We start from the raw sequence: 144,179 nt of genomic DNA, 5'->3' as shown, positions 1-144,179 counted from the left end.
AGTACTAGTATCGATAAGCGCTGCTGCTGCCATTGATGGAGTCATGTCAGCAACTCGTTATGGCAGTAACTGAGGGAGAAAAAAGACGCCACTCGATTGTGACAAATGCCAAAGAACAAGACATCAATGCGAGCCAGCCATTGCTCAGCTATCTTACTGCTAAGTCTCTAGAAGAGGGTGGGGGCAGGGGAGATGGAGAGATGGAGAGTTTTCCTTGTAAGTTGAGCTCTTACTCTTGACATAAAAAATTAAAAACATCAGTATTGGTAATCATGCATGCGCTCCGCTAACTTTCTCGTTTGATTTTGAGAAATCTATTCGGTAAAACGTATTGTATCACATATTCTATCGTCTCACTGACAATTACTCCTTACGCAACAGTTTACTCAACAGCTCTCTCTAATCGAATGCAAGTTATTCCCTGATGTCTTGATATATGTCCTATGATCTGTCCTTCTTCATGTGCTTCCTCGTCTTCCTTATTTCTTTTCTTATCAGTGCACAAATTTTTTTAAATTATTTTTGATGCACCAATTCTCTTCGAGTCTCTTCTTTTATAGTTCTACATCTAAATCTACATCCATACTCCACAAGCCACCTAACGGTGTATGGCGAAGGGTACTTTGAGTGCCTCTATTAGTTCTCCCTTCTATTCCAGTCTCGTATTCTTCGTGGAAGGAAAGATTGTCAGTTGGCCTCTGTGTGGGCTCTAATCTCTCTGACTTTATACTCATGGTCTCTTCGCGAGATATACGTAGGAGAGAGAGATATGCTGCTTGACTCCTCGTTGAAGGTATGTTCTCGAAACTTCAACAAAAACCCGTACCGAACTACTGAGCGTCTCTCTTGCAGAGTCTTCCAATGGAGTTTATCTATCATCTCCGTTACGCTTTCGCGATTACTAAATGATCCTGAAACGAAGCTCGCTGCTCTTCGTTGGATCTTCTCTATTTCTTCCGTCAATCCTATCTGGTACGGATCCCACACCGGTGAACAGTATTTTCCCACATTCCATCATTAAAGACGATTCAAGGTTGCACACTAAACGTACGTTCTCAGACATTTCTTCCTGAAATTTGTGCAGAAGTTTGACACCAGTAGATATTTTTCTGGACAGAAAAACCGCTCTTTCATTGTGCCCCTCTAATTTTATGTTCTCCATGTTTCGACCGTCATGTGTCATGTTGCTTCCCAGGTATCAGAATTCCTTAACTTCGCCTTCTTATTGGTCCCCAGTTTCCATGCTGAGTTCATTTCCGCTACCCTTTATTATTTTCGTATTTCTTCGTAATCCGTGATCATTAAAAGAGAAATACCTCTTTGATTAATTCAGCTACCAGTTTGATAACGGTAACTCGTTTTCCATTGTTTCTCCTGTTTGGTAACGGCGAATGACGGTATTGTCCCTTTGAAAGGACAGAGCCGAATAATTTTCCCATCTCTTCCTGTATGAATTAGTGGTGCATCCGTAACGACTCGTCTTCGACTAATCGGTAGAGCCACATTTTCATTTCCCAATGTAAACATGGACCTGATGACGAAATTCCTGGAAGCGTACATACGCTATACTTTTGAAACAGTTTTAAAGTCTATTGCATTTTTATATACAGCGTTCAGTGATATGGCAGGGGAATATTCTTTCCACTGTTACGATCCATGGCAGTTGTCTGTCTCTTCTTTCAAAAGCCTTAATAAAGTCTACAAAAGATATGCAGATTTAACAGTTATTTTCTCTTACTTTCAGACTCAATTCATTACAACGAACACGTTGTTGGCGCAAGAACTTCCCTCGGTAAACGATTCTGTTTCTCCGAAAGCGGGGCATCATTTGTTGTTAGTACTCTTTTACTGATCAACCCGATACATATTTCGTATACTACATACGTCACAATTATACCCCTGTAGTTTACTCATTCCTTTCGATTTAATTTTTAGACTTGAGACACAACAAAAATATGGTTCAGATGGCTCTGAGCACTATGGGACTTACCTTCTAAGGTCATCAGTCCCCTAGAACTTAGAACTACTTAAACCTAACTAACCTAAGGACATCACACACACACATTCATGCCCGAGGCAGGATTCGAACCTCCGACCGTAGCGGTCGCGCAGTTCCAGACTGTAGCGCCTAGAACCGCACGGCTACCACGGCTGGCTGAGACACAACAAGGCACCCTATATTCATCTGGGAATGTCCTCTGTAATCAACATATTGTATTCACCACCCTACGCATGACACTGTATTTCATCAGCTTTAATGTTCTCCTGTAGACTTCGTCTATTCGCTGATGATCAGTTAACTTTTTGTGTTGAAGAAAATGAAATGAAAATATTGCTCACAAGCTGATTTTATTAAGGACAGTAATATGAAGTAATATGTAGACTGAGGTAATGGCATGAATATTCGATTATATAAAATCAAAAAAGCATGTCCTGTAAATCAAAGAACATCTGTCTATACGCACATTACTAAAAGTTTTGCATCACCCCGGTTCCCAAAATTCCTGAAGGTAGACGTTGACTGTCGATATTGTATCACAGACCCAGTCCCTTTGACTGTTCAGACATGCCACAAAACCGACCCAAAAATGTAAACAACCATGGATGAGCAGCGCCTATTAGACGGAGGGAGTCCGACAGCCGATCACATTCAATCATTCCACGAGGAAGGAGGTACACGGATCGTGTTGTCCGTAGTTCAACCATGCCTAGACGGCCAATACCGCGGTTTAATCGCGTCCTCATTGTTACTTTGTGGCAGGGAGGGCTCTCAACAAGGGAAGTGTCCTGGGGTCTCGGAGTGAACCAAAGCGATATTCTTTGGACGTAGAGGAGATACAGAGAGACAGGAACTGTCGATGACATGACATTGTGCCGATAAACGTTGTAGGACATGTGGAAAGCACGTCACAGAGACGGTTACTACTACAGGTAATGAATTTGGTATCGCGTGGAAGAGGAACTCTTGGAGGCCATAAGAAGAGGTTGCCTAAATAAAACTGACCCACGAAAAAGGAATAAGCGCCATGCCTAATCCCTGAAAGTGAACATCATGTTGACTATGATTAGATGCGAGAGTCACATCAAGCCTGCAGTAATCGGAAAATTTCTGTTACATACGCTGCAATATGACATAAAAATATCAGCCTCTTTTCCCAATAACAATACAGATCAGTATTTTATTAGGCATAATTGTTCGTTTCATATAGTCAAGACTTATTCAGAGTTATACGTCGGAACAGATTTCTGCCTGAAATAGTCTATGGAGACTGCCGACATGCCTTTACCATGAGTGGCAGTCTTTTTCTGTTTTTTACAAACGGCTACTGATTCACCGCAGTGTAACAGCCCTTAGGCAGTTGATCCGTAGCGGCACCGATGACTGCATCGTGTTTTATAACCTCTTCGCTTAGGGCAATAACGTAAAAAGCCCCCAACGACCGTAGGCCATTTTCCAACAAATTTATGGAAGAGTAAAACGAGATGGACACTTGGCGCGTCCGTAAATCGGATGCCCATGAATACGCTCTTGCTATCCATCACGCTAATTCGCAACGCAATTAAATTCTTTCTGCATCAACCAATTACGATTTCGGCAGTGACGGTCCGTCATAAAATTTAACGGCACGTCCACGGCCCGTCTGGCTCCCTAAGTGGATGAATGGCTGGCGGAATCAATTTACGTGACTCGAGTACATATCGGCTGCATACGGGATAGGCAGAGCGTATTACGTGAAGTGTTTGACTTCTGTCGACATGCAGAAATTTCACTGTCGACACGCCACCAAATTGATATCAGTTAATCTGAAGCTGTGATCCAACCTCACGCATTCTCGAAAAGCTGATGTGGTGTAAAGGTTATGTATAAGCACTGGGTAGACGCATTTGAAAACTTGCGCCAACTATACTGTTCTTACGGATTGCACAGCCGGCGTTTCGTGAACCGTATAAAAAAGTTTTGATTCTCCTTTCTTCAAAACAATTTATACAAGGTCTATTTTTTATCGATCTTCAGCAACTGTGATTGTATGTATCGAAATAAACAGTAAACAGTTACGTAAAAGAAATATCCCCATTAACCATTTCTAGGAACTTAGTGGCTTCTTCAGAAACCGGATAAGAAATTAAAATTTCTTTTATGCAGCTGGTTGCTGGTTATTTCGATATAAGTTTGAAGGTCATAGTTAGGTTCATTTTGTGCAGTAAATTGGACATTAGTACGATGTAACGAGCACAGAAAGTTCTTTCGCATTTTTGGCACAATGAGAATTATGGTCAGTACTAGCTGGGTGCATAAATACGGAGTGTTTTTGTTTTACATGTTGATATTTCGGTAGCTATGGGTTTATTTACAAATAGTCATTTTCATTTGTAGTTCACTATTGCCATTTCAGTTTCCATATTGTCATTTTGTAATTTAGGGATAGTGAGGGAGCTGTGGACGCTAAATATGAAGTCCGAAGTGGTTAAATCTGATCATTTCCGACATACTCTTCTGTTTAAATTTAATAGAAGAGTGACAGCAGGGCAGTAATCCAAAAACATTTCGGCCTTGCCTGTGGATAATGCCACTGGACAGAGCAAGGAAAGAAAATGGTTTTCAATGGTTTTCTCGTTTCAGGGAGGATCGTATTGTTATTACTGAGTCTCCATATTCAGAAAGAGCTTCGAGGTTTGATAAAGATGGATTGTAACGACATGCCGCTTATTGTAATGTTTGTGTTAATTTATCCACGCAGGGGTTGTTCAAGAAATCAATTTAGATTGTTTTCAGTACAAATGATGAAGTTAATAGAATACTATACAATAGAAGAACATGGAGCTCGAGATGATGCAGATCGAAAGACTGGTGCGTACTTAACACAGAATAGACTCGATTTTTACACTTACGGTACTGGTTCTACGAATACGTCAGGAGCACGAAACATAATCTCCACGCTCTATGAGTGTAGAGCATAACTTTCGAGAGTTTCAATAGCCACATTACTTGGAATCATGAAAGTCACGTGCGTTCGTCCATCGTGCTATGACTGTGTCTTAGTTCAAGCTGTAAGACCGCTTTCCGTTTTAATTTTTTTTTTTCCTATCGATTCATGTGGCCAGACGACAGATCTATAACTGAACACTCGAACGATTTGCGCTGCTATTTTCGAATGTTCAGAGCTGAGTTTTGGCAACACCTGAGAGACTAACGATCGACTAGGAACATTAATTCTTGACTAAAGTTAGTGATAAGTTCCTATTAAGGAGAAAAGCCGGTGCTGCAATTGACACTAAGAAGTGCACAGATTTTCCACAGTAAACACTGGCGACAGCTTTCAATATCACAGATAGCCAACACAGGAGGATTCTTTGATACAAATTAGTCTGTTTTGCAGCATCGTGGAAACAACGCTCCACCTTCCTTATCTCACACACACCTAAATTTACATTCATTTTATTCCGTGAACGATGATCTACATAAAGTTAAATTTAAGTTAGTAGTACAAGGTGACTTTAAGTTGAAAATCTAAGAACTGCGTTAGTAACTCACAGTGATTTGGCGCTATTCCAGCAGGGTTGCGCTTCGTTCGGTTGCTCTTATATCTATCCATTAATGGCTCGTCTGTGTAGTAAAGAACAGATGAGCCGCATTCCCCAGTTCCACGCTCACTGACACAAAAACGGCAGTAATTAAGGTACCTCATCGAGAAAGGAGCTCTCAGACAGAAGAACGCCGTCTGGGAACGCATGTCGCCGGATACAATCGGGACGCAGCTGCCACCTTCCGGTCCGTTCAAAAGCTGAACAATAGCCGCTACTATCTCGAGAACAATCTGGCTTGATACAATGCCGGGAGAGGTATAAATCAAGTCCAGCACACCTACGTTTCCTATGTCAAATCAGAAATACGGTCCAACTTAATAGCAGGCGTGTTGGAAAACTACTAGAAATATTCCATGCTATTTCTTACGAAATTTTATCAGGAATGTTTCGCTATGAGGGCAACATGAGACTATAAATATTTGATTACGTATCGAGAACTTCTTTCCGTTGATGTTGCAAATCACAGCGTAGAACTAATTTTCAGTAAAGTTAATGTCTTCACTTACCTAATTTAGAGCCTTAAGAGATACTTGAAACGACTCTTGTCCAAGCGACAGTTGTGATGCAAAAGCGTGAAGCCCCGTGGTCTCACCGTCGTTGTCGGACGCTTCGAACATCTACGTGTTAACACGTGCGAGAGAAAGGCCAGATATCAGAAGTTCATGAGCGAGGTGCAAAATGTGTTAATGATGGCTGACAGGCGCCAAATTTTACCATAATTCTATGCACGTGCCACTTCATGGAAAGGCTCCCACAGTGCTCTTGTCCACATTTATAATTATTTGCATAATGCTCCACTGCAATGTTTGTAGTACTACACGTGCGGTGATTTATGTTCAAAAAACTTCGGAAAATTCGTCATTTCGCGCCAATGATGCGTTGGAGCGAAATGCGGTTGGCATCCCTGCACACATCTGTGTTTATTGTCTAAGTGTCGGAAGTGTCACTGTTGTATGTCTGTTATTGTTCATGGCTGTATTTAGTAGAATGTTGTGTCGCACAGTTTGCGAATATCGAGATGGCAGAGTGACAGAGTTAGAGGAGCAACGCGTCTGCATTAAATTTTGCGTGAAACTGAAGAAAACCTTTACAGAGACACATCAAATGATGAGGGAAGCCTACGGTGAAGAGTGCTTAAGTCGTACTCGTTGTTACGAAGGGTTCACACGATTTAGAAATGGCCGGACGGAAGTTAAAGATGACCCTCGTTCATGACGGCTTTCGACGCCCACCGATGACGCACATGTCAGGAACGGCAACGAAATTGTGCGTGCCAATCTGAGACAGACTACCCTGAGAGTTTTTCAGAAGAATCGAACACTTTACTTACATCATGCCATGAAATCCTGATACAGCATCGTGGAATGCATGTGTTGTCGCCAAGTTTGCCCCGTCTAACATGAGCCAAGACCAAAATGACCTTCACCTCGCTTTCTGAAAACAGTTTTTAGATCGCGTAAATGAGAACGAGATGTCCCTTAAGGGAATCATAAGTGGTGATGAGACGGGGTCTACGGTTATGATGTTGAGACCAAGGTTCAGTCTTCACAATGGAAACGTTCTCCAAAACCAAAGATCGTCAGACCAGGTCAAATATCAAAGACATGCAAATACTTTTCCTCTGCTTTGAAGGATTTCTTCATCATGAATTCATGCCACAGGGACAAATTTCTTACTATTGGAACTCTCTGTGATGCCTGCGAGAAAATGTGAGAAAGAAACGGCCTGAAATGTGACGAGACAGTTCATGCCTCTTGCGGCACGATAACGCACCCACACATTCATCCCTGTTGGTGCGTGACTATTGCACAAAAGACGAAATCACTGTCCTGCCTCATTTGCCGTACTCTCCAGACACGGCTCATGTGGACTTTAATTATTTCTGAACTTCAAATCCCCGTTGAAAGAGCGAAGATTTGCAACGATAGACGAGATAAAATAAAATTTCCAGACATCCGTTCTCGAGATCTAGCTAGAGGCATACCAAGACTGCTTCCAGAAGTGAAAACGGCGTTGGGAGCGGTGTACCAAGTGCGAAGGAGAGTATTTCGAAGGAGACAAGTAAAAGGTTAGTGTAGAAAAATTTTGTGGACCATGTAGCTGAATTTTTTGAATAGACCTCGTGTGTATTGTGTGTGTGTGTGGGGGGGGGGGGGGTGTTTGTGTTTGTGTGTGTGAAGTGTACTGTAATGTTTGGATTGCATTATGATGATAAGAGAAACTAGGGTGAAACCTGGTGCCGGGACATATCCTACTCCTCGCGAGTAAACCGAGCGAGGTGGCGCAGTGGTTAGACACTGGACTCGCATTCGGAAGGACGACGGTTCAATCCCGCGTCCGGCCATCCTGATTTAGGTTTTCCGTGATTTCCCTAAATCACTTCAGGCTAATGCCGGGATGGTTCCTCTGAAAGGGCACGGCCGACTTCCTTCCCCATCCCTCCATAATCTGATGAGACCGATGACCACGCTGTCTGGTCTTCCCCAAACCAACCAACCAATCCTCGCGAGTAACACCAAGGGTACCGCCGAGCGTAGTGCCCCCACCAACTGTGTCACATGCCCTCACACCGTGAGACACTGCAGAGACGTTTGGTATTGAAACCTGGGTAGCGGCGCAAATTCTGGTGATCAAGAACTTCACGCCACCACCTCTCCTATTGTCGCTCGAATATTGGCAGTGAAATTTTACCACTACCAGGATTCGAATGGGCTTAAATCAGAGTCTAGTGCCACCTAGAAGTATGCGTTAGCGAACTCGTCTACAGAGGTGCGTTGTACCCACATATCACCATTTCTTTTTGCGTTTCCGCGATCGAAGCCGTAACTGCGACACCCACTTTCTAAATCAAGCGATATCCTTATGGGAGGCCGAGGAAAACATTTCATACACACCGTTGCTCAGACTCGACACGAAAACGCCATAGGTGGTGGCGTAATCACCCCTTCCGTTGTGGCTTGGATTCCCATATATTTCGCTGTCGAAAACTACAGTTCGCAGTCACGATGACGTTCTTTGACAATCTTTGTAACTGCTGAACCCCCCTCCCCCACACTTTTAGAGATTCAACCTTTCCTTAAGGACATGGTGGGGCAGCAACCCCACTGAACGTAATCACCCTTCGAAGTGCACTGTGACCGCGTGTTTCCCGTGGTGTACAGGGAGGAACCAATAGGGATCGTTTAAAACCATTCGACGAAATTTGAATGCGATCCGAAGCGTGCTGGTACCTTATCAACCCTTCTGTTTGGCACCCTTCTGTAACGTGATCCGGGAGGGGTGCAACACTGACGTATCAACCCAAGAGTGAATAAAACGGCAGTGTCACTCGGAGACCATCCAGTTTGGTAACAACGATCTGTGTCATATGGCCAGGTTCGTTTTGCACTTTAAAAGTGTAACTGTACGTAATGTAAGAAGAATACTAGGCACCTGGAGACACTGTACACTGCTGTTCTTGAACTTGGTAACAGGCATGCGCAATGCAAAGGGCTTCAAGGGATTGCCTGTTTGCAACCACCTAGGGCTCCATCACAGCTTGTCTCTGTACAGATAAATTTTTAAGTTTCGAAAAGGTGGGGGACGGGGTGGAGAGACACTGAAGGTGTTGCCAAAGTGGTGGGTCGTAGAAGGACCCTTTGACATTTTGTTCACCGGTGCAGAGGAGAATCAAAGCATTTGAGATGAGGTGCTACACCAGAATGTTGAAAATTATATGGATTGGTGTAACGTAAATTACCACAAGGTTCATAGAAGGATAGGTGAGGAAAGGAATATACGCAAAAATTGTTAAGAATAGGGGACAGGAGACCTGTTAAGACATCAGGGGTAACTTCCATGCGACTAGACGGAGCTGTAGAGTGTAAAAACTATACTGGAACACAGAGGTTGGAATACAACCAGCAGATAATTGAGGATGTTAAGTGTAAGTACTCTTCTCAGATGAAGAGGTTGACACAGGAGAGGCGGGAATCATCAAACCAGTCAGAAGTCTGACTGAATAAGAAAGAAATCTGTCATTACCGCATCCTTTCATGGTCACGTCACAGGAGGGCGTTAAACAAGAGTGCTAAAAAGTCACAAGCTCCCTTTCCTGGCTTAGATCACGTTCGAATTCCGTCGAATGGCTTTGAACGGTCGTATGGGTTCCATCATGTACATTAGAGCAACGATGTGCGGTTACACAGTAATTCAAAGAGGTTCGATCACGTTCAGTGGTACTTCTGAAGCGCAATGTCCTTAGAAAATAATTCAAAAATGGCTCTGAGCACTATGGGACTTAACATCTGAGGTCATCAGTCCCCTAGAACTTAGAACTACTTAAACCTAACTAACCTAAGTACATCACACACATCCATGCCCGAGGCACGATTCGGACCTGCGACCGTAGCGGTCGCGCGGTTCCAGACTGAAGCGTCTAGAAACGTTCGGCCACTCCGGCCGGCTAGAAAATAGTTGAATCAAATGGCTCTGAGCACTATGGGACTTAACATCTATGGTCATCAGTCCCCTAGAACTTAGAACTACTTAAACCTAACTAACCTAAGGACATCACACAACACCCTAGCTGAATCATCCGGGATGGGGTGGGGAGGGTGGGTGGTGGGGGGAATGAGCTGTGTGAGCGGTATCAAAGGCTTCGTATCTGTTACGAGCGATGATGTGCCTGGAACGTTAATTTGGCCACATACAAGAAAACCGAGTAATTTGTACACTGGGCATTGCGGTTCTGACTCCCAAAGCAGAGTCGTCAAAAGGAGCGGTGGGACCACAGTAAGAGGAAGAGTAACGACCTTCCCATTGCGTCACACGTCCATAGCGGCACTGGGCTGAATTATGGTGAAGTCTGGTGCCCATGTTACAGTATTAACCCACTTTACGTGTCGCATGAAATTATGGCCTTTTTTCGCATGTGGCGACAGCTTGATAACTGAAGCGCCGCCGAGCGCGAGGATGATTTCAAACTCATGCTTCGCAATAAAAGACAAATACGAGGCTCGAAAGAAAATGATTAGTTGTCTTGTGCAGTGTATTTTCAGATTATCTTGGAAATGCTATGATCTGTCTCCGTTGAGGGGAACGTTGTAAACAGACTATTTACTGAACGTTAAAGCCAATAATAGTACCCCTGCGATACTAAGACGAACTATTAAGTTAAATGTATAATTAAATTGTATATATAGGTTCAGAAAATAACTCTGTGCTAACGACTGTACGGACATTGGAATTTTTGCGTATATTAAACCTGACAACAGAAGGAGCGTTAGGGGAGGAGACAGAGAACCGAGGGTTCGGAAAGACAGTACATGCTTTGATGGCATACAGCACTATAAAAACCAAGAAATTTTTTTTATATTGAACTGAATGTCGACGTTTTGTCAGAAAATCACTGGACGCCCCCGGGTATCAAGCGTCTGCCAGAAAGTGTCGGAATTTTACAATAGCCAATCGAGAATGCGGTTAACCGTTCTGCAGTATTGCTGCTCACGTTCGTCGAGACCCCGCGTCTATAAAGTATCTGTGTATGAGATCAGGATGGTCATACCCAGCGCCACGCGAGATTTCAGTGACAACACGCAGCTAGCACCCAAGAGAATAGAGACATCGCTCGCTCTGCCCAAAACATGAGTTTGCAGCCACGTCTCATATCCTGAGCCCACGGATGGGATTTTTGTCGTCAAGACAAGTAAATACAGATAAAATTCGACGACCTCTAACAGGCACGTACTCTCGCTACGGTACCAGTTGTTGCAGCTTCCCTTGACCAATCGCTCTGCAAATAGCATCACTTTGGAGTTATCTGTATTTGGAGGTTCCGAGGAGAATGAGCCTCGCCAAATAGCATGTAATATCGTCAAAGGAACCCAGCACCTTGCGTTATTGTATGGGCACAAAACGACCGCCTCCGGATCGTACAGCCGGCTACTAGAGAGCAGGCGTGTTAAGGCCAATGGTTGTGCCCCGCCTTCAAGGTCTCTATTTGATATTGTCTTCCTAGAAGATAACGCAGAGTCGCATGTAACCCGTGCTGTCTCGAACTGCTTCGAAACAATGGGTTTTCGTCTGTTGCGCTCGTTACCTCGTTTTCCAAATCCGTCACCCTATGGATGCATCTGGTCGTCGTTTCTGAGAACTAGTACACTAGCACTCACTACCCACGTATTATGCGACTTCACCTGTGCACCTTGCGACTACTCGCCTTTCGGATGTGCTGTATCACACGGAAGTAGAGGCAAAGTGTCTCATCGTCTGGCCTAGGGAGATTCCCTTGCATGCGACTGGTGGCCCGTGCGCACAATTCTGAAGCAAGCGTGACTTTCCACTGCTGCATGCGGCATCTCACCTCTTTGCGCAACGGCCGTATGCACCTAGTGCACAGAGAAAGTCGCTCAGGTGTAAGACAGATGAAATCTGGTACAACAGGGAAGTGGCATGAAATGATGCACACATCATCCAAATTATCTTCGTTACGATGTCCAGCCGTGTTAGAGCTGTTGTTGCTGTGAGATTCATGAGTACTGTGTACCGCATTTCCCATAATTTAAAATCCCAAACAACCTATAAAGTGTTCTTCCAACTATAATATATACTGTAAGTTCTTTTGATGTGGGTGCCACAGCCACAAATTTATTGGTTCGTTATCTATTATAAAATCACTGTCATTTATACTACGATCAGCTGATGTCGACTGGCCATTCTGCTAAGTCCGTGAGTGGGAAAGGCTTTCAACAGCTGTATGAAATAGAAGTCATAGCAGTGACATGCAGTGGAGTCCAGTCTGGAGTATGGAAGCCCTGTAGTACGCATCGAGGTAGCATCAAACAGCATTGCGCAGCAGTAGTTATTGATGGAGTTATAAGAATTCGACCACGAGAAGACAGTAACACTTCGGTTGTTGCCGTTACAACTGGTAGATAAGTAACTAGGCTGGAGATGTTTAATATATTTTTCATTGAATGATGTTGATCATAGACTGTCTTTGTCTCAAGTAGGAGTGTTCAGGATGCCATTTGCTAAAAAGAATAAATCGCAAAGCAGTACTGGGTGGTTATAGTTAAAGTTCAGCTACTCACAGAGATCCCGTGCAGGCTGCAATTATCGTATGAGAGCTAAACTTGGAAAGTATAGTAACGCACTAACCCACTGCCAACGTACACTGAAGAAAAAGGTTGTAATTTTGGTCAAGTCAAATACTGCGCTGTATAAAATCATATCGACGTCGCCAGTGCTCATATTGAAGAAATTGTGTAAGTGGCAGGTCATGATAATATGAAAGTATGCTTGTCTCACATGTTTGACCTTTCCTGCCCATATCGAATTCCTGTTCCATTATAAACGCAAACGTTTCTGTACGTCTTTCTGGTATTCACTGCGCCAGATTTGCAAACGCTGACCGATATTGTAACTATTCATTCTAGAGTAAATCGGTTCCGCATTAATGCATTAGAATATCTAAGAATCTTCGTTCCCATACGATAACTGCAGCCCATACTGGACCTGTGTGAGTAGCTGCACTTTAATTATAACTAGCCTGGCCTTGTCTCCTGTGAATTAGGCCAAGGGACCATTGATTAGTAGTGAATTAGGCCAAGGGGCCTGTGACATGGTAATTAGACCAAGAAGTCAGTGACTGAGTGATTCGGCGAAGTGGTCAGTGTTTTAGACAGCAGAACGAGTGGCAGTAAATGCATTTCAATCTAAGTTAGGTGAAAACCTTGTGTAATGGGACGGAATGCTATTGAATGCGTACACAAGCTATCGATATGAGGTAATACGCAATAGGTATTTTTTTGAGTCATCAGTCTTCTTCTGAGTGGTTTGACTGAGCACGCAACCTACAACTTAAGTTGTTTGCTAAGCGTATTCCAGTCTCTCTCTCCCTTTATAATTTTTGCCCTCTGCAGCTCCCTCTAGTGCAATGGAAGTCAATCGCTGACATCTTAACGGATGTCCTGTCATCCTGTCCCTTCTCCTTCTCAGTGTTTTCCACATAATCCTTTCTTCTACGTTTCTGCGCAGAACCTCCTTATTCTTACCACATCAGCCCAACTAATTTTCGACGTTGGTCTGTATCACCAAGTCTCAAATGCTTCGATTCTCTTCTGTTCCGGTTTTTCCACTGTCCACGTTTCACTATCATACAATGCAGTGCTCGAAACGTACATTCTCAGAAATTTCTTCCTCATATTAAGGCCTATGTTTGATACTAATAGACTTTTACTGGCCAGGAATGCCCTTTCTACCTGTGCTGACCTGTTTTAGATGTCTTCCTTGCTCCGTCAGTTACTTCATCTACTTCGTGGCCATCAATCAAGTGGTTAAGTTTCTCGCTGTTCTCATTTCTGCTACTTCTCATTATTTTCGTCATTCTTTGATTTACACCAAATTCATATTCTGTACTCACTGGACTGCTCATTCCACTCAACGAATAGTAGGGGCGAATGGCAACATCCCTGCCTTAGACCCTTTTTAATACGACCACTTCGTTCTTGGTCCTTCAGTCTTAACATTCCCTCTTGGCTCTTGTACGCATTGTATATTACCCATCTCTCCCTATAGCTTACCAATATTTTTCTCAGAATTTCGAACATCTTATATACCGTTTTAAATTGGCGAACTCTTTTTGCAGGTTGACAAATCCTATGAACAAGCCTTGATGTTTCTTTAGTCTTACTTCCATTATCAACCGCAACGTCAGAATTGCCTCTCTGGTTCCTTTACCTTTCCCAAAGCTAAGCTGATCGTCATCTAACATATCCTCAATTTTCTTCATCATTCTTCTGTTTATTATTCATGTAGCAGTCTGGATGCATGAGCTGTTAAGCTGATTGTGTGATAATTCTCGACTTTTCAGCTCTTACAATCTTCGGTATTGTGTAGATGAAATTTTTCCCTATGTCAGATGGTATGTCGCCAGACTCATAATGTCTAGACACCCACGTGAACAGCCGATTTGTTGCCATTTCAAACAATGATTTTAGAAATTCTGTTGGAGTGTTATGTATCCCTTCTACCTTATTTGATCTTCAGTCCTCCAAAGCTCTCTTAAATTCTGATTCAAATGTTGGATCCCCTATCTCTTCTAAATCGACTCATTTTTCTTCTTCTATCAAAGCAGACAAATCTTCGCCTCGTAGAGACCTTTAGTGTACTCTTTCCACCTACCTGATATCACCTCTGCTTTTAACAGTGGAATTCTCATTCCACTCTTAATGTTAACATCCTTGCTTTTCATTTCATAAAAGGTTATTTTTGCTTTCCTATATGTTGAGTCAGTCCTTCCGAAAATCATTTCTTTTTCGATTTGTTCATATATTCAAGTAGCCATTTCGTCTGAGCTTACCTGCGTTTCCTATTTATTTTAGTCCTCAGCGACTTGTGTTTCTGTATTCCTGCACTTCCCTGAACATTTCTGTACTTCCTTCTTTCATAGATCGGCTGAAGTATTTCTTCTGTTACCCATGGATTCTTCGCAGTTACCTTCTTTGTGCCTATGTCTTCCTTTCCAACTTCTGTGATTACCCTATTTAGTGATGACCAGTCCTCTTCAGCTGTACTGCCCACTGAGCTATTCCTTATTGTTCTATATTTCCTCTTACAGAACTTCAAGCGTATCTCGTCCTTCCTTGGTACTTCCGTATTCCACTTGTTTTCATATTGATTCTTCCAGACTAATCTCTTAAACTTCAGCCCACTCTTTATCACTACTAAATTGAGATCTAAGTGCATAGTTGCTTCTGGGTAAACCTTAAAATTCCGTATCTGATTTCGGAATCTCTGTCTGACTGTGATGTAATCTAACTGATATCTTCCCATATCAAACTTCATCTTGTGATTCTTGAACAGATTATTCGCTATTGCTAGCTGAAATTAATTACAGAACTCAAATAACCTTTCTCCTATCTCAAGCCTCGTCCCCAACCCATACTCTCCTTCTACTGCTTCCGCTGCAACTACATTCCAGTCACCCATGGCTACTGGATTTTCATATTCCTTTACGTACTATATTACCCTTTCAGTATCCTTATGTACTTTCTCTTTCTTTCGCCTAAATCTCGTGACGTCGACATCTATAGCTGAACATAGTTGTCTGTCCTGATTTGCTGTCGATTCTGATATGAACAACTTCCTATCGCTGCACTGTTCACTTCCTACTCATAACGAATCCGCCGGCCGCGGTGGTCTAGCGGTTCAGGTGCTCAGTCCGGAACCGCGCGACTGCTACGGTCGCAGGTTCGAATCCTGCCTCGGGCATGGATGTGTGTGATGTCCTTAGGTTATTTAGGTTTAAGTAGTTCTAAGTTCTAGGGGACTGATGACCACAGATGTTAAGTCCCATAGTGCTCAGAGCCATTTGAACCATTTGAACCACAACGAATCCTATTCCCGTTATACCATTTTCTGCTGCTGTTGATATTACGCTCTACTTATCTGAGCAGAAATACTAGTCTTCTTTCAATTTCAGTTCACAGACCACTACTACACTCCTGGAAATGGAAAAAAGAACACATTGACACCGGTGTGTCAGACCCACCATACTTGCTCCGGACACTGCGAGAGGGCTGTACAAGCAATGATCACGCGCACGGCACAGCGGACACACCAGGAACCGCGGTGTTGGCCGTCGAATGGCGCTAGCTGCGCAGCATTTGTGCACCGCCGCCGTCAGTGTCAGCCAGTTTGCCGTGGCATACGGAGCTCCATCGCAGTCTTTAACACTGGTAGCATGCCGCGACAGCGTGGACGTGAACCGTATGCGCAGTTGACGGACTTTGAGCGAGGGCGTATAGTGGGCATGCGGGAGGCCGGGTGGACGTACCGCCGAATTGCTCAAGACGTGGGGCGTGAGGTCTCCACAGTACATCGATGTTGTCGCCAGTGGTCGGCGGAAGGTGCACGTGCCCGTCGACCTGGGACCGGACCGCAGCGACGCACGGATGCACGCCAAGACCGTAGGATCCTACGCAGTGCCGTAGAGGCCGCACCGCCACTTCCCAGCAAATTAGGGACACTTTGCTCCTGGGGTATCGGCGAGGACCATTCGCAACCGTCTCCATGAAGCTGGGCTACGGTCCCGCACACCGTTAGGCCGTCTTCCGCTCACGTCCCAACATCGTGCAGCCCGCCTCCAGTGGTGTCGCAACAGGCGTGAATGGAGGGACGAATGGAGACGTGTCGTCTTCAGCGATGAGAGTCGCTTCTGCCTTGGTGCCAATGATGGTCGTATGCGTGTTTGGCGCCGTGCAGGTGAGCGCCACAATCAGGACTGCATACGACCGAGGCACACAGGGCCAACACCCGGCATCATGGTGTGGGAAGCGATCTCCTACACTGGCCGTACACCACTGGTGATCGTCGAGGGGACACTGAATAGTGCACGGTACATCCAAACCGTCATCGAACCCATCGTTCTACCATTCCTAGACCGGCAAGGGAACTTGCTGTTCCAACAGGACAATGCACGTCCGCATGTATCCCGTGCCACCCAACGTGCTCTAGAAGGTGTAAGTCAACTACCCTGGCCAGCAAGATCTCCGGATCTGTTCCCCATTGAGCATGTTTGGGACTGGATGAAGCGTCGTCTCACGCGGTCTGCACGTCCAGCACGAACGCTGGTCCAACTGAGGCGCCAGGTGGAAATGGCATGGCAAGCCGTTCCACAGGACTACATCCAGCATCTCTACGATCGTCTCCATGGGAGAATAGCAGCCTGCATTGCTGTGAAAGGTGGATATACACTGTACTAGTGCCGACATTGTACATGCTCTGTTGCCTGTGTCTATGTGCCTGTGGTTCTGTCAGTGTGATCATGTGATGTATCTGACCCCAGGAATGTGTCAATAAAGTTTCCCCTTCCTGGGACAATGAATTCACGGTGTTCTTATTTCAATTTCCAGGAGTGTATATGTAGACTTAGCCGTTGTATTTCTCTTTTCAGATTTTCTAGCTTCCCTATCACGTTCAAGCTTCCGACATTCCACGCCCTGACTTGTAGAACGTTACACTTCACTGATTATTCAAGCATTTTCTCATGGGCACCTCCCTCTTGGTAGTCCCCTCCCGGAGATCCGATTTCGGGACTATTTCCCCTCATTATTGTTCGTTGGATTTGTTCAGGATGAACGTCCCACGACACCCATTAAAGTTCTTTGTTGATTCACTGACTCAGTTTTTTTTCTTACAGAGAGCAGCTAACTGTCTGTGCGAACACTCTGAAGTACCGTGCCGGCTACCTTAGACCACAGACGGCATATAGGCCTACTGACGGACAAGGACAGCCAAGCATTTAGTACGGTGGTTGTAAACAATCACATGAAGTCAGGAGAAGGAACCATTCTTTCGTTCCAAAGCGTTCACAGTCCAGCTAGAAGAATGACTGCGTTGGGAGTTACATATTTGGAGTATAATGTCTGATCTCATAAGCAGCAGATTATGTTAAGCGACGCTTGAGGTTGTGTAAAGAGCGATGCTACTGTACGGTGAATCACTGGAAGCATAAGAGTTATGAAAGTCTCTGTACCATCTGGGAATCGCAAGGAAAGAACTGAATTCAGTGAATACCTGTTGAACGTTACCTGCCATCATGTGTAGTGACAGAAATGAAAAAGTGTTCAAATGTGTGTGAAATCGTATGGGACTTAACTGCTAAGCTCATAAGTCACTAAGCTTACACACTACTTAACCTAAATTATCCTAAGGACAAACACACACACCCATGCCCGAGGGAGGACTCGAACCTCCGCCGGGACCAGCCACCCAGAAGGGAGTAATTGGTGTTACCATATATTGGTGTTTTTGTGGCTTTGGTACTGCGCTTAAGAAATTGCTAATTGCGCATGGCTATGCTCAAATTTTGCACGATTTTATGCTGTGTACAGTACAAGAACAGTACGGTAACGATGACTTTTTTGTCAACATGGCAATGCACCATGCCATAAAGCAGCAGCTGTGAGGCATTGGTTTGTGGACAGTAACATGGCTGAAATGGACATGTCTGGCCAGAGGCCCAACCTGAACCCAAATGAACACCTTCGGGGTGAGTTAGAACGGCGATTTGGTTCCAGAGCCCAGCAAGACCGATGCTACAACTGCCTTGCGGTAGTTCCTTCGATCGTGCCGGGTGCTCACTGTCTTACTATTAGATATCTTTTGTCGTTGTGCTTAAACTCTTCATGCGTGTTATCCACGTCGTGCACAGAAATACACTCCTGGAAATGGAAAAAAGAACACATTGACACCGGTGTGTCAGATCCACCATACATGCTCCGGACACTGCGAGAGGGCTGTACAAGCAATGATCACACGCACGGCACAGCGGACACACCAGGAATCGCGGTGTTGGCCGTCGAATGGCGCTAGCTGCGCAGCATTTGTGCACCGCCGCCGTCAGTGTCAGCCAGTTTGCCGTAGCATACGGAGCTCCATCGCAGTCTTTAACACTGGTAGCATGCCGCGACAGCGTGGACGTGAACCGTATGTGCAATTGACGGACTTTGAGCGAGGGCGTATAGTGGGCATGCGGGAGGCCGGGTGGACGTACCGCCGAATTGCTCAAGACGTGGGGCGTAAGGTCTCCACAGTACATCGATGTTGTCGCCAGTGGTCGGCGGAAGGTGCACGTGCCCGTCGACCTGGGACCGGACCGCAGCGACGCACGGATGCACGCCAAGACCGTAGGATCCTACTCAGTGCCGTAGGGGACCGCACCGCCACTTCCCAGCAAATTAGGGACACTGTTGCTCCTGGGGTATCGGCGAGGACCATTCGCAACCGTCTCCATGAAGCTGGGCTACGGTCCCGCACACCGTTAGGCCGTCTTCCGCTCACGTCCCAACATCGTGCAGCCCGCCTCCAGTGGTGTCGCGACAGGCGTGATTGGAGGGACGAATGGAGACGTGTCGTCTTCAGCGATGAGAGTCGCTTCTGCCTTGGTGCCAATGATGGTCGTATGCGTGTTTGGCGCCGTGCAGGTGAGCGCCACAATCAGGACTGCATACGACTGAGGCACACAGGGCCAACACCCGGCATCATGGTGTGGGGAGCGATCTCCTACACTGGCCGTACACCACTGGTGATCGTCGAGGGGACACTGAATAGTGCACGGTACATCCAAACCGTCATCGAACCCATCGTTCTACCATTCCTAGACCGGCAAGGGAACTTGCTGTTCCAACAGGACAATGCACGTCCGCATGTATCCCGTGCCACCCAACGTGCTCTAGAAGGTGTAAGTCAACTACCCTGGCCAGCAAGATCTCCGGATCTGTCCCCCATTGAGCATGTTTGGGACTGGATGAAGCGTCGTCTCACGCGGTCTGCACGTCCAGCACGAACGCTGGTCCAACTGAGGCGCCAGGTGGAAATGGCATGGCAAGCCGTTCCACAGGACTACATCCAGCATCTCTACGATCGTCTCCATGGGAGAATAGCAGCCTGCATTGCTGCGAAAGGTGGATATACACTGTACTAGTGCCGACATTGTGCATGCTCTGTTGCCTGTGTCTATGTGCCTGTGGTTCTGTCAGTGTGATCATGTGATGTATCTGACCCCAGGAATGTGTCAATAAAGTTTCCCCTTCCTGGGACAATGAATTCACGGTGTTCTTATTTCAATTTCCAGGAGTGTATTCCCATGTTTATGTCGGTCACATTTACTGTTCAAAAGAAATAGGGGGACACAGCGTTGGCAGTCACATTGGACCCGTCATTGTCCATGATCGCCTTACCTCCAGGCAGTACATCGGACAGATCTTGTAGGACCATGTAGTGGATGCTGGATATGGTGGTGGCCTTGAATGCCTTCTGCTGGGAATGTTCATGTGGCGGGCTCAGCTGCGATGTCTTGTGAAGCCTGGATATTGAAATAACAGACGGGCCAGCGGCGAGTCCCGGGCTGAACCCTCGCGCATGCGTCATACACGCTTAGCAGACACGTTCATGGTCGTCGTGTTCCAGTGCAGAGTCTCCAACAACTCTCACGGGCTGTAATTGAAGAATGGGAACGGAAAGCCCAGGGTGACCTACGTAGACTTACACTGAGGTGACAAAAGTCAAAAGTCATTTTATAGTGATATGCACATATACCGATTGAGATACACAAGGTATAAGGGCAGTGCATCGGCGGAGTTGTCATTTGTACTCAGGTGATTCATGTGAATGGATTTCCCGCGTGATTATGGCCGCACGACTGAAATTAACCGACTTTGAACGCTGAATGGTAGTTGGCGCTACATGCAGTGGGCATTCAACTTCCGAAATCGTTAGGGAAGTCAGTGTTCGGAGATCTACGGTGTCAAGAATATCACATTACAGGCACTAACTCTCACCACGGACAAGGCAGTGGTCGCCGGCCTTCACTTAACGATAGAGAACAGCGGCGTTTGTGTAGAGCTGTCAGTGTTAACAGACAAGTGTCACAGAGTGATGTAACCGCAGAAATTAGTGTGAGACGTACGACGAACGTATCTGTTACGATATTATTACTTCCCAGGTTCTATACAAATTAAGTTCAAATGGTCAAATGGCTCTCAGCACTATGGGACTTAATATCTGTGGTCATCAGTCCCTAGACGCAGAACTACTTAAACCTAACTAGCCTAAGGACAATACACACATCCATTCCAGAGGCAGGATTCGAACCTGTCACCGTAGCAGCAGCTCGGCTCTGGGCTGAAGTGCCTAGAGCCGCTCGGTCACAGCGGTTGGCGGCTATGGCAGCAGACGACCGACGAGAGTGCATTTGCTCACATCGAGACATAGTCTGCAGCGCCTTTCCGGGGCTCATGACCATATCGGTTGCATCCTAGACGATACCGTGGCCTGGTCAGTTGAGATGCGATTTCATTTGGTAATACCTGATGGAATGGAACTAGTGTGGCACATACCCCACAAAGCCATGGACCCAAGTCCACAACAAGGTACTGTGTAAGCTGGTGGGGGTTCCACAACGGTGTGGGCTGTGTTTACATGAAATAGACTAGGTCCTCTGGTCCAACTGAACGTATCATTTACAGGAAATGGTTATGTTCGGCTACTTGGAGACTGTTTGCTGCTATTCATGAACGTTTTGTTCCCAAGCAACAATGGAATTTTTGTGAATGACAGTGCATCATGTTACGTTGGCATAAATGTTCGTGATTGGTTTGAAGATTATTCTGGACAGTTCGAGGGAATGATTTGGCCACCAAAATCACCGAAAACGAGCCCCATCGAACATTTATGAGACATTAACATAGGTTACTTCGCGCAGAAAATCCTGCACTGGCCACTGTTTCGCATTTGTGGACGGCTATAGAGGCAACATGGCTGAATATTTCTGAAGGGAACTTCAACCGACTTATTGTGTTGAGCCACGTCAATATGGTGCACTAGGTCGAGTAAAAGGAGGTCCGACACGATATTAGGAGATGTCCCGAGACTGTTATCAGCCCAGTATATGTGGATCATGCCACATGGTCAGGCAGTGATAAACGCTCACGGAGGGCATCCATGTTATCTCAGCTCTGAAAAGGCTAATGAAAAGCGTCCAGGATAACGGGATCAAAGATTGTTTCCACTTCGCTTTCGACACCTGTCGGACATTTCAATTCATTTTATGTAAACGACTGAGGGTGGAATAATGCTTCGCTGGATACGTAATTTGTGGAAGACAACGGGTATAATTTGGTAACAGATCCATTCCTAAATTACTCCTAAATTGAGTAAGTCAGACGCCCAAATTCAGGATATACTAATTCTTTGAGCAGTGTAGTAAGCCAGTTTTTGAAAGTCAACACCGTCAAAAGCTTTCTTTAAATCTACAAATGCTAGAAACGTGGGTTCTATTATAAACATTTGCAAGCACTGATATTTAAGTCTTCCACAAGCTTGATGAGGTTCTAAATGACAGACGTACATCACACACGAAGTCTGACATTGTAAATTTAGGAGTATAGAAATAGGCAGCTGAACATGGCGAATAGCGATATTAGCTGATCCTAGTGTTAGTGACATTGATTTCGTAACAACCATGGCCGAAAATGTAATTCTCCTTCAATTTGTTAGATACGTACAGTAAGTAAAATTTCTTTATTTGCCGTCCTTTCTGGAGCTGAGGATTGTTCAGTGCCACACCGGCAGCTCGCGCTGCTGCTAGGGGGCCAGGCTAAGAGAGACGTGAGAGATACGAGGGTCGCCGCAGAGAGGCAGCCCGTGTGCCGCTGCCCGCACAGTGCCTGTAGATGATTTACCATACAGAGCGACCGTGGATCGTAAATCAGGCGCGCCCGGCCGGCCGTGAGGTTTACAGCGGCCGGTTATGAGGGGCGCCGATTGGAGCCGGACAGCGGACAGCGGGCTGCGGCAGGGGGCAGGCAGACCCTCCGGTTTACGAGCCGCCGCGCCGCGCCGCCAGGAGACGAGCGGAGAACAGCCTGCCGGGGACAACACGCAAGGCGCCGGCTGTCCGGGCCCCGGGACCACTGCTCAGCCAACAGACCACAGGCACGCCCTCAGACTCTCGCCGCACTCTTCATTCCGCTTCAGTTACTGCCACTCGATTTCCGTACCTATGTTGTCAAACATTAGGGATCGGCACAGTGCGAGTTGCCCATCCGTATCATAGAATAAAAATAAATTTATTTTATTTCCATGCCACGCGGGATTAGCCGAGCCGTCTGGGGCACTGCCGTCATCGACTGTGCGGCTGATTCCGGCGGAGGTTCGAGTCCTCCCTCGGGCATGGGTGTGTGTGTTTGTCCTTAGGGTAATTTAGGTTAAGTAGTGTGTAAGCTTAGGGGCTGATGACCTTAGCAGTTAAGTCCCATAAGATTTCACACACATTTGAACATTTTTTTTATTTTCGTCTATCGAATTCTTTACAGACGAATGGAAAAACTGGTAGAAGCCAGCCTCAGGGAGGATCAGTTTGGATTCCGTAGAGATGTTGGAACACGTGAGGCAATGCTGACCTTACGACTTCTTTTAGAAGAAAGATTAAGGAAAGGCAAACCTACGTTTCTAGCATTTGTAGATTTAAAGAAAGCTTTTGACCGTGTTGACTGGAATACTCTCAAATTCTAAAGGTGGCAGGGGTAAAATACAGGGAGTGAAAGGCTAAACAAGATGGCAGTTATAAGAGTCGAGGGGCATGAAAGGGAAGCAGTGTTTGGGAAGGGAGTGAGACAAGGTTGTAGCCTCTCCCTGATGTTATTCAACCTGTATATTGAGCAAGCAGTAAAGGAAACAAAAGAAAAATTCGGATTAGGTATTAAAATCCAGGGGGAAGGAATAAAAACTTTAAGGTTCGCCGATGACATTGTAATCATATCAGAGACAGCAAAGGACTTGGAAGAGCAGCTGAACGGAATGGACACTGTCTTGAAAGATGAACATCAACAAAAGCAAAACGAGGAAAATGGAATGTAGTCGAATTAAGTCGGGTGATGCTGAGGGAATTAGATTAGGAAATGAGACATTTAAAGTAGTAAATGAGTTTTGCTATTTGGGGAGCAAGGTAACTGATGATGGTCGAAGTAGAGAGGATATAAAATGTAAACTGGCAATGGCAAGGAAAGCGTTTCTGAAGAAGACAAATTTGTTAACATCGAGTATAGATTTAAGTGTCAGGAAGTCGTTTCTGGAAGTATTTGTATGGAGTGTAGCCATGTATGAAAGTGAAACATGGACGATAAATAGTTTGGACAAGAAGAGAATAGAAGCTTCCGAAATGTGGTGCTATAGAAGAATGCTGAAGATTAGATGGGTAGATCACGTAATTATTGAGGAGGTATTGAATAGAATTGGCACAGCTAGACAAGAAGAAGAGACCGGTTGGTAGAACATGTTCTGAGGCAGCAACGGACCACAAATTTAGCATTGGAGGGCAGTGTGGAGGGTAAAAATTGTAGAGGGAGACCAAGAGATGAATACACTAAGCAGATTGAGAAGGATGTAGGTTGCGGGTGGGAGGTGAAGAAGCTTGCACAGGATAGAGTAGCATGGAGAGCTGCATCAAACCAGTCTCAGGACTGAAGACCACAACAACATCAAAATGGAAACAAAATCGGGAGGTTCTTAGGCTTCCATTTTCGGCCAGCGATGACCATCTTCAGATCGCATTTAAAACATGTCCTATGGCTTAATTATATTTGGACATGTTTTGAAACAGATCTGAAGACGGTCACCTCTGACCCAAACCGCTTGTCTACGGACCAAACAATTTCGGGCCCAAAGACGAAAATAAAAGAAATTTATTGCACACTTTCTGGATCACTGTTCTGTTCGCCGTCATGTCGCATCTTCTGAGTTGCATCATGATTTAGAGCTAAAATTTACGCGGGGGTCAGTGTACCGTAACAGACGTTAAAAGATCTGAGTAAATAAGGGTCCGCAAACGATTCGTTTAGGAGACAACTGAGGAAGTCTGTTTACCAGGTGCGTATGTCGACAGTGTAATTCATTTATTGTTTATTTATACTCAGTAGATTAGTGCCTTATGGCTGTCTGCTTTAAAGCACCAGTTAACAACACATACCAAAAAATACAACATAATGCTCTCAATTTGAACTTGTAGTTCAGTTATGGGCATCGGGCAAATTATTTCATGAAAAACTGTGTTAGATTGGTGCATAAGTTCGTAGGGTTTTTGATTTGCGTTTTGTTACTCCGGTTGCTATGGGTTTATTTACCGATTCTCATTTTCTATCTGTAGTTCACTGTTACTGATTGAGTTTATATTTTGTAATTTTTGTAAGTTTTATCATTTTGTGATAATAGTGGAGTTAGAAAATAGAGTTGGAGAAATCGGAACATTTCTGATATGATACCCTCTTTGAGTTCAGTAGAGGGGTGATAGCGGCGGAGGCAGACATAAACATTTGCGCCGTGTATGGATGGAGGTAATACCATTGGACAGAGCACGGCAAGAAAATTTCCGTTTTAGGGAAGATCGCTTTAACCTTCTGGATTCGATGAACACCGTTTAAAAACATTAATCCAGAATGATCTGTTTCAGTATACTCGGGAACTTTCAGCTTTGATGAATTGTGATCATTCCACCATCCTGCAACAATTGCAAGCTTTGGAGAAAGTTCAAAATCGGGTTGTATGCTTACCGCATGATGAAAACCAAAATCACAAAAATTATCGAATGGCCATATGTGCATTTCTGCTTGCTCGTCAGAAATTGGCTCGTGAATAACATCGACTATTCACATCCTGCATCGTTACTGGTAACGTGTAAGGAATGGTTGAGCCAAAATTATAGCAAGACTGTACAAAGGCTGCGCGGATCGACTAAACATAACGTCATGCATCTGGTGGGACGGCGACTGTGTGGTGTACTACGAACTGCTTCCCCGAGGTGTAACCATCACTGCTAACATTTATTGTCAACAGTTGCAACGTCTTGTAGACTCAGTGCAAGAAGAGTGACCAGGACCACTGCGTGAAGTTTTGCTACTCCACGATAACGTCCGACTGCATTTTGCTAGACTGAGAAAAATATTAACAAGGGCGGGGTTGGGAGGTCTTTCCGCACCCATCTTATTCACCTGATCTTGAGCCCTCGGCTTTTCACCTTTTCCACTCTGTATCACCAACCTTCAAGGAACTTCCTTGCCGAACAAAAATGCTGTGGTTATTAAATTTTTGGAGAAAAGACTATGAACTTATGCACCAAACCAATCATTATTAACACAATTAATGACATTTAATAACAATAAAAAATTAAACTATACAGTTCCAGAGACTTTTCCACCGCTCAAATAACTGTGATGTACATACGCACACTGTAGTGACGAATGAAAATTTATGCGAAGGCTGGGACTCGAACACAGGATTCTTTTTCAATGGGAAATGCACTAACCACAATGCCATCCTGGCGCAGTGGCTTTGCATTACTACACGGACTAACCGAGCTCGCCTCCCTCTTCAGCCTAAATTTCCATTCACGTCTCGCAGTTTTTGGGGACTGCCAGGAAGTTGGCTGAGATTTGAATGGGAATTCGGACTGAGGATCGATGCGCGCTAAACTATTTTGTGCAGCCGTGCAAAGCTACTAAGTGACGGTGCCACGATGTTTAGCGCATCTGCCTAATGAGCGGGAGACCAGCTTCAAATTTGGCTTTCGTGCAAATTTTCATTCGTCCCTTCAGTATCTAATTTTTTTTTTTTTTTGAGTCATCAGTCATCTGACTCTTCTGATGCGGCAAGCCACGAATTCCTGTTTTGTGTCAGCCTCTTCATCTCAGAGCAGCAACCTGTATTATTTAACGGACGTATTTCTATTTCTGTGGACCCCTGCAGTTTTTACTCTCTACAGCTCCCGCTAGTACCACCTAAGTTACTCCCTGATGCCTTAACAGATATCCTACAGTCCTTTCCCTTCTTCTTGTCAGTTGATTCCATATATTCTTTTCCTCGCTGATTCTCCAGAGACCTTTTTCTTCCGTAACTTATCAGTCCACCTAACATTCAACATTATTCTGTAGCACCACATGTAAAATTCTTAGATTCTTTTCTTTTCCGGATTTCCCAATGTCCTTTCTTTACTAGAGTACAATGCTGTGCTATTATCAGAAATTTCTTCCTCAAATTAAGAGGTATGGTTGATACTAGTAAACTTCTCTTGGCCAGGAACACCTGTAAGAGTATTAGTAAACTGTTTAAGTCATCCTTTCTCCAGCCGTCGTGAGTTATTTTGCTGCGTATATTGCATAATTCCGTATCTTCTCTACTTCGTGATCACCAATTACGATGTTACGTTTCTTGCTGTTCTCATTCCTGCTGCTTCACATTACTTTCGTCTTTCTTCAATTTACTCTGAATACATATTATTTATTCATTACACTGTTCATTCCATTCAAAAGATCCCATAATTTTCCTTCACTTTCACTCGGAATAGCAATGTCATCAGCGAATCGTATGACTGATATCCTTCCAGCTTGAAGTTTAGTTCCATTCCTGAACCCCTCTTATTTCCATCATCGCTTCTTCGATGCACATATTGAACAGTAGGAGCGAAAGACTACGTCCCTGTCTTACACCTTTTTAATCTGAGCACTTCCTTCTTGACCGTACATTCTTATTATTTCCTCTTGGCTCTTGCATATGTTTTGTTTTATACATCTTTACATACAACTTACCCCTTTTGGCCTATAGTTTCGAATCTCTTGCACCATTTGATGAAGTCGAGCGCTTTTTCTAGGTCGACAAATCCTAGGAACGTGTCTTGACTTTTCTTTAGTCTTGCTAGTATAATGAACCCCAACGTCAGAATTGCCACTCTGGTTTCTTTACCTTCTCTAAAGCCAAACTGATTGTCACCTGATACGTCCTCATTTTTGTTTTCCATTCTTCTGTGTATTATTCTTGTCAGCAACTTGTGTGCATGAGCTGTTAAGCTTATCGGGAGATAGTTCTCGCACCTCTCAGCTATTGCAGTTCTCGAAATTGTGTGGATGATGTAATTTACAAAGTCAGGTAGTATATCGCCAGTTTCATACATTCTACACATCAACGTGAATAGTCGTTGCCATTTCTCTCAATGACTTTAGATGTTTTGTTCCTATTTCTTACCTTATCAGTCCACCTCATTTTCAACATTCCCATGTAGCGCCACATCGCAAATGCTTAGATTCTCTAGTGTTCTAGTTTTCCCACAGTCCATGATTCATTACCGCCCAATGCTGAGATCCAAACGTACATTCTCATAAATTTCTTCTTGAAATTAAAACATGTTAGATATCATCAGAATTCTCTTGATCAAGATTGTTGTTATTCCCACTGCTAGTTTTCTTTTTATGTACTCCGTTCTCCGCCCATCGTGGTTTAATTTGCTGCCTTGGTGGCAGAATTTTTGAAATTTGTGGTAAGGTTCTATGGGACCAAACTGAAGAGGTTATCGGTCACTAGGCTTACACACTAATTAAACTAACTTACGCTAAGGACAACACAGACACACCCATCTTCGAGGGAGGACTCGAACCTCCGATGGGGGGGGGGGGGGGGGGGGGGGAGCCGCGCGAACCGTGACAAGGAGCCTCAGACCGCACGGCTACCCCGCACAGCGGTATCAGAATTCTACGTGTACTTCGTGTTCGCTAATTCTGATGTTAACTTCCTCACTTTTCTTATTTCTGGCACTTCTGATTACTTTCCTCCTCCCTCAATTTTCCTGTCTTACACCGTTTATAACCCGAAAACTTCGTTCTTGGTCTCATAGTTCGCACTTGATTCTTGTATATATTGTATCTGAACCTTCTTTCTCTATAGATTATCCCTATTTTTCTCAGAATCGAATTTCGTGTATGTCGCACCATTTTACACTTTGTCCAAGTTGCAAAGCCTAACAACTTGTCTTGACTTTTCTCCAGCCTTGCTTTCATTATCCACCGCAATGTCAGAGAACTGCCACTCTGGTACCTTCACCTTTCTTAGGGACATATAGATCGTCTTCTAACATATCCTCAATCCTCTCTTCTATTCTTTTGAATACTATTCTGCTCATTAACTTGGATGCATGAGCTGTTAAGCTGGCCGTACTGTAACTCTGACACTTGTCGACTCTTGCTTTTCCGAAAGTCATGTGTTATATCGCCAGTGTCATACGTTCTGCACACCAGTGTGAATAATCGTTTTGTTGCCACTTCCCACACTGATTTTATAAATTCTGATGGAATGTTGTCCATCCCTTCTTGCTGTAAAATGACACCAAAACTATGTCTGTAGGTTCAATTTATAAACGAATATGAAGTTTCGAAGTTGTAACGTCTTTCATGTAACATTTTATATTTTTCAGGACTCGCTTTTCTATCCATTTCATGCAAGATCTCAAGTATTATTTGCGCGTATACCCTGTTTTCAACTAAAAGGGCAAGGTCATCGTGAAAATTCAGTACCTGATTTCCAATGTCTTATTTGCCACCCAAGTTATATTCGACTTATTCCTTCCAACTACAGATCTCCTTTCCAGGTTTTCATTATTTTCTTTGGCACGATATTTACGACAAATGTCAATAATCCATCTCGTTGTGGGACTTCTGTCAGTATTTCAAAGACCTCAGTGATTTATCAAAAAGAAGAAAAAGACCTAAATTTTGTGAGAGCCTCTGTCAGGGTTTGTTTTACGACTCCCTTGTACTCCTGTCATTTCCGAATTCCCTTGAAACGCCAAATAAACTTCGTTAGTCAATTGAGTAGTATGCTTACTTGACGTTGACAAAAATTGCTAGTCTGTTGTGGCCTCTTATTGCTTCGCACTCTGTTGCCACAGCTCTCAATACTTTAAGGTATACGTAAAAATATTAGTTATTCTTATGTTAATAAGCGCTTTAGTTTTCAGTACCTGTTAAGATCACCGAACATCCTCAAGTGAAAGGTGCGCAGTACCTTGTTGAATGCTGTGTACTCTTGAAAATAATTACAGAGTCATGTAGATAGCATAAGGCAACAAGCTTTAATTTGTAAGTAAACTTACACCTAATTCCTTGTCACCTGTCACCTGAGGATATTCAAGAAACGCAAGCGGTAGTGGACGTTAGCAATAGACGATTTTGTGTTGCACAAATAGTTTCCGTATAGGAAGCAATGCGAAATGGCTACGTGGAATATGTGAAGAAATCGATAAAGAAATGATTCTCGGAAGGACTGACTCAGTATACAGAAAATACAAAACAATCTACGGTGAAATTATAAGCAAGGATGGTAACACTGAGAGTGCAATGTGAATTTCAGTGTTAAACGCAGAGGAGACACTGGTGACGCTGCCGCAGGAGATGAATTCATGGTGGGTCGCATCAAATCAGTGAGAAATCCGATTTGAACCGAAACCACTAACATGGAGCTCCACACGTTAAATTTCAGAGGGGGAGAGAAATAAAAGATTTGTAAGAATGATGAGGTTTCGGGAAGAGAAGGAAATAAAGGCCAAATACAGCAGCAAGGTAATGAGGAATTAGGTTACTTCATCAAATAGTCCCCAACAGGATTCTACTTGTATCTCAATTTGCCTGACCATTTAGACTACCAGGAAGGCAAGGCATTCCTGAAATAACCAGAGTCTTTACTAGAAACAAGACTCGTAGAATTTGTGGAAAGGCCAGAATATTTACTAACATAAGTGCATTGCACATATCGTTGAGTCATCGACTTTACAGTGTATACCATAAATAAATACCCTTTAACAAATACAAATTTTCCATACCCTGAGTCAGACCAAGGGTGGTTGTAAGACAAATGATGTGTTAGTATTTTATCCATCCTCAGCAACTGTAGTCGTACATAACAAAATAATAAACAACCAGTTGCATAAAGGAAATTTAATTTCTTCGCCGTTTTCGTGCACTTAGTGCCCTTCTTCAGAAGTTTATACCTATCGCATTACTTGTGAGCGCGAGCAATAAGATGCATACAGCAAAATTCCATTGTCCCCACTCACAATCCCAGACCCACGACGCGCCAGGGACGCAGTGCCTGAAAACGGCAAAGAAATTAAATTTCTTTTGTGCAACTGGTTGATTATTATCAACGGTTTCGTTATTATTTCGTTATGCAGATGATGTACCTAGATATCCCACTCCAAACAGTCCCAATAAGGAATCCTATGGCTCACAACGAACTAGGCTTTCTTATTTATTTTCTTTCCTTGCTGAAAAGTCCGTGACTTTCCAACGGATTATTGCTTAAACAGCTTACTGCACATTTAGGGGTACGGAAAGACCAGTACCAGATGATTATAACTGATTTGCAACTGGAAGCCAAAATTGGAAATATTTTTTTCCAGTGTGAGTCGGTTACGCCTTAATGCATTAGCATATCTACTAATATTTTAAACATGGCTGGAGCAGCAACTGTTAAAATTCTTCACAATAGTTCACAATAGTTCATAGGCGAAGTAATGGTGATAAACTGTTCGCTTTGACCCTGTGCCCATTACACATGTTGTACAAATGGAGATGATGTCTTAATTTACTGACGACGCCTTTGGCATAATTGTTTTATTATTCTCCATTGCATGATGTAATTTTAGAAGTTTTACTTCTGATGAAGGTATATTTATATATACCGAAACCTTGGTCAAGAATTTTAATAAAAAAATTTTATCCTGCAACTGTTTTTGGCTGTCATCCTTTTATTGTGAAGACATCTACTAAGTTTCATTGCCATACTATTATAACAGCCCACACTGGTCTTCCGTGAGTAGCTACACTCTAACCGTAACCAGCCGATACTGAAAACGGAATCACACCTAACGGTTTGTAAACTGAAGTCTGACAGAAATAAGTGTGCCCGTCTTGTGTTTGTCATAAGCACATTAAGTCGATTCACACACTAACACTCCCATGGACACAGGACCTGTTAATAAGTTGCTGGGTACCATTATACTTCAATCCCACTAGGCATTTAAATCAAAACATCTCAGATTCATATATTTTACAACGGTTTTTAAGCTGACTACTGTCACGTAAAAACTTGGAAAAATTTAGAGATGAACAGAGAAAGTTAAAATTTCTACTGACAAATCGTTTTCGATATGATATAAGACAAATCTGACTTACATGACTAACAGTAATAGGCATTGTCGCCAGAATTTAAACTGAAATAAAACTAGTTTCACCAGCAGCGACATAATCACGTACACGAACAGTGATCCATTACTGTCAAATGTATTTTATTCCAGTCTTTGATCACAATATCAATTCTTTTGACGATAACCGGTTTCAGTCCGAGATCACTTTAGGACATGGTGTAGAAAAGATCTGTGGATGGTCATCACGGACTGAAACCGGCCATCGTCAAAAGAATTGATACTGTGATCAAAGAGTGGAAAAAAAACATTTGAAATAAAACTAAATCTGCTTTAGTACTTTGTTATTTTACTCAATAAACCGCATGCCGTTAGATCTTGGAGTGTCGTATGCAGTTGTTTGGTTGAATCGATTAATAAAGCCGCTCCTTGATCTCCATATCTCATTATACTGCAGCGATAGTAAGTGTACACCACCTTAGCGCACAACAGTTATACAGTGAATATCCTGTTGTAGGAAACTTCCTGGTATGAAGGTCAAGAAGCTCCTTCGTACCTTAAAACCCTCTCCGAACCTTTTCGAGCAAAGATATAGTTTTTCTAACCATTTTTCGGAGCTCTTCATCGTAGCATCAATGTCGACGAAAACTGATGGTACGGTCCGTTCCTCCAATTACCTGAACCTTCCAATTAGCCGAATTCGCTGGCGCCAGTTATCCGGGCCGGATATTTGACGGAGTAACGAGGAGGGATCGGACGGCGATCGCTAATGAAGGTCGGACGCTTCTAACGAGAAGCGACTGATGGCAGTAACACCTGCTGTTACCTTTTCGTCCCATACTATGCGAACAGGTTCGTCCTTCGGCTCTTACGTATCGTGTATTGTGAAATGTCTGTATCAGTAAAGAATTTTCGAAACGACAATAAAAAATATAGAATTACTCAGCAATATAATTACTTTTGGGAACTTTATATAAGTTGAAACGTAACTGTCTAATGGTTACGAATTAATTTAAAATTCTTGCAGGAATTTTCAAATGAATCTTAGTTGTTCTTTCTAGTTTAATAACTGCACTGGCCTTATGGTAGTCCAAGTGAGTACTTACCAAAGCAATTAATTCCAAAGGTTAAGCACAGGAAGCGCATAAAACTTGGTTATTCTAAATAGGAATTCCTTATAGCTTCATCTTGAGCGTAGCACATATTTGCACTGTTTTTATTAAATTTAAAACTACCTAAACAAATAATTGAACAAGTATACGCCCACATGACTATGAAAATAATATCACCATTTTTTTGTCCACATCACTAAGGGAATTTAGAGCGTTCATGCATTATTGGCTGCCTCATCACCTCATCAGCCCCCTCTCCCTCGCCAGGCCTCGACTGAATTCCACTCTTCTCACACAGTTTTGTAACACTAACGTCACAGCTTGTTGAGTTTATCTTAACGAAGCAGATTTTTTTTAAAAAAAGGAACATTGCTTTGCTGCTGTGTAAAGTGTTAATAGACATAAGGCTGCATCATAAAAGAATACCGGTTATAGATAGTGAGGAGATATTACTAAGGTTCGGGGGAAATCACTCGTGATGCCGAAATTAATTTTCAAACATTCAAACAAGAAATGACATGTTTTGGCACAACTGCTGCTCTCGCTTAGCAGCAAAGAAAAGTATATAATTTATACGAGCTGGTTCCAAATTCACAACATAAGCAAATCTCAATCTCGCACAGGGAAATGGCATAAAGATTAAGAAAACTTACTTCAGTGACACGCTCCTGTGAACCTTCAAAGTTAATTATTTATTTATTTGTTTAGCGTATGGCAATGCACATGATTTTATGGTTCTTACAAATGTTTAAACAAAGATATACATAAAAGCACAATAAAATATGCTAAATAAGAAGCATAAAACATACAGATAATGGACAATACAATTAAATACAAACATCAAGATTACATACGGTCGATACAATTAAATACAGACATCAAGATTATGTATAAAGTCTTTTGCTACGTCTGTTGCCATCTGAAAATCACTGAACTTGCCACTGTATGCTCTTCGTTTGCACTCTTGGACGATGTGGCGGATGGTCTGTCTGTTGGCTCCGCAGCCACAGTTGGGAGTTAGTGTTTTTCCCTATTTGTAAGGAGTACCTGCACATTTTCCTTGATATGTGCGTATTCTATTAAGGGATGACCATATTTTACGCGGTAGCTGGTATCCGGGCGGTCTCTCAGTGATGTAGGGGAAGGCTTGACAATGCTCTCGCCATTGTTCCCTCCAGGTCTTTATTGCATTAAAGTTTATACTTTGCAGTTCCTTGGCTGTTATCATTGTTGGACGTGTAGACCGAAATCTGTTTCTTTCCAGGTCAGGCATGTCGCAGTGTACAGGCAGCTGGGCGTTGTCTAGTTCTTCCTATATTCCCGGAGAAGAGCTTTATTCCGATGTAGGTCCGCAGGTGGTATGTGTCTAGCAGCTAATGTGTTGGGTTTGATCTCATGGTTCCGGAGATAGTTCGAATCGTGCTATTCAGCGTGTCAGCCTGTCAGCCCAGGAGCCTCAAGTAGTGGCGCACAGCATCTAGAGAATATTATTCCTCGTCTTTAGTTTGGCTGCAGTATTTTCCAGATGTCGTTTATAAGTGAGCACTCTATCCAAAATGACTCCAAGGTACCTCGGATGCTCATTAGATCGGAGCCAATTTCCCTCGAGACTAATGGCAAATTGTTGGCTTGTTAATTTATTTCTGAGATGGAAACATGTAGTTTCCGTTTTTGTAGGATTTGGCCGTAACCTCCATTTACGAAAGTATGCACTTAATGTAAATCTGGCAGTTGTCACTGAAGTTAAAATCTTCTGGGTTATTAGGCCGCGTCATGTTTCTTCCAAAATGCTCGACGTTTCAACCCCTCTGCTGGGATCTTCCTCAGGATCTTTTGGTTTCCACTACTGCTAGAACTGTTGCAGGGGGTTACAAATGCCAATGATCATGGGTGGGGACAGGTTGAGATGGATAACGGTATGGACAGTGTGATGGAAGGAGAAAATGGTCAGAGAGTGAGGAAGAGGAGATGATGAAGAGAGAGAGAGAGAGAGAGTAGGGAGAAGGAGACAGACACATAGGAGTGAGAGGATAAGTTTCGGCACACAGGGAGGCACAAATTGACACAGAGAGTGTAAAGAGGAGGTATGTTGAATATAAATGTCGTACCAGTACTTAGACGGAGCCACAGGGAAAAGACTAGTGTAAAATTTACACAAGAATCTAGAAGTAAAAATAAGAATGGAAGCGCAAGAACGAAGTGCTCGGATTAACGAGGTTGTAAGACAGTGCTGTATTCTAATGCCCCTACAGTTCACTCCATGGTGTAGTCTTCAGTTAAGATGCAGTGATGAAAAAAAAAAAAAAAGATTAAGGAAAGGGATTAAAATTCAGACGCAAAGGATAAAACTCGCTCAATACATTACTATCCTCAGTGAAAGTGATGGAGATTTGTGGGATCTTTAGACTGGAATAAATAATCTAATGCTCACACAGTACAGATTACGAGTCAGCCGATGAAAGGCGATAGTAATGAGTAGTAGCAGAAATGAGATTAGCGATAAACTTAATAATTGGGGATAAGGAAGTTAAGGGCTTCTGCTACATTCAAAGCAAAATAACATATCACAGACGAAGTAAGGCGAACGTAAAATGCAGGCTAGTACAGGCAAAGATGACATTCCTGGCCAAAGTATTTTACCATTAGATATTCGCCTTAATTTTAGGAAAGAACTATTGAGAGTAAATGTTTGGTGCACAGCCCTGGGTGGACCTGATATGTGGACTGTGTGGAAACCGGAAATGTAGATATGCGAAGTGGTGTCACAGAAAGACGTTGAAAATTAGGTATTTTGATAAAATACTCTTAAGGAATGAGAAGGTTATTTGCAGCATTGGTGAGCCGTGGAACGCGTTAAAACACTGAAAGAAAAAGAAGGGAGAGTACGATGGGGCATGTGTTGAAACATGAGAGAATAATTTTCATGATACTTGAGGGAGAGGTGCAGGGTAAATACTGTAGAGATTGGAATAAGTCCAACAAATAATTGACGGCTTTGGCTGAAGAATGGCAGAGCAGAGTAACTCTTGACAGGCCGCAGGTAAAATAATCATATTCCTGAATGACATGTACATGTTATCGCCCTCACTCTGTGGCTCAGTAAAATTCATAGAAGTTAACGTTTAAATTTAAGTACTTCATAACTAATATTTTTTTTATTACTTTAGTATCGTTCACTTCATTTGTTCCTTGTTCCCGAACATCTTAATTAACATGACATTGCTACCAGCTGAAGGTGTATAATGAGAAAATAATTTAAGGATAATTTGCTAGTAAATAACTTGCTAGATGAAGCCTGAAAAGTAGTGTTAATACTTCGACTCCAGGAAATAGTACAATCCTCGTATTTTAACTTCTTAATAACGTCAACCATATGCTGATAAAAACCTGTTTCTTTCGTCTTAGTTGTTTCTGACGGTATCTGCTTTAGATACGTCAGTGCTGGTCTTCTGAGCGTGATTTCTCGTTAAGGGTGGAAGGGACGTTAAATTTTAACGCCCCACCGGTATCGACGCCATTAGAGTCGTAGCACTTCCTCGGTTAGCGCTGGAATTACAAAAGGCGTCGGTTGTGGATCTCTTCAGGGATCTTGACCCAAGACTGGTGCCTTTATTTACTGAAGCTACAGAAAACGTAAATCAGATTTTAAGACTGTGACTTAAGCCACGCTTCTACGTAATCCAGCATCGTTTCGTTTTCCCAAGGAACCACCGAGGTAAACTATTCCAACTGTGGGTAACACGGACTATAGGGGAAGCTAATTTTCAATTTTAAATCCGTGTACGATGACGCTGAAACTGATGTCTTCAGACGCACCTTGGTTCGAGATTTTTGTAGTCGTTCACAGAATTTATTGCAAGGAAAAAGAACGGAATAACGATGACGTCACTAAAACAACTAAACACGGCCTGGCTGTTTCTCTTGGGAAACGCAGTTCCATTCAACTGGAAGAACTACGTCATTGTTCACCCTCTTTTCCCTAGTGTAAAAGATACTCAGAAAATTACAGTAAAAAAGGTGGGAGAGAGATGGGTGAATATAATACAAAGCGCATTTCAAAGTCCTAAACAGAGTTGTAGAAGCGAGTATAAAGTAGACTACAGCTTCGTCTGAGATTCACAGTTTTTGATAATGCTTCTGACTGACTGAAACAAAATCTGAATTGACAACTTTTAAGAAGACGTACGTTGGGACACGAATACAAACATCACCGCAATAATTTCAATTATTAGTTACATGTGTTAGTGGAACGTACGTCAGTCACTTTCATTCATTGTATGAATGCTGATGTTTGTCTTAAATGCAAATAAACCTTATTAACGAACTGAATACTTTCACAGAGGAAGCGTGAAAAAGGCCTGGGTATCACTTACGAGACACTGAAGTCACAGTTCCACTTGATGAGTTATTTTTATTTTATGCAGTTATATACGAGTGGATGAGGAACAAAACAAAGATACAGAATCTATGTCTAAAATGGAATGCTTGCAATCAGTGACACCGTTTCGTCACACGACACGTGTGTCTGAACTTGGAACTTGAGAACATTCAATGCCTGATGGAAATAGCTAGGAAAGAGAGGTATGCAAACAATGGAGTAGAGAATAGATGAACTGTGTGAAAAAAAAAAGAAAATCAAGATTAAGGGTTATTGGGCCAACTGAATCTTACGGTACCACTTTTAATTTGGTGAAATTTGTTTCGATTTCAGCAGTACTGCACACAAAACATGATCTTTACGTAAGTACGCGCTACACACGAGTATTTTAGAGCTACGCATGTTCCGCATTCCTTTTTGTAAATTATGAAAACATCATTTGGGTTACAGTGGTACAGAGCGTCACCAAAACAAAGTCATCCCACTACTTTCACTTTAAAAATCTATCGAAAAAGTAATTTAGCGGAGAATTTGTATCCGTAAAGGCTAATTTGCTTTCATGGTATTCATACAACTTGCAACAAATGCTGCGCTTACTTACGATATATCCACAATCTACACTGCCTGAGTTCGATATCAACGTGCGATAATCATTTACAGGCGGTAAGTGGCAGCACTAGCAGTAGAGGGTACATAAAGCGCCTCAGGGCGGCGGGAAGGGTGGGGGGGCAGGGTGGACGCAGAAAATAGTGTGTCATTGCCGTAATGTGAAAACGGAGTGATACAGTACAAGTCCGAAAGGGCAATATCATTAGATTACGGGCCAAGGATGAAAGCGTTTCCGAAACGGCTAAGTTTTTAAGCTGTTCGCATGCCACCACACATACCAAAACCTGCACCGAAGCAAATGTGGTGCACCAGGGGCCGTATATGATACGGGGCAACGATGGCTGCGGAGATGTGTACGGGTGAACAGACGTCCAACTGTTAGGCAACTGAGTGCCCAAATGAAACAACGGGCTACCAAGAGTCTGTCCTCAACGACCGTTCAGTGAACGTTGCTGCATGTGATCCTTCGCAGCAAGCGCCTGGTTCTTGCACTCATGCTGACTGCTGTTCACCTACGACTGGAATTTGCACACCAATACCGCACTGGGCATCAACTGAAAGACGACATTTGGCCTTTTGAGACAAAACATGTTTTTTATGCTCCATCGGACAGAAGACCGTTGACTTGTACAAAACAAAACAAACACCTTCCAACAATCGGTGGAACGGTCTTGGCCGGAGGAGGAAACCTTATGGTCTGTGGAATGTTTTCGTAACATTGATCTCGTCATTGTGTGATCTCGTCATTCTGTACGAAATATTGGATCAACGCGAGAAGACATCAATCCTTGGGGACCATGAACACCCATATTTGGAATTTGTTTTTCCTCAGTACGATAGCATCCACCAGCAGGACCATGTAACGTGTCACACAGCTCGCAGTACACGTGCGTGGTTCGAAGAGCACCAGCATGCGTTTACCGTATTCCACTGGACACCACACACACCAAATGTAAATACAATTCAGGATTTTTTGGCACCACCTCTAACAGGCTGTTCACACCATGGATCCTAAACCGAGAAACTTAGCACAAACGGCCATGGAAATGGTGTCGACATCGCTCCACATGCTTGTCAGTACATTGCAGAAATGAGTGACTCTCTTCCTAGACGTCTTACAGAGGTTCGCACTGCATAATGTGGTTATTCCGGCATTCGACAGGCGGTCATGTTTGTGACTGGGCAGTGATAAGCTACGCCAAAATGTAATTTATTACTCATTAGGTAAATAGCCAATATTTTATTCCTAGAACAATGTTACCTTCTTCAGAAACTATTTCAATTGCAACAAACCCGTTGTACTCTCAAATGTAAAGAAAGCTTTTCATGCAGAATTCTGTGTAATTTCTAAGGATTATACAAAATATCTTTTTAATTTTCACATTTTTCTAGCCATAAAAATACACATATTTTACTTATATCATCACTTCTTCAAAAGTTTGTGTCAGTACCATAATTAACTTGAGAAAGAGATTTCCAAGATATTCTTTCGGGAAGGCTAAAGGCATGCCAAAGACTTGCTTCGACTTTTGCGCTGGAATGAGCCACATCATGGTTGCCATGTTTCTGTAAGGAGCTCGCACTTAGGGTCTCTTTTTCTGTATAAAATGGCACGCAAATGAAATTATTTGAGCGGATGAAAACATGTTGTTGTTAAAACTACATTTTCAGCCGGAACGTCAAAGCTGTTGAAGAAAAAAGAACTATTAAATTTTTAAATATGACAACCGTGAAAAATAACTGACAAAGAGTAGTGAAACATCTGTGAAATAAATAAAATAATTAATATTCAACAACAACGTCTTTCCTGCTAGCGTGATCCGAGTGATCTTTCGTACCACTCAGACAAAGGCTGCCACATTTCATCAACGATATAAAAGGATGCATACCTACTTCGTTCTCGTATTTATTACATGAATTATGAATGACTTAGTTTTTAGCTTACGTACGAATAAAAATGCAAGAACATTCACTAAAAAGAACGTCGTTTAGTGAAAAGAGCGTATTTTCTTTACGTTAAACAGAAAGACCGTAATTTCAAGTGGAAGGAGCAACTATGTCATGAAAACTAACTAGGTGTAGAAAAGACGTTTAATCAGGTGGAACAGTGGTAGTTCTATATTGAATTCCAAAATATAAGAATAGTATTTCGATCTATTTTATCCCCTACAGTTTAACCCTCTAGAGCTCCCTCTAGCACCATGGAGGTTATTCCGTGATGTCTTCACAGATGTTCTACCATCCTATCCCTTTTTCTTGCCAGTTTTTTCCACATATTCCTTTCATCAACGGTTCTAAGGAGAACCTCCATATTTCTTACCTTATCAGTACACCAACTTTCCAACGTTGTTCATCCCAAATCCTTCGATTCTCTTCTTTTCCGGTTTCCTCAAATCACATGTATTACTACTGTAAAATGCTCCGCTCCAAACGTACGCTATGTGACCAAAAGTATCCGGACACCTGCCTGAAAATGACTTGCGATTTCGTGGCGCCCTCCATCTTCAATGCTGGAATTCAATATGGTGTTGGCACACCCTTAGTCTTGATGACAGCTTCCACTCTCGCAGGCACGCGCTCAATCAGGTGTTGGAAGGTTTCTTGGGGAATGACAGCCCGTTCCTCACGGAGTACTGCACCGAGGAGAGGTATCGATGTAGGTCGGTGAGGTCTGGCAATAAATCGGCGTTTCATAAAATCCCAGACGTGTTCTGCAGGTTTCAGGTCAGGCTTCTGTGCAGGCCAGTCCATTACAGGTATTTTACTGCTGTGTAACCACTCCGCGTGCTCGATCGTGCTGAAAGGTGTAGTCGCCATCCCTGAATTGCTCTTCAACAGTGGGAAGCAAGCAGGTGTTTAAAACATCAGTGTAGGCCTGTGCTGTGATAGTGCACGCAAAACAACAAGGGGTGGAAGCCCCCTCCATGAAAAACAAAACCACACCATAGCATCACCGCCTCCAAATTTTACAGTTGGCAGTACACAGGCTGGCAGATGACGTTCACCGGGCATTCGCCATACCCACACCCAGCCATCGGATCGCCACATTGTGTACCGTGATTCGTCACTCCACGCAAGGTTTTTCCATTGTTCAATCGTCCAATGTTTACGCTCCTTACACCAAGCGAGATGTCGTTTTGCATTTACCGGCGTGATGTGTGGCTCATGAACAGCCGCTCGATCATGAAATCCATGTTTTCTCACCTCCCGCCTAGTTGTCATAGTACTTGCAGTGGATCCTCATGCAGTTACGAATTCCTGTGTGATGGTCTGGATAGATATCTGCCTATTACACATTACGACCCTTGCAGTTGTCGGCGGTCTCTACCAGTAAAAAGACAAGGTCGGCCTGTATGCTTTTGTGCTGTAGGCGTCCCTTCATTTTTCCACTTAACTATCACTTCGAAAACAGTGGACCTAGGGATGTTTAGGAGTGTGGTAACCTCGCGTACAGACATATGAGACAAGTGACACCAAATCACCTGACCACATACGAAGCCAGTGAGTTCCGCGACGCGCCCCATTCTGCTCTCTTACGTTGTCTAACGACTACTGAGGTCGCTGATAAGCAGTACCTGGCAGTAGATGGCAGTATAATGAACCTAATATGAAAAACGTATGTTTTTGGGGCTGTCCTGAAACTTTTTATCACATAGTGTACATTGTCCGAAATTTCTTCCTCAAAGTGAGGACTATGTTTTGATATTAGCAGATTTCTCTTGGGCAAGAATGCCCTTTTGCCTGTGCTACTCTGCTGTTTATCTCCTCTTCCTTTTGTCCGCCATGGGTTATTTTGTTGTACTTGTAGCAGAAACCCTAATCTTCATCTACTTCGTGATCCCCAACTGTAATGCAAAGTTTAACGCAGTTCTCATTTCTGGTACTTCTCATTATTTTCGTCTTTCTTCGATTTACCCTCAGTCCACGTTCTGTACTCATTAGACTGGTAATTCCATTGAACAATCCTGCAGTTCTTCTTCATTTTCACTGGGTATAGCAATGTCACCAACGAATCTTGTCACGGAAATCCTTTCACCCTGAATTTTTTCCCGCTCTCTAATCTTTCTTTTCTTTCCCTCACTGGTTCTTCGATGTATCGATTGAACAGTAGGGACGAAAGACTACAACCCCGTCTTACGCCCTTTTTAATCTGACTACTTCGTCATTAGTCTTCGAGTCTTATTGTTCCCTCTTGGCTGTTGTACTTTGTCTACAACCCGTATGTCCCTATAGCTAATCCCTGCTTTTCTCAGACTGCAACATTTTACAAGGTCAAATATTTTTTCCAGGTCGACAAAGCCCACGAAGGTGTTTTTGTTTTTCTTTGCCTTGCTTCAGTTATCAACGCAACGTCAAAATTGCCTGTCTGTTGCCTTCGCGTTTTCTAAAGCCAAACTGGTCGTCCTCTAATACATCCTCAACTTTCTTTTCCATTATTCTCTATGTTATTCTTGTCAGCAACTTGGATGCCTGAGCTGTTAAGCTGATCGTGAGATAGTTCTCCCTCTAGAGGGATGTCAAATCAAACAGCTTTCAGCTGTCTAATTTCCGAACTGTTATTTTATTTGGCTAGCAGTTTCCGTGATTTACTACGCCATCTTCAGGTCCCCTGACTGATGTGTAGGGAGATTTCAACCTCAGTTCCTGTGAAAATAGGGGCCAGCCTTCAAATACTGGCATCTGTCCACTTTTGCTTGATACAGCGATCACGTCAACCATCATCTGCCGACTAATCAGTCGACGAAACAACCAAGTCCCGCTTCTATCTCACAAAAGGTCAACTACTGAAATCCTCGGAATTGCAACAATGATGTTTTTTCCGAAAGTCAGGTGGTATATCGCCAGACTACACACCAATTTGAGTAATCGTTTTGTGGCCACTTCCCCCAATGATTTTAGTAATGCTGGTGGACCGTTCTCTAGCCCTTCAGCTTTATTCGTTCGTAAGTCTTCCTTTCAAATTCTGATTTTAGTACTGGATCGCCCATCTCTTCTATGTCGCATCCAGTTTCTTCTTCTGTCACGTCATCAACAATTATAATCTCTGATAGAGGCCTTCAATGTACTCCTTCCTCCTATCCGCTCTCTCCTCCGCATTTAGTAGTAGAATTCCCATTGTAATCGCGGAAGCGTTACGGAGATGATAGATAAACTCTAGTGGAAGATTCTGCAGGAGAGACGCTCAGTAGCTCGGTAAGGACTTTTGCTCCCTCCTACGTATATCTCGCGAACAGACCATGAGGATAAACTCAGAGAGATTAGAGCCCACACAGAGGCATACCGACAATCCTTCTTTCCACGAACATATGAGACTGGGATAGAAGGAGGAACCGATAAAGGTACTCAAGGTACCCTCCGCCACACACCTTCAGGTGACTTGCGAAGTATGGATGCAGATGTAGATGTGCTCTTAACCTGGATACGCCTTACAATTCAGTATCTGATTTTGGAATCTCTGCCTGGCCATGATGTAATATAAGTGAAATCTTTGCGTATTTTCCGGCCTCTTCCTAGTGCGTCTACTTCTCTTTGCTATTACTAGCTGACATTACAGAACTCAATTAGTCTCCCCTTCCATTCATAGTACCAAGCCCATATTCTCCCGAAAGCCTTTCTTCTACCCCTCTCCCTACAACCGCATTCCAATCCCCCATCACTATTATATTGGTATCTCCCTTTACGCACTGAATTCCACATTCAATACCCTCATGTACTTTCTCTGTCCTTTCATCAGCGGCTTTCGACGTCGGCGTGTATATCTAAACTGTCGTTGTCGGTGTTAGTTTGCCGATTCAGCTGAGAACAACCTTATTACTCAACTGTTCACAATAACACACATTCTGCCCTACCTTCATGTTCATAACGAAACCTACTCCCGTTCTGCCATTTTCTGCTGCTGTTGATATTACCCTATACTCATCTCACCAAAAAATCCTTGTCTTCTTCTCCATTTCGCTTCATTGACTGCCACTGTATCTAGACTGAACCTTTGCAATTCCCTATCCAGACTTTCCATGTTCCCTACCACTTTCAAACTTCTGACATTTCTCTCCTGACTAGTAGAACGTTATCCTTTCGTTGTTTATACATTTTAGCCCATGGCTCCCGTCCCCATTAGCAGTCCCTTCCCCGACATCCGAATGGGTGTCTATTCCGGAATTCTTGCGTATGGAGAGATCATCATGGCGCTTGTCTTGCGGTACACCTTACATATCATTAATGTAGTGGTTTCCATTGCCTACTGCATACTCTTGCAGCTATTTCACCTAAGCTTCCCTGCACTTCCCATATATTTCCCGGAACGTATTTCCACTTCTTTCCTTCATGAATCAGCAGAAGTATTTCTTGTGTCCCATAGTTCCTTGGCAGTTACCGTTCTGTCTCAGTTACACTATTCTCAAATATTTAGAAACTTTTTATGACTTCCACGTGAATGACAAAACATGCAGACAGTTGTAGTACAAGCACCCCGTTCCCAAGGCTTACAAGTTGGTGACAGAAAGGACATTGGACGCCCCTTGAATTAACCATGTCAAGTCTGTTAATAGCCATGGGGACGCTGCGCCGAAGCGGAACAAAGACAGAAGAAACAGAAGAACAGTAATACTTTACAGGTGAGTTTCATTGAGAATTTCGAACCATATTCACATATTAGAACAATATGTGAAAATGTTCCCCGTTTTGAATCAGCTTTAAAACAATAACAAACATTCAGATGAAACTGTAACTGAATGTGTAACAAACGGTGTATTTCGTGTTTAACTGACCGTATTTGCGATCGCGAGAATAAATAACAGTGACAAGAGCTGTTGTGGAGATAGCACCAAGAGACATCACTAGATCTCAGGACGAGCTGGAACTCAAAAATTAGATTGAGTAGTCATTGAGATATAACTGCTTAGGCTTCCGCGGTCAGATTCAGTTGATACAGAAGTTTTCTGAGTTTCGTACGGCCTCATAATTTAAGATGTCTACTGGAGAAACCAACGTTTCGGCCACGCTTACAACGGCCTTGTTCTGAGTCTACTGGAGTGCTTAAGCTGAGAGGAGTTGCTTATATTTTGTCATTTACGTTCACTGAGCATGACGTGACGTGATAATTTTTGAAGACTGTCTTGTGATTGGTCACTTGAGACGGAAGGAGCGGGAACTTTATTATAACAGATACACTGAAAAGGATGCGACAAGAAACTCAAATTTAACAGCCGATTTTGACGAAACGCAAAATCAGAGAATCGATAGAAGTAATAAAACCGCAACAACATTCAAAGAGAGGATGGATACAAATTTGCCCACGCTGGCTGCCAACACTCTGAGGTCAACAGACCGCACCAACAACACGTTACTCTTTAACGCTGCCGTCCAGTAACTACCGCCGCGCGGCCTGCGCCCATCAGGAGGAAAACAGGAGCCCACGCCTCATTCCCCGACGAGCACCTGTCATAACAAACGTTGCAAGAAGCAACAGACAATAGGAGATCCCAATCCAGCCACCGCAGCAACCTATTAGCTCCTTCCGCCTCAACTGGTCAGTCACAAACACGACCTTTCAAAATTATTATATAACGTTATGCTCAGTGAACATCAACGACAAAATGCAGGGTGTTTCAAAAAGGTATGGCCAAACTTGCAGGAAACTATCTTCACACACAAATAAAGAAAAGATGTTATGTGGACATGTGTCCGGAAACGCTAAATTCCCATGTTAGAGCTCATTTTAGTTTCGTCAGTATGTACTGTACTTCCTCGACTCAACGCCAGTAGGCCCAATTGAAGGAAGGTAATGTTGACTTCGGTGCTTGTGTTGACATGCCTCTCATTGCTCTACAGCACGTTTCGGCAGGCATTGTTGGTGATGTCTTGATTGGGCCCCATGTTTTTCCACCTACGCTCAATGGAGCACGTTATCATGATTTCATACGGGATACTCTATCTGTGCTGCTAGAACATGTGCCTTTACAAGTACGACACAACATGTGGTTCATGTACGATGGAGCTCCTGCACATATCAGTCGAAGTGTTTGTACGCTTCTCGACAACAGATTCGGTGACCGATGGATTGGTAGAGGCGGACCAATTCCATGGCCTCCACGCTCTCCTGACCTCAACCCTCTTGACTTTCATTTATGGGGGCATTTGAAAGCTCTTGCCTACGCAACCCCGGTACCAAATGTAGAGACTCTTCGTGCTCGTATTGTGGACGGCTGTGATACAATACGCCATTCTCCAGGGCTGCATCAGCGCATCAGGGATTCCATGCGACGGAGGGTGGATGCATGTATCCTCGCTAACGGAGGACATTTTGAACATTTCCTGTAACAAAGTGTTTGAAGTCACGCTGGTATGTTCTGTTTCTGTGTGTTTCCATTCCATGATTAATGTGATTTGAAGATAAGTAATAAAATGAGCTCTAACATGGAAAGTAAGCGTTTCCGGACACATGTCAACATAACATATTTTCTTTCTTTGTGTGTAAGGAATGTTTCCTGAAAGTTTGGCCGTACCTTTTTGTAACACCCTCTATAAGCGACGCCACGCAGCTTATGCACATTGGTAGATCAAGAAGGAGGAGGCCACTGTTACAATGGCTGAAAATTTGGTTTTCTTAGTAAAGTTTTTTACATCGTGACGTTTTATCTCAGTCATTTAGATGATTTATTTGTTAATATAACCTACACACTCTGAGGTACTGCAGTAGGTGTCTCTGGACTACTTTCTATGTTTAAGATTCACAATAAGGCTACGACACGTCAAGGAGATAGCACCAACAGAAGTCGCTAGACCGCACGATGAGGGAAGGCTCGAGCAAAGCAAGAGATTTGTCGAGCTGTGTTGTCAAATCGACCAGTTCGCGTCTTGTGCAAGGACAACACTACCTATAGCCCCGTAAATGAAACAAAATTAAGAGAGATGAAACCACCTGCATTCTTGTCATTTAAAGCACAATACAACTGAAACTTCCTAGCTGATTAAAACTGTGTGCCCGACCGAGGCTCGAACTCGGGACCTTTGTCTTTCGCGGGCAAGTGCTCAACCATCTGAGCTACCGAAGCGTGACTCACGCACGGCCCTCACAGCTCCCAGGCTGTGGCTGTGGCTAAGGTCACAAGTTCGAGTCTCGGTCGGGCACACAGTTTTAATCTGCCAGGAAGTCTCATACCAGCGCACACTCCGCTGCAGAGTGAAAATCTCATTCTGGGCACAATACAACTCCCTGGTGATTCGTGGCTACCGAGCAGGGTAGGGAGCGTTCAGTCGACTGGAGCCTGGCGGCCCAGAGTCGACTGTGCCCAAGGTCGGCAGTTCTGCAGCGCCGTGGAAGGTCACGCGGTGACTGACCTGCCCCTTGCTGCCGCCTCTCTGCCCTCTTCTCTTCCTCCCTGCCTGTTCCCTCCTTCCTCTGCTGTCCTGCTTATCATCTTTCCCCACAACCCGGCCCCTGTGTGTGCGAGTGCCCGTGAAACATGAACGAGCCGCCTTGCCTGTAGACGACTCTGTGCCAACGCGGGACAAAAACCGCACGTACATGGCACACGGGCCTCCTACTGAGAGGAGACAGCAAGGGAGATAAAAAGAGAGGAGAGGAGCATATGAGCCTTCCGGCCAAGTTACAGGTTCCTGGAACGCGTCCAACGGCACGGACACAGATTCAACAGCCAGCGCTTGTCGGAACGAGAGGGACTCTATCCCGGAGGAAGCCAATCTTGCAGTTAATCTGCCCGCTCGCGAATTCATTCATTGCATACCGATTCCTATCAGCGTGACAAACGCGGTCTGGTTCGTGCTTGAATATGCTGACAGCTATTGACACGGGTACTGCTTACTCAACTGGTGGAAAGCTAAAGCCGTTTCTCCCTTTGACTTAATTTTAGATCCGGATAGTACAAAAAATCAGAAACTTAAACTAACAGTCCAGACTTAAATAGAATGCAACTCTTTGCGAATTAAAGTATTTGCGTTGGATTTTCCTAGTTTGTTTCGTATTGTGAACGACGTGCATAAACAGAAACGGTTCAGGAACAACAAGAACAAGTTTAGAGTTCGCTTGTATCAGGCACAAAATTTATGTGTGAGGGGCTTTACGTGAGTCAGACTTCCATGGGCAGAAAACACGTTGTTAAGTATCTGTCGTGTTGACCACGTCGACAACGAGAACATTTCGAAACGAAATTTTTGACCTGCTGCGATGTATGAGCTGTTTGGGAAGTTTCACACAAATTAAAACTGAGCGCCACACCATTTTTAAAATACGAATGCCATTCACTTGCCAAATGAAACTGTTTAGCTTGTTATTTCCACTAGACAGCATCTAATTCCTGTCTACCACACATTTTGGAAACTCTGATTAATGCCTAACTGGACAAGCACACGTATTTCTATAGGTAACTCCTTAGCAACAAGGGGTGCACCAAGAAAGTTGACTAACAATACAATGTGCCCTGCTGTGAGAAAGAGAGACGGGTGGCACGATTTAGTTTCCACAGATCTGTCGATAAAGATGTAGTGTCTACAAAACATGGGACTCAAAATGTGAAAGTACCAGAATTGCTGTGCGATTGTTTGTGGTGTGAAACTTTTCACTCATTTTTTTTCCCTAAGAGTGCCAAATTCGGCTCGATGTAGTGGGCCAATATGTGGGTACAGCGCGCAATATGGTTATTATGATGGCGAAGAAAGTTCTCATCAACAATTTCCATCTCTACGCCTAACTTCTAATCAGATGTTAACCCATGCGTTTTGTAGCGTGTTTGATTTACTATTGCCCCCACCTGCTAATGCTTGGTTACCATCACTGTTGTATCCGTGCTAATATGAGTGCTACTCACCTTGTTAACAGCAGGAGATGAGTTGAAAATCAGTTTTGCAACCTAATTTCACATTTTTCAATCAACAGAAGGGAAGAATGACTGTAAAAACGACTATTTACCACATCTTAAGGCGGTAATCCTCTTCGAAAAGTTCAACGAATCGTTTATTTACCTATTAATTTTAATAAGACTATTTCTGCAAAAGTGTCTCCGAAAAACACTGGCAACAGAAAAAAATCGACATCGCAGCCATTGAGGCAGCATGTATTTTCAACGATAAACTAATGGTCATTACGGAAATTATGGACGTACTTGGCTTTGTGATTGGCTCAGCCTGTTACAGCTCCTGCACAACGGATGACATAAGCTGCCACAGAGGCACTCAGTACCGCCATTACCATGAAGTAGGTGGTAGAGGACCTCCTTTCGGATGTGGAAGGATTGCTCTGCGGTCCAGGGATTGCTGCCGGCCGGAGTGGCCGAGCGGTTCTAGGCGCAACAGTCTGGAACCGCGCGACCGCTACGATCGCAGGTTCGAATCCTGCCTCGGGCTTGGATGTGTGTGATGTCCTTAGGTTAATTAGGTTCAAGTAGTTCTACGTTCTAGGCGACTGATGACCTCAGAAGTTAAGTCCCATAGTGCTCAGAGCTATTTGAACCATCTGAACCAGGGACTGCTGGGTACAGGTATGTTAACTACAGAAATGTAGCATAAAACTTTAAACGCGTTTTTCTCGATATTTAATGTTTCAGATTGGCGTGGAACATAACCTGAGAGCGGAACATACGATTTTGATCGGAATTTGATGCAGGGATTCTAATTAGCATTCTCAATCAGCACTCGTAGCCGTTCTGCAATGAAGTCCGTTTTCGATGCACGCTTTGTCTCGATTTTACGGTGGAAGAAAATTATATTCGTTCCTTCATGTCGGCATTTCGTTAAAAATTTATGTTTTTGCAATTTTCTTATGTATGCTAATAGAAAATATACTGAAAATGACTTACAAAAAATTACTTTGTAACATGTCGAATAGTAAGGTTTCGGGAATTCTCGCCGATGACCAATGTTTCGCCTGCAATGCGTCTTTCCACCTGGTGCAGCGGGTACGTGGAGCAGTCGATGTGGAAAGCAAATTGATTTCTTGAACACGAAGGTATAAGAAATGAAACTACAGCACCACATTTATCATTAATTTTTATTTTTCTTGAAAAACAAATCATGAAAATCATGCTTTCAAACAGGGCTACCACCTGAGACAGTGGTATTCAAGTTTTTGATTGGAGCAGTCGATGTGGAAAGCAAATTGATTTCTTGAACACGAAGGTATAAGAAATGAAACTACAGCACCACATTTATCATTAATTTTTATTTTTCTTGAAAAACAAATCATGAAAATCATGCTTTCAAACAGGGCTACCACCTGAGACAGTGGTATTCAAGTTTTTGATTGTAATTAAATTTTTCAAATTCAACTGCCTTGCTTCCACATTGATGTAAAATAAGTAGAATTTTAGTAACTGTTGGATTAATGTCACATTATCTTTCATGATAAATGCCACTGAAAGTACAATGTGACCAAAATGTGCTGTGGTGAAGAAATAATTGCTTGACCTTATACAAAACACATTCACCCATAAGCGAACACATCATTCCACATGACTTTTATTTTAAATTGTTAGCAACACGTTAATTCGATGAAAAAAGACTTCAGTGTATTCATTCCTCATTACTAGAAGGGCATTCTGTTAGTCAAATGGTGAATGGCCTTTCAGATCATGATGCACGAATTTTAACTCTAAAAGATTTTTGTGCTGCAACACGTGTTAAATATTGTCATCAGCTGTTTAGGAAGGCTGATCCAGTTGCTGTAGAGACCTTTGTAAACCTTATCAAGGAACAAGAGTGGCAAGATGTTTATAGCGCTGATACAGTAGACGATAAATATAACGCTTTTCTCAAGACTTTTCTCGTGCTCTTTGAAAGTTGCTTTCCGTTAGAACGTTCAAAACAGGGTACTAGCACAAACAGGCAGCCTGGGTGGCTGACTAGAGGGATAAGAATATCTTGTAGAACAAAGTGGCAATTATATCAAAACGTTAGAAACAGTCAAAATCTAAATGCAGCAGCCCATTACAAACAGTATTGTAAGGTGCTTAAAATGTTATTAGGAAGGCATAAAGTATGTGGTATGCAGACAGAATAGCTAAGTCTCAGGATAAAATTAAAACCATATAGTCAGTCGTAAAGGAAGTGGCTGGTCTGCAGAGACAGGTTGAGGATATAGAATCAGTGCGTAGTGGGAATGCCCGTGTTACTGATAAGTCGCAGATATGTACAGTATTTAATAATCACTTTCTGAATATAGCAGGTGAACTAAATGGAAACCTAGTCCCAACAGGGAATCATATAGCGCTCTTAGAAAAAAGTGTTCCGAGACTGTTACCTGAAATACTCCTCCATGATACTGACAAGAGGGAGATTGAGTTAATAATTAAATCACTAAAGACCAAGAACTCTCATGGATATGACGGGGTATCTAGCAGAATACTGAAGTACTGTTCTATGTATGTTAGCCCAGTACTTAGCCATATTTCTAACTTTTCCTTTAGGAGTGGTCGGTTTCCTGACCGATTAAAGTACTCGGTAGTGAAGCCACTTTATAAAAAGGGAGACAGGGATAATGTTGACAATTATAGACCTATTTCTATGCCATCGGCGTTTACTAAAGTTATCGAGAAGGTTGTATATACAAGGTTACTGGAGCATTTAAATTCACATAATTTGCTGTCAAATGTTCAGTTTGGTTTTAGAAATGGTTTAACAACTGAAAATGCTATATTCTCTTTTCTCTGTGAGGTTTTGGACGGGTTAAATAAAAGGTTGCGAACGCTGGGTGTTTTCTTTGATTTAACGAAGGCTTTTGACTGTGTTGACCACAAAATATTACTGCAGAAGTTGGACCATTATGGAGTAAGGGGAGTAGCTTACAATTGGTTCGCCTCTTACTTTAAGAACAGAAAGCAGAAGGTAATTCTTCGCAATATTGAGAGTGGTAGTGATGTTCAGTCCCAATGGGCCCTGTTAAGTAGGGCATTCCCCAAGGATCGGTGTTGGGGCCATTGCTGTTTCTTATTTATATAAATGATATGCCTTCTAGTATTACAGGTGATTCAAAAGTATTTCTGTTTGCTGATGACACCAGCTTGGTAGTGAAGGATCTTGTGCGTAATATTGAAACAGTATCAAATAATGTAGTTCATGAAATAAGCACGTGGCTTGTGGAAAATAATTTGATGCTAAATCACAGATAGACTCAGTTTTTACAGTTTCTAACTCACAATTCAACAAGAACCGATATTTTGATCAGATAGAATCGGCATATTATAAGCGAGACGGAACAGTTCAAGTTCCTAGGCGTTCGGATAGATAGTAAGCTGTTGTGGAAAGCCCATGTCCAGGATCTTGTTCAGAAACTAAATGCTGCTTTATTTACCATTAGAACAGTATCTGAAATAAGTGACACTTCAACACGAAAATTAGTCTACTTCGCATATTTTCATACGCTTATGTCGTATGGTATTATTTTTTGGGGTAATTCTTCTGATTCAAAATGGGTATTTTTGGCTCAAAAACGGACCGGTCGAGCTATATGTGGTGTAAGTTCGAGAACCTCTTGTCTATATTTTCTTTAATGTCGTTTGTTGTTAGCAATATTAGCCTATTCCCAAGAGTTAGCAGCTTTCACTCAGTTAATACTAGGCAGAAATCAAATCTGCATGTAGAATGCACTTCCTTGATTCTTGTGCAGAAAGGAGTGCAGTATTCTGCTGCATCCATTTTCAATAAGCTACCACAAGAACTCAAAAATCTTAGCAGTAGCCCAAACTCTTTTAAGTCCAAACTGAAGAGTTTCCTCATGGCTCACTCCTCCTATTCTGTCGAGGAGCTCCTGGAAGAGCTAAAAAATTAAGCAAATTCCAGTGTTACATTGTTGATTTTCTTTATTTAAACTTATGACTTGTCACCTGAATATGTTTTTTTTATATCTCATTTTATCTGTTTCTAATATCGTGTTATAATTTCATGTATTGACTCGTTCCATGACCATGGAGACTTCTCCTTAATTTGGTCCCACGGAACAATAAATAAATAAATAAGAAAAAAATTAAAAAAACAAATAAATAATTACATATTCTGCTTAGTGGGTAACACGAACATACACTCCTGGAAATTGAAATAAGAACACCGTGAATTCATTGTCCCAGGAAGGGGAAACTTTATTGACACATACCTGGGGTCAGATACATCACATGATCACACTGACAGAACCACAGGCACATAGACACAGGCAACAGAGCATGCACAATGTCGGCACTAGTACAGTGTATATCCACCTTTCGCACCAATGCAGGCTGCTATTCTTCCATGGAGACGATCGTAGAGATGCTGGATGTAGTCCTGTGGAACGGCTTGCCATGCCATTTCCACCTGGCGCCTCAGTTGGACCAGCGTTCGTGCTGGACGTGCAGACCGCGTGAGACGACGCTTCATCCAGTCCCAAACATGCTCAATGGGGGACAGATCCGGAGATCTTGCTGGCCAGGGTAGTTGACTTACACCTTCTAGAGCACGTTGGGTGGCACGGGATACATGCGGACGTGCATTGTCCTGTTGGAACAGCAAGTTCCCTTGCCGGTCTAGGAATGGTAGAACGATGGGTTCGATGACGGTTTGGATGTACCGTGCACTATTCAGTGTCCCCTCGACGATTACCAGTGGTGTACGGCCAGTGTAGGAGATCGCTCCCCACACCATGATGCCGGGTGTTCGCCCTGTGTGCCTCGGTCGTATGCAGTCCTGATTGTGGCGCTCACCTGCACGGCGCCAAACACGCATACGACCATCATTGGCACCAAGGCAGAAGCGACTCTCATCGCTGAAGACGACACGTCTCCATTCGTCCCTCCATTCACGCCTGTCGCGACACCACTGGAGGCGGGCTGCACGATGTTGGGGCGTGAGCGGAAGACGGCCTAACGGTGTGCGGGACCGTAGCCCAGCTTCATGGAGACGGTTGCGAATGGTCCTCGCCGATATCCCAGGAGCAACAGTGTCCCTAATTTGCTGGGAAGTGGCGCTGCGGTCCCCTACGGCACTGCGTAGGATCCTACGGTCTTGGCGTGCATCCGTGCGTCACTGCGGTCCGGTCCCAGGTCGACGGGCACGTGCACCTTCCGCCGACCCCTGGCGACAACATCGATGTACTGTGGAGACCTCACGCCCCACGTGTTGAGCAATTCGGCGGTACGTCCACCCGGCCTCCCGCATGCCCACTATACGCCCTCGCTCAAAGTCCGTCAACTGCACATACGGTTCACGTCCACGCTGTCGCGGCATGCTACCAGTGTTAAAGACTGCGATGGAGCTCCGTATGCCACGGCAAACTGGCTGACACTGATGGCGGCGGTGCACAAATGCTGCGCAGCTAGCGCCATTCGACGGCCAACACCGCGGTTCCTGGTGTGTCCGCTGTGCCGTGCGTGTGATCATTGCTTGTACAGCCCTCTCGCAGTGTGCGGAGCAAGTATGGTGGGTCTGACACACCGGTGTCAATGTGTTCTTTTTTCCATTTGCAGGAGTGTAGGTTTTTTTCAGCATAGTTTAGATTTATGGGAACTTCTTCTTTGGTCCACTACCACTATCAGGATTTTATGCCTTACCCACTTTTTAACTGTTTACATTACCGCCGCGAAATAAGACCGCAATGGTGTGTAAGTAAATTAAAAGAAAGCTAAATACCTCAAGAGGTGGCACATATAGAATAGCTGCAGCAGGTTCACATTATGTGCTTCCGTTAGCTTTGGTTTACAAATTTAACAGTACGTAATGATGACAGATATCTGGTATACATAAGGCGAGAACTGTGCAGTGAGCAAAAGTGAGTTGAATAAAAATAAGCAGAGAAAGGATATGAGGTGGAGAGAGTGGGAGGGGGGAGGGTGGCAGGCGGAAGCCCAACCTGCTGAAATTAATTGTAACATGCAGAAATATTACTTACATAATACAAATATGTTAATATATTTCTTTTTTGTGCATGTAGTTTGCTCTCTCCTTGAATTGTGTCTCGTATATGTCTGGTTGTATGCGGAACCAAAGTTGTAATGACCAGCTCGAAAAAATAATGGTATGTAATTAATGTTTTTTTATAACAGGTACATATTTGAAGTTATAATGTCCACAGTAATTCCCTAGTCACAGTGACGTAACACTCCGCTATAAGACGTAAAACAAGATTAAGCAGTCCACTGAAAAGTTGAGTACGTTGGCGGTAATTCTCTCCGGCTGCAACAGCAATATACGTAACTGACTCATAGCAGTTCAGATGACTTATTTAATCCCTGGATTGGCTTGACGCAGCTGCAATGATTCTGTTGACGAAATAAATCTCGGGTGTACAGGCTGGTATGAGTGTCCATAGAACACAATATTTCGGCAATCGACCACGTTTCCATCATCAGGTGTGCTGATGATGGCAACGTGGTCGATTGCCGAAATACTGTGTTCTATGGACACTCATACCAGGCTGTCCACCCGAAATATATTTTGTCATAAAATACGCCTGGAGAGATTGAAGAATCACAATGCTTCTGTTACTTCGAAAACGAATTATCGTACAGTTTTCCATTTTACCGAAGGACAGCACAATTCTGTCACGGCTCCTTTACCGGCTACTGCAAAGAAACAAAAATTAATTACGTAACACATCGTAACGATCCCTATCGCCTCATTAGTTTCACCATAGATCTGGAAGGACAGGGTTGAAAATTCTCAGCTGGCAAAACCGCCGAACGCTTTTCTGTGATTTGACAGAATCACTTTGTGATGGAATGGTCCGTTAAAAAACGCCATGGCTGGTTTCATTCCTCGTTGTATTATCCCACGCGGGCATATATTCTGTCTACAGTTGTTTTGCGAAGTAAACCAGTCCAAATACTCTGTCTACGACTCCTCATTTTACTGTTTCAGCCAACGCTTGGAAAGAATATAACTTCCGTTGTAACGCGAGAAACTGCAGAGCTGGCTGGCACTTCATATCTCTCAGAAATTCCTCAAAAGTGAAAAAAAAGCTGATGTAGCCCTGCCTTTACTGGGCCGCTCTGAATGACCACGAAAGTGATGTCCAATTTGTCTGATGCCACAGGATCAGAGAAAGAGTCATAATATTGATAGGGTGTATTACGCGGGGCAGTAAACGCCGGAGTGAACTTCCGTCGCTTTTTTGCAGCCATCGTAACTGCTGCCGTCATCTGCTGCCAGGGCCGTGACTGAACCTTACGTCAGTGGAGGGGAAGAGGCGGGGAGGGGAGGGCTCCGTGTGGGTGTATGGAGTTATAAATGCGGCCTTATCGGACAGCGCTGGAGCCAGGCCCGCCGTATAAGTCTGCGCCCCCTCGCGGATGGCCCCGTAAACTTTATCGGCTCAGTACGGAGCGGCCAGCGGACTGTGTCGCAGCTAATTTCCCCACGGGCTCCAAACACCCATCATCCCACGCTCCCTCCCAAATATAGCCTCATTTCGGACGCCGCAAAAACATACAGGAAAAAAACTAGGGTATTGAATTTAAAGCATTGTTACTCTCCCGTCACGTATTCCCTCTTTCCTGCTTTTTTCGGCGGTAAAGGAAATGCAACCCATTTCTTTCTTCGACAGTTCCATTGAAAAAACGCAGGCTACGTTGTGGGACTTCGAGGAATTTTCCAGTTTCAGCCGCTGCAGTTTTATGAAGTTCCGATTGATGTCAGCGAGTAGCCTTCAAAATGGTGTCTATAATGGAATAGCATTCCAATCAGTTTCTTTTGACAGAAAACCAAAGCATCGTAGATATTCGTAGGCGCTTGCAGAACATCTACGAAGATCTCTCTGTGAAAAAAAGCACGGTGAGTCGTTGGGCGAGGCGTCTGTCACCATCACGACCAGGTGGCACAAACCTGTCCTATCTCCCGCATGCAAGCCGGCAAGACACAGCTCTGACTGCAGAAATGTAGGAACGTCAGGAAACTCTCATTCGTGGTCATCGACGTATCACAATCAAACACCTTAATGCACAACTAGATGTCTCTGTTCGTAGTGCTGAGACAAGCGTCCACTATTTGGGGTACTCAAAGATGCGTAATTGCTGGGTTCCTCGCCGTCTAGCAGAAGCGACGAAGGATCATCTGTGCGGAATTGCTTGCAAGTTATGAAGCTGCCGGTGACAGGTTTTTGTGGAACATCGTCAAAGCGATGAAACATTGGTCTATCCCTTCGAATCGTAAAAAATCAGGAATCCATGGAGTGATATCTCACCTCTTCTTCTCGGAAGAAAAATTTCCAAGCCGCACCATCTACCGGTAAAATTATGGCTATTGTCTTCTGGGGCTCAGCAGGCGTCATTCTGTTTGATGTCCTCACTCAATGTGCAACATTCAACTTTGAAGTGTATTAGGCTAGCCGGCCGAAGAGGCCGTGCGGTTAAAGGCGCTGCAGTCTGGAACCGCAAGATCGCTACGGTCGCAGGTTCGAATCCTGCCTCGGGCATGGATGTTTGTGATGTCCTTAGGTTAGTTAGGTTTAACTAGTTCTAAGTTCTAGGGGACTAATGACCTCAGCAGTTGAGTCCCATGGTGCTCAGAGCCATTTGAACCATTTATTAGGCTACCCTTAGAAAGTTGAAGAAAGACTTCAGAGTGTTCATCGCCACCAAAAAGGAAACGAACTTCTCCTTCTGCATGACATCGCAAGGCCTCACAAAATTCTGCACACCAGAGAGAAGTTCACAGAACTCTTGACTGGTGTTCTTCACACACCTAACGATTCGGATGTCGGACCTTCCGATTTCCATTTGTTTGGCCCGATGGAAGTTGCTCTCCATGGGAAGCACTACGTCGATGAAGAGGAGGTTATTGATGCAGCAAGCACTAAAGTGGTACCATGAGGACATAAAGACCCTCCAAGTAAGGTGGTGAAATGCCGTCGCACTGACTGGAGATTATGGTGAAAAATGGGGTTTTGTAGCCAAAAGAGTGGGGAATAATGTGGTGTAATGGAATCCTGAATAAAACCAACCTCCTTTCAGAAGAAAAGGATGTGTTTCATCACTTATTCAATCCCGTCGTACTTACTCCAGCACCACTTAATCACCGTTTCCGCAGATATATTCCATCTCAAGAAGTAAAGAAACGCCGGCCGGAGTAGCCGTGTGGTTCTAGGCGCTACAGTCTGGAACCGCGAGACCGCTACGGTCGCAGGTTCGAATCCTGCCTCGGTCATGGATGTGTGTGATGTCCTTAGGTTAGTTAGGTTTAAGTAGTTCTAAGTTCTAGGAGACTGATGACCTCAGTAGTTGAGTCCCATAGTGCTCAGAGCCAAGTAAAGAAATAGTAATTGTACATGGTTGCTCAAAACAATGGACTCGGTTTCACTAAAATTTACTTCATGAAAGAAGAGTATCTAAACTTTCGATTGCCAAATCTAGGGCACTCATAGTGGCCTAACCAACAGCTAGAGTACTTGCCGGTTTGATCCGTTTTGAGTAAGATGGCTACTAAGAAGCACAGATGTTCTGAATTTTTGAGTTCGGGAGAACCGAACGGCAGTTTTTGTTCACAGTGCTTTTCCAATCCAATTCGTCACTGAACCATTAACTGCGAAAAGTTTATGCAATTTCAGCAAACTAGGATGTCTTTGCAAAGGAAGAAACACATGGACGTGATATGAACCAGAATCATTGAAAAAATTATTTATGTGTAGTGCAAATCATCATTTCAAGACACCATTTTTCAGTAGAACAGAGCTCCATCCTATCGGCATCTTGAGGTTACAGGGAAGAAACACCTGGCTCTTACGTTCTGGCAACCGAGATCTTCTGATCACACGCGCTGCAGCTTCTTTTGTAGTAGTCTGTAAAACAGTCTGTTTAGTTTCTACTTCTACTTGCAACTCCGGCGAAATAGCCATCCCTATGTGGTGATTCTTCGCTTATGGGATGTGTTCCTTTATTGCTTAAATATTTCAACTGCACTTCGTTAATATTGAAACTTCCTGTTCCGGCCAGTGTATATTTTATTCGAGTTCAGTTTACATTTAATGAAATAAAAATCGAATTGTGTCCATCATTTTGATTAAATATATACAGACAGCGTCAAGTTCTATTATTATACACTCCTGGAAATGGAAAAAAGAACACATTGACACTGGTGTGTCAGACCCACCATACTTGCTCAGGACACTGCGAGAGGGCTGTACAAGCAATGATCACACGCACGGCACAGCGGACACACCAGAAACCGCGGTGTTGGCCGTCGAATGGCGCTAGCTGCGCAGCACTTGTGCACCGCCGCCGTCAGTGTCAGCCAGTTTGCCGTGGCATACGGAGCTCCATCGCAGTCTTTAACACTGGTAGCATGCCGCGACAGCGTGGACGTGAACCGTATGTGCAGTTGACGGACTTTGAGCGAGGGCGTATAGTGGGCATGCGGGAGGTCGGGTGGACGTACCGCCGAATTGCTAAACACGTGGGGCGTGAGGTCTCCACAGTACATCGATGTTGTCGGCAGTGGTCGGCGGAAGGTGCACGTGCCCGTCGACCTGGGACCGGACCGCAGCGACGCACGGATGCACGCCAAGACCGTAGGATCCTACGCAGTGCCGTAGGGGACCGCAGCGCCACTTCCCAGCAAATTAGGGACACTGTTGCTCCTGGGGTATCGGCGAGGACCATTCGCAACCGTCTCCATGAAGCTGGGCTACGGTCCCGCACACCGTTAGGCCGTCTTCCGCTCACGCCCCAACATCGTGCAGCCCGCCTCCAGTGGTGTCGCGACAGGCGTGAATGGAGGGACGAATGGAGACGTGTCGTCTTCAGCGATGAGAGTCGCTTCTGCCTTGGTGCCAATGATGGTCGTATGCGTGTTTGGCGCCGTGCAGGTGAGCGCCACAATCAGGACTGCATACGACCGAGGCACACAGGGCCAACACCCGGCATCATGGTGTGGGGAGCGATCTCCTACACTGGCCGTACACCAATGGTGATCGTCGAGGGGACACTGAATAGTGCACGATACATCCAAACCGTCATCGAACCCATCGTTCTACCATTCCTAGACCGGCAAGGGAACTTGCTGTTCCAACAGGACAATGCACGTCCGCATGTATCCCGTGCCACCCAACGTGCTCTAGAAGGTGTAAGTCAACTACCCTGGCCAGCAAGATCTCCGGATCTGTCCCCCATCGAGCATGTTTGGGACTGGATGAAGCGTCGTCTCACGCGGTCTGAACGTCCAGCACGAACGCTGGTTCAACTGAGGCGCCAGGTGGAAATGGCATGGCAAGCCGTTCCACAGGACTACATCCAGCATCTCTACGATTGTCTCCATGGGAGAATAGCAGCCTGCATTGCTGCGAAAGGTGGATATACACTGTACTAGTGCCGACATTGTGCATGCTCTGTTGCCTGTGTCTATGTGCCTGTGGTTCTGTCAGTGTGATCATGTGATGTATCTGACCTCAGGAATGTGTCAATAAAGTTTCCCCTTCCTGGGACAATGAATTCATGGTGTTCTTATTTCAATTTCCAGGAGTGTATGACCAAGCATATACACTCTAAGACAAATAAACGACACATCACAAAGGAATTTTCCAAATGGTACGTAAATTTATAGATGTGATATACATGTACAGAGAAAACAAATGATTATAATTTCAGAAAATTTGGTTGATGCAATCAGGAGGAAGAGCTACGCAAATTAAGCACGACATACCGCGTGGGTCACCTTCCGGACTTTACGCAAGCAGTTATTCGTCTTTACTCGTACACTGACAGAGTTGTTGGATGTCCTCTTGAGAGATACCGTGCCTAATTCCCTCCAATCGTCAAAATACCGAGCTGGTTGGAGAGTCCTACCCATAATACTGCAAACGTTCTCAATGGTGTTGGGAGCCAGTGACCTTGCTGGCCAAGGAAGGGCTTCAGAAGCACGAAGACGAGCAGTAGAAGCTCACTCGGTGTGCTGGAGGGCATTAACCTGTTGAAATATAAACTCTCACACTGCGAGGGAGGGCATTGTCCATTTGAAATATATATCCAGGATGTGTCGCCATAAACTGAAACAAAGCGGGGCGTAGAATATCACCGAATATGTACCTCTATACTGTAAGAGTACTGCTAATGACAACCGAAAGAGTCCTGCTATGAAAAGAAATGGCACCCCAGACCATCACTGCCCTTCGTTGGGCTATTTGTCGGGCGCCAGTCAGGCTGGTAAACCACCGCTGTCCGGGTCATCTCGAGACATGACTTCAGCCTATAATCTCATTGACTGGAGGATAACAGTCTTCGGTGATGAATCCCGCTGCGAAGTGAGCCCCGATAACCAGGGAAGATGTGCGTGGAGATGCCCCAAACGGCTGTGGAATGCCAGCCTGACCGTCGCCCTAGAATCAGAAGTGATGGATCACAGAAGGACCCATTTGGTTGTTCCCTTGCACTACAGCGTGTTCTATGTCCCTTTGTATTCTCTTCACGCTAAACCATTCTGAGCTTACATTTCAGCAAGATAATTCCCCACAGCACGGCAAGGTCATCGGATATCATACCATTTGAGAAAGTTGTGAACACTATGGGCAGGGCCCCTCAAGCAGTTTGGAATCTTGACGATGTAAAGCGCCATTTCGACAGAATTGGGCACGCTAGCCTACAAGAGTACACCCAACAGCTCTATCAATTAAAGCCAAGCTGTATAACTGCTTGCGTAATGGCCATAGGTGGACCAACGTGTTATTGCCTTGCTCAATTTGTGACTCTCTTTCTCTTAAATAAATCATCCGTTTATCTGAAACTGACATCATTTGTTTGTCTGTCCATGTACAACGCAACTACCGATTTCCGTCCCACCCAGATGGTTCAAATGGTTCTGAGCACAATGGGACTCAACTGCTGAGGTCATTAGTCCCCTAGAACTTAGAACTAGTTAAACCTAACTAACCTAAGGACATCACAAACATCCATGCCCGAGGCAGGATTCGAACCTGCGACCGTAGCGGTCTTGCGGTTCCAGACTGCAGCGCCTTTAACTGCACGGCCACTTCGGCCGGCTTTACTTAGCACATCACAGTTTGAATTCCTGAAGGGTTACTTGACTGGATACAACATACGATATTACAAAATTTAAATAATAAAATATCACCGTTTGGTATTTTTTGTGATCGTTCCAAGCCGTCTGATCGTTTACTTTACGTTGATCTTTGAGAAGAACTTATGTCCTACAGAATTATTGGCGGTACACATAACGCATTTAAATCGCTATTGACGAACAGAATGAAAAATAATTCAGACAATGCTATAACAGCATAAAATTGTTGTAACTGGGAAGAAATCACGAAAAGAGGTCCTCAAGGTTCAATTTTGGGTCCAGTCCTGTTTCTTATACTGTATATGTTAATGACCTTCCACTTAATATTCATTAGACGGAATTGGTGTTTTTTGCAGACGATTCTGGTGTTGTGGTAAATCCCATTAGAGAGAAAGCAACAGAAGTTTTTCTTGAAGCTTTTCAGAGAATTATTTAGTACTTACCTGAGAATAGACTGCCCCTAAATTCTTAGATAACACACTATATTCAGTTCTGTACAAAAAGCAGTGTCGTATGAACAACTGATTTAGCGCATGAACAGGACACTGTAAATAGGACAGAAAGCTCCTAATTTTTTGGTGTACATATTGATGAAAACTTGAACAGGAAGAAAAATATTACCGAGTTGCTCAAGCAATTAAATAAAGCGACATTTGCTCTTCCTATAATTGCTGATCATGGAAACAGACGATTCAGCCTTCTGACATATTTTGCATATTTCCACTAATTAACTTGTTGTGGAGTAATTCATGGATAACTCAATATTTAGAAAGGAAGTGCTGATTTCACTAAAGCGAACAGTAAGGATAATATGTGGTATTCACCGGCAGTCGTCGTGTAAAAGCTCTTTATGAAGTTGGTCATTCCAGCGGCATCACCGCAGTACAAATACTCCCTAACGGAATCATAAGTAATCGATCACTATTTGAGAACGATAGTGATTATTAGAGGAATACATGATCTTTGTTATCTATTACTGAAGTTCTCAGTGGCTCAGAAAGGAGTTTAGTATGCACCAAAAAAAATTTTGATCATTTTCCTAACAACTGATCATTTTCCTAATGGGATCTGACAGGGAACAAAACACGTTTTCAATCTAATCTAAAATTCCGTCTCCTGGACAAGTCATTCTATTCCGTGTACAATTTTTAATAATAAATTGGTAGATCACAAAAATGTTATCACTAATAATGAGTACATAACCTGAAAAAGGACTCGTTCCACATTAGTTCCATAAAAGAATCGTTCAAGTGAGCTATGGATCATGGAATTAATTAACTAATGAACTAAGAAGCACCATAGGAACACCCCACTGCGAGTGTATTACATAAATTTACGGCAGTAACTCGTGGAGCGCAATCTGAAACTCACTAGGAGCCAGGTCAGGTGAGTAGGGAGCATGAGGAATCACTTCAAAGTTGTTATCACGAAGAAAATGTTGCGTAACTTTAGCTCGATGTGGGGGTGCGTTGTCTCGGTGAAACTGCACACGCGCAGCCCTTCCCGGGCGTTTTTGTTGCAGTGCAGGAAGGAATTTGTTCTTCAAAACATTTTCGTGAGATGCACCTGTTACCGTAGTGCCCTTTGGAACGCAATGGGTAAGGATTACGCCCTCGCTGTCCCAGAACATGGACACCATCATTTTTTCAACACTGGCGGTTACCTGAAATTTTTTTGGTGGCGGTGAATCTGTGTGCTTCCATTGAGCTGACTGGCGCTTTGTTTCTGGATTGAAAAATGGCATCCACGTCTCATCCATTGACACAACCGACGAAAAGAAAGTCCCATTCGTGCTGTCGTTGCACGCCAACATTGCTTGGCAACATGCCACACGGGCAGCGGTGTGGTCGTCCGTCAGCATTCGTGGCACCCACCTGGATGACACTTTTCGCATTTTCAGGTCGTCATGCGGGATTGTGTGCACATTACCCACAAAAATGCCAACTGTGGAGGCGATCTGTTCAACAGTCATTCGGCGATCCCCCAAAACAATTCTCTCCACTTTCTCGATCATGTCGTCTGACCGGCTTGTGCGAGCCCGAGGTTGTTTCGGTTTGTTGTCACACGATGTTCTGCCTTCATTAAACTGTCGCACCCACGAACGCACTTTCGACACATCCATAACTCCATCACCACATGTCTCCTTCAACTGTCGATGAATTTCAATTGGTTTCACACCACGCAAATTCAGAAAACGAATGATTACACGCTGTTCAAGTAAGGAAAACGTCGCCATTTTAAGTATCTAAAACAGTTCTCATTCTCGCCGCTGGTGGTAAAATTCCATCTGCCGTACGGTTCTGCCATCTCTGGGACGTATTGACAATGAAAGCGGCCTCATTTTAAAGCAATGCGCATGTTTCTATCTCTTTCCAGTCCGGAGAAAAAAAATCGGAGGCCTTAGAACTTGAATGCACCTCGTATTACGTTCAACGTAAGGAAAAAAGTACACGCATTAAAACTAATAGCCTACATAACAGTTAAAAGTATTGAACAATCACAATGAAATAGGGTAAATGCCCGACAACAGATACTAGGATAATTCAAAAAGGAACGAGCCGGAGGCCGTAAAACGTAATCCGCTCCATTAATCATAATGCCATTGACTGTGAAGAAGGTGTGGCCCCTATAAGTGCCCTAAGCCCCAAGCTTGCTGCTGAACTTCAGAAGGAGACCAAGAGTCAATCCATGGAGCAAGCGATTCAAGGAAGGAAATATGGCGTTTGCCAATGACATACACGATCAGTTCAGTAACGGTGATTGTATCAGCAGGACAGTGCAGCTGTCATGGTCTGAGGACAACAACGTTTCTCAAGTGGACTGATCTTACCAAAGTTCCTACCTGGCTCCAATAGAGCACCTTAGAGATGTGTTGAAACGTCGACTAAATTCCAAACTTCAACGTGAGTACCTTTTCTGATTTCGTCTCTTGAATAGAAATGGACTCGTATTAAAAGTGTTCCCAGCAGACATGAAGGCGTCTTGACGGCGAAGAGCGGACACATTTTCTTCTGCTTCTAGATATCATCTGTGTTTTCATTTGCTTCTTCCAGAGCATGGTTTTCGAAAGAGGTCCTAATTGTCAGCGCACATGAATTTGGTCTTTTAATGGTTAATGATGGAACTTGTTACATTTCCCATATTAATGTCCACTAATAGATGCCCGGATAATTTTGATCAGATTGAGTATGTCCCTGGCCTCCAGTGGACCGTGCTGGTATTCAGCCAATCAGTACAGTAATGGGCACATTTAATGCACCAGCGAGATAGAGGCTATAAGGAGCGTAACATTCGGCGGATGAAGAGGGACCAGACTTCCCAGTGGTTTATCTCCTCCATAGCCGTTACGTAAGAGGTAAAAGGAAAATGACGCTCAAGGCAAAATGAGTGCGACCACTGAATGCATATCCTGTAAGTGACAGACTCCAACGTTTATGGAAAATGTATCTGTTAATGTTTTAAGAAAACGTAATCGACTACCGTAGTTGCTGCACAAAGTCGAGTGACTCGAGCCAAGAGAATAGTTTTCATTCGCAGGAACTTTCTGGCACAATGAATTAATTGGGGCATGTGTAGGTTACAGAGCACTGAAAGAGAATCTATTTCCCTAGCCCTTAATAAAGCACTGTCCGCGGTTTGGTTGCGGGATACAAGAGAGCTTGAATGTAATTAACTTGTCTCTTTCGTTTTCATTTACAAAACATGCCTTTATTTGGCTAGGAGGCCTCGTACTTTGCGCAGATGTGAAACGCAGTCTTATTACTCGGCCACCGACGTCTATGGTCTGTATCTTTGCAGGCAAGGACAATGAGATGTATGAAGTTTCAAATGGTGTTAATGACATTAGCATGCAGCTTGCTATTGTTAGTATGTACCTAATTCAAACTCCATGTCGGCAAGCGGAACTATACTAAGATTTACAGCGTTTATTCCACTTGGCGACGTTACTTAAACAACCCTAATAACGCTAACTAGCGCTCGGTACGTGTATAATGTTGTCAGATCCGTTATTTTGCCGTTCTTGCATCAGGAAGGTGACGTGTTGTTCCAAGAGGATAAAGACATTGCCCGTGAACCTCAACGTGATGTACAAGACGTGGAACAACTTTCCTGGTCAGAACGATCTCCGGACTTGTGGCGCATGATGGGACGATAAATGACTCGTGCGACTCGTAGACGAGTAATTCTTACACATCAACTTAAACAGTTCGAGCAGATGTTGGGTAACGTATCCCTGGAGAGCATTGTCATCTGTACGATCGACTGGATGCCAGAGTGAGCGCCTGCGTTGCCACCCGTTGAGGCTAAACCAAGTACTGATATGGGTGTTACAGCGTGGCTCGATGCCTGGTACCTCAGAACCGCTGGTGCTGTTGATCTGTAAATGTAAGCAATATACTCTATTGCACTGTTCCAACAGTATTCACTTGGACACTTCTAAAACATTAGACTATTATGTTATATATGTTAGTATTTTATGCAAGTTTGGTAAGACTATAACTGAGACGGTCGTCTGGCAAAAGTGTAGTAAAAAATCCATCTTTTTGTTAGCAACTGATAAGAATCCGGAGGCTTCTTTAGCCGATCGCTGAGGCCGAGCTGTTATAGGCGCTTCAGTCCGGAACCGCCCTGCTGCTACGGTCGGAGGTTCTAATTCTGCCTCGGGCATGGATGTGTGTTACGTCCTTTAGTTAGGTTTAAGTAGTTCTAAGTGTAGAGATCTGATGGCTTCAGATGTTAAGTCCCATAGTGCTTAGAGCCATTTGAACCAATCAGGTTCTTTATTACCTTGCAAATAACTGGAGGCTACACTAGGCACAATAAGAAATTAACTCCATCTTTTCAGCGGTTCCAACTAAATGCAGTTCTGGGATGTAGGCTCCAACTAACTCCCGGGAGCCGGATTAAAACGGGAAAAATCAAGCACTCGAAGAACTGTTCCCCGCAACGAAATCTAACTTCTCGGCTTGACGCAGTCTTTTCAAGTGGCACGTCGGCGGTAACTTAAATGATGGACTACAAACAGTCGGCGCATGGCCCGGCCAGCTCTCATCGAGGGTAACTGCTCGCAGTGCTTCCTGGTTTGGCTTAAATAGTCATTTTTCAGGAGGAGATGTGCTGCACCCTAGTCACTCGTGACCTGAGGGAGGCGTTGTCTTGTGGTGCAGCCAGCGACTTATTGCTGGTGCCTCGCGAGGTCCCCTGTGGTCCATAGCTCTCGGTGCGCCCCCAGGCGGTCTGGGTTTATACTTTACACTCCCACGTGGTTGCTACAGAGCACGCGAGCTTCAGTTATATTGACCCGCCCATCGTTACTGTAGAGGAGTTTGCGGCTGGTGCCCCTAGCCACCATGGCAAGAAATTTCTATTACTTTGAAGCATTCCCTACCAGCTGGAACGCAATACCTTTGTCTGGCTGTCTGTGGTGGGAAGGACAGGGTCAAAGGGAGAGTGAACATTATTCGTACTGTGAACTTTCTTTTTATTTAGATATATGAAACATTTATTGAAAAGGCACCACTAGTGGTATCAACTACTAAGAAGCACAATACGTTGCAATCATACAACTGTACCCGGTTGATTAACATCGTACTGATCCAATAAACCAATGAAAACTGTAGCAGTAAAATAGCCAAAAATTCTTGTTCGAATGGGAACTTTAAGATTTACAGTCTAAAACAGAGGTATACTCCGAAAATAAACGCAATATAAGGAAATTACTATACCACTGGATAGCGGCTGTGCGCAAGGCATGCAAGAGAAATAACCTGAAAAAACTGATCTTACATTTTGCCTCCTGAATGGTACAAATAGTCACAGACAACTTTCATGAATTTAGCAGGTCTTAAGTTAACAGGTCTTAAATTAACACGTCAGGTGTTTGACCAGTTCAAAAACCAACAATGCATAGAAACAAGAAGAATAATTTGAAGCCATTTTGACTATTAACCATCCAGCCATTAACCATTCAGTTGACTGAGCCACACTTGCTGATATATATTTCAGTAAATAAATCTAGTAATTACTGAATTGTTGAATTATCCAGTTAACACGTCAACAATTCACATTAGCTAGAAATAAATAAACATAAATAAATAAAGGAGAGCTGCAGTAGGCGCGCAGTGATTAAGACATAAACACACTGATGTACAAAATACAACCCTGTCTTGGCAAGACTAGCGCGCTCAGAAAGAGTAAGTGGTGCAGGACCACCTCTACCCGGCTGACCGTTCGATCGAGCGCATACTTAGCTCTGGTTTCAGAAGCTGCTCCTGCTCTAGCAACTAGGCAGATTTCACCCAAGCTCTAACAAAGGAAACACAAATGGTAGCTTTATTAACAGAGGGGTACAGAATTTAGTACAGGCAGTGGCCCAGGCTGCTACTACAGAGCGAACGCCGCCGCACGACAATCAAAATCACAATTAACAAGAAAAACATGTGAATTATTTTTCATTGAGTTAACGGAGTCAAATCAGTGAAACTTTTATCGCGACCAAAATCCAAACATAGTGCCCAATATAGTTACCGACCAGAAAATTCGACTGCTAACCAAAGTATTACACAAACTTGCGAGAGATAAACAAGTAACTGCGACGCGGGGTGGAGCACTAAACCCCAAGCTAATGCGTTCGGTCGGCTAACGAACCACTAACAGCAGATAGCGCACAACTTTTTGCGTAACATTACAGCCATGTATAAGGTAGTAGAACAAACGCAAAATGAAGTCCTCACTGAGAAAGGCTTAATAATTACGATTAAGAGGCCCCACACATACAAACAAAATCAAGCAACCTGGAAAGAGCTGTTGCGCTGGTAGACGAAAGGAACCGGGTCGAACTCGTATAAATTCCAGTCGGTACACAAAGCTGTAGCCGCCTTGGACTCTTCAGCTAAAGGAATTTGGTAGTGACCTTGATTCAAATGAAAAGCCGAAAAGTAAAGAGCACCCGAAAATCGAGAAAAACTGCCATGCAAATCGGGAAGGAGAACGGACTCCAAGACGACCTTTTGATTAAGAATACGGCAGTCCACAACCAATCGAAATCCCCCTCCATAATCTTTCGCGCCGAAAAATAATGGCATGGCATATGGCGAGGTGTACGGCCGTATAACCCCCTCCGAGAGAATTCTGCCGGTCGCGGTTGTCTAGCGGTTCTAGGCGCTCAGTCCAGAACCGCGCGACTGCTACGGTCGCAGATTCGAATCCTGCCTCGGGCATGGATGTGTGTGATGTCCTTAGGTTCGTTAGGTTTAAGTAGTTCTAAGTTCTAGGGGACTGATGACCACAGATGTTAAGTCCCATAGTGCTCAGAGCCATTTGAACCATTTTTGAGAAAATTCTGATAAACAACTCTCGCACCACTTTCACTTCACGTGACTGTCTAACCGGAACGATATTCAATACGACTTGTAACACCTATCTGTCAGTCAACACCTTGGGAAAACTACACAACATATCTAACAAGACCTGAGCTTATCTCGGAGGCAGGTGGGTCACATCGAAGTCGGTGCTATAAATATGGTTATTACACCGTCTCACCCCCTTAGAATGTTGGCACAAACTGAACTTCACTCCGGGGAAAAATCCAAAATAAAATAGTCGGCACGCGTAATCTAACAAGAGGTCGGTTCGGCCAACAAAATCGCATCACAGTAAGGTCGGTACTGAGATCCACCGCCCAAAAACCCTCTGTAGGCCAAGAAAACTGACCATTTCGACTAGAAATGAGTACACGGCCAATGAAGGGAAAAGCTTGACCATTAATTGTATCCAAGATATGTCTAAGGCGTTTCAAATTGGGTAGCTTACAAAGATGCCGGTATCAGGAATAGCACCGACGACTTATTAGCGAAACACTACCACCCGAGTCCAGCAAACTACCTAGGGGCTCATGACTAAATTAGAGCAAACGAAAGGAGGTAATTGTTGCTCACCTTTTTAACTTTATTATAATGACGCGGCAACACTGAAATGGTACCACGCCGTGCCCTCTTCTCTCGTCAGCTATTACGACGTTCCTTGCTGCTGGACTCTCGTTGGCGGGCAAAATGTTCCTGCCGACCACGACGGTAGCAACGACCTTTCATAGCCGTCACCATATTAACGCAACCCGCTCCTGGACTGGGGTTGGCAAAAGCTTGAAACGACTCCCTCTCGCAGACTATCCTTTGATCGGCTTGCTTAACCCCATCCACAAGAGTAACAAGTGTATTCAGGTTACGATAGGTCGCAGGTCTCTCAGCTCATAGAATCTTGGAACGATCCCCGGGATTAATATCTTGCAAAATAATGTTAACAACCTCATACTCTGGCAGCTGTAGGTCAAAAACTGCGGCTACGTCGCTTTTAATCACTAGAGACGGAAAGAGACGTCAGAGCAGCTCGGGCAAGGGTTGATTGCAAAGACACAAGAAGCATAATAGTGCAGGGTTTTTCTGTGAGCAGTTAAGTGTAATTGTGTAATTTCTATGAGACCGAATATGTCATGTAGGCAACGGCCCTGCCGCACTGAATACACCGATTCCGGTCAGATCACCGAAGTTAAGCGCTCTTGGGCGTGGCTGGCACTGGGATAGGTGACCGTGTGGGCCACCATGCGCTGATGCCATTTTTCTGCGTGCACTCAGCCTCGTGATGCCAATTGAGGAACTACTCGACCGAATAGTAGCGGCTCTGGTCACAGTAAACCATCATAACGACCGGGAGAGCGGTGTGCTGACCACACGCCCCTCCTATCCGCATCCTCAGCTGAGGATGATACGGTGGTCGGATGGTCCCGATGGGCCTGAAGACGGACTGCTTTAATAAGTCATGTAAGATTACAGTTTTACTGTATGATTAAATGATGATGGCGTCCTCTTGGGTAAAATATTCCGGAGGTAAAATAGTCCCCCATTCGGATCTCCGGGCGGGGACTACTCTGGAGGACGTCGTTATCAGGAGAAAGAAAACTGGCGTTCTGCGGATCGGAGCGTGGAATGTCAGATCCCATAATCGGGCAGGTAGGTTAGAAAATTTAAAAAGGGAAATGAATAGGTTAAAGTTAGATATAGTGGGAATTAGTGAAGTTCGGTGGCAGGAGGAACAAGACTTTTGGTCAGGTGATTACAGGGTTATAAATACAAAATGAAATAGGGGTAATGCAGGAGTAGGTTTAATAATGAATAAAAAAGTAGGAGTGCGGGTTAGCTACTACAAACAGCATAGTGAACGCATTATTGTGGCCAAGATAGACACAAAGCCCATGCCTACTACAGTAGTACAAGTTTATATGCCAACTAGCTCTGCAGATGATGAAGAAATAGATGAAATGTATGACGAGATAAAAGAAATTACTCAGGTAGTGAAGGGAGACGAAAATTTAATAGTCATGGGTGACTGGAATTCGTCAGTAGGAAAAGGAAGAGAAGGAAACATAGTAGATGAATATGGATTGGGGGGAAGGAATGAAAGAGGAAGCCGCCTTGTAGAATTTTGCACAGAGCATAACTTAATCATAGCTAAGACTTGGTTCAAGAATCATAAAAGAAGGTTGCATATCTGGAAGAATCCTGGAGATACTAAAAGGTATCAGATAGATTATATAATGGTAAGACAGAGATTTAGGAACCAAGTTTTAAATTGTAAGACATTTCCTGGGGCAGATGTGGATTCTGACCATAATCTATTGGTTATGAACTGCAGATTGAAACTGAAGAAACTGCAAAAAGGTGGGAATTTAAGGAGATGGGACTTGGATAAACTGAAAGAACCAGAGGTTGTAGAGAGTTTCAGGGAGAACATAAGGGAACAATTGACAGGAATGGGGGAAAGAAATACAGTAGAAGAAGAATGGGTAGCTCTGAGGGATGAAGTAGTGAAGGTAGCAGACGATCAAGTAGGTAAAAAGACGAGAGCAGATAGAAATCCTTGGGTAACAGAAGAAGTAATGAATTTATTTGATGAAAGGAGAAAATATAAAAATGCAGTAAATGAAGCAGGCAAAAAGGAATACAAACGTCTAAAAACTGACATCGACAGGAAGTGCAAAATGGCTAAGCAGGGATGGCTAGAGGACAAATGTAAGGATGTAGAGGCTTGTCTCACTAGGGGTAAGATAGATACTGCCTACAGGAAAATTAAAGAGACCTTTGAAGAAAAGAGAACCACTTGTATGAATATCAAGAGCTCAGATGGCAACCCAGTTCTAAGCAAAGAAGGGAAGGCAGAAAGGTAGAAGGAGTATATAGAGGGTTTATACAAGGGCGATGTACTTGAGGACAATATTATGGAAATGGAAGTGGATGTAGATGAAGACGAAATGGGAGATACGATACTGCGTGAAGAGTTTGACAGAGCACTGAAAGACCTGAGTCGAAACAAGGCCCCGGGAGTAGACAAGATTCCATTAGAACTGTTGATGGCCTCGGGAGAGCCAGTCATGACAGAACTCTACCATCTGGTGAGCACGATGTATGAGACAGGCGAAATACCCTCAGACTTCAAGAAGAATATAATAATTCCAATCGAAAAGAAAGCACGTGTTGACAGATGTGAAAATTACCGAACTATCAGTTTAATAAGTCACAGCTGCAAAATACTAACGCGAATTCTTTACAGACGAATGGAAAAACTGGTGGAAGCCGACCTCGGGGAAGATCAGTTTGGATTCCGTAGAAACACTGGGACACGTGAGGCAATACTGACCTTACGACTTATCTTAGAAAAAAGATTAAGGAAAGGCAAACCTACGTTTCTAGCATTTGTAGACTTAGAGAAAGCTTTTGACAATGTTGACTGGAATACTCTCTTTCAAACTCTAAAGGTGGCAGGGGTAAAATACAGGGAGCGAAAGGCTATTTACAATTTGTACAGAAACCAGATGGCAGTTATAAGAGTCGAGGGGCATGAAAGGGAAGCGGTGGTTGGGAAAGGAGTGAGACCGGGTTGTAGCCTCTCCCCGATGTTGTTCAATCTGTATATTGAGCAAGCAGTAAAGGAAACAAAAGAAAAATTCGGAGTAGGTATTAAAATTCATGGACAAGAAGTAAAAACTTTGAGGTTCGCCGATGACATTGTAATTCTGTCAGAGACAGCAAAGGACTTGGAAGAGCAGTTGAACGGAATGGACAGTGTCTTGAAAGGAGGATATAAGATGAACATCAACAAAAGCAAAACGAGGATAATGGAATGTAGTCAAATTAAGTCGGGTGATGCTGAGGGAATTAGATTCGGAAATGAGACACTTAAAGTAGTAAAGGAGTTTAGCTATTTAGGGAGTAAAATAACTGATGATGGTCGAAGTAGAGAGGATATAAAATGTAGATTGGCAATGGCAAGGAAAGCGTTTCTGAAGAAGAGAAATTTGTTAACATCGAGTATAGATTTGTCAGGAAGTCGTTTCTGAAAGTATTTGTATGGAGTATAGCCATGTATGGAAGTGAAACATGGACGATAAATAGTTTGGATAAGAAGAGAATAGAAGCTTTCGAAATGTAGTGCTACGGAAGAATGCTGAAGATTAGATGGATAGATCACTGATCTAATGAGAAGGTACTGAATAGAATTGGGGAGAAGAGGAGTTTGTGGCACAACTTGACAAGAAGAAGGGACCAATTGTTAGGACATGTTCTGAGGCATCAAGGGATCACAAATTTAACATTGGAGGGCAGCGTGGAGGGTAAAAATCGTAGAGGGAGACCAAGAGATGAATACACTAAGCAGATTAGGGAGGACGTAGGTTGCAGTAGGTACTGGGAGATGAAGAAGCTTGCACAGGATAGAGTAGCATGGAGAGCTGCATCAAACCAGTCTCAGGACTGAAGACCGCAACAACAAACAACAAAATTTTTGCAGAGAGAATATGAAAAATTAAGGCGGATACGTATGAAATGACGCTGAGTGATGAGACAAACTAATTGTTGTTACTGAAAACGGAGCAGAAGGGACTAAGACTAGATCGTTCCCTTACGACTTAGCACCGGAAATGTCTAGGAGGGTGCACGCTCTTGCGTCTGGAATCTCCATGAAGCTGGGAGGCTAGCACCAGCTTTTGAAGAGATTGGTGTTTCGCCTGGGGTAAGAGATCGACAAAATGGGTTTGCTGGGAATAAAAGCTGAGTTAATTGTGAGTGTAATGGACATCTGCAAAGTACCGCCAACCATGGAATAATAATGGCGCTGTGAACCATCCGGCGTTTTATGGGAGTAACACTAGGAGTGGTATGCAACAGCAGTATTATGAGAATAACGGTAAGGGTTGTCTGGGAGGTAACAAGCGCCCGTTAAAATCAAAAGCGAATCTCAGAACCGCTGCAAAGAGTTTCCAGTACAAGCAAATGCAATAAATACGAATGCAGAGCGCGAATGTGCCATAAGGAGTGTATTAGATAGTAAGATGAATAGGAGCTCATGTGTCGGCGTCCTCGAGAGATTTAGTAGGTAAGAGGCAATGAGACCCATAACATTATAATTGACGAGGGACACTGTATTACGATAAACGGCCACAGGGGTCGATAATGGTGAATTTTTAATTTTGAATTGGAGACAACCGAGTTTAGGTAGGGCATGAAAGTGATGTCTCAAGTAAGCTTGGGCTGCAGATCATCCTACTGTTAAACTCTCCGTATCAGAATCATACCATAACTGACCTTCGAGAACGTGTGGTGGATCTTGATGTGGTGACATGTCGCCTAGGGGAAGCTGCAGTCAGTGCTGATCTGTCGCATGGAGAGTCTGTTGAACAAGCCAATCCAGTTAAACAGCAAGTAATGACATTAAGGCTTAGTTCGCATGACTGTGTGTCAAGCGGCACCATGAAGTCGCTGTGGGTGGATGTTGAGCTTGACTTACCAGTTGGTATGCTGTATACAGTGGAACAACTTGAGGATACTGATGCATTAGATGCAGCGCCTTGTTTCGCCAGGCAAAGGATTAGTACACGTACAGGAAAGTTGGTGAAACAGGGTAATACTTGTCGATGTGGATAATTTTGACCTTGGAAAGGTTAAGTTGTTAAAGCAAACATTAAGGGCAACGTTAGAAGTGATAGAAGAGGAAGATTGCTGCGTAGGTGACGTAAGTTATGGAAAGGAACAGGATGTCACTAAGACAACATTTTGTCATTAGCTTAAGCATTTTAGGAGAACAGAGGGTGCACAATGGAAGAACTGTTGTTTCCATGGAGTCCGTTGACTGTAACGCCCTGAAGCAACACAGGATTCCTACCGGGAAAGAAGTGCCGATGAACCAGAGGCCGTAGAGAATAGAATTAATTCTGCAACCAGTTTTAGAACAGTTTATCAATCAGCAGGAATATGATGGCATTATAGAAGAGAGTAGAAGGCTCTGGCGAACGGGAATTGTATTCGAACCGAAAAAGTCTACAGACAGTTCAACGAAGTACCGATTCTTCTGTGACTGCCACTATTTGAACAATAAGACAACGGCAGATGCTTACCCCATTCCAAACACCATGGAAAATTTGATAATGTTGGGCAGTACTAATATTTGGTGGCAATGGACATGGGTATCATAAATTAGAAGTGGCCCCAGAAGATATATCAAAGCTTTATTCTCAATAACTTGGCTACATTAAGAGTACAAAAGACTGAAACGTCGACAGATGACATAATTATTCTTTCAAGGGATATGCAAGAATATAGGTAGCTACTTAGAGAAGTGTTCAAGAAGGCTGCACTTTTATCATTGAGTACTGAGATGTGTCATTCAGCGTTGGCAGAAGTATTTTGGGTGGATTATGTCATTTGGTAAGGATGGTTTGAGCACTGATCCAGGGTTAACGTGGTAAGAGATTTTTCCAGTACGAGGAACAAGGGAAGTGTTATAGTTCTTCCTCACCCTCGCAGATTATTACAGGAAATCTGTGAGAGTATTCTTGGGTGTAGAAAGGCCGCTTTGCAGTTACTGGAAGGGTCACCAGATGTGGGTAATCTGAGAAGTGTCAGAAGCATTTGACGAGTTAAAGAAAATACTGACGTGAGTCCAATGTTGGGGTCACAGATACCCAGAAGGAATTTATTTTATCATGCAACATATCAAACTGTATATTCAGGTACGTTTTGAGCCAGGAGGTTTATGGAGAGGTACACTTCTTGCGTTAGTGTTGAGGTAACTAAATGGGGCTGAACGGACCTGCTTTACAATGGAGAGATAGATGCTTATCCTGGAGTAACATACTCCTGATGTTTCCTCAAGGAGACGTGCAGTGTCGTCGAGTTTCGAGGACTGCGAAAGAAGTATCGACCACCGCAGAGATACTGCATGGCAAAGCGGTATCACAAGGCGTCATTGAGATGCTGGGAAGAAGCCACGCCTCCTGTAATTCCAATGCGCCACCGCCGCGCCTCTGTCGAAAAATATCGTAGCCAGAGGCCAGGAGGGCAGTTCTGTTCGCTGTCGGATTCTGCTCCCTTCCATGAAGTTCCTGTCTGATTAACGTCGTACTACCTACTCGCCGTGACACAGCCTGTGTAAACCGTCGCGTAGTGAAGAGATTTCCGACTCCCGTGATCTGTCCATACACCCCAACGCTATCAGAACTATATCAAAAAGTGTGTACGAACTTTTGTTTTCTTACGACTGTAATGAATCCGCAGTACGGTCATTCAGAACTTGTATGAATTCACTTCTCAGTAATGATGGTTTATTTAGCGTGTCCTGAACCACATGTCCCAGTGTGCGATTGTATAGCCGACCGCGGTGGCCGAGCGGTTCTACCCGCTTCAGTCCGGAACCGCGCTGCTACTACGGTCGCAGGTTCGAATCCTGCGTCGGGCATGGATGTGTGTGGTGTCCCTAGGTTTGTCAGGTTTAAGTAGTTCTAAGTCTAGGGGACTGATGACCTAAGATGTTAACTCTCATAGTGCTTAGAGTCATTTGAACCATTTGGATCATTCGTCACTGCTAACTGTCTCCCCCCCTCTTATCTCTACTGCAGAATACAAATAATAATATTCATCCAGAGGGCGTAGATATCTGATTACGTAGGCCTATATCATACAATTTGTAGTGCTAAAATTTATAGGAAACTAATACATCTACAAATAAAAATGTTTCAAATGGCTATGAGCACTATGGGACTTAACAGCTATGGTCATCAGTCCCCTAGAACTTAGAACTACTTAAACCTAACTAATCTAAGGACAGCACACAACACCCAGCCATCACGAGGCAGAGAAAATCCCTGACCGCGCCGGGAATCGAACCCGGGAACCCGGGCGTGGGAAGTGAGAACGCTACCGCACGACCACGAGATGCGGGCCTACATCTACAAATAAACTTCTATATAACAGTATACATTCATTGACATTTTATGTTCGTATAAACAAAAGTTGTATATAAATACGCAGTAACTTTACGTTAGAAAGAAAGACTATCAATAAATCAAATTCAACTGTGTAGTTAACACACAGATATTACTTAAGAAGAAAATTTACGTCACGAAACCCTCTATAATGAGTCTGTGCCTACACCATATTACAGAAAATAAGTTTCATAAAACACAAACATGATTTGTTGTGTCATTTCAATTTTTTTGAGCCAACAGTCGTCTGACTGGTTTGACGTGGCTCTCGGCGAATTCCTATCCACTGTCTTCTCCATTTCAGAATAGCACTTGTATCCTACATCCTCAAACATTTGTTGCATAAAATACATCCTATGTCACCTGATACAGTTTTTAACCCTCTATAGTTCCACAGGTATCATCGAAATTATTCCTCTATGTTCCTTTTCTCACCTATTCTGAGGAGAACATCCTTCAGCGGCGTCAACTTTCAGGTACCTCGATTCTCTTTTCTTTCTGGTTTTCCCGCCTTCTCCCGCTGTCCGCGATTCACTAGCATTCAATGCTGTGCTCCAAATGTACATTTTTGGAAATTTGTTCCTCAGCTTAAGTTATACTCCTCCTGGCCGGCAATGCCTTCATGGGTTATTTTGCTTCCAGCGTTCCTGTCATACACTATTTTTAACCCGATCACTTTGTTCTTGGTCATCCAGTCTTACTGTTGTCTTCGTTCTTGTACATATCGTGTACTACCCGTCTATCCCTATAGCTTACTCTTACTTATCACACACTTTCCTAACTCTTGCACCATTTCACACTGTCGAACGAATTTTCTAGGTCGACAAAACATATGAACGTGTCTTGATTTTATTTCGGTCTTGCTTCCATTGTCGCGCAGCGTCATGACTGCCTCTGTGGAGCCTTTACCTTTCCTAAAGCTAAACTGATCGTCATCTGACACATCCCCAATTTTCTATTCCACTCTTCTGTACATAATTCTTGTCAGCAGCTTGGATGAGTCAGCTGTTAAGCTGATTGTGCGATGGGTCTCGCACTTATGTGCCTTGCTATCATCGGAGCTGTGTGGATGATACTTTTCCGAAAGTCCGATGGTACTTCGCCATTCACTTACATTCTACACACAACTTGAATATTCTGTTAGTTTCCACTTCCCACAAAGATTTTAAATATCCGATGGAATTTTATCCATTACTTCTATCATATCGAATATCAAGAGCTCCTTTAAATTCTGTCTCTAGTACCGTGTCCTCTATATCTCCTATCTTATTCCATTTCATCAGACTAGTCTATTCCCTCATAGACTCCTTCAATGTATTCTTTTCTCCTATCCATTCTCTCCTTTGCATTTAGCAGTGCAATTCCCATTGCACCTATAATGTTACCACACTTGCCTTTAATTTTATTTTGACTTTTCCATATGATAGGTCCGTCGTTACGACGGTCATATCTTTATAGATTTCTTCAGGTGTTTCCTCCAGCCATTGCGCCTTGGCTGCTATACACTTGGTATTTATTTCATTCCCGAGTGATTTAAGAGGTATTGCTGAAATGTAATGCCTCCGAATTATTAAAGTGAAATCTATTATACTTTTTAAATAAAAGTAACGTAATTAACAAGCTACATTTTTATTCACATCTACATATTTATAGCTCGCTGCCGCTAGAGGGCTCCGAATTGTACCTTGTAACATGGCGATGTGTAACGTAACTACTACACGTAGGTGCGTCACAAACAGGATCTGTAATCGGTTTTAGAATTTGAAGAGTTCTTCCACTCAAGGTGCAAGACAGCACCAGACCACACACGGGCGTTGCGACATGTTTCCAAAACCTAAAGCACATCTTCGAGCAAGGTGCAAGTAGGCGCAAGCAGAGATGACGTTGAGGCTCCGTCAACAAAGTCGAACATTCTATAGCGACGGTATTAACAAAATGGTGTCTCTTTGGGAGACACGTGTTCGTCGCCAAGGAGACTATGTTGAGAAATAAATATGTAGAATGTTAACAACATAGCCCTCTCACATATTGCTCTATTCCTTTTTTTGCTGGACATCTGTACTTCCTTTGTTCATCACTCAATTCAAGCATTGCTTCCGTTACCCAAAGCTACTTCGCAGCAACCTTCCTTTCGTACGAAATTTTTACAGATGTTCACTCCTCCTCGGTTCTGGGCGCTTCAGTCCGGAGCCGCGCGACTACTACGGTCACAGGTTCGAATCCAGCCTCCGGCGTGGATGTGTGTGATGTCCTTAGGTTAGTTAGGGTTAAGTAGTTCTAAGTTCTAGGGAACTGATGACCTCAGATGTAAAGTCCCATAGTGCTCAGAGCCATTTGAACCATTTTTTGAACTACCTACTCTGGTATGTCTTATCGCTGTATCCACACCTTTAGCGAACTTCAAACACGTCTCATCAATCATCAGGAATTCAGTATCCCACTTCCTTCCAGAATGATTCTTCCGGACGATTCTCTTCAATTTCAGTGTAGTCTTCATCATTACTAAATTGTGATCACAGACCATAACTCTACTTGAAGACGCCTAACAATTCAATTTCTGAGATCGGAATATCTGTCTGACCATGATGTTATCCAGCTAGAATATTCCCATGCCTTCGAGTCTTTTCCAAATACACATCCTGCTCTTCTTATCCCTAAGGAGAGTATTCGCTATTACCATCTGAAATTAGTGGCAAAAGTCCGTCTTTCTCTTCTCACATTGCTACTGCCAAGCCGATATTCTCCCACCACTCTTTCTTCTATTGCTTCCCCAACAATTGTTTACAAACTGAATTACCTGCTCACTACCTTCAAATACTGCTCTTAAAATTGGCATGTATATCGTTGTCGAGGTAGGTTTGCTGTCGAATCCGATGAGAACGACCTTATCACTGAGCTGTTGCTTGTAGCTCACTCTCTGTACCCTACTTTCTGTTTAACGAATCCTACCCCCGTAAGACCATTTTCTCCTGCTGTTGAATTTCTCCTGACTAAAACATCTTGTACTCTTTTCGTTTCACTTCACCGATCCACACCATACCTAGACTGAGCCGTTAAATTTCCCTTTGCAGACTTTCTAGCTTTCCCACTGTATTCAGACTTCTGACATTGCATTCTCCGACCCGTAGAACGTCATCCCTTCGTTAGTTTCTCCATATTTTCTCGTGTTCACCGGCCTCTTGTCACAATACAAACATTATTTTTTTTGTCATCAGTCTTCTAACTGGTTTGATGCGGCCCGCCACGAATTCGTATCCAGTGCTAAGCTCTTCATCTTAGAGTAGCACTTGCAACCTACATCCTAAATTATTTCTTGGATGTATTCGAAACTGTCTTACTGTACAGTTTGTAGCCTCTACATCTCCCTATGGTACCATGGAAGTCATTCCCTCGTGTCTTAACAGATGTCCTATCATCCTTATCAGTGTTTTACACATATTCCTTTCTTCTCAGATTCTGCGCAGAACCTCCTCGTTCCTTACCGTATCATTCCACCTAATTTTCAACATTCGACTGTAGCACCACATCTCCAATGCTTCGTTTCTCTTCTGTTCGTGTTTTCCCATAGCTCATGTTTCACTACCATACAATGATGGTATCCAGATGTATATTCTCAGAAACTTCTTCCTCAAATTCAGGCCGATATTTGATACTAGTAGATTTCTCTTGGCGAAGAATGCCGTTTTCGCTATTACTAGTCTACTTTCCATGTCCTCCTTGATCCGTCCGTCATTGGTTATTTTACTGCCTAGGTAGAAAATTTCTTTAACTTCATCTACTTCGTGACCATCAATCCTGATGTTAAGTTTCTCGCTGTTCTCATTTCTACTACTTCTCATTACCTTCGTATTTCTTAGATTTACTCTCAATCCATAATCTGTACTCATTAGGCTGTTCATTCCGTTCAGCAGATCATGTAATTCTACCTCATTTTCACTAAGGATAGCAGTGCCATCAGCGAATCGTATAATTGATAAACTTTCACGTTGAATTTTAATTCCACTCCTGAATCTTTCTTTTATTTCCATCATTGCTTCCTTGATGTACAGATTGAACAGTGGGCGCGAAGGGCTACATCGTTGCCTTACACCCTTTTAAATACGAGCACTTCTTTCTTGGTCATCTGCTCGTATTATTCCCTCTTTGCTGTTGTACATATTGTATATGACCCGTCTCTCCCTATAGCTTAACCCGACTTTTATCAGAATTTCCAACATCTTGCACCATTTTACACTGTCGAACGCTTTTTCCAGGTCGACAAATCCTATGAAAGTGTCTTGATTTTTCTTTAGCCTTGCTTCCATTAGTAGCCGTAACGTCAGAATTGCCTCTCTCGTCCCTTTACCTTTCCTAAAGCCAAACTGATCCTCACCTAGGGCACCCTCAATTTTCTTTTCCATTCTTCTGTATATTTTTCTTGAAAGCAACTTGGATGCATGAGCTGTTAAGCTGATTGTGCGATAATTCTCGCACTTGTCAGCTCTTGCCGTCTTCGGAATTGTGTGGATGATGCTTTTCCGAAAGTCAGATGATATGTCGCCTGAATCATACATTCTACACACCAACCTGAATAGTCGTTTTGTTGCCATTTCCCAAGTGATTTTAGAAATTCTCATGGAATGTTATCCATCCCATCTTAGGTTCTTCAAAACTCTTTTAAATTCTAATTCTAATAGTGGTTTCCCTGTCCTTTCTAAATCGACTACTGTTTTTTCTTCCGTCACATCAGAGAAATCTTACCCCTCATAGAGGTTTTCAATGTATTCTTTCCACCTATCCGCTCTATCCTCTAGATTTAACAGTGGAATTCCCGTTGCACTCAATCATGTTATCATCATTGCTTTTAATGTCACTGGAGGTTGTTTTGAGTTCCCTGTCTGCTGAGTCTGTTCTTCCGACAATCATTTCTTTCTCGATCTCTTCACATTATTCCTGCAGCCAATTCGTCTTAGCTTCCCAGCACTTTCTATTTATTTCATTCCCCAGCGACTTGTATTTCGGTATTCCTGTGTTTCTCGGAGCATTTTTGTACTTCCTCCTTTGATCGATCAGTTGAAGTGTTTCTTCTGTTACCTATGGTTTCTTCGCAGTTACCTTCTTTGTATGTATTATTTTCCTTCCTACCTTCCATGATGGTCCTTTTTAGAGATGTTCATTCATCTTCAACTGTACTGCCTACTGAGCTATTCTTTATTGCTGTGTCTATAGCCTTAGAGAACTTCAACCGTAGTTCGTCACTCCTTAGCACTTCCGTATCCCACTTATTTGTATATTGATCCTTCCTTACTAATGTCTTAAACATCAACCTACTCTTCATCACTACTATATTGTGATCTGAGTCTATGTCTGCTCCTAGATTCGCCTTAAAATCCAGTATCTGATTTCAGAATCTCGGTGTGACCACTATGCAATCTAACGGAAATCTTCCCGTATCACCCGTCCTTTTCCAAGTATACCTCCTCCTCTTGTGATTCTTGGACTGAGTATTTGCTATTACTAGCTGAAACTTGTTACAGGACTCAATTAGTCTTTCTCCTCTCACATTCCTTGTCCCAATCCCATATTCTCATGTAACCTTTTCTTCTACTCCTTCCTCTACAACTGCATTCCAGTCGCAGATGGCTATTAGATTTTCATCTCAATTCACATATTGCATTGCCCTACCAATATCCTCGTACACTTTCTCTATCTCTTCATTTTCAGACTGCGACGTCGGCATGTATACCTGAACTATAGTTGTAGGTGTTGGTTTGCTGTCGATTCTGATAGGAACACTCCTGTCACTGAACTGTTTACAGTAACACACCCTCTGCTCTACCTTCCTATTCATAACGAATCCTACACCTGTTATAGCATTTTCTGCTGCTGTTGATATTACCCGATACTCATCTGACCAGAAATCCTTGTCTTCCTTCCACTTCACTTCACTGACCCCTACTATATCTAGACTGAGTCTTTGAATTTCACTTCTCAGATTTTCTAGTTTTCCTACCAAGTTCAGGCTTCTGACATTCCACAGCCTGACTCGTAGAACGTATTCAATATTTTTCTCATGTCAACCTCCCCCTAGGCAGCCCTTCCTGGATATCCGAATAGGGGACTAATCCGGAATTTTTAGCCAACGAAGAGATCATCATGACACTTCTTCATTACAGGCCACATGTCCCGTCGATACACGTCATGTGTCTTGAATGCTGCGGTTTCCATTGCCTTCTGTATCCTCATGCCGTTGATCATTCCTGATTCTTCCGCCTTTAGGGGCAGTTGCCCACCCCTAGGACAAGAGAGTGCCCTGAACCTCTCTCCGTTCCTCCGCCCTCTTTGACAAGGCCGTTGGCAGAATGTGGGTGACATCTTATGACGGAAGTGTTCGGCTGCCAATGCTGATTATTAATTAATCAAAATCTAAACAGCGGCGGGATTCGAACGTGGGGCTAAAAACGTTTTGATTATGAGTAGTATGTCTATGTTCGTTCTGGAACACTTTGAAGACGTATATACGCAGCAATTACTCGTACGCTACGGCACCGTACTGATCAGAGTCATCGGGCTCTGGCCGTTGAGCAAGGTCGGTTCAGCCGTCCAGATAAGTCGGTTACGTACACTCACACGCACACACACACACACACACACACACACACACACATACAATGTTTACAATTACAGTTTGCATTGAGATCAAATATGTTTTCATTTGTTTCTATAAAGGTCTTTAAAGGACACACACACACACACACACACACACACACACACACACACACACACATACGTACAATGTCTACAATTACAGTTTTGTCTCTGTGTGTATACAAGAGGTTAAAATTTGCATAATTTGATGTGGGAATGTTGTCAACTTCCCTCTCTTACGAATTATCAGTTGAATTATTAAAAGGGTCGGTTTAGGCGGGTTGAGGTGGAAAAAAATACCTAGCGTGTGTCGTTTTTCCAGTGTGTTGTGCAAATGTAGGTTAGGTCGATTTTTGTGCCACGGAAATAGGTCGATCGGTCAACCACTAACAAAGTTCGGTTTAAGTACCACGAAGATAGTTCGTTCTGTGTACCACGTCCTGTGCACCACGATTGATCATGTCTGTCGCTATCCTTCGACTTTACCAGAAGAGTGGCGGCGGCAAGGAGAACTGGAGTGAAATGTAGCAGCCAAGATTCCTCACCCCTTGCAGCAATGGGAACTGAACCGAAAAAGGTAACAGGTAAGAGCTCGCCCGCGAGCTCGCAGATTTTGGAAATTGAAGACGTACCACCAATATCTTCGTCTGAGAAACTGAACTTTACGTATTCTGAAAATCTCCGTTGACCAGTTTGCAGTGTATCCTTTGTCAAAGCCTGTCTTCTATTTGCTAATACTGACACAATTGCCAATTTTAACTTTCGAAGGGTGTGGTTCGATCATTTTGATTTTATTATACACCTCCACTGGCTGCATTTATTTTTCCTGTGTTTCGTGTGATTATATTGCTTTACGAATCCTTGTACAGTATTAAGTAATTTGTAGGAGCCCAGAGCAGTAAAGTTTCTGAACATAAGACTCTTGAGAGTTCTGCTGAACCGTTTAACCACGGAAGCTTTCATATTTGAAAATGTGGACTAATGATTAATTCTGAGATGTTGCAGTAACTTTTGGAAACTAGTATTGTAGAATTATTTCCCAAGATCAGTTTGTAAGGGTACTGGAACCCGCTTGATTTCTGTGTAAATTTTTTTAAGCGCGTTTGCAACTGAAACACTGCCTTCAGTCTTCAGAGCAGCAACCCATGCGTATTTGGAAAAACATCAACCACTGTTAATATACCGAGCGAGGTGGCGCAGTGGTTAGACACTGGACTCGCATTCGGGAGGACGACGGTTCAATCCCGCGTGCGGCCATCCTGATTTAGGTTTTCCGTGATTTCCCTAAATCACACCAGGCAAATGCCGGGATGGTTCCTCTGAAAGGGCACGGCCGACTTCCTTCCCCATCCTTTCCTAATCCGATGAGACCGATGACCACGCTGTCTGGTCTCCTTCCTCAAACAACCAACCAACCACTGTTAATAAATATTTATATCCAGAATTCCATATCGAATATACAATCATGTCAATTAAGTATGCTTGATGGAGACTGCCAAATCCTTTTGTGATAATTACCCACGTAGGATACGTTCAACAGGCAGGACGGTGAAGCTCATCGGCAATCGCAGCTTGCATCTCTCTTTAACTTGACGCTTATTGAAATCATCTGCCCAAGCCTAGTTCAACGCCATTGGCTACTCAACAAAAGGGGACCACTACTGTTAGTAATAACGTCTCTTCTCAGGTATTAGGGGAAATAGAATTAATGATGGACGACAAAATGAGAGAATGGCAAAGGCAATTACAATCTGTTCGGGGGGAAACCAAGGAAATGTGAGAGGAAAACAAAAAAATTCAGGAGAAAATCAAAACTAAATTGAACGTGTTGACAGATACTGTCAATAACTTGCGATCTGAGCTTACTGAGATGTTCGATGAAAAACATAATCAGCTCAGAGAGGGATGTAAAGGCAAACGCGAAGAAATCGAAACGGAAACCCAAGAATTTCGGACCCACGTTGACTAAAAAATGCAATCAAATAATTGAACTGGTTAGTAATGCTCTTGAGAAAAAACAGGCCCAAAATGATGAGATCATTAAAATCAATAATACAAGCGAGAAGGACAAAAATCGATGAGTATAATGGTTAACGGCGTGCGGATCTAGTGCAACGAATTGAACAGTGAAGTAGACAAAATCCGTAACATAACTACTGGTGGTGACGAAAAGTCAGTCGCATTTAGTAAAGAGAATTTGCGTAACGAAATTAATGCTGTGAGTTCAGGACTCACTGAAGTTACGACTTTAAATCAAAAATTTAATTGAAATATCTGCAACTAGTGACAGAAGACTACTAGTGCTCCACAGCACTAAGGGCAAACAATATGTAAATTGTCAAGAAAAAAATTCGGAATATGAAAACGTATTTATTTTTCGTAAGTCAGGTTACAGTGCCACCTCCAACATGTGACCAGATGAGAAGAAACGCCGATTCCACGAACTATCCCACTGAAGATGCATACAGAAAAACGCAAGACACGTCTAAAGGAAATAAAGTACACTGCAGCAAGAAGACAGTTTTTGTTTATAAAACGAATATCTCTTCGCAATGTTTGCTCGAAAACTCGCTGAAATGGATCTACGTTCACTGACAACAGATATTCCTGTCAATTTTAGAGCTTCTTAGGAAATGTTGAACATTCCGCGTTGATATACCAACAAATCTATCTTCTATGATACTGTATCTGTACATTGAGCAAATAGTATAGGCAAAAAAGGAGACATTTGAAAAGGGAATTAAACTTCAAAGAGAAGAAATGAAAACTTTCGAGTTAGCAAGATTAGCATTTCTCAAAAGACAAAATTTGCGTACATCGAATATGAATTAAAGTGCTACGAATTCATTTCACAGTTCAGACAAGGAGAGAATATTTGAACAATAGTGTTACAGAAAGAAGGTTATATACATGGAAGAGTCCTGGAGACACTGGAAGGCTTCAGATTGATTATATAATGGTAAGACAGAGATTTCGGAACCAGGTTTTAAATTGTAAGGCATTTCCAGGGACAGATGTGTACTCTGACCTCATTTTAGTTCCCATTACTGCAAGGAGTGAGGAGTCTTGGCTGCTACATTTCGCTCCAGTTCTCCTCGCCGCCGTCACTCTTCAGGTAAAGTCGAAGGATAGCGCCAGACTTGATCAATCGTGGTACACAGAACGAACCATCTCCGTGGTACTAAAACCGAACTTTGTTAGTGGTTGACCAATTGACCTATTTCCGTGGCACACAAATCGAACTAACCTATACTTGCACAACACACAGGAAAAACGACACACTTAAGGTGTTTTTTTCCACCTCAACCGGCCTAAACCGACAATTTTAATACTTGAACTGATAATTCGTAAGAAAGGGAATTTCACAACATTCCCATATTAAATTTTAACCTCTTGTACACACACAGAGAGAGAAAACTGTAATTGTAAATATTGTATGTGTGTGTGTGTGTGTGTGTGTGTGTGTGTGTGTCTGTGTGTGTGTGTGTGTGTGTGTGTCCTTTAAAAACCTTTAAAGAAACAAATCAGAGTATATTTGATCACAAAGCAAACTGTAATTGTAAACATTGTGTGTATGTGTGTGTATGTGTGTGTGTGTGTGTGTGTGTGTGTGTGTGTGTGTATGTATATGTGTGTGTATATGTGTGTGTGTGTGGGGGTGTGTGTGTGTGTGTGTGTGTGTGTGAAGAACACAGAAGAATGGAAAGAAAATTGAGGATGTGTTAGATGACTATCAGTTTGGTTTTAGATAAGATAAAGACTCTTGAAGGCAGTTCTGTCGTTGCCGTTGATAACAGAAGCAAGACTAAATAAAAATCAAGACACGTTCATGGAATTTGTCGACTGGTAAACAGCGTTTGACCACCATGACAAATAGTGTAAGATGTTCGAAATTTTCAGGAAAATAGGGTAAGTTATTGGAAGAGATGTCCAATATACTCGTACACTATGTACAAGAGCCAAGAAGGAATAATAGGAGGAAAAGAACAAGAACGAAGTGCTCGAATTAATAAGAGTAAAGACAAGGGTGCAGTCTTTTGCCCCTATTCTTGAATAAACAAGCTGTGATGCAAATCAAAGAAAGGCTCAAGTTTGGAATTAAAATTCAAGGTGAAAGGGTATCAGTGATAAGATTCGCTGATGCCATTGGTACCTTCAGTGAAAGTAAAGAAGAGTTGCACGATCTGCTGAATGGAATGAACTGAGTACAGAATGTGGACTGAGACTAAATCGAAGAAAGACGAAAATAATGAGAAGTAGCAGGTATGAGAACAGTGAGAAACATAACATTACGATTAATAGCCACTAAGTAGATGAAGTTAAGGAATTCTTATACTTAGGCAGCAAAATAAACTTTGATGGGCGGGGTAAGGAGGACTTTAAAAGCAGACTAGCACTGGCACAAAGGGCATTCCTGGCCATGAGAAGCCTACTAGTATGAAACATAGGTCTCAATTAGGGGACGAAATTTCTGAGAATGTACGTTTGGAGCATTGCATTGTGTGGTAGTGAAGCATGGACTGTGGGAAAACCGGAAGAGAAGAGAATCGAAGCATTTGAGATTTGTTGCTACCGAATAACGTTGAAAAGTAGGTGATCCGATAGGGTAAGGGATGAGGAGGTTCTGAGCAGAATATATGGAAAACGCTGACAGGAAAAAAGTGCAGGATGATAGGCCAACTGTTAAGATATCAGGGGATAACTTCCGTGGTACTAGTGGAAGCTGTAGAGAGTAAATACTGTACAGGAAGACAGAGACTGAAATCCACCCAGCAAACAATTTAGAACATAGGTTGCAAGCGCTACTCCGAGATAAAGAAGTTGTCACAGCAGAGGAATTCGTGGCGGGCCGCATCAAACCAGTGAACGACTGACGCAAGAAAAAAAAAAATACTATTCAGTATACTATTAAGAAATAAGGTATACTTGAAAAGACCTGGAGAAACTGAAATTACAGCTCGATTACTCAGAAATATGGTATTATATTGAAGGCTTACCAAGGCGCACGTATATACTCATATTTCAATTTTGTAATGATGAAGAAATAGTAGTTCGCGAGAATCATCGACAAGAATCAATAAGGGATGATGTGAGATACAAAATACTGAAGAATAATGCGTTTGAAATTCTCTAAAGATGTTGATACTGCGAGAATGAATACTAAAACGAGCGGTTGAGTTGAATAGAAATGGACTTCTCTGAAAAGGGCGGTCACTGATAAAGGATAGATAAACATAGGTGCAAGGAAAGCATTGGTGAAGAAATATGGTTAACAAAAATACTTCAACTGATCGACGAAAGAAAACGTACAAAAAACATTCAGGGAAAGACAGGAATAGAGCAATGCAAGTCATTTAGGTATGAAATTGATAAGAAGCGCAGGGAAGGCAAGGCGAAGCTGCCGTAGGAAAAATATGAAGAAATCATCAGGAGTGATTCATACAGAAAGGTCAAAACGACCATCAATGAAATCAAACGCAAGGGCAACAATATTAAGTGTGCAGAGGAAATTCCATACTTAAACGCATAGAAGAAAGCCTCTAAGAAGGAGAGGAACGAGGGACTTGGACAGTGACATGACAGAACAACAAATTGCAGTCGATATGGAAGACACATGGGATCCAGTATTACAGAGTTTAACAGAGCTTCGGAAGACTTGTGATCACATAAAAAATATCATACCTTCCTAACTTCGAAAGTGATGGGCAGGGGGGAGAGAGTGATTGGCAGCCAAACGAGTATTAAAGATGGTTTGTAGAATCTATGAGACTATCGGGCCACCAGACTCTCGGAAATATTATCATCCACACAATCCCAAGCACAGAACGGGTAAACAGGAATGAGTTCCACCGTACAATCAGTTTAATAACTCATGCATTCAGGTTGCTGACAACTATACAGAAGAAAGGGGAAGTAAATTGTTGGCATATTCCCATCAGATTGGCTTTCGGAGGTCACCAGAGAGGCATTTCTGACGTTCCATGTGATAAATGAACCATGACTTAACAAGATTCAAGACAATCGTTCGACAATGTAAAATGGTGCAACATTTTAGAAATTCTGAAAAAAATTATTAAATTGTAGAGTAAGGCGATGAAAGTACATTACGTACCAAAACTAACAGAGAACAAAAAGAATGAAAGACCAAGAATCAGTTCACAGGTTAAAATATGTGTAAGACAGGAATGCAGACTTTCGTCACCAATGTTCAGTCTATAGATCGAAGAAATAACAACGAAAATAAAAGAAGCAATAATCGAAATAAAATAAATGACTGAAATTAAAATTCAGGGGAAGGGACATATATGATAAGATTCGTTGATGGCATTGATATCCTCAGTGATAGTGTAAAAGAATTACAGGACGTACTGGACAGAATGGACACTGTGCTGAGAACGGAATATGGTCTGAGAGAACTGAGGAATAGTTGATATAAGGTCAATGTGGAACTCAAGATCAGAATTGGGGCCACAAAGTAGAAGAAAACGAGGACTTCTCCTGCCTTGGAAACACATGACGCCTGAAGCTCAAAGGACATAAGAAGCTGAATAACTCAGGGAAGAGGGGATTCCTGGCGAGCGAAGTCGATAAGTGTCAAACATCGGCTTCGGCTTGTATGATAGTTATCATGGGCTGTCGGAAACTGGAAAAGAAGAGAATCTTTACGTTTTTGATGTGGAACTATGGACTGTCGTTAAAAATTAGGTGCATTATTAAGGAATCTGGACGGTTCCCGCAGAAACGTGGAAGAAAGGAAGAGGTATGGGACGATAGGACATTTGTTAACATATAAGGGAAAAGCTCCCACGATAACAGAGTGAGCCTTATAGGTTACAAACCGTAGGAGAAGATAGTGATCGGAATACCGCCAACAAATAACTGAGGATGTAGAGCGTAAGTTCTATTCTAACAGAAGAATTTTTGACCATCAATATCGAACCACTCAGACGACTGATGACTGAAAGAATGAACGTGTCTAGTCACACATCGGCACGCAGTAAGGAATGAGTATACATGTTTTGGATTTATAACAGTAGGAGAATGTATACTTATATATAAATATATATCGTTATGGAAAATTATAGGAAGAAAGATTCGCAATACAAAATACCACCTAAGCCGTTAAGCGTTTCGTGTTAAGTGCACATGTGTTCAGAAACGGGATAAGGTTTTACCTTGATGAAACAGATCTGTTCAACGAGTCGTCATATGTATTATTCCTCGAATCGTCGCTAACTTCTAAGCAGAAACATCCTTTCAGTTTTTACATACGCACTGCGTACTGACTTATGTCTCAACTACATTAGCGCTGTCCTGGCGAAGTGATAACAGTGATGCCAAAAAATATGTAGGATCAAATCATAATGACGTAGAAGACTGTACTCGAGATGGTATTTTAAAGCACGTTTCCGGTTATATTTCGTACAGTATATACAATTAACAACCTTTTAATTGATACGAAACCTGAGGATTTTCTTACCATATGTAGAGCCAGGTGTAACTGTCAGAACGAAAGAATGGATTGACAACTCATTTTTCAGCTGCATGTCAATCTAGCAAAGACATATTTAATGACGGACAGTAGGAATAAAGAAATATAAAGCAAAAATGTATTTTAAATTGCAGTAAGTAATCGGACTGATGTCTTTCCAAATATTCGCATCAGTGTTATTCTTAAACAACATTTCGAAAGTGTATTTTAATGAAAACGTATCGTTAATAATGAACTGTCAACATGAATTATTGGAGTTCATTTGTTGAAATGTGATATATCAACCTTACAGTGCATAGGAAACCATATGCATAATTCACTTTACCGTAGTTCTGAACTAAACAATTAAAGTGCTAAGGAAAAATAGATCAGTAACTTTGAGAGTCAAATTTAGAACTCAGCGCCAGTGTGGCACAGAGGTTTCCAATTCATTTGGTTAACCTCCATAACTGAATAAACACTCTATCCGTTTTCCCACTCGACCATAAATGTAAATATCATGCTCAACAATTGCAGTTCGCTGTCTGAAACAGTTATCCTCCACAACTTCTAAATGGAATATCGTATTATACCGAGCATATCTTTACGTCTCTCTGTTGTTGTGACGCTACGCTAATCTACCTTATTCACGTCTCTCCATTTCTGTATCGCTACTGCAACCTTCGAGTAAGTCCATGTGAATCTGTGGACTGTGGTAGATTCTTGGTCTTCCTCTACAGTTTTAGTACTCCCACACAGCGCTTCATTACTAAACTGACGGTTCCTTGCTGCCTCAGGATGTCTTCTGTTAGTCAACTTGTGCTAGCAATTTCTTTTCTCTTTAATTGTTTCCGGTGCCTTTTCATTTGCTATTCGATCTACCCATCTCCAGCAATTATCCGTACTATCACGGTTAAAATACTAATATCTCTTCTGTATACTTTTTATAGTCCACGTTCTACTTCCGTACAAGGCTACACTTAAGAGAACTACTTTCAGAAATTCTTTCTAAAGGCAAAATTTATATTCGATGTTAACAAAATTCTCTTTTTCAGAAACGCTCTTGTAGATATTTCCGGTTGGCATTTATTTCAAATATTAAAAATTCATCTGCTATTTTAGTAGCTCGTTTCAGTATCTAGTACTCTGAGCATCACAAGATTTCATTCAGCTGAATTCCACTGCACCAGTTTATCTCTTCTACATTCTGAATTTTTAAATAGCTCTTCCAATCAACACAGTTGAAATGTTTCTATAAGTCAGCATACAGGGTGACTTAGGTAAGCGTTTCTTCAGTGTAAGGCAATTCCTAAAGTCAGTATTGCTCACGTGTTCCTACCTTCCTCCGAAACCCTACAAATCGCCTTCTAAGCGTTACTCCATGCTCTTGTAATTTATTAGTATTAGTATTTTCGAAACATGGCCTTTCACAATCACGGCTCAGCTGTATTCACATGTGTCAAGCTCTCCCTACATCCAGTCCGAAGTAATAATTCTTCTTGATGCCTGAGGGCATATCACCTGTCTCGTCTGCCTTGTGCACCAGAGTAATTTTGGAGTGGCTGCTCTCACAATAATCTCAACAATACTAAGGGAATTTCGTGTACTCCAGGAGCCTAGTTTCGACTTAGGTCATTCAGAACTGTCCAATTCTTCTTGATGTGACGTCTCTCATAATTTGTCTTCATCTACCTTGCCTTCCCATTCCATAATATTGTCCTCGATTTCCTTTCCCTTTTGTACTCATTTTATATGTTCCACCAACTTTCAGCATACCTTTCTTGTCATTGAGGGTCTTAATATCCATACAACTGTTCCCTTATTTCTAAGGGTATCTTTAATTTTTCTGTTGGTGGCGTCTGTATTTCCAACAGTCACGTGCAATTTTTCAGCCAACTATCTCTATTCTGGCTATTTGTTGCATACCCATTTTGTATTTCTTTTGTGCCTGATCTCTAGATGCCTGTATTATCTTCAGAGCGAGTCGTACCGTGCATTTTTATATTTTCTCGTTTGATAGCGTCTTTATTATCGAAGAATTTTTATTGGGCTGTCCTTTTGTCTCTACTAACTTCACTCTTTCCTATCTTAAGGCCACACATTCCTCTTCAGCTGTATTGTTCACCCCTCTTTTACTCATTCGTTGCCTACTACGCCGTTTGAAATTCTCAAAAAGCACTGCTTGTTTCAATTTGTATACGTCTTCACTCTTAATCTGCACTAACCAATAAATTTTGGTCATAGGTCACATCTTCCCCTGAAAATACTTTGCCGTTTAAAATCTCTTTATTACTGATAAATAATCTCTCTGAAGCCTTCTACATAGGGGACTGATGACCTCAGATGTTAAGTCCTATAGTGCTTAGAGCCATTTGAACCATTTCAGCCTTCTACATATACACCCACATACCGTAGACTGAAATATGCTGTTCACGGTGGGAAGTACTTTGTTTCATTGCTAATCATTTCCTCTCCTGTTCCACATGCAGACGGATTCTGTGTTCCAGACCTCACGTACAGGATGTTCAGAAATTACCGTTACACACTTCTAGGACTTTTGGAGAGGAGTGAGTAAACATGTTGGTAAAGCAACCACTTTTACAAGTAGTTGACAAGGCGTAGCGCAGGTACCATTTGTTTCACATTTCCACTCCATAACAGCATACAAATTGCTCGCGTACTCGTTGACGGGTTCTCTTCAACGTGATGCACTACAGCCTATTCCAGTTCTGGTGTGCAGCGCGTCTTTGGAGCACCACAGTCACGCCCGCTGACGGTAAAAGTACCCTTTCTCGAAGCCGTAGCAAAACCGTGGCGAAAAGTGTATGCGATGGAGGCGGTGGTTGTTGAGAACGACGTTCATGAAGGCGACAAACAGCTCTTCCATTACGGTGAGCTTCGCCATTCAGTATGATAGTGTCTGTGTATTCTGCAAACGTGTACTCCACCATGTGCTCTAACACTCACAGATGCGTAAATGAGGCTCAAATCAGGTCAGAGAGTTAGAATAAACGTACAGTTGTAGCACAGAAACGGTACGTTTCAGTATTTGGGTTCCTATTCAAATTATTATTTACTGTCTCCCCTTTACAAGTCCTATAAGTTTGTAACGGAAATTTTTGAATGTTAAACTAACGTGAGACTATCATTTGAGGCAACGGAATCGTTTTGCAGTGAATCGAAAATGTACATCCTCTAACCCTTCTCGACAGATTTTTGAGAAAAGTTTTCTTTCCTCCAAGGATTCCTGTTAAATAGATTCCTGTTAAATACCTCTCTCATTTTCCCGCATACAACAGCAGTCTAAGGGATGCTCCCCGTATTTGGCAGATACCTTATGCTTGTATGGAGAGAGAGAGATGAATTCCGTAGGGAAATCTTGGCCTTTTCTATGGGAGTAAGATCGTGTGTGACTCTGTGCCTGAGAGTTCGTCAAACCTGGAGCATATACCTATAGCCCTGGGAGTGGGAAGAAAGATATGAAAGAATGGGCTCCACTTGCTCACCTAGAATGTTAAATGCCTTGGTTCATGCTCACGGTAAGCTCAAAGATAAACCCAATTCATGATAAGAGAAAAACATCCTCAAAGCTTCAGAGAACTACTTCCCGCCACACCACTGAAGGTGAAACTTGTTACTGGACTGGCGGTGGACATGACGTTTGGCATTGTCGGAAAAGTGGAAAAACAGAGAGTCGTCGATCAAAACTACACTTCTCCGGTTTTAGCGTTATTTGCGCCTCTGAAGACATGCAGTTTTATTTGTCGCTGTGAGAAATGACCTTTATCACGACCCGAAGTGCTCATTGCATATAGTTTTCTTCGCAATACCTCTCGGAAACTGAAAGAGACTTGCTTTCTCTTACAGACGCTATTGTTCTCGGGATTTTTCAATGCCGGTTCCTGACGCTTACCATCTTTTTACAACTACAGTGCTCCATGATAATTGGGTGCGAGTGATACACCAGTCGTTGTTGATTAGTTGGCCCGTTCGCATTGGTGCACAAAGAAATCAAGCGACTTTACTCACGATATGGTGATTGGTATGTTCGTTTACGGTACCTCCTTTCTGATATTATATTTCATTCCCCATAGAATCGCAGCTTACTTATAGTATGCAACTGGGCGACATATAGATCCCACTTCCTTGCCACGAACTGTCTCAATGGTGTGGCCCTATGCCCACCTGATATTAAGTCTACAGTATCTACAGTGGAAACGACCAAGAACTCTGCTCGTGGGCAGTGTTTGTGCAGGCGTGTCACTCTCGCTTACCCAAGTGCACACTCCCTTTCCACACCACGCTGTTCTTTTAACAACGTACATCATAAAAAAACAAATTTTTGATGTTACTTATTTATGGCGCGCTGAACACATAACAAAACTTATATCTGGCACAAACTGTCGACATATGGACATATTTAGTCAATTTCGCAAATTTTTGAAACCCAGTTTACCGCGTAACCTTGGCCTATTTGGTTTCATAATCGAAACAGCCTTTCACACTAATGTGTTGATTAAAACATTGATATTGCGTTTGCAACCCAATTATACAGACGTAAAATCTTCCCGAGGAAAACAACGTCGATCTCCAGGACAGTTTCAAAGTAAAAGAGTTTGCCTTTAAACAGAAATTTCATTTCAGATCAGGCAGTTTCATGTTACAATGAGTTGTTCGAATTCACTCTTTATTTAACGCCAGTGAGCTTAGGAAATACACTTTGTAGCTTCTCAGAAATATGTTGCAGCTAACAATATAGTTATGCGTGCAAGTTTACTACTGACGCATTTAACACAAAGTGCTTCTTGATGTACGTAACAATGAACCACATAAATTTTCCATCGATCGTTCTAATTTCTTGCTGTTTAATCGTCAACTAAGTCCTTAAATTACTCTTTCATGGTGTTGTAATGCTTTTCACAGTACTTGAGATATCCGTCCACTATGCGACTACATAATAGATAATAGACTCTCATCCTTCTCCACTGCGATACCCATTCATTTTTAAAAGACTGCCTCTTTTTTGCACAGACAGCCACTGAGTCTGTGAATTTCCTTTCTCCCACAAACAAATACCGAAATATTAACGGCGCTTAACAATAACATTCTGTCGAACTAAAGGAAGTCGGGCTGAGCAAAATAAGCGTCATTAAATGGTGACACGTCCGCAGCTCGTGGTCGTGCGGTAGCGTTCTCGTTTCCCGCGCCCGGGTTCCCGGGTTCGATTCCCGGCGGGGTCAGGGATTTTCTCTGCCTCGTCATGACTGAGTGTTGTGTGATGTCCTTAGGTTAGTTAGGTTTAAGTAGTTCTAAGATCTAGGGGACTGATGACCATAGATGTTAAGTCCCATAGTGCTCAGAGCCATTTGAACCATTAAATGGTGACAGAAAGTGTCGCATTGCACTGCTAAATGAGACGTCACGTTAGACCGAGAAGGACCGAGCAAAGCCGACATGAACAAGTACTGGCGTGACTGGCCGACCGTTGTCCCACCACATAGTGGACGCGTGCAGTTTTGCGCACTATGGCCGACGCTGATCTACAGTGCACTTATCATGGCTTGAGTAATACACTACTGGCCTTTAAAATTGCTACACCAAGAAGAAATAGAGATGATAAACGGGTAATCATTGGACACATACACTAGAACTGACGTGTGATTACATTTTCACGCCATTTGGGGGCATAGATCCTGAGAAATCAGTACCTAGAACAACCACCTCTGGCCGTAATAACGGCCTTGATAAGCCTCGGCGTTGAGTCAAACACAGCTTTCATGGCGTGTACAGGTACAGTTGCTCATGGAGCTTCAACACGATACCACAGTCCATCGAGAGTAGTGACTGACGTATTGTGACGAGCCAGTTGCTCGGCCACCATTCACCAGATGTTTTCAATTGATGAGAGATCTGGAGAATGAGCTCGGGCAGCAGTCGAACGTTTTGTGTACCCAGAAAGGCCCGTACAGAACCTGCAACATGCGGTCGTGCATTATCCTGCTGAAATGTAGGGGTGCGCAGGGGTCGAACGAAGGGTAGAGCTACGGGTCGTAACACATCTGAAATGTAACGTCCACTGTTCAAAGTGCCGACAATGCGAACAAGAGGTGACCGAGACTGTATCCAATGGCACCCCAAACTATCAAGCCGGGTGATACGCCAGTATGGCGATTAGGAATACACGCTAACAATGTGCGTTCACCGCGATGTCGCCAAACACGGATACGACCATCCTGATGCTGTAAACAGAACCTTGATTCATCCGAAAAAATGACTTTTTGCCATTCGTGCACTCACGGTCGTCGTTGAGTACACCATCGCAGGCGCTCCTGTCTGTGATGCAGCGTCTAGGGTAACCGCAGCCACGGTCTCCGAGCTGATAGTCCATTCTGCTGCAAACGTCGTCGAACTGTTCGTAGAGATGGTTGCTGTCTTGCAGAAGTCCCCATCTGGTGACTCAGGGATCGAGACGTGGCTGCACGATCCGTTACAGCCATTCGGATGTGCCTGTCGTCTTGACTGCTAGTGATACGAGGCCGTTGGGATCCAGCACGGCGTTCCGTATTACCGTCCTGAACCCACCGATTCCATATTCTGCTAACAGTTATTGGATCTCGACCAACGCGAGCAGCAATGTCGCGATACAATATACCGCAATCGCGATAGGCTACAATCCGACCGTTATTGAAGTCGGAAACGTGACGGTACGCATTTCTCCTCCTTACACGAGGCATCACAACAACTTTTCACCAGACAAAGCCGGCCAACTGCTGTTAGTGTATGAGAAATCGGTGGAAACTTTCCTCATGTCAGCACGTTGTAGTTGTCGCCACCGGCGCCAACCTTGTGTGAATGCTCTGAAAAGCTAATCATTTGCATATCACAGCATCTTCTTCCTGTCGGTCAAATTTCGCGTCTGTATCACGTCATCTTCGTAGTGTAGCATTTTTAATGGCCAGTAGTGTACTTTGTCCGGTGAGATTGTGAAACACGATCTGCCCCGTCGTTAACAACAGTGTTGAATTTGCTGCGGAGCTACGCTTCGGGGCACCGCGGGGAATTGTGCGCGTCAGAGCGCCCCTGCCGGTTAGGCATCCGCGCGAAGCGGCCCAGTGCCCGTCACACGCCACCTGCCAGGCCAGCTGTGACAGCTGCAATTGGAGCGCGCGCGAAAGTGTACGTTTGACAGCGTGCGCTAATTAATACCTCGGGGACCAACTGAGCGTGATTATTGCGCAACTGCGATAAACTGCACGTTCTGTGAATGACGTAATAACATTTTATCTGTGTTTTATTGTCTGCTACATGAACATTTCAACGTAACATTATTTCGTTTAATGTACACAGAAAATTTAATTTTGACATACAGTCACCGAAAAGGACGGACGCTTCAGATAATGTAGGTAACAGAAATTTAATTTCATCAGCAGTTATCCAAAGGAACAATAATCACATATGTTACTTTCGCTGTAAATCTAATCATAATATTATATAATGTTATGTGGTCTGATGTGAATTTAAGCGTATTTTCGTAATTGACATGTACTGCCATCCGATGTCACGTATGATGCGATTAGGGAAACAATGCCACCACAAAGTACACTATTTCCGTAACTCAGCCTGAAATTTCTCTCGTCGACTGTCAATAGACAATCGCAACCGAATGTGATTTTCTGTAAGCATGAATTAAAATTAACACAATTTGTTGAAGCACATTAAAAGACATAAAAAATTAAATCCAATGTTATGCCACGAGAAAGGTATGCCGGCCGCGGTGGTCTAGCGGTTGTAGGCGCGCAGTCCGGAGCCGCGCGACTGCTACGGTCGCAGGTTCGAATCCTGCCTCGGGCATGGATGTGTGTGATGTCCTTAGGTTAGTTCGGTTTAAGTTGTTCTACGTTCTAGGGGACTAATGACCACAGTAGTTAAGTCCCATAGCGCTCAGAGCCATTTGAACCATTTTTTGAGAAAGGTATGTACAAGTATTTTACTCAGGACATATCTGTAGAAGATGTCAACATATCGAAACTGCAAACACAAATGTTCCGGGTGAGCCGACGAATGTGCGAGATGTGCCCAAAAATACGTTGAATAGCTTTATTAGTAACAAAGTAATGAGCTTTCGTGGAGTTTTATGTAATGTCCTTCAAAGTAAACTCCTCGGCTAGCACTGTACTTATCCCAATGTTAAATACTTGACTGGAAGCATTTTCGGAGGGCTTCTTTTGGTAGGACATTTAGCAGCTCTACTGGAATCATCTCAATATATGGAATCGTGTCAAAATGGTATGCCTTAAGCACGGTTTTACGTTTTCGGTAGAGGCAGAAGTTTCATGGCGCTAAGTCTGGTGTGTAAAACGGATGTGGACAGACAGGAACAGTTTTTCTGACCAAAAGCTCGCGAATCAAAAGGCGAGGATTGTCATATTTTTCTGGTCTTCCTTCGTACATCGCCCTTGTAAAATCTGGCCTTTACAGTTGTTCCCCTCAGAACTAAATCTTCACAATGACCTCCATTTCGAAAAAAAAAGAGCATGAGTTCGACATTCGATTTTAATCGATATGCATTTTAGGGCTAGGAGATTCACTGGTTTTCCATTGGGAACTCTGAATATTAGCCTCGGAGTCGTATCCAAACACGCAAGTTTCATCTCCAGTTACACTTTTCGACCTTACGTCTAGGCCTGGATGAAGACGATTCTTCAACTCCTTATAAAATGACACAGGATTTTCCTTCCTTTCACCACTCAAGTGTCTGGGAACAAATTTTGCGCTCACTCGTATCATTTGCAAGTTGCCGGTTTCAATGCTTTTCCAGGACCAGTACTAAATGCTGGGTTGATCGGTAAGCTCTCAAACCAGCTACGCATGTTTTAAAGAAAATTTTTGGCCACTTTCTGCACGTCTTCTTCTGTTTTTGCTGTTAATGGACTTTCCAAAATGTGTTCGTCTTGTAGCTACTCACTTCCACTTTTAAATTACTTATACCACTTCTATATAATCCTCAGAGGTAGACTGTGATTCTCATGCATCGATTTATATATTTGAGTTCCTTTGGCACTTTTTTGCGACTTGAAGCAGAACTTAATGTTCATTCGTTATTCGAAAACCAGGATGTGCGACAGACACTTTAACCACAACCTCTCTATAGAGCTCTGGAGCTGATCGGCAAGTCAGAACGTTGTACGGTTTGGCACTGTCTGTCTCAACATCAAAATTACATCAAATGGTTCGTTGTTGTGACAACAGTTGTTGCTAAAAATATTCATTCGCCGTATGTTTTGGTCACACCTCGTACACTACTGCCCAATAAAACTGCAACACCATGAAGGCGACATGTAACAAACTTCTAATTAACATCAAGTATACTACATACTTCGATATGCAGATGATTAGCATTTCACGGTACCATATAACGTAGCTATGAGCAAAATCATAAACATTCTTATTTCCTGTGGCATCATTTACATCTCAGAGGCGCACTTGCACCCTACATCCTCAATGGCTAAGCTGATGTCTTCCTTCTGATGTTTTACCATGGAAGCTATTTGCTGATGTATTAATACTTGTCCTGTCACCCTATACCTTCATGTTTTCTGTGTTATCCATATGTTCCTTTCTCCATCTATTCCATGGAGAACCTTATCATTTCTTATTATTCCACCTACTTTTCAATATCTTTCTGTAGTACCACATCTCAAACACTTCGATTCTCTTCTTTTCAGATTGTCCACATTTTATTATTCACTACCGAACTAAGCTCTAAACCAGATCAACATTCTCAGAAATTTATTTCTCTAATTGAGATCGATATTTAACACTAGCAGACTTCCGTGTATTAGTCTGCTTTTCATGTTCTAGTTTCGTCCGACATGTATTATTTTGCTTCCAAGGTCGCAGAAGTCCTTCACATCTTCTACTTCGAAGTTCTCAGTTCTGAAATTAATTTTTTCAATAATGTCATATCTGTTACTCCCTATTAATCTAGTCATTCTTCGTTTTGTTCTCAATCCATATTTTGTGTTCAGTGTTTCTTCATTCCAGACCGTTTGTCCACTATATCTTCATCGCTTTCACTGAGTACAGTAATGTCACCAGCGAATCTTGTGATTGATATATTTTCACTCCAAATTTCAGTTCCACTCCAGAATCTTGATTTTTTTCCGCCATTGCCTCTTTGATGTAAATATAGACTAGTAGGGGCGAAAGAGTGCTTTCCTGTCTTACCCTGTCTTCCACAGTTTTCAGCCAGACCACTCTGTTCTTGGTCTTCCGTTCTAATTGTTATTGTTATCGTACGTTGGGTATATTACCTGTCCTTCCCCATAATTTACACTTACTTTTCTGAGAATTTCGAACACTTTGCATCATTTGATATTGTCGAACGATGTCAACAGTGCTGCTGAACGTGTTTTAATGTTTCTTCAGATAAGGAGACCATGTGACAGATCTCACAATTATGTGCACATGTGGATTACGTGGATGATATTTGGTCTGGTCTGATGGTATGCCTCCAGTCTCATAGGTTTATTGTGTCTTAGGTGATCTCAGGTCTTCCTAAATTCTGTTAAAATCTGACTGTTATACTTGATCTCTTACGTCTTCTGTTCGCATTGGTGCAGTTCACCGGTGCGTGTGGGGTCGCGCTGTGCCTACGTTGTCAAGAGGACAGTACACTGATTTCCTTTTAGTCCAGTTTACATGTGTATGGTGAACGAATTACAGATCGTACATTTCTGCGGCTGGTAATTGTATGATATGAAAGCTCATTGTTCAGTAATGGGAACGAAGTGTTTTTTTTTGTACTAATCTATAGGAACGTCTTTATACCTAGATGAAATACCACATTTTTCACAGAATTCGGAAATTCGAATTGTAGGTTGAATACCTTCACAATTCTAAATATGTATTCAGAATGTCTCTTGGAGGACCATCAGTATATCGAAATTTCCTCGTTCCACCCTTTCTCCGTAAGCCGTCTTTCCCAAAAGTCTCGTTGTTGATTTTCTTGAACAGAAAATTGGCCTTAAAATACAGTTTTGGTCAGCTAGATTATTACAACCTTGTATTTTACGCACTTACCTCAGTTGAAAATTACTGTAAACAGCTCAAATGGCAAACAAAAATTAATGTCTTTTTCCCCGATCCCCGTTATTTTAGCGTTTAACCTGTAGATGGCCTGTGATTCGATCTGAACATGAGCTATACTGTTATGACCGTAACATAACAAAACAGACCACTCACTTCTCCTGTGACAAAAGACCGTCTTTCTATTTAGAAAGAAAATATCTGGACAGCAAGACTCGGTCTAGTGAGCCTTGTGACATTTATCTTGGAGTGAAAAATGAAACGAGCGTCGTTGGCGGAAGAAAGAGGCGCCGACTTTGCGCGATATTTGTGTGGGCGGGTACTCGTAATTAATGCCGCCTTTCCCGAGGGTTGGCCAGTTCATACGTGGCCCGCTACGCGTCGCCACCGCAGCAGTCTCGCACGGGCAGTGGCAACCGTGAAACATGGGATCCCCTGCCGCGCAGCAATATAGCGGCGCAGTGCAGCCAACCCAAACGTAATTTCCTGTTTTGCATACAAAGCATCCCATATACTGGACTCTGGCGCAGTTAGTTTTTCTCGTTTCTATTTGTTCTACCGTGGCGCGCAACTCTACCGAGGCTACTCCACTGATAATGCCACTGCTGGGCGCAACAGGGAAAAAGAATTTACAATGGAAGCTGGGTAGAATCCTTTCATTTCTTACAGCATCTTGTTTCAACTGCAGTGCTCGTGCTTTTTATAAAGCGCGTTTGTTGTGGAATAAATACTGAATGGGTACTGTTTCAATTGTTTTCCTTCCTGTTCTAGTTCCAGAGGAAGTTTCACTTAACATATATTTATGCATTTTTCTGCAGATCATAGCCGGATCTCCGTACTGAATTTAAACAAATTCTTCTCTTCATAGTTTAATTGTCCCGGATATTAACAGTTTGATCAGACTTATTTAGAAATATACGCAAACACAAAAAAGCGATATACCACATAGAAATTTTCTGAATGGAATGTAAATCAGTAGATGCGAGTACATATAGAGAAAAATAAATGATTCTCAGTTCGGAAAAATTAGATCATTTATTCCAAATTACGAGTTTCACAAATTGAACAAATCAGTAACCCGTTGGTTCAGCTCTGGCTCTTATGCAAGTTATTCGGCTTGTTCAAAACATGTGTGTGAAATCTTATGGGACTTAACTGCTAAGGTCATCAGTCCCTAAGCTTACACACTACTTAACCTAAATTATCTTACGGAAAAACACACACACCCATGCCCGAGGGAGGACTCGAACCCCCGCCGGGACTAGCTTCACTATTCGGCTTGGCATTGGTTTTTAATGTATGTATTTTTCGGCAGATAATACCTGCAACTCCGTACTGAATTCAAACACATTCTTCCCCTTGATAGTGTGATTGTCCCGGATAACTGGTAATAGTTTGGTCAGAGTTATTTATAAATATACACAAACACAAAAAAGACGAAGCACCACGACGAAATTTTCTGAATGAAATGTAAATCAGTTGATGCGAGTACACGTAGAGAAAAATAAATGATTCTCAGTTAGGAAAAATTAGATGATTTATTCCAAAGAAAGAGTTTCACAAATTGAACATATCACTAACCCGTTGGTCCAACTCTGGCTCTTATGCAAGTTACACGGTTTGGTATTGGTTGGTAAAGTTGTTGGATATCCTCCTGAGGGTTATCGTGTCAAATTCTCCGTAACTGCAGAGTTACATCGTCAAACTATCGAGGTGATTGGAGTAACCGTCCCATAATGCTCCAAACTTTCTCAGTTAGAGAGAGATCCAGCGAACTTGCGGGCCAAGATCGGGTTTGGAAAGCACAAAGACAAGCCGCAGCAGAAATTCTCGTCGTGTCAGGCGGGCGTTATCTTGCTGAAAAGTAAGCCCACGGTACCTTGGCATGAAGGACAAAAAAGGGAGCGTAGAATATCACCGAGGTACCGCTGTGCTATAAGGTTTCCGCGGATGCTATGAAAATAAATGGCGCCTGAGACCATCACTCTTGGTTGCCGCGCACCGGTGTGGTTGGTATATGACGGGTATCCGGGCCGTCTCAAGAGACATCGTCACGGTGACTGGTGTTCAGTTCGAAGCGAGAGTCAACACTAAAGACCATTCTGCACCAATCAGTAAGATTCCAGGCCGAAGACGCTGCCTGATTATGAAAGGGCAATCAAGAATCTGGTAGATAATGAAGGGTTTGGCTGTAGGAAAGGTGGAGGCACCAGAGAGGAAGCTTTGACGTTGTGACTGATAATGGAAGCAGGACTGAAGAAAAATCTAGACACGTCCACAGAATCTGTAGGCATGGAAAATGCGTTCAACAATTTCTAATGGTGCAAGACGTTCGAAATTCTGAAAAAATTATGCACAAAAGTGTCTACAAAAGCCAAGAAGGAACGATACGACTGGAAGATCAAGAACGAAGTGCTCGAACTGAAGAGGGTGTCAAACAGGAATGTAGTTTTACTCTTCATTCTATACATCTAAGAACCAATGAGGGAAATAAAACAAAATATTAAGGGCTGGGTTAAAATGATAAGATTCGCTGAAGACATTGCTGACCTCGGTAAAAGTGGAAAAGAATTCAAATAATGTAGAAATGTGTGTGAAATCTTATGGGACGTAACTACTAAGATCATCAATCCCTAAGCTTACACACAACCTAAATTATCCTAAGGACAAGCACACACACCCATGCCCACTCGAACCTCCATCGGGACCACCCGCACAGGCCATGACTGCAGCGCCCTAGACCGTTCGGCTAATCCCGCGCGACGGAAAAGAATTACAAGATCTGTTAAACATAACGATATAATGAGCATAGAATATGGACTGATGGTAAATAGAAGAAAGACGAAAGTAATGAGAATGCGAAAAGAGGATCAGAAGAGAACTGAAGCGTTTCGGATGTGGCGTTACAGACGAATGTTGAAAGTTCGCTGGACTGGTTAGGTAAGGAATGAGGACGTGCCTTTCACAAGGTAAGAATTTATGGAAACCGTTGAGAATAAGAGGGAACAGAATGATCGGACGTCTTCTAAGACATCAGAGTTTAACTTATTTGGTATTAGAGGGGGCTTCAGAGAATAAAAACTGCAGAGGAAAACAGAGCTTGTAGTACATCCGGCCTATATTTGGGCACGTAGTTTGCAGAAATTACTGTGAGATGAAAAAGTTAACACAGGAGAGGAATTCGTTGCGGACCGCATCAAACCAGTCAGAATACGACGATAGGCAAAATTTTTTGAGTTTGTACGAATATAAATATAGTGAATAGAAAAACATTATGACCACCTGCTTAACAATATGTTGGTCCACCTTTGGAACTGATTATAGCGGCGATTCCGTATGGCAGGTGCTTGGTTGTTTTCCAAGGTATGTCGCACCAATCGCCTACACACAGGTCATATCATTGCCCTACATTACAGTGGCATGGTGTGTGTGCGCGGAGCTGGCTTCAGATAATCACTGGAATCAAATCAGGCAAAGTCAAGACATCAACACAGGTTCACTGTCATGCTAATGAAACCAATGCAGCACGATGATGGCTTTGTGACACGGACACTTACGCTGCTGTAAGATACAATCGCCGTCTTGGAAGACATCAAGCAAGAAGGGACGAAGGTGGTCTCCAATGGTGCTCACGCGGTCAATACTACCGGTCGAATGGTTCTAAGCACTATGGGACTTAACATCTGAGGTCGTCAGGCCCCAATAGCTACCGTGGTGCCTCCAATAAGTATCAGAAGTTCCTTGTAAGCCCAGATAGATAACCTCTATAGAATATTAGTCATCAACGGCCAGCGACCGTACCGCGGTGGATGTTTCGAGCAGGCGAACGGCTGGATGGTGGCGTATCCGTGCACGACCATCGACTGGTGAGGCAAGAAACGTGATTCATTGAACCAGGGGATATGTTTCAATCGATCCACAGTCCAATACCGATAATTCCGTGCCCACTGCGGTATTTGAAGATGTTTCGGGCAACATGGGGACACGTATGTGTTGTCTTCTGGGGGGCCGCTTGTTCAACAAGGTACACTGAAAGCTGTGCTCTTCAATACTTTTGCCTACATCAGCAATGTCCTCAGATCTACAACATACCGCATCTTTCAGAGCGGGAGAGCTTTCGGCTTCCGAGTCCTTTGGTAAGAAATGGACATCAAATCCTTTGTCACGTACTCGTGATTTTATCATGCTTCAGAGCAAGTTAATAGACCACCAGCTTCTCCCTTTCCAACGTGCTCATTCCCAGGTGCCAGGCCATAGCAATCTGCCATTTTTCCGAGTCCCTTACGTCGGTGGATACCCACATTTGCTGTCCGTATCGCCTTCGGGATGGATCGTCATCCGTTTTGATCTCTTATGACTTTCCTTCACATTTCGTCACGTGCTCCAACGTCATCATGTAGAATTCAGTCTCGGGATGGACAGTGGACATAATGTGTTGCAGTTTCTCGAGTATATAATAGTTATTGTTTGGGAATGTTTTAACCAAAGTTTTCCTTTTCTTTCACATCCAGTTTCCATGAAAACTGAAGACACAAGCTTTGTGCAGAACAACGGTTACAAATTTTGCTTTTGCACATTCATAAACTCAGCTATCACTCTGTGAGATCCTTTAGTAATACGGATCATGGGTTTAACACACCCATATCTCCTGTGTTTCATTATGACTTATTCTTACGTTTTTGTGAGACGGATGCTATCCATAGCCACTTTATATCTAGTGTGAGCATTCCACCATTTCGTGTTGACGTACCACACTGTTCTGTGACGTTACATTGACCGCCAAGCGTTAATTGACCTTCACGACGTGAGCTGCAGCCTGATCTAATATTTCACTTACCAGGCAGTATTTGGTGCTTCATCAGAGCAGTTCCAAAATATATTAACTTTGCCTGAAATTTGCAGTAGGAGCAGAATACTGCCGTGCTTATTTTAAAGTACTTAGAATGTCGTCATTGCTGTTAAAGTTATACAGCAAGTAAACTAAATATAAAGTATTATACGTATTAAACGGTCGCTTAACATGTGATGTTTAATGAATAAAATGAGGTTTGGTGAACTTACTTAACACGGTACAGTCACTGGTATGTTTTGAGCGTTCTGAAATAGAATTTTAGACCGCGTATGTAGCCCGATGGTTAACGTCCCTGGCTTCGGTGCTGATGGAACTTAGTTCGATTCCCGGTAGCTTTTCACATACGTAGTGAGGTTGATAACAGGGTCCAATCAACCTCGTGTGAGGCCAAATGAGGAGGTGCACACTTCTGGCGAAGGTGCACTCTTGTCGGTGGTGGTATCTCAATGCTGTCATCACACTGAGATTCCGAGAGCTTTTTATCAGTAGTATACATTGGCAAATCCATATTTGTACACATAAGATTTCTCAAATTAAAAGATAGAGAGATAGAGTGTTATGGAAGTAGGTCTGATTTTTGTTCGTTTTGGAGCACAACAATGTGTGCGGAGTTGAGTGAGTTTTGTTAAAGTACATGTAGGTTTGCCGCCTGTTGCTTGCCTTTTAAGAATACTGAATGACTGCTCATTGACAGGCGTACTCCTAACATTACTGCACATTATGTGTCATGGTTGACAACTCGACTTTATTTTACTGGACAGGCCCGATAAGCCCATTAGTGTATGGGTCAATGTGTACCCACGACAAAATTTTCGTGGATTGCACTTCCTCGTATGTTAAGTTTCGTTATTTACATTTCATAGAACTTGGGAACTAGTAATGCCAACAATAGTAATTAAGGGGTAAAATTATTTCTCTAGACTGGCTGAGAGGTAGTAGCAATGAAAAAGTTTTACTTTAACTGAGATTCAGATTTATTTTAAACTCAAACAAAGAAAACACTAAATTGGCATTTTGACTCAACATTTGAGCCCACAGAGGATGGCAAGCAATCCCGACTCTTAACAAACCTAGCTGTCATCGCACATGATTTATTGGTGGGAGAGCAGGTGTAATATGAACATTATACTCGTGTGTACAGCAAACATGCCACTTCACATTCATGCGCAAGTGGGTAATGCAATTTATGGAGTGAACCACAAACTATGCAAGGTAGAGAGCAATTTAAGCAAAGCTTCGACCGCGGCTCTCTATGGCCCTTAATCACGTATTATTTAATTCTTAGCTGGTTACAAAGTTGTGTGAAAGTACTACTGGAACTATTTGAAATAGGCTGAATCTGGTTCACCAGTTTATGTAAATCCGCGTAATATTTTCATTCTCTCAGCAAATTCGATAGCAATCCGAAGTTACTCAGTGAAGCCTATTCACATGGAAGCAGGTATGATGCTGGTGAATAGAGATTGGAGGGGGATGGGGGGGAGGGGGGGAGGTGGAGAGGAGGGAAAGGTTATGATAGTAAAAAGAAACAAAATTTATCACGGCGATTACAATACATTAAAGCTTTTTATTTACTAGAATTTAGAAGAAATATAACAGCATTAATGATGATTCCACGATCAGTACTAAATATAGGTTGGATGTTAATGGTGAGAGCGCTTGGTCAATTAAACTCACAATGAAATCACAACCAAAATTATTAAACGTCCCACACTCTGACGAAAATAGTTAACACTGAATATCGGAAGCTGAACAAAATCATGAAACTGTATCACAAGGGATCCCTCATCTTGAATGTAGTGAGCAACATGCACACGTGGATGAACACTGAACGCAAAAGGAAACCGCTAAAAGAAAAAAAATTTCCCCACAAAATCTGTATCAGGCCACTCATGTCTCTGCTGATAAATTTGTAAAGCAAGTAGTACCTAACAAAATGCCTTGGGGAAGGGTTAATCTAAGATACCACTGAAATCATGGCCATATGTCGGGCACCATCCACAAAGAAATAGTACTGAATAAAATTCTCACACAAAAGGTCACTGAATTATTCGTAACCTTTTACTTAATTATGGAGGTCTCGAAATATCACGGCAGGACAGTAATGAAACAGGTTTAATCTATCAGATAGCCACTGGCGTAATAACATGGCATAGTACAATTTATAAAAGAAACGACATAAATTAACTAAAATTTCCGTCAAATCATATATTTCCTGAAAGATATCGAACTGAATGAGCTTCCATCGTAATAAGATTATTTGCAAACCTAAGCTAAACCAAATTTGGATCACAAGGTGCATGGAGCGAACACACAAGTTGCAAAGAAACACCAATAATCCGATAAAACCACTCCACAAAATAAAATTATACCGTTCTGGCAACAGAATGAGTTTTTACACTGACTCAAACACTGAGAAACCGCCCTGCAATTGGAAGGAGAGCGCAAAATGATGGTTCATATCACGCATGGTCTCGCCATTAAGTCCAGTACATTTAGCATCTAATTCCGTAAAATAATAATAATCAAATCAGCGTTAAGAATTACTCTGCCTAAACAGATCCTGAAACAGACACTGTTAGCGCTCTGCGCGACAAAGTGAAACATTCTAACACTTTCCTTTTCATAATGACATGAGGAGCTCCACACAGCTACGTTCGTATCATCCGCAGACGGTCCTAGTCTGGCTAACATCACCGAAATGCATGGACAACCGCACTGGATTCAAACCTAGTGTAGGGGGTGAGCTCCCTAACTCAGCAGTGACTATTCTGACAACCTGTACTCTGAAAACGTGGTTTATCTTCGGTTCAAGCTTCCCTTTGCTGAATTTGATCACAAGGTTAAGTTGGTACAAACCTTCTCTACGACTACCCCGATCTCGCTATATTTACTCCATACACACTTCCATGCACTCAGACACCCTAAGATGGAACTGGAGGGACGAAAAGGAGTGTGACCCGTAAATCAAACACAAGAGTGTCCACGTTTTCAGTCACCAGCCGTAGTACGTTAATAACAGGAGAGAAAGATTAGTGATATCCAAATTAACGATCAACTTACCATTTAATAAAAATAACAAATGTAGCGGAACAGCAGTTACGCAATATGAAAATCTTCATAGCTTTTCGAATCTATTTTACGCTGAAAGTTATTAGACCGACCAGGCTGTAAATTACACCATGTACAGAGAGCAAAAGGCAACTGTATGCAAACGAAATCAGGTTTTTGTTTTTTATGTTACTTGGTGTCAAAATGTAGGAACCGGGCAACTTCAGTCCGAAGGTGCTTGACAGAGGTGCTAACTATGCAGGGTAACCCATATGGGTTGCATGTCACCGAGCGTTAGGTCTGCAAACGGTGTCTTTCTAGCTAATAAATTGATACTCATAGCTACATTTTAAGGTATTTTTCATCATACATTGGTAAATATAACAAGAGATGGAAAATACGAGTAACGACAGTGCTTTTGCTTGCCTTGGGATCTGCTAGATCGAAATAATCACCAAAGTCGATCATGGTGTGAATGTGGAAACAGGTGTTTAGGCAGACATTTGCTCGAATGGCGGGAGATGTAATGATGTGGTGTAATTTCCAGATAGAGCTGTAATCGAGACAAATTTTATGAATTTTATAGATTGTTCAGCGTAATTGACACATTGTCAGATGTTGATTTTATGGTGGATTAAAAAATATATTTATTTTTTAGGCATAGTGTTTCGGTAGTTGGAGGTTAATAAGAGTGAAAATTTGGCGAACTGTTTCGTGAAAGATGGGGTCTGTGAAACAAAGACGGAAAATGGGTGATCTAGCAAGTCAGATGTTCAGAGTCCCACATCCTTAAACAGTAATTAAACGACTCAACGGGTTTCATAAGTAACTATATTATTTTGCTACTAAAATGTTTATTTCGTAAAAGATATCTCTGGGGATGGTTTGCCCAAAAAAAATCCATTTCTTTAAGACAATGTGTAATACATTTGTATACGCGATAGAAGTTCAAACCCACGAGGTAAATTCATGTCTCATTCGTTTAACTGGATGAAGAAGGTGGAAAGATTCGCGACATCTCCACTGCTGGCCATTAAAATTGCCACACTACGAAGGCGGCGTGCAACAAGTGTCAAACTGACATGACGTGTACTGCTAGTTTGGGTTGCAAAGGATTAGCATTTTAACACGACCCCACAAAGTGGTAATAGAATGCAACCACCGTTCCACGTTTAAGAATCGATTACTCAAGGGGTTTTGCATTCAGAAATCGTATTTGGAAGTTGTTAGTCTTTGGTAAGTTTCTGTTAAGCCTGGTAGCAGACTAAGAAACATCTACGAACGTGTGTCGGGTTTCGTCTACGGCAGAATCGTGGCCTATCGAGGGTGCAGAGTGTTCGGATGTTGGAGGGACTCCTGATGTCCTTAACTCCCATGTGATCACACCACAAACGTGTCATAAACATGTCTGAAAAAGCACCCAGGCTTCAGTGCAGCTGTTTCTAGAGTTTTCCTCCACAAACGAGGTCGCACCCTAGTACCAGATTCACCATGAAGGTGGAAGAGAATGGCGAACTCTCCTTTTTGGACGTCTTAGTCAATTGCAGAACGGACGGCAGTGGTATAAGACATTGTGTGCACAGGAAAGCCAGCCACACCGATTTGTACCTCCGCGCTGTCAGCTGTCATCCTTGAGTGACGTAACATAAAATACGTTTTCCGTTCAGCTCCGAAAACGCTTGTACTATTACGTACGGTGATAGATGACTTGGGGCTTCGTAAAGCAGGTGTAACCGTATTCCATGTAAATGCGGTAAGGCGTATATCGGGGAGACTACGGACAATCGAAGTGCAAGGAACATAGGAGACACACCGAACTTAAGCAACGAACAAAATTTGCGGTTATAGAACACTGTTTGGCTACAGGGGACTCATAGTGTATGAACGAACAGAAGCGCTGAGACAGACCTCGTCCTTTTGAAACTGTGTGCTGAAAGAGACTACTGGCGTCCTGATCAACAGAAGCACTGGCTTTACTGGCAGAGCGTGGGACCCAGCGCTCAGCCATCTAAAATCACAGCGTCGATTGAGCGCGATTTCTGTGCTCTACGCTGGCCATAGGAGTATTAAGGGACCACAATTCGTGCCCGGCATCCGGTGGCTCCGTGCCCCTCCCCTCCCCCCTCGTCCAACCAACGTAACTTGCGACCGGCAGTGGAGGAAGGGGTGGGGGGTGGGCGATCAGAGCATAAAGGTGGAGGGATGTAGCAAACACCCGGCTGGTCTACCGACAACAATGCAACTACCTGATTCGCCGAGAAAGCCGAAGATCACACAATACAGTTATTTGAGATCTTCTCTGGTGTTGCACAATTAATAGCCAGTAATGTTATTCGAAATCGAATGTTTCAGCGTCTGCTACAAAAAGTTAAGTTTAGAAGTTAAACAATAATTTCTTCCATTAACACTATACAGCGTGTTTCCGTAATAGCGTGCAAAAATTTAACAGGACATAGAGGATACTCCGCTGAACAATATGAGGTAGGGAACCTTGGATCGTAGAAGCCAGCTTAAGGAGATAATAGGAATAAAATAACATTCCTGTCTGCTTTTCTATTTACATTAGTTACAGTTAACTGCAAATACCATCACTGACACAGTGAACGTATCATTTGTACTTCATCTCACAAAATTTGCTGAAACTGACGATCATCAGCCTCACTACAAGAATGGCATTGACCAACAAGTTTCTATTGCAATCTAACAAATATCCCTGGTGCATTTCGAAACACAACACAGGCAGCTACAATTCTGGCAACTAATTCCTCCTCCTTATACCTGGGGTCTCACACACAAGTAACTTTTAGTACTTGTAATAGGGTCCGCTGCCATACGTCCCAGCACCTCCTCTTCAAAATCTGGTGTGCGAGAGGTTCTCATATTGCCAGGTCCCTCGTTTGTTCTTTCAGTGAACCAGTCTCCCGCGTTCGTCGATACACAGAAATAAACATTCGTCGTGACTGATGATACCTCTTACGAAATCGTTCCCTGTACAGCCTTTGCCGGCCGTTGTGGCCGAGCGGCTCTAGGCGCTTCAGTCCGGAACCGCACTGCTGCTGCGGTAGCAGATTCGAATCCTGCCTCGGGCATGTTTGTGTGTGATGTCCTTAGGTTAGTTAGGTTGAAGTAGTTCTAAGTCTAGGGGACTGGTGACCTCAGATGTTAAGTCCCATAGTGCTCAGAGCCATTTGAACCATTTTTAGTCAGTGAGTTCTGCGAAACTGAACCGGTAATGCCTCATCGTATGGTACTGTATCTCTCTCAATAGCACTGAGTAATGAATAGGTCTATCGTTGATTCATAGCAGGGTCTGTCATGGGACAATGTAAATCAGATACAACAGAACCACCTCATTGACAAGTTAAGTAAAGAAAACCTGCATCATGACTTCCTAATAATCAGGCTCGAATTCCTTGCTTCCTTGCTGGAAATCAAGGCTGTACATGTAAATAAACAGTAGAGAACATGGAAACTAGTAGGCATGCTAGTTGTATATAAGCCGGAAAGCAGTAATGCCAGACTAAGCGGTAGACAAGTTTACTTTCATCTCTCCTCAAGTTGGCTTCTCCAACCCCAGGTGCCGACCTCAAATTGTTCAGTGGAGCATCCTCTGTGTCCTGTTGTATTTTTGCACACTATTACAGAAAGACCCTGTATTAGTAAAAGTAATATAATTTCTGCTGGATGAGGCCGAGGTCATAGTGGATACTTTGTGAATAAAGCAGTGCAGATCGCTTAATATAAAACTCCTTATACACTGAAGAGCCAAAAAACCTGCCCCTAATATCGTGTAGCCTCCCCCCCCCCCCCCCCCCCCCCTCCGCCGAGGTCATCGAAGTGGCGCAAGAAGACTTGGCGTGGACTCGACTAATGTCTTAAGTAGTCCTGTAGAGAACAGACTTCATGAATCCTGCAGGGCTGTCCATAAATCCGTAATAGTAAGAGGGAGTCGAGATCTCTTCTGAACAGAACGTTGGAAGGCATCCGATATATCCTCAATAATGTTCATGTCTGGGGAATTTGGTAGCCAGCAGAAGTGTTTAATTTCATAAGAGTGCTCCTGGAGCAACTCTGTAACAATTCAGGACGTTCGGCGTGTTGCACTGTCATGCTGGAAGTGCTCAAGTCCGTCGGAATTCACAATGGGCATGAATGGATGCAGGTGATCAGACAGGATGCTTATGTATGAGTCACCTGTCAAAGTCGTATCTAGACGTATCACTCCATATCACTCCAACTGCACTCGCCCCTTACCATTACACACCCACCGTCAGCTTGATCAGCCCCTGCTGACATGCTGCGTCCATGGATTCATGGGGTTGTCTCCATAATCGTATACGTCCACCCACTCGATCAATTTGAAAAATTTTCCAGTGATCGACCGTCTAATGTCGGAGTTGAAGGGCCCAGGTCAGGCGTAAAGCTTCGTGTCGTGATGTCATCAAGGGTACAAGAGTGGGCTTTCAGCTTTGAAAGCCCAATTCGGTGACGTTTCGTTGAATGATTCGCACGCTGACACCTGTTGATGGCCCAGTATTGAAATCTGCAGAGGTTTGCGAAAGGGTTGCACTTCTGTCTCATTGAAAGATTCTTTTCAGTCGTCATTTGTCCCGTTCTATCAGGGTCTTTCTCCGGCCGCAACGATGTCAGAGGTTTGATATTTCAGCGGATTCTTGAAATGGTCGTACCGGAAGATCCCCACTTCATCGATACCTCGGGAAGTTACGCCCCATCGCTCTTCCGCCGACTATAGCCCCACGTTCAAACTCACATAAATCTTGATAACCTGCCGTTGTAGCAGCAGTAACCGATCTAACAGCTGCACCAGACACTTGCAGTCTTATAAGGGCGTTGCCGACCGCAGCGCTGTATTCTGCCTGTTTACGTATCTCTGCATTTGAATACGCATGCGTACACCAGTGTTTTTGACGCTTCAGTGTATATCACAGCGTTTAAGCTACTTTTGTCATCAGATATGTAGTTAAGATAAAAGGAACATAAGAATGAGATGTTTCTATTTACATGTATTCATTGCATGTATGAGGGGCATTTGAAAAGTCCGTGCAGAAATGAAAACTACTTACGTGTTTGGGGTAAACCTTTTTTATTTTTGACATCGTCTCCTTTTAGACTTATACACTTCGTCCAACGCCGCTCTAATTTGTTGATTCCTTCCCAATAATAGGAATTATCCGAGTCTGCTAAATAGCTATTAGTTGTTGCAACCACCTCCTCCTTTGAATAAAATCTTTGTCCCGCCAGCCATTTCTTCAAATTGGGGAACAAATAGTAGTCCGAGGGAGCCAAGTCTGGAGAACAGCGGGGATGTGAAACGAGTTGGAATCCGTTTTCCATTAATTTTGCCACCGCAACTACTGAGGTGTGTGCTGGTGCATTGTCGTGATGGGAAAGGACTTTTTTGAGGTCCAATCGCCGTCGTTTTTCTTACAGCTCGGTTTTCAAACGGTGCAATAACGATGAATAATATGCACCTGTAATAGTTTTACCCTTTTCCAGATAGTCGATGACGATTATCCATTGCGAACTCCAAAAGACAGTCGCCACAACCTTTCCGACCGAAGGACTGGTCTTCGTCTTTTTTAGTGCATATCCTCCCTTGGTGACCCGTTTAGATTGTTGTTTGGTCTCAGGAGTATAGTAATGTATCCATCTTTCATCCACACTGGCAAAACGCTTAAAGTCCTGCGGATACTTCCTGAACAGCTGCAAACCATTCTTGCAACACTACACACGATTCCGTTTTTGGTCAAGCGTGAGCAGTCGCGGAAACCGTCTTGCGGATAGCCTTCTCTTGTCCAAATGTTTACGCAAAATATTATGTTCCCGCGCATTCGAGATGCCCACAGCACTAGCAATATCACGTATCCATCACCATATCATGGATTTTATCAATGATTTCTGGAGTCCTAAGCTCCACAGGGCGTCCAGAACATTCAGCATCACTTGTGCCCATATGGCCACTCCGAAAATTTAGAAACCACTTATAAACTGTTCTAATCGAAGGTGCAGAGTCACGGTAATGTTTATCAAACTTCTATTTAGTCTCATGAGGCGTTTTGCCTCTCATAACAAAATGTTTAATCACCACACGAAATTCTTCTTCGTCCTTTTTTTGACAATCACTCAACTTCCGTGCTTCACGCGAATGCAAAACACAAAGAAATAGACCAATATGGTTGAAACTTGGTGTGCGCTCTTAACAAAGATGCTACTAACTAAACATGACCTGACACGCGCCGGTGGTGTCATCTCACGAACTTTGCACTGACTTTTCAAACGCCCCGCGTATCAGTTTGTAGAATAATATTTTTCGTGCTTTCGTATAGTCCTTGAACAGATCTTCCGCCATTTTTGCAGTTAGTCGCTTATTGAGAACCACACATGAGTTGTATCTTCTTACTGCCGGCGGGGCGAGTCGACGACAGCGTCCCTGGCGGCGACGGTGCGAACCACCCCACCCTGGCGCGGCAGGCGACCGGGCCGCGCGGCGTAGATAAGTCTGCTGTCGTTACAGCTCGTAAGCCGTAATGAAATTCTAACTGGGCCCTCAACGCGGGATAAGGCTCGCCTCGCGTGCCTCGCCCGCCTTATGATCGCGCCTGATTGGCTGGACGCTAGGCGGCTTGCTACGCCAAGCCCGGCTCCTTATCACGCCGTGTCGCCCACCGGCCACGCCTCGCTTAAAACACACATTACCACAGCACGGAGGAGGACCGAGGGGACACCGCGACTGACAGGCAGCAGCCAATAGGTCTACTGTAGTACGACGCTTATTCGCAGTATTTTACTTATGTTCAGGTGTTACATTAGCCGACGCCATTTACTAAATTAGTAAATTTCGAACTTCTCTTACAATTTCTGAGTACAACGCATCAGTAACCGATGTTAAACGGGATCGAGTGGGTACGGTTTTCTTCATGTTTTATTGCACAGATTTTGCTAGAACACGTTATGCAGGTTGTTCCAGAAAGATTCATCCGATCTCACAGGACTATAGCCTCCACACGCGTCCACGGTAAGTTACGAATGGCGCTAAAAATTTCGTATTTTTAAATTAACTATTTGATCATGCAGGGGTATATCTCTCTTATGCTTTGACATATAACATTTCCCAAATGCTCAATATCCTCCCCTGTACACGCACCACAAACATTCATTTCACAGCCCCCCTTCCACCCCCGCCCCCCCCCCAAAAAAAATTTTACAATTTTGGATGAATGTCTGGAACTACCCCATACCCCATTCAACCGTATACGGCGTTACAGTTCACTCACAATAAAGTAAGAAAGGAAGAGTAGCGTTTAACGTCGCGTGGATAATGAGATCATTTGAGACCAGCAAAAGCTCACGGAAGGACAGAGAATGAAATGGACACAGCCTTGCCCTTCTCAAGGGAACAATCCCGACATTTGCTTTAAGTGATGTAGGTGTAATGGGGAAACCTTGGAGCCCTAAAATCACCAGTAAGAATTTTAGTGGAAAGATTAGACCCTGGAGTTTGGATTATCGTTCACCATTTATTGCACACAAAATGACTTATTCATACAAGGTTTCAGAATTTTAAAAAGCGATAAACTTTACATGAAAATACAAAGGTCTTTTAAACTCAGACTATAATTTAATCTCAAGGAGTTTGAAAGTTTATTTAGATACCTTTAACAACAACCAATTAGGAGACAAGAGAGCATTAAGTAACACTTCATTTCATGTGAACCAATTAACAATAATTTTAATGATTAACAACTAGTCAAATTAATAATGACAGATTCTAAAATTTATTTACAACAAATAACGACCCCCAAGGGGCGGAAAAATACTGATAATAATTCGTCCGGAGAAGGAACAATACGATGAGAATAAGGGGCAAGAGCTCGATCTACGAAAAAGAAGGGGATCACAGCCCCTGCTCATTAAAATAGTTTAGGACAATAGAAACCCCTGTACTCTTAGCGCACACCAAGGGTGAAATTCTTCACGCCCACCAACATTTGCAGGAAAGCATTGAAATATGATCTTTTTTTCTTTTAGAAATATAAGAATAGTACAATGGTAAAAAATATTCCCAGCCGAATATACGACCAGAAGGTATGGTACTATACAAAATTAAAACCCTTTTCTTTAACACAGAACTTAGTGACGGCTTCGACAGCACAAGTTGTTAAGTCAGAGACATTGAGAAGTAGTTCAAAACAAATACGAGGACTCCGGTAACACCGTCGCACACAGATTTACAGATAGTCAATTCCGCTCAACAGCCAACGGAAGAACAAACAGTGTACTGATAGAATATGGGCGTGCGAAACACGAATCACAAGACCCAACAAAGCTCGAACGCTCACCCTGCACATAGTAGAACAAGGCCCACAAGCAATCAAGTTTAGTGTAGACGCTTGGAGTACAGAGCATACTTTAATAAGTATTAAATTAGGTGCACACGAAACTAAATTAACACAACTAAGCCCAGACCACCACAACAAACTTCTAAGTGCAGTGACGTAATTTCATCTGAATGTAAAAAATATAAATTACAAACATGTGGAAGGTACAGCATATCAAGTGAACAACCCAAGGATATTTAAATACCTTAAAATGCTTAGGTCAGAACCACATGAAACTTGTCATAAAACTAGTTCACAAAATTATAAATCTGCATGAGAGTGTGCTGTAACTTCTTTCTGGACCAGTTAGTGTGTTGGCTCTTTCTTGTGCCCGAGCTTTGCTACGGTGCGAATTGTCGCGATCGCCTATTTAGGAGCCCTTGGAAACATTGGAAGGACCCTCTACCTTTACACCCTTCATCTCTTTTCCCCAGGTGGCTTCCATCAGCTGCCCCCTCCCGGTGATGCCCGCTCTCCATTTTATCCCTCCTATCAACTATCATCCTCACCTTCGCCTCCCTCCCTCTGTCCTTTTACCGGGCTTCCTATCCCCCCGTTCCATCCTGTTTTTTCTCCACCTACCGACACCTTAACTCCATTCTCTCCCCCAGAGTAACTTTTTTTCCCCTCCACTGACGTCCCCACTCCTTTTATCGCGTCCTCCATGTTCCGCCCCCCTCCCATCATCCAGTGTCCTCACCGTCCATCGGCTCCGGCTCCCTCCTTTTTGTTTTCCCCACCCTTTTTTCCCCTCAACCTTCCGGTTCCCACCCTTCCCCTCATCTGCTTTAGGCTCTCGTGTGCTATCTTCCTCTCTAATCTCTGGCGCCATGTTTGAGTGTTGTGTGCCCCCTTTTTAAAGTGTTGCCAACAGAAACCATACTGTCACCGTGTTTTTCGATTGTGCCTGTGTACTTACTGTGTATCTTCATTAGCATCACCAACCCGTGTTTTTTCTACTTTAACTTCCGCAACTTTCCACCATTTTATTGTTTTTAACGAAGTCACCGTTTTATCACCTTTACATATTGTTTGTCAACTCCTATTATGTTTTTAACTCTTCTATCGGCTGTAGAGCGGCGTATTAAGCGGCTGTCAGCATCTGGAGGGGGCGGGGGGGAATTGAAATACAATAAAGGGAAAAAAAGACTGGAAGGATAGTAAGCGCTGCTACGAGACGCGGTGGAACCCTAATGTAGCTGCCAGGCCTGTTCATCCTCTGTCAGGTGAAGAGGGAACAATCAAAACTCCCCATAAAATATCTGGCGAAATAACAAGGCTGTGCGATATGACCTCCGCTGAACATTACAGGAACGGAACAAGTAAAACAACAACTACCCAAAATGATCACTGATTTACAAGGTAATAATATAAGTGAAAGAACTCAACCCTGGCGCGTATAGCTTGCATTACTATTCAGTGCCACTCTGAACTGAGCTGTTCGTAACACTGACCAGCGCAATAAATCGTGAAAAATGAGTTCAGGAGCAAATGCACTAAACAGAACTTCAGCATAAACACACACGCAGATATAGAGGCCAGAAAACACGTTCAAATAAAACGACGTAAACACGGGAAAATCACCTTAAAACATTTCCAAGAGCACACATCTGACTGCATAAATTGTCCAGTTGGCAGTTAAGCGAAACAGATTCAAATAGCAACAGCTCTCAGCGGCCCCCAAGCACCTAGCTCTCCAGCTAGTCCGCAACACACCAGAAGTACTGCCGATGCCCGCCAAATCGACGACCATCTCACGAGACACTTGCTAGGCACGTGCTGTCTCACCTCTTTCCAGTGGCCCTTTTTCTCTCCGTCAGAGTGCGCCACCTCGCGCTCGAGTAGCAGCCGACGATCGAAGATCAAAATAGATGATGAAATTTGATATCCACACAGCCGCCACGGCTCGTTAGGGAAATTGCAGAAAACTTGAGTCTGAATACCTGGAATGGGTTTGGACGGTTGTTCTCTCGAGTCCAGTAACTAGTGAGGTCGTTAGCCACTCAAGGTGGTCGTGAAAAAGAGGATTAGTGACGGAGAATTTCGCGAAATAGAGAGAGAGAGAGAGAGAGAGAGAGACAGAGACAGGGAGGAGATGATTCACGTCATCGATAGCTGAAAGCAGGTGAGGGGACAAAGCATCCAGAGTGGAGCTGACGCTACATCAACGAGTAGCCAACGGTGATTGATCTGCCATGCTCCGTGTTGGTCACTCACAGTGGTGCATGTTTATCAGAACAAAAGAATCTTTGATGACTCAATGATACTACTAGGGACCTAGGGCGAAATGTATTCTATGTGAACAGTGCAAAAGATGATTTAAGTAGAAAATTTTTAATAAAACACAAATTTTTAATAAATTTCTGTGTCTGTCACCATTATCCGCAGCAAGTACAGAAATAATCACGTCATAAATTGAAACACTTTTTTTCTTAATGCTGTGTAATAGATGTTGGCCAGCTTTCACAAAATAGTATTTATTCATTTTATACTGTTTTGGTACCATTCATTCTGTAATTGCAATTTAATATTTTTATATCGTAATACTGACATTATTTTGGGGCAACCTAGTGTTTTCCTATTACAGAAGTCAGATGATCGCTCTGAGAACTAAGGGACTTAACATCTGAGGTCATCAGTCCCGTAGAACTTAGAACTACTTAAACCTAACGACAGCACACACATCCATGCCCGAGGCAGGATTCGAACCTGCGACCGTAGCAGTCCCGCGGTTCCAGACTGAAGCGTCTAGAACCGATCGGCCACATTGGCCGGCCTACAGAAGTTAAATGTATCACTCAGTAGATATGTTGTATTAGAAACTGGAAACTGTGCAACGTGTGTTTTAAAATATGTCCAATATTTACCCTATAATTCATCCAAAGTTGCTGAGAAGGGGAGGCACTTAGGCGGAGTCTTACACAAATGTAATCAAACATGATGAGCTAAATCGACGTTGGATGCCAGTGGTGCAATGCGAGATCCGTACATCCCGAGCCATCTTTGGGGAGGCTCACTTTTCGTAAGTTCTATATAAGCAGGTACCGGTGTCGTGTTGGTCCATATGGTTCAAAAACGAAATCTTCGCCTTGTTTTCACAACTGCACTAGAAGCCGACATATGAAGCTAGGTGATTCATGTACACCAGAGAGCAAGCTACATACACCAAAGAGAACAAATTGAAGGAAATGGACAAGCAGTTTGGAGTTAGTGCAAAAGTAAGGTTTCAGTTTGTAAATGTAGGTTAAATTTCACATTATTTTTATATATTATTCATGTAAGAGAGGGTATGTGGCTTATTGTGAGGCTCATGGGCGACAGTACTACTGACGTTTCACTCTAAGATGCGAGTGGGGGACGGAAGGGAAGGGAGTAGCAAGACAGTGACATTTCAGTCAATTTCTGTAATGCTTGAAGCAATTCCTACCAAGTACGGCACATGTACAGGGTATCACTTGCAACTCTGAAAAATAATTGCTGTGGCCATAAGATACCCTCCACCCTAGCACACATACGGCTGAGGTGGGTGTGAAAAGAGTGATAAAACTGCGATGGCTATTCGGAAAGTAAGGAAAAATAGGCAACGAAATGGAAACCACAGTGAAAATCAAAGCAGTTTTATTTCCAACGGTTAGCTACACTTTCCAGCTACTTCTCTACACAGACGCCTCTCAGACTTAGACATCTGTCGTAGCGTCGTACCTACTTTTCAATTCCCTCTTTATTGAAGACAGCCGCCAGTGCTTTCCGACAATTTTCTACTCTGGACTACAGCTCGTTGACGGGGTCAAAATATTATCTTCATAGTCAGTGGTTCATTTAAGCCGAGGTAAACCTCAGAGGTAACCAGTTATGGCCTGTATTGTAGGTGATCAAGCATTTCCCATCGAAAACGCTGCAGCAGCATCTTCATTGCCCCTGCAGAGTGCGGCCAAGAATACTCGTGTAGAACCAATCGCATGACAGTTATGCTATGTGGATTGCATAGCTGCAGTCTTTTCCCAGACCCCCCCCCCCCCCATACTTGGTGGGAGACGCTAATTTATAGCCATCAGTACGTTCTCACTGTGAGCTCAGAACTGAAAAGAGAGACAAGATGCGATCGACGGGCATACTAGACACAGTGTCCAACGCATCTGTGCAAAGCTTCATCAGATTTTGTCTGTGTTTTCCATTTCTCGACCGATCTTTCCTTGCTTTCCGAATATCCTTCGTATAACTCAGTGACGCTGGAGTAATTTCAATCAAATTTTGTATGTGTATGTCTCATTCTTTGTACGAAAGTAATGTGCAAGTGAAACGTCCCCTTATAAAAATTTTACAAGACTGTGCTGAAACTGACGTAAGTAGGCTGTTTAGGTTTTCTTATTGGTAACGCCACGTAGCACTGTGTGAGAATCACTGGCTGTGCTGTGCGCAGTCTGTGGCTGGTTTGCATTGTTGTCTGCCATTGTAGTGTTGGGCAGCGGCAGCTGGATGTGAACAGCGCGTAGCGTTGCGCAGTTGGAGGTGAGCCGCCAGCAGTGGTGGATGTGGGGATAGAGATGGCGGAGTTTTGTAATTTGTCATGAACTGCTATATATATTATGACTATTAAGGTAAATACATTGTTTGTTCTCTATTAAAATCTTTCATTTGCTAACTATGCCTATCAGTAGTTAGTGCCTTCAGTAGTTTGAATCTTTTATTTAGCTGGCAGTAGTAGCGCTCGCTGTATTGCAGTAGTTCGAGTAACGAAGATTTTTGGTGAGGTAAGTGATTTGTGAAAGGTATAGGTTAATGTCAGTCAGGGCCATTCTTTTGTAGGGATTTTTGAAAGTCAGATTGCGTTGCGCTAAAAATATTGTGTGTCAGTTTAAGTACAGTCCTGTACAATTGTTCTAAAGGGGACGTTCAGAAGATTCCAGGTTCGTATCCTGGCAGGGTCGGCATATGAAACGTCCCCTTATAAAAATTATACTAGACTGTTCTGAAACTGACATACAATATTTTTAGCGCAACGCAATCTGACTTTCAAAAATCCCTACAAAAGAATGGCCCTGACTAACATTAACCTATACGTTTCACAAATCACTTACCTCACAAAAATCTTCGTTACTGGAACTACTGCAATACAGCGAGCGCCACTACTGCCAGCTAAATAAAAGATTCAAACTACGGAAGGCACTAACTACTGATAGGCATAGTTAGCAAATGAAAGATTTTAATAGAGAACAAACAATGTATTTACCTTAATAGTCATAATATATATAGCAGTTCATGACAAATTACAAAACTCCGCCATCTCTCTCCCCACATCCACCACTGCTGGCGGCTCACCTCCAACTGCGCAACGCTATGCGCTGTTCACATCCAGCTGCCGCTGCCCAACACTACAATGGCAGACAACAATGCAAACTACCCACAGACTGCACACAGCACAGCCAGTGATTTTTATACAGAGGTGGCGTTACCAATAAAAAAACCTAAACAGCCTACTTACACAAGGAACATAACCTCACTCCAACTGAACTGTGCTGGCACCGGCTTATGCGTTGGATTAAACCTTGACTGTTACCCTACGTTTGGTTTCCCGCGGTTATTGCGGTTATGCCATGGTGCTTCCTCTTTCTACATGTGGCAGCAGCGGTGTGTATCGATATTCGCACCTTGTACTATCTATGGTCAGGTGCTTATAGTTTACGGCTAGCCAGTGTGCGGCAGTTGGTCGGCTGGTGTGGATCAACCAGGAAATCTCCTCGTGGCGCAGTGGGCCGGGTCCACAGGCGGTCTCTACGCAGTGTTGGAGTATGTGGGAACTGTTCCGATTGCTGAGAGGTTCATGGCACACCAACCCAGGACATCAAAGTTGACTGGTGATTTAATTACCGAAGCCACTCTGTTCACATTGTGCCGTTGGTTTTCATGGTTGGCTATTGTGTGTATTCCCGTGAGCAACAGCAGGTGTTCGAGTTGGTGAAACGTTGGTCACTATCCGGTGGAATTTAACTGTATTCTGGTTATTTGAAGTCGAGTGCACCAGCGGAATGTTCTGTCTTGTGGCCGTTAGCGTTTCGGTTACCTGCCCTGGCCGCTGACGTAAAATTCAGGCAGTGTCCTTTCCTCACCGTGTTGTCGTGGTCCAACACGTGTGTGTAGTTTTGACAGCTTATGCATACTTGTTTGCGGGTGGCTACGCCTTTTATGTTTGGCTTTGGAGTTCCTTGTGGACTGGTCGGGTGGAAAGCAAGTCGTCTTATCGGTGTGTCCGTTGACTGTCTTATGATTGGGTTGCCGGCGGATCGGATATAGTTCGGCCGACTACCTGCCACTCCTAAGCGAACGTTAATATGTCTCGCTATTTTGTCGAAAGTCGACATGTTGCGAAACGTGGCTGTTGTACTTAAGGTTTATAATTTATATAGAGAAGAGCTACCAGCCACATGTATGGTTTAAAAAGGTTTATTACATTCAGACCGTGACCGGTTTCGGATTTTTCTTTACAAATCCATCTTCAGATGGCAGATTACAAGCATTCTTAGTTGGACCTAGTTTTGTTTGTGTTATTCGCTTGTTGCACTGGGAAAGGAAAGAAATATTTTTGTTGTCATATCGGTAATAGTATTTTTACGAAGGATTTACTTCTTTTACAAGATCTAATTGCTCATGAGATGGTTTTTATAAACATTAGTACTTTGTAGTTGTGTTTTTAATATTTCAAGTGCAGACCGACCCCCGGAAACTTCTGAACGCCGCTGCCTGTACTACCTTTTCTTATTGGTGTTTGATTGTGTACTTTAACGGCTCAGAGCCGATGGCAGGTATTTGTATGCTTTTAGTTGGGTTTTAAATCATGGACCTTCAGCCGTATTAAAATTAAAATTCCTTACTTGCTAAGTCTTAGATTGTTTGGGCCTTCAGCCTCTTTTAAAATATGTTTTTGGATAAAGCTTTGGGCCTTCTGTCTTTTGAAAATACTTTGTAGTTGTGTTTTTCAATCATGGGTCTTCAGCCGTCTTAAAATTAAAATGCCTTTTAGATTGTTTGGGCATTCAGGCTCCTTTTTTAAAATTATTTAAGGATAAAGCTTTGGGTCTTCTGCCTTTGAAAATTTATTGTAGTAGTGTTTTAAATCACTTGCGTTCAGTCGTTTTAAAAATTTTAGAGGTTGTGCCCTCAAGCCATAAGTTTGTGTGACATATTCAGTCGATAGTTAAGCTCGAAAATTTACTCTGCAATGTCTGGGAAACTACATAAAGTTGTATGTGTTCGAGTGTAACTGACAGCCGCTCATTTTTGGCCCCTTTCCACAATTTCAACCACCCGTTCTGTCCTGCGGATTTAACCAGACGTTTCACCAATTAGAGATAGGGATGGGGATGAGAAGCAGTCGATGTGCAGAAATGTTCTAAAACAACATGTATTTGGTCGATAGACTTGGCAAAAATGTAGTTTCCCCCTTATTTGTGCTGTTAGGTGTATCAACCAAGTAGCAACGTTGAGCACTCCAGCGAGCAAGAAATTTTGCTAACTTGTTCTGGGAACTAAGCTCATGCTGCGTGGCTCTTTACCATGGATAAATTTAATATACTCACTGGAGTCGTACGGCGTAAAACAACAGAGAATAAGACAATATATGTCACATACCAGAGTGCATCTGAATCTGCAGGTAAAAAGCTAGTATGTGAATATCTTTCGGTCATTTTATTCAGTCCATCATAGTTTACAGTTCACAACACCATCGCTGCTAAACTATTACCTCAGCATTTTCAAAACAGACTCTAATTTTCCCATTTTGATGACGAGCATACTGCCTTTGCCCTCAGTGACAACATTGAAACTCAGCATTTCCCAATTTTTTGCTTTTGTGGTTCGTAGTAGTAAATTCAAAATTCGTCAGTGTGGATAGAACGATCCAGAAAGTCTTCATTACTCATTCTCAGCATAAACACATTAATTAAGAAGGTACTCGTTTGCTCTTTTGTATGACTGGTGCCAAACGTAATCGCCAATGTCAGTACGTTCATTGTGTGCATTTGGTCATAGGGAATGGCGTGTACTGATTCATGTCTCAGGGGTAAAACTATTTTCTCCGACGTACTGTTTGTGTAAATAAAATAATTGTAACAAATGCAAACACAAAGAACAGAGGAAAATGTTACACATTACATAAACACCGCGTTTAAACTATAATGATACGGGAACACGACCGAAGAAAGGTGAAAGTAATGAGAAGCTTCGGAAATGAGAATCAGGAGAGATGTTAAATGAGGATTGATGATCGCGGATTGGAAGAAATTAAGGGATTCTGCTACCTTGGAAGCCAAACGACCTATGACGGACGATGCAAGGAGGACATAAAAAGTAGACTAACACAGGAAAAAAGAGCATTCCTGGCCAAGAGATGCCTAAGAGTAAAAATCGGCCTTAATCTGAGGAAGTAATATCTGAGACTGTATGTTTGGAGCACCACATTTTATAATAGTTCAAAAATGGTTCAAATGGCTCTGAGCACTATGGGACTCAACTGCTGTGGCCATAAGTCCCCTAGAACTTAGAACTACTTAAACCTAACTAACCTAAGGACATCACACACATCGATGACCGAGGCAGGATTCGGACCTGCGACCGTAGCGGTCGTGCGGTTCCAGACTGTAGCGCCTTTAACCGCTTGGCCACTCCGGCCGGCTTTTATAATAGTGAAACACGGACTGTGGGAAAATCAGAACAGAAGAGAATCGAAGCATTTCAGATGTGGTGCTACAGACGAATGCTGAAAATTAGGTGGACGGATTATGCAAGGAATGAGAAGGTTCTGAGCGGAATCGGAGAGGAATGAATGTGAATGTCGCGTGACTAGGGCCTCCCGTCGGGTAGACCTTTCGCCGGGTGCAAGTCTTTCGGTGAGACGCAACTGCGGCGATTTGCTCGTCGATGGGGATGAAATGAAATGATTAGGACAACAAAACACCCAATCCCTGAACGAATAAAATCTCCGACACAGCCGGGAATCGAACCCTTAGCATTGACATTCTGTCTCGCTAACCACTCTGCTACCGGGTGCGGACATCGTGGAGGAAAAGAACATAGATACTGACAAGTAGAATGGACAGGATGATAGAACATCTGTCAAGACATCAGGGAATAACTTCCATGGTATTAGAGAGAGCTTTAGAGAGTGAAGGCTGTGAAGGAAGACAGAGATTGTAATAAAATCGCCAAATAATTAAGCACGCAGATTGCAAGTGCTGCTCTGAGAATAAGAATTTGGCAATGTTACTTCTCAGTATAGCTTTGAAGACTGCAAAAGACGTAGCCGAGCTTTAAACTAAATAAGCGTTTTCTCACACATTCTAAACTCATACATAACATTTTGTGAGTGCGTAATGTGACTATAGCGTCGCTTGATGGAAACCTGTTCTTACTATTGCAGCTGCCACGATATTCAGTCTGGCACTTACTTTTTTCCTATACGGTACGCTTTGACGAAATGCATTGTATCTATCTTTTATGTTTTCGCGTTGCTGTATATTCTGCTTACGATGTCAAGTGTTAACCGAATTCGTGCATTATCCTATTTCTTGTCTTTCCGTTGTGTTCAGATTTAGAAATGACGATTGACAAAGAGCGTCATAAGGAAAATCGTATGGCAATATATTTTGCCAACTACACAAGATTGTTGAACTAATTTGAAAACTATCACTCATCTCCAAAAGAATTATCTATCTTATGTTTGTGCTTACATCCATTTTATCTTCCGTGCACGTGGCAAAGATGTGAACAAATGTTTTTCTTGCAGCAGTATTCTGAGAAAGTGGAGTTTTATACAATCTACCTGTTGGTTTCAGGCCCAATATTTCACCAAAGCTGTTTCTTCACGGTGAGCGGTAAGTACAACAGCATCTTAAAATTTGTTCATTGTCTGCTGTTTGGACAGAGATAATTTGAGACGCACAACGTAATTGCTGAATATGTCTAGAAGTGTCAGCTTTCAGGGACGTGAAGAAGAGAATCTGCGGTTCACTTATATTGGGCAAATGCTTCAGTTAATAATTTTTTCATTGTTAGCTTTTTACAACTCTAAGAGTAGACATTACTTTTTGTTTTTACCTGTTTGACCTGAATGCGTCTACTACACTATTTATTAAAAAATTAATACCTTACGTTGACAAAAGTGGAAAAGAATTCATGGATAGTATCAGAAATACGACAGAGCTAAAATACAGTCGAGATGGTCCAACTTATGACTAGATCTGCTGAAAATGTAGAACATGCGGGAATAGCTAAGAGTATTCCTTTTCCTACTGAAATCTATTGTGATATCAAAGTAATATGCGACATGCAGCTGAGACACTTAAGCTTAAAAGAAAAATCTGAAGAACGAAGTAACTGTTAGCTCATTCACTCCACGACGACCCAGCTAAATTACCTGACACTGCCTGCTCCGTTTATTATGACTAATCTGGAGCGTTTAGTATAGTTTCAATTTTTATGAGGTTTCGGCTGCTGTATCTATCTATTTCATCGAGTTCTCGGCGCGCTAACTCACTGTGAAGTAGTTTTTCAGAGGCCAGAGTTTCCATCCGATGACGGTGGTGCCAGAAACGTTGCAACAAATGGAGGTAAATAATGCGGCCTATTTGGATTTATTGTCGGAAACCTGTAATGATCACCAACTTCATTATGGAGTTTATTTCGTTCATTATCAAATAAACAGCACGGTACCGACGCTTTAACTATGGCCTAATGTTGCTCTCTACTCACTCTAAGGACCTGTTATGCACCGAGACCGTTGAGTGGTTAGTGGTCATTTATTTCCTATATAGCTCATCGGTTGCATCACCGCCAGCATAATTGGTTGCTATTTATATTTAAGTTATTACTACTGTAGCTGACATATTTTGTACATTTCAAAATTGTCTCTTGGAGTCTACATATCCATCAAAGCATTAAAGATAAGAGTTGCTCAAATTGCGGGTACAATTACTATCCGTTTCATTGTTAATCGGATCTCGTGACATGTTAACTTCTTACATTTGGAGTAACAGATTTCTATAGCTCGAATCGCGGTTTACTGTCATTACATATGCAAGTGCGAAGATAATTATCAGTAAACATTGCTTTCGGTAGATTGCCCCGGAAGCTGAGTGGTCAGAGCGACAGAATGTCAATACTAAGGGCGCTGGTTCGATTCCCGTCTCGGTCGGAGATTTTTTCCGCTCAGGGACTGGGTGTTGTGATGTCCTAATCATCATCAATCATTTCATCATTTCATCCCCGTCGACCCGCAAGTCGCCTTCATCAGTCTGCTGACTGGTTTGATGCGGCCCGCCACGAATTCCTTTCCTGTGCTAACCTCTTCATCTCAGAGTAGCAGTTGCAACCTACGTCCTCAATTATTTGCTTGACGTATCCCAATCTCTGTCTTCCTCTACATTTTTTGCCCTCTACAGCTCCCTCTAGTACAATAGAAGTCATACCCTCATGTCTTAGCAGATGTCCTATCATCCTGTCCCTTCTCCTTATCAGTGTTTTCCACATATTCCTTTCCTCTCCGATTCTGCGTAGAACCTCCTCATTCCTTACCTTATCAGTCCACCTAATTTTCAACATTCGTCTATAGCACCTCATCTCAAATGCTTCGATTCTCTTCTGTTCCGGTTTTCCCACAGTCCATGTTTCACTACCATACAATGCTGTACTCCACACGTACACCCTCAGAAATTTCTTCCTCAAATTAAGGCCGGTATTTGATATTAGTAGACTTCTCTTGGCCAGAAATGCCGTTCTTGCCATAGCCAGTCTGCTTTTGATGTCCTCCTTCCTCCGTCCGTCATTGGTTATTTTACTGCCTAGGTAGCAGAATTCCTTAACTTCATTGACTTCGTGACCATCAATCCTGATGTTAAGTTTCTCGCTGTTCTCATTCCTACTACTTCTCATTACCTTCGTCTTTCTCCGATTTACTCTCAAACCATACTGCGTACTCATTAGACTGTTCATTCCGTTCAGCAGATCATTTAATTCTTCTTCACTTTCACTCAGGATAGCAATGTCATCAGCGAATCGTATCATTGATATCCTTTCACCTTGTATTTTAATTCCACTCCTGAACCTTTCTTTTATTTCCATCATTGCTTCCTCGATGTACAGATTGAAGAGTAGGGGCGAAAGGCTACAGCCTTGTCTTACACCCTTCTTAATACGAGCACTTCGTTCTTGATCGTCCACTCTTATTATTCCCTCTTGGTTGTTGTACATATTGTATATGACCCGTCTCTCCCTATAGCTTACCCCTACTTTTTTCAGAATCTCGAACAGCTTGCACCATTTTATATTGTCGAACGCTTTTTCCAGGTCAACAAATCGTATGAAAGTGTCTTGATTTTTCTTTAGCCTTGCTTCCATTATTAGCCGTAACGTCTGAACTGCCTCTCTCGTCCATTTACTTTTCCTAATTCCAAACAGATCGTCACCTATCGCATTCTCAATTTTCTTTTCCATTCTTCTGTGTATTATTCTTGTAAGGAGCTTTGATGCATGAGCTGTTAAGCTGATTGTGCGATAATCCTCGCACTTGTCAGCTCTTTCCGTCTTCGGAATTGTGTGGATCATGCTTTTCCGAAAGTCAGATGGTATATCGCCAGACTCATATATTCTACACACCAACGTGAATAGTCGTTTAGTTGCCACTTCCCCCAATGATTTTAGAAATTCTGATGGAATGTTATCTATCCCTTCTGCCTTATTTGACCGTGAGTCCTTCAAAGCTCTTTTAAATTCCGATTCTAATACTGGATCCCCTATCTCTTCTAAACCGACTCCTGTTTATTCTTCTATCACATCAGACAAATCTTCACACTCATAGAGGCTTTCAATGTATTCTTTCCACCTGTTTGCTCTCTCCTCTGCATTTAACAGTGGAATTCCCGTTGCACTCTTAATGTCACCACCGTTGCTTTTAATGTCACCAATGGTTGTTTTGACCTTCCTGTATGCTGAGTCTGTCCTTCCGACAATCATATCTTTTTCGATGTCTTCACATTTTTCCTGCAGACATTTCGTCTTAGCTTCCCTGCACTTCCTATTTATTTCATTCCTCAGCGACTTGTATTTCTGTATTCCTGATTTTCCCGGAACAAGTTTGTACTTCCTCCTTTCATCAATCAACTGAAGTATTTCTTCTGTTACCCATGGTTTCTTCGCAGCTACCTTCTTTGTACCTATGTTTTCCTCCCCAACTTCCGTGATGTCCCTTTTTAGAGATGTCCATTCCTCTTCAACTGCACTGCCTTCTGCGCTATTCCTTATTGCTGTATCTACAGCGTTAGAGAACTTCAAACATATCTCGTCATTTCTTAGTACTTCCGTATCCACTTCTTTGCGTATTGATTCTTCCTGACTAATGTCTTGAACTTCAGCCTACTCTTCATCACTACTATATTGTGATCTGAGTCTATATCTGCTCGTGGGTACGCCTTACAATCCAGTATCTGATTTCGGAATCTCTGTCTGACCATGATGTAATCTAATTGAAATCTTCCCGTATCTCCCGGCCTTTTCCAAGTATACCTCCTCCTCTTGTGACTCTTGAATAGGGTATTCGCTATTACTAGCTGAAACTTGTTACAGAACTCAATTAGTCTTTCTCCTCTTTCATTCCTTGTCCCAAGCCTATATTCTCCTGTAACCTTTTCTTCTACTCCTTCCCCTACAACTGCATTCCAGTCGCCCATGACTATTAGATTTTCGTCCCCCTTTACATACTGCATTACCCTTTCAATATCCTCATACACTTTCTCTATCTGTTCATCTTCAGCTTGCGGGTCGGCATGTGTACCTGAACTATCGTTGTCGGTGTTGGTCTGCTGTCGATTCTGATTAGAACAACCCGGTCACTGAACTGTTCACAGTAACACACCCTCTGCCCTACCTTCCTATTCATAACGAATCCCACACCAGTTATACCATTTTCTGCTGCTGTTGGTACTACCCAATACTTATGTGACCAGAAATCCTTGTCTTCCTTCCACTTCACTTCACTGACCCCTACTATATCTAGATTGAGCCTTTGCATTTCCCTTTTCAGATTTTCTAGTTTCCCTACCACGTTCAAGCTTCTGACATTCCACTCCCCGACTCGTAGAACGTTATCCTTTCGTTGATTATTCAATCTTTTTCTCATGGTAACCTCCCCCTTGGCAGTCCCCTCCCGGAGATCCGAATGGGGGACAATTCCGGAATCTTTTGCCAATGGAGAGATCATCATGACACTTCTTCAAATACAGGCCACATGTCCTGTGGATACACGTTACTTGTCTTTAATGCAGTGGTTTCCATTGCCTTCTGCATCCTCATGTCGTTGATCATTGCTGATTCTTCCGCCTTTAGGGGCAATTTCCCACCCCTAGGACAAGAGAGTGCCCTGAACATCTATCCGCTCCTCCGCCCTCTTTGACAAGGCCGTTGGCAGAATGAGGCTGACTTCTTAAGCCGGAAGTCTTCGTCCGCCAATGCTGATTATTTATCAAAATTTAGGCAGTGGCAGGGATCGAACCCGGGACCGAAAACGTTTTGATTATGAATCAAAGACGCTACCACTTTTTTTTCTTTTTTTTCCCTTTATGTTCGTTATTGATCGATGTGTTTGGTCGTTGCGGACGTCGCAAGACATCCTGTTCAAGTTCCATGGTTGATCCTTCCACTCAGTTATTTATTACAGAGGCCAGCCGGCTCTCTGACCGAACACGCTGAGCTACCGTGCCGGCTACCGCCTAGGTGGCCTCAAATCGAAAGACTTGTATCCGGCGAATGGTCTACCTGACGGGAGGCCCTAGTCACACAGCATTTTACAGTAGATTGCAAAGCTATTAAACGTACATATTTGTTTTGTTTCGGTCCTAGCGTATGACGCGTCATATGTGGTCCACAAATTTATTTTATTTTTTATTGCGATACATTTAATCTAACCAAAAGTATCAGGTTCCCAAACGGAGGTAAGTGGTACGTGTCTTCTGCATGTGAATCGTGTGAGCTTCGTTCTCGATGTCGCATTTCACTTGCTTGGGTACCCTATTTTCTGAGGCGAATATCTGGAACCAGTCACATATTCGCATAAACGAGAAGAGGAAACCGCCTAAAAAACACTTTCCAGCTAGTTGGTGCACCAGACCAACTGTCAATCCACCACGCAGGTCGATCCACCTCCCTGCCTCGCAGTCTAGTGTGCTGAGCGTGACGACATTCGAGCAGGTTGGAAACACCTCCTTTACGATGTTAGAAATGAACAGTGAGTTGTTGTAATCGTACAGGAGTGTAGTCCGAGACTGACGAATCGTCAGTCCCTAGTTGTCGATGGTGGGGGTTTATCAGCCCATTATTTCGACTTTATTTCAAGTGGCTTGTCGATGGTCATGAAAATGCTGAGTAGATTGCTTTGGAATTTTCTCTGCAGAAATCTGTATTAGATTGCGTACTTCCTGTTCTTGCTGAAATGACCATCTACCGTATATAGTTTCCAGTTCCCAATCAGATCTAGACAACAACTTTTCCTCGCAGTTGCGTTGGCCTCTCGCTTGATCACCGTAATTATCATTAAGCTAGTAACAGAAATGATGGACAGGTAGCGAGATTACAAACCAGTGTAAAGCAGATTTGTGGACAGACTTAAATATGCAGATGCATGGAATAAAATACACTATTTCACATAGAACTATCTCACAGAAGTAATAAATGCGTTAATACAAAACTTGGATGATAAAGCTTGTTTAAGGTGTTCAGTTCCTATGGGTTGTAGTACAGGTAGACACTTTTTGGTTAACAGGAGGATTTCACCCTTTCAGAACGTAGAAATACATTAAAAAATTTGCGAGCTTCCGAACGGCTTGAAAAATTACTTTAACATTTAGACCTTGCGGTCGGTCAGCGTCGATCAGAATCCAAACATTTCCATTAGCCGTCCACTCATCTCAGCAACGAGGTATTTCCTTGTAGAGCTTTTCCCATAGGCGCTGCGAAACTCCACTCACTCTGGGGATATCTCTCGCCCTTGGAAACAGTCAGCCCAGACCACCACTCAGTTAGCCAGAAAAAGAGAGTACTTGTCCATTCACTCTACGCAGGACGAATAATCGCTTACAGCGAATCCCTGAATTCAGCCCCTGACGCACACAAAAACCAACAGGAAGAGCACACTGCTGCGAACAGGAAATGGTATGGTACAACGTCATCAAGAAGCTTACAAAACACCGAGTCAACTGCTGGGTAATTACTGTAGTCCAAGAATTGCTAGACCAAAAACTGATGTTTTCTGCACTTTAGAATCGTGGAAAACCGGCAACCCGTACATTGCAGAGCTTCTTCAGTATATTCAAAACTTCCTCTCATTCAAAAATTCCTCTCGACATTACTGTCAAGTACACTCGACGCCAATATAGACTGTTTAATGAAAAATATTACTCAAAAAAATGTTCAAATGTGTGTGAAATCTTATGGGACTGAACTTCTAAGGTCATCAGTCCCTAAGCTTACACACTACTTAACCTAAATTATCCGAAAACCAACACACACACACCCATGCCAGAGGGAGGACTCGAACCTCCGCCGGGACCAGCCGAAAATGTAACTCAGATCTGTTATATTTCGGGTTTTATCTTTATCTGCATATTCAGCCGTAAAGTGTAATCTGAAAAGCAACAGTTAATAGCTGTGTAATACACGTAAAAAGAAATGAGGAACTGAAACTGAAATCTGAGTTAAAAACTCCTGTCAGTGGCTTATGGTGAGTGCTGCGGAGTGAACTTATTGAACAACGATGGGTGAAAGTATATCTTAACATCCTTACTCTACTTTCGCTATGTGATTTTATTGGATGGAGATACGGTATTACCAGCCTCTGTAGCTGAGTTCACTAACGCACTCGGAGGTCAACTGATTCGAATACTGGTGGTGGATGAAATTTTCACTGCCATTGTTTGGCCGGTGTGGGGAAAAAAGTGGTGGTGTAATGTTGCTGATTACCAGACTTCGTGCCAATGTCCAGAATTAAAATCCATACCTCTCATACAGAGTATCATGAAGCGAAGGCATGCAGCACTGTTGATGGTGATCAGTCCATGGAATAGGGACGTTAAGCTCGGCGGGTCCCCTTTGTGCTATTCGAGAGGAGAGGGCTATGTGCGTCATTGGGTTTCACCCCCTCCCTTCTCTCACAATGATCATGCAACACGAACATAACACTGCACTATATACACAATAATCGCATCTGTTATACTCACCTTCAGTCTCCAAATACACATACGGCACTACTCACATATCCGTAAAGAATGGAGTCACTGGGCTATCAAGGGGACCCTCCATACTGTAAATCACGGATTTTAATGCGCTTCAAATATGTTGCAGAGGCACTTACCGTGAGTACCTAGCTATCCGGTTTTTTAGCGACGGGCCTTGGTTTTTGAGAAAATCAATTTTGAAGTTCATTGAGCGCTTTGTATACCATAACATTACAAATGTTCCGAGCAAGTCAGCGTAGCGCAGCGGTAAAGCTTCACGGATACCGCCGTGGAGGTACCGTGTTCGAATCCTACTCCCATACTTTATCTATGTAAGAACCGTCCGGAAACAAGTAGACGAATTAACTGGGATATATAGAAATGTAGTCGTGTCCTGCACGAAGTCCGGGAAGTTCACGAAACTTGTGTACAAAGAATTTATGAGTTCTGTAATTCTTCCGACGTGGGACATAAAATTTTTTTGTACGTTATCGATTCGTGGGGAGGGCAAATCGATTCAACTTTGCCAGCCCTGCGATGTTTATTTTTACCGATAGGTGAAAATCTTCACAAAAATTATTCAGAATGCTTCCGACTTGATGAAAGACAATAGAGAGATCGCTTCTAGGGAAGATTCGATAAAATTACATTCGCTAATCCTACACCAATTCAGCGCACCTAGTTTTGAAAACATTATGAGACCCGCAAGGTTCGCATCGAAATTAGCGGATGAAACAGAAATGTTTTTGAATGCAAAACAATTGTGTTTCCCGGTATCGCTCATGAAGAAACCGTGCGCCTGCAAGACGGTTGCGCGTGGTGCTGCGAAAATTTGTGCTTCGGCTGTTTCTTTGGTAAGTATTACCCACAATATTGTTCTGGCACATCAAGCAATGTGGCAGATGAAAAATAAGATTTTGTAATATTGTATGACAGAAATAATTAAGTACTGGATATATCTGTATAATTTCGCACAACTTACACTGCCTGTTGATATTCTTTGAAATAAAATTGAAAAATTCGGTAGATTTTGGAAAAAAAGGTACACGAACAGGATTCGAACACGGTACCTCCAGCGCGGTAGCCATGAACCTTTACCGCTGCGTTACGCTGACTATCTGACAATACATATAATGTTACCGGTGTACAAGACGCGCAATCAACTTCAAATTCGATTTTCTCAAGAACTAAGGTCTGTAGCTAAATAACCGGATAGCCAGGTACTCAGGGTAAGTGCCTCTACAACATATTTGAAGCGCATCAAAATTCGTTACTTACAGTATAGAGGGTCCCCTTGTAAGAGAAAAATATCCTTTCCGACAGGCGGCCTAGCCCACCCTTGGGATGTTGCAGCCAAAAAATACCAATCGACGCTCACATGTGCTGCAATTACTGTTTAATACGGAAGATCAATGAGACTTACGAGCTGCCGAAACAGTTACAAGTTCTTCTGAAGTTGACATGTTGGTAGAATGACAGTCTAACACACACAGTGTCGACACTCCTGTACGTTTTTCTTACAGAAGGTGGCCAGAGTGCGTCAGGCAGACAGTAAGCTACACTACTAAATACGATACCTGGTGAATGCGAAGAGTATAGTTTACAGGAATTTTTCACGTAATTCTTATAGATGGGATTGTGATACTGTAGTGAACTGTAGAAATAACAGAAAGGAAACTCTATTTTTGTTATCGGATATAAGGGTTGCCTGTTGTGCAAAACACTGTTTTTTTCACAAGATCCAAACACGTTTCAGCACCTTTGTGTCACGCTAAATGCGTTTTCTTTATTGAATTATACAATGTACGGTAATAGACTGAAGGTCCTGAACGACTTTATAATTTAAAATTAGGATTTAAAAAAAGAAAAACCCACTGAGGATGGCGGAAATGTGCAGAATCATGTTTCGTTCCATACAAAAAACAGAGTTTTGCATAACGAAATAACCCTACATCCAGCAGCTTTTATCTGCAAACACAGCTAATGAAAGATAGTTTATGATATTTTAAAGGTTTGCTAAGGGGACACTAGAGGAATGAAATAGATCATTACAGGACTGTTTGGTTACGATTTACTTGTAATCTACAGCCTTCCACTGATGAAAACCCTTCTCTTTAAGAACAAGAAATAAGTAGTAAATACTAACAGAAATGATAGACTGCTGACAGACGTCGTAGTTCTACATAATAACTTGAAGTTCCTTTCATTACACTTTTAATTAAATCTCTTTGTGAATTCCTTAAATCATAGGAACCTAGTACTGAGCACAGTATCGACATTATTTAACGTACGAAATAAGCCACTATAACTGTAGCGAAGGAAAAAAATCACAACAAAAGCATGATAATAAAACGAAAAATCAATATACCTTTTCCGTCACTGAAAAGAAATCGGACAATTGTTGCTGTTTCAGAGCCAGAAAGGTCCAAATTTTTCAACAGAGTCGTCTTTTGATTAAGTTCAAATTCAAATGGCTCCGAGCACTATAGGACTTCTGAGGTCATCAGTCCCCTAGAACGTAGAACTACTCAAACCTAACTAACCTAAGGACATCACACACACCCATGCCCGAGGCAGGATTCGAACCTGCGACCGTAGCGGTCGCATGGTTCCAGACTGTAACGCCTAGAACCGCTCGGCCACTCCGGCCGGCTTTGATTAAGTGCTTGTATTAAACAAGTATTCATGCATTGTAAAGTCGAGTGATGTGCGAGCGTCAGGTGATATTTAGACTTCGTGCGAAATAGTTGCGTGTCAAAGAAAGTGCCAATCACAAGCAGAGTTAGCAACAGAGGTATATGCTTCATATCGATTAAATACTTTACTTATATCGTCTTGGTTTCAGTGGGAGAAGTTGCCATTTCCAGTTTGCTTGTTCGTGAAAGAAATTGCCGCCGATGTCACTGCATCCATGAGGTTTGGCTCGGTTTACTTCCATTTTAGTGTTATAACGTCTCTTCACAAATTCTACTAATACATGGGACGCTGCAATGTAATAACTATTAAGTGAATTAAGTAAAAAAGTCCTAAAGAGAAAGGGTAACCTTATAGTACATGTGGTATTTAGTGGCGAACGATTTCCTTGTCGCAATAGGCGCTAGTGTATTCTCAACTGTTGGACGGTAACAATTTCCGCAGTATTGTGTGTCGTCACTATATATGTTCGACTATGGTAGAATCTGGGACATGCTTCCAAGGTTACGCAGCCGCCACGAAATGCGCTACCAGTAACTACAAACCCTGACACTCCTTGTATACAATCACTTGCGCCATGACTACTGTGTAACGTTCGAGCGGCACCTGTCGTGCAGTTCTAGACAGTGGCGCCTCCTCCGGAAAGTCATAACACACCGCTAGAGTAGCTCGGTGCTCCACTCACGACTTTTATGTACTCGGCCAGACATTTCCCTAGCAACGCTCATGTTTGTTTTATGAGGGCCGCTTCCTCTGCCCCCGCCGGCCCGGACAGAGGGCATAAAATCTGTCTGAGCTAGCACTAGGCGGGGCGTTAGCTAGTCGCGGCACGCAGGCGCGCGGGTCAACGGCAGTAGTTAATTCCATAGTATCGCAGCAGTGAGTGCCGCCGCGCAGGGGGCGGGTTTACGGCGGCCCGCGACCAGTGACCCCGCACCGAGATAAAGAGCACGCTTCCATATTCCAATCAGAAGCCGCGTACTTTCTGCCACAAGTCGGCCGCAATAAAGTTCCCAGAAGCGCCGTATTTTCCAAAGCAGAAGTTATAGCCGTTACCGTCACGCCATGTTGCCTGACTTTAACAAACTCCGCGAGGAAGAAATAAACTTTATCAATGCTGTCTTGATTTCGACTGTTACACCTCCGTCGTCGGTCTGTTGAGTTGGCAGCCCGGCAGTTTAAACCGATTATGACGATCTTCCGCGTATTGTAAGGGGACGGCGACCTCCCAAGTGTTTCGCCTTGATCCGTGACATCTCCGACGAAGCTTCACAATAGTATACTGATGGAACATCTAATACCAGCTCACATCTTGAATAGACGTCGGTGCCAAAATGAAGAATAGTGCATAAGAATAATATGAATTGTATTATTTAACATCCATTATCTATCGATTAGTATAAATTGAAGTAAAGAATGATGTTCAGTAGCTCTACTTAACTCTCACAGGATGAATGTACAGCGAAAAAGCCAACGGAACAGAGTACCAGAAATAACTCAAACAGCGTTCTGCTTTCACACTGATCTATGCACCGATGCCTATGCAGAGCTACGCTGATGAACCGAGAAACCACTGTTCTTTGTGACGTTCAACGCTGCATTATGGCTTGCGGGCACATAACCGACGAGTATCTCGGAAGTGGCAAAGCCAGTCAGCTGTTCCGGTGCTATTATAGTGAACGTTTTAGGAAATTTGTTGACAAACAACGGGTAGGAGGAAAAGTGGTGGACGTCCAAACCTCTTCACTAAACGCGAAGATCGGAGGCGTGTCCTCTTCGCGAAGTGGGGTAGGCGGCTACCTGTTGGAAATCGGACAACACTTTACCCTGCTGCAGCAGGATCGGCATTCTGAGTACCCTGTTGGGAACACTTCTTTGAATATGCTTAGCGGCAGACGACCTCCCCTCGTTCTTCTTCCACCACGTGTTCCTTTCTTCATCGATTTTCGGAGAACTTCCAAGTTGCTTCTGAGTCCACCTAATTTTCAACACCCTTCCATAGAATAACATGTTAACCTTTCGTTTCTCTTCTTTCCTTATTTCCCACGGACCATCATTGACGACCATACAATGTTCACCTCCAGACGTACATTCTCAGAATCTCCTTCCTAAAATTAAGGCCTATGTTCCATAGTAGTAGACTTCTCTTGGTCGAGAATGCACTCTTTGTTTCAGTTAATCCTTATGTATTCTCCTTGATCCGACCGTCATATGCTGTTTTGTTTCCAAGCTCGGAAAATTTCTTCGTCTACTTCGTGCTCACCAGCTTTTAAATTTATACTTAATCTCTTTTCTGGTATTTCTCGTTACTTTCGTTACTTTCTTCGGTTTACTCTCAATCCAAATTCTGTACTCATCAGACTGTTTATTCCATTCCGTATCCCGGGTTGTTCTAATCAGAATCGACAGCAGACCAACACCGACAACGATAGTTTAGGTATACATGCCGACGTCGCAAGCTGAGGATGAACAGATAGAAAAAGTGTATGAGGATATTGAAAGGGTAATGTAGTATGTAAAGGGGCACGAAAATCTAATAGTCATGGGCGAATGGAATGCAGTTGTAGGGGAAGCAGTAGAAGAAAATACTACAGGAGAATATGGGCTTGGGACAAGGAATGAAAGAGGAGAAAGACTAATTGAGTTCTGTAACAAGTATCAGCTAGTAATAGCTAATACCCTGTTCAAGCATCACAAGGGGAGGAGGTATACTTGGAAAAGGCCTGGAGATACGGGAAGATTTCAATTAGATTACATCATGGTCAGACAGAGATTCCGAAATCAGATACTGGATTGTAAGGGCTACCCACGAGCAGATATAGACTCAGATCACAATATAGTAGTGATGAAGAGTAGGCTGAAGTTCAAGACATTAGTCATAAAGAATCAATACGCAAAGAAGTGGGACACGGAAGTACTAAGGAGTGACGAGATACTTTTGAAGTTCTCTAACGCTATAGATACAGCAATAAGAAATATCGCAGTAGGCAGTACAGTTGAAGAGGTATCGACATCTCTAAAAGGGGCCATCACAGAAGTTGGGAAGGAAAACATAGGTAGAAAGAAGGTAGCTGCGAAGAAACCATGGGTAACAGAAGAAATACTTCAGTTGATTGATGAAAGAAGGAAGTACAAACTTGTTCCGGGAAAATCAGGAATACAGAAATACAAGTCGCTGAGCAATGAAATAAATAGGAAGTGCGGGGAAGTTAAGACGAAATGGCTGCAGGAAAAATGTGAAGACATCAAAAAAGATATGATTGTCGGAAGAACAGACTCAGCATACAGGAAAGTCAAAACAACCTTTGGTGACATTAAAAGCAACGGTGGTAATATTAAGAGTGCAACGGGAATTCCACTGTTAAATGCAGAGGAGAGAGCAGATAGGTGGAAAGAATACATTGAAAGCCTGTATGAGGGTGAAGATTTGTCTGATGTGATAGAAGAAGAAACAGGAGTCGATTTAGCAGAGATAGGGGATCCAGTATTAGAATCGGAATTTAAAAGAGCTTTCGAGGACTTACGGTCAAATAAGGCAGAAGGGATAGATAACATTCCAACAGAATTTCTAAAATCATTGGGGGAAGTGGCAACAAAACGACTATTCACGTTGGTGTGTAGAATATATGAGTCTGGCGACATACCATCTGACTTTCGGAAAAGCGTCATCCACACAACTCCGAAGACTGCAAGAGCTGACAAGTGCGAGAATTATCGCACAATCAGCTTAACAGCTCATGGATCGAAGCTCCTTACAAGAATAATATACAGAAGAATGGAAAAGAAAATTGAGAATGCGATAGGTGACGATCAGTTTGGCTTTAGCAAAAGTAAAGGGACGAGAGAGGCAATTCTGACGTTACGGCTAATAATGGAAGCAAGGCTAAAGGAAAATCAAGACACTTTCATACGATTTGTCGACCTGGAAAAAGCGTTCGACAATATAAAATGGTGCAAGCTGTTCGAGATTCTGAAAAAAGTGGGGGTAAGCTATAGGGAGAGACAGGTCATATACAATATGTACAACAACCAAGAGGGAATAATAAGAGTGGACGATCAAGAACGAAGTGCTCGTATTAAGAAGGGTGTAAGACAAGGCTGTAGCCTTTCGCCCCTACTCTTCAATCTGTTCATCGAGGAAGCAATGATGGAAATAAAAGAAAGGTTCAGGAGTGGAATTAAAATACAAGGTGAAAGGATATCAATGATACGATTCGCTGATGACATTGCTATCCTGAGTGAAAGTGAAGAAGAATTAAATGATCTGCTGAACGGAATGAACAGTCTAATGAGTACACTGTATGGTTTGAGAGTAAATCAGAGAACGACGAAGGTAATGAGAAGTAGTAGAAATGAGAACAGCGAGGAACTTAACATCAGGATTGATGGTCACGAAGTCAATGAAGTTAAGGAATTCTGCTACCTAGGCAGTAAAATAACCAATGACGGACGGAGCAGGGAGGACATCAAAAGCATACTCGCTATGGCAAAAAAGGCATTTCTGGCCAAGAGAAGTCTACTAATATCAAATACCGGCCTTAATTTGAGGAAGAAATTTCTGAGGGTGTACGTGTGGAGTACAGCATTGTATGGTAGTGAAACATGGACTGTGGGAAAACCGGAACAGAAGAGAATCGAAGCATTTGAGATGAGGTGCTATAGACGAATGTTGAAAATTAGGTGGACTGATAAGGTAAGGAATGAGGAGGTTCTACGCAGAATCGGAGAGGAAAGGAATATGTGGAAATCACTGATAAGGAGAAGGGACAGGATGATAGGACATCTGCTAAGACATGAGAGAATGACTTCCATGGTACTAGAGGGAGCTGTAGAGGAAGACAGAGATTGGAATACGTCAAGCAAATAATTGAGGACGTATGTTGCAAGTGCTACAATGAGGTGAAGAGGTTAGCACAGGAAAGGAATTCGTGGCGGGCCGCATCAAACCCGTCAGTAGACTGATGACCAAAAAAAAAATCGCGTATTTCTTCATCCCCTTCTGTGTGGATAGCAATGTAATGAGCGAATCGAATTATTATGTTTTCACCCTGAATTTTAATGTCACTCTTTATTTCCGTCATTGTTTCTTCGATATATATAGACTTAACAGCAGTGGCGGAAGAATGTATGTTACGCTTTCTTTAATCCGAGTGTTTCGTTCTTGATATTACAATCTGTAGTGTTCCCTCTTGATTTCTGCACATTTAGTACATCACCCGTCGTTTTTTATAGCTTACCCTTTTATTTCTCAGAATTTAGTGCATCTTA

Source organism: Schistocerca piceifrons, chromosome 1 (genome assembly GCF_021461385.2).
Source record: "Schistocerca piceifrons isolate TAMUIC-IGC-003096 chromosome 1, iqSchPice1.1, whole genome shotgun sequence".
Classification (NCBI taxonomy): Eukaryota; Metazoa; Arthropoda; class Insecta; order Orthoptera; family Acrididae; genus Schistocerca; species Schistocerca piceifrons.
Note: the sequence above shows the minus strand (reverse complement) of the source record.